This window comes from Neltuma alba, unplaced genomic scaffold (assembly GCF_004799145.2).
Source record: "Neltuma alba isolate B1F8T4 unplaced genomic scaffold, ASM479914v2 tig00011005_pilon, whole genome shotgun sequence".
Classification (NCBI taxonomy): domain Eukaryota; kingdom Viridiplantae; phylum Streptophyta; class Magnoliopsida; order Fabales; family Fabaceae; genus Neltuma; species Neltuma alba.
Window position 1 is genome coordinate 1 of NW_021635759.1, and position 143446 is coordinate 143446.

The 143446-nt window shown below is 34.2% G+C and overlaps 14 protein-coding genes, 2 long non-coding RNA genes and 2 pseudogenes across 21 annotated transcripts; 11 read left to right on the forward strand and 7 right to left on the reverse strand.

Moving 5' to 3' along the window:
• Positions 1-13792: 13792 nt before the first annotated feature.
• Positions 13793-18354, reverse strand: LOC114760622 (phosphoinositide phosphatase SAC1-like). Its single transcript, XM_028949895.1, has 6 exons — positions 18109-18354; positions 17677-17881; positions 17430-17595; positions 15915-16137; positions 13997-14073; positions 13793-13865 (listed from the first exon to the last, which is right to left on the reverse strand). Exons 1-6 carry the CDS (start codon positions 18223-18225, stop codon positions 13793-13795), a joined length of 861 nt encoding a protein of 286 aa, XP_028805728.1. The 5' UTR covers positions 18226-18354.
• A 195-nt stretch (positions 18355-18549) lies between these two features.
• LOC114760631 (putative pentatricopeptide repeat-containing protein At3g11460, mitochondrial) lies at positions 18550-21980 on the forward strand. 6 transcript variants are annotated; one of them, XM_028949908.1, is made up of 6 exons: positions 18550-18787; positions 19370-19539; positions 19647-19896; positions 20147-20180; positions 20258-20428; positions 20564-21980. In XM_028949908.1, the coding sequence occupies exons 2-6, from the start codon at positions 19397-19399 to the stop codon at positions 21760-21762; spliced, it is 1797 nt and encodes a 598-aa protein (XP_028805741.1). In that variant the 5' UTR covers positions 18550-18787; positions 19370-19396; the 3' UTR covers positions 21763-21980. The 6 variants fall into 6 exon arrangements, with proteins under 6 accessions (XP_028805741.1, XP_028805740.1, XP_028805739.1 ...); XM_028949907.1 differs by having other exon boundaries at positions 20258-21980; XM_028949906.1 differs by adding an exon at positions 19092-19148 and having other exon boundaries at positions 19647-21980.
• Positions 21981-24970: 2990 nt separating this feature from the next.
• Positions 24971-28656, forward strand: LOC114760632 (spore wall protein 2-like). The gene is made up of 3 exons (XM_028949910.1): positions 24971-25099; positions 25818-26192; positions 26658-28656. Exons 2-3 carry the CDS (start codon positions 25837-25839, stop codon positions 28489-28491), a joined length of 2190 nt encoding a protein of 729 aa, XP_028805743.1. The 5' UTR covers positions 24971-25099; positions 25818-25836; the 3' UTR covers positions 28492-28656.
• Positions 28657-31405: 2749 nt separating this feature from the next.
• LOC114760623 (protein DMP8-like) lies at positions 31406-31927 on the forward strand. Its single transcript, XM_028949896.1, has one exon. The coding sequence runs from the start codon at positions 31406-31408 to the stop codon at positions 31925-31927; it is 522 nt and encodes a 173-aa protein (XP_028805729.1).
• Positions 31928-37890: 5963 nt separating this feature from the next.
• LOC114760620 (protein PHOTOSYSTEM I ASSEMBLY 2, chloroplastic-like) lies at positions 37891-40319 on the forward strand. Its single transcript, XM_028949894.1, has 4 exons — positions 37891-38049; positions 39430-39489; positions 39970-40016; positions 40142-40319. The coding sequence occupies exons 1-4, from the start codon at positions 37924-37926 to the stop codon at positions 40227-40229; spliced, it is 321 nt and encodes a 106-aa protein (XP_028805727.1). The 5' UTR covers positions 37891-37923; the 3' UTR covers positions 40230-40319.
• A 1896-nt stretch (positions 40320-42215) lies between these two features.
• Positions 42216-43808, reverse strand: LOC114760621 (uncharacterized). The gene is made up of 2 exons (XR_003742068.1): positions 43656-43808; positions 42216-43269 (listed from the first exon to the last, which is right to left on the reverse strand). It is a non-coding gene; the product is annotated as an uncharacterized LOC114760621 (long non-coding RNA).
• Positions 43809-43817: 9 nt separating this feature from the next.
• LOC114760615 (pentatricopeptide repeat-containing protein At3g09040, mitochondrial-like) lies at positions 43818-48629 on the reverse strand. Its single transcript, XM_028949889.1, has 2 exons — positions 48556-48629; positions 43818-47532 (listed from the first exon to the last, which is right to left on the reverse strand). The coding sequence occupies exon 2, from the start codon at positions 47507-47509 to the stop codon at positions 44432-44434; it is 3078 nt and encodes a 1025-aa protein (XP_028805722.1). The 5' UTR covers positions 47510-47532; positions 48556-48629; the 3' UTR covers positions 43818-44431.
• A 1127-nt stretch (positions 48630-49756) lies between these two features.
• Positions 49757-51589, forward strand: LOC114760618 (NAD(P)H-quinone oxidoreductase subunit T, chloroplastic-like). Its single transcript, XM_028949891.1, has 2 exons — positions 49757-50183; positions 51001-51589. The coding sequence occupies exons 1-2, from the start codon at positions 49870-49872 to the stop codon at positions 51422-51424; spliced, it is 738 nt and encodes a 245-aa protein (XP_028805724.1). The 5' UTR covers positions 49757-49869; the 3' UTR covers positions 51425-51589.
• A 1101-nt stretch (positions 51590-52690) lies between these two features.
• On the reverse strand, positions 52691-53666 carry LOC114760619 (extensin-like). Its single transcript, XM_028949892.1, has one exon. The coding sequence runs from the start codon at positions 53642-53644 to the stop codon at positions 52913-52915; it is 732 nt and encodes a 243-aa protein (XP_028805725.1). The 5' UTR covers positions 53645-53666; the 3' UTR covers positions 52691-52912.
• Positions 53667-60860: 7194 nt separating this feature from the next.
• LOC114760624 (uncharacterized) lies at positions 60861-61754 on the forward strand. The gene is made up of 2 exons (XM_028949897.1): positions 60861-60905; positions 61071-61754. The coding sequence occupies exons 1-2, from the start codon at positions 60861-60863 to the stop codon at positions 61752-61754; spliced, it is 729 nt and encodes a 242-aa protein (XP_028805730.1).
• Positions 61755-71496: 9742 nt separating this feature from the next.
• On the forward strand, positions 71497-72411 carry LOC114760625 (uncharacterized). The gene is made up of 2 exons (XM_028949898.1): positions 71497-71929; positions 72136-72411. The coding sequence occupies exons 1-2, from the start codon at positions 71729-71731 to the stop codon at positions 72409-72411; spliced, it is 477 nt and encodes a 158-aa protein (XP_028805731.1). The 5' UTR covers positions 71497-71728.
• A 14987-nt stretch (positions 72412-87398) lies between these two features.
• Positions 87399-91671, reverse strand: LOC114760617 (2-(3-amino-3-carboxypropyl)histidine synthase subunit 1-like). Its single transcript, XM_028949890.1, has 2 exons — positions 91565-91671; positions 87399-89103 (listed from the first exon to the last, which is right to left on the reverse strand). Exon 2 carries the CDS (start codon positions 88996-88998, stop codon positions 87613-87615), a length of 1386 nt encoding a protein of 461 aa, XP_028805723.1. The 5' UTR covers positions 88999-89103; positions 91565-91671; the 3' UTR covers positions 87399-87612.
• An 8025-nt stretch (positions 91672-99696) lies between these two features.
• LOC114760613 (O-fucosyltransferase 9-like) lies at positions 99697-126880 on the forward strand (annotated as a pseudogene).
• Positions 109957-111826, forward strand: LOC114760627 (aspartic proteinase CDR1-like). The gene is made up of 2 exons (XM_028949900.1): positions 109957-110970; positions 111437-111826. Exons 1-2 carry the CDS (start codon positions 109957-109959, stop codon positions 111824-111826), a joined length of 1404 nt encoding a protein of 467 aa, XP_028805733.1.
• A 387-nt stretch (positions 126881-127267) lies between the features above and the next one.
• Positions 127268-128823, forward strand: LOC114760614 (uncharacterized). Its single transcript, XR_003742067.1, has 2 exons — positions 127268-127372; positions 128343-128823. It is a non-coding gene; the product is annotated as an uncharacterized LOC114760614 (long non-coding RNA).
• Positions 128824-132320: 3497 nt separating this feature from the next.
• LOC114760628 (uncharacterized) lies at positions 132321-136246 on the forward strand (annotated as a pseudogene).
• A 2178-nt stretch (positions 136247-138424) lies between these two features.
• On the reverse strand, positions 138425-140039 carry LOC114760629 (DEAD-box ATP-dependent RNA helicase FANCM-like). The gene is made up of 4 exons (XM_028949901.1): positions 140030-140039; positions 139773-139824; positions 139503-139643; positions 138425-138488 (listed from the first exon to the last, which is right to left on the reverse strand). Exons 2-4 carry the CDS (start codon positions 139808-139810, stop codon positions 138425-138427), a joined length of 243 nt encoding a protein of 80 aa, XP_028805734.1. The 5' UTR covers positions 139811-139824; positions 140030-140039.
• Positions 140040-140493: 454 nt separating this feature from the next.
• On the reverse strand, positions 140494-141826 carry LOC114760630 (DEAD-box ATP-dependent RNA helicase FANCM). Its single transcript, XM_028949903.1, has 3 exons — positions 141590-141826; positions 141446-141509; positions 140494-140987 (listed from the first exon to the last, which is right to left on the reverse strand). The coding sequence occupies exons 1-3, from the start codon at positions 141824-141826 to the stop codon at positions 140494-140496; spliced, it is 795 nt and encodes a 264-aa protein (XP_028805736.1).
• Between the last annotated feature and the right edge of the window lie 1620 nt (positions 141827-143446).

Sequence of the window (143446 nt, forward strand, 5' to 3'; positions counted from 1 at the left end):
AACTGTTATGTTCCAATCAATACAGAATTATTGTTGATATGAAAACATGGGATTACAAAATGTTTACTTTGCTGAATATTTCATTCTCATATCTTATTCCATATGATTGGGTTACAATATATAGAGTCCGGATGAGAAAATAATATCCGGTTACAATCAATCTCAATAAATTACATATATTGCAATATCTCAATAAATCAGGAAATATATCTTCTAGCTAATATCATGGGCAATAAATGGAGAGAATCAAGGGAGATAATCAGGGGAGATAATCAGGGGCTTTCTAACACTCCCCCTCAAGCTGGAGAGTAAATGTCAACCATTCCCAGCTTGCTTCGAAGCCCTTCAAACTTGACTCTGGCTAAAGGTTTGGTCATGACGTCAGCAATCTGATCAGTTGAGCGCACATAGCTCAGGTTAATTGTGCCATCTTCAACCTTTTCTTTGATGAAGTGTCGATCAATGTCAACATGCTTTGTTCGGTCATGATACACAGGATTCTTGGTCATTTCAATGCTGGCTTGGTTGTCACACCAGAGGTTCATAGGTCCTTCATAGGAAATTCTCAATTCCTTCAGAAGTCTGATCACCCACATTCCTTCACATACCCCCAGGGCTACAGCTCTTAGCTCAGCTTCAGCACTACTCCTTGAGACTACTGTCTGTTTCTTGCTTCGCCAAGTGACTAGGTTTCCCCAAACATAAGTGCAGTATCCTGTGACAGATCTTCTGTTATCCACAGCTCTCCCATGATCTGCATCAGTGTAGACCTCTATGTTCCTTGTACTCCCCTTTTTAAAGAATATTCCTCTTCCAGGATTGAGTTTGAGGTAGGTCAGGATTCTGTATACTGCTTCCATATGTTCTTCCTGGGGTTGATGCATAAATTGGCTTACTACTCCAACAGCATAGCTAATGTCAGGCCTTGTATGAGTCAAGTAGATCAGTTTACCTACAAGTCTTCTGTACCTTTCTGAGTTGACTGGTACCCCGTCTGGTTTCACTTCCAGATTACATGATTCTTCCATAGGCGTCTCACTAGGTTTAGCCCCAAGTATTCCTGTTTCGTGGAGCAAATCAAGTGTGTACTTTCGTTGAGACACACTTATACCCTTTTTGGATCTTGCAACCTCCATTCCAAGAAAGTACTTCATTTGTCCTAGGTCCTTCACTTGGAATTCCCTAGCTAGAGCTTTCTTGAGTTGGGAGATAGAAACTTCATCACTACCAGTTATGACTATATCATCCACATACACAATTAGGATCGTTACCTTTCCATTACTGTGTTTAACGAAGAGAGTGTGATCGGCTTGTCCTTGGACGTAGCCAAACCTTTTGATTGCCTTGGCAAACCTGTCGAACCACGCTCGTGGAGACTGTTTCAGGCCATATAGTGATTTCTTCAGTTTGCAAACTGAGTTGGGTGGAGCTATTACTCCATCTGGGATTTCCATGTACACTTCCTCCTCCAAATCTCCATTTAGGAAAGCATTCTTCACATCTAGTTGATGTAGAGACCAATCAAGGTTAGCAGCTAGAGACAGGAGTACCTGGATGGTGTTGAACTTTGCCACAGGAGCAAACGTTTCCTGATAATCAATCCCATAAGTCTGGGTGTACCCTTTTGCAACTAATCTTCCTTTGTACTTGTTGATACTTCCATCAGGATTGAATTTAGGGGTGAAGATCCACCTGCAACCCACTGCTTTCTTGCCCTTAGGAAGTGTGGTAATATCCCACGTGTTATTTTCCTTTAAGGCTCTCAACTCCTCATATGCGGCACGTTTCCAATTAAGATCTTTCATAGCCTGTTGAAATGTTTCTGGAATCTTCACCTGTGAGCTATTCACCACAAAGGTTTGCATTCTAGCAGATAAATTGCCATAGGAGACAAATTTTTGAATAGGATGCTGAGTACATGATCTTACCCCCTTTCTAAGAGCAATGGGCCATCCTAGCTCTTCAGGATCCAACTCTGGATTGGAATCATGTTGCTGCCTTGGAATGGAAGGAACCCTACTACTACTATCCTGCTCACCTGATTGAGGACTTGAACGCTCTGTCACCCCTGCATCAATTTCAGCATTCGTTTCCATTGGGTGAGTCGGGTGAGGAGTGTTTGTGGGGTTTTGGTGCTCTAGTGGAGGTGTAGGACTAGGGGTTTCTGGTTCCGGTTCAGGGACAGTGATTTCTTCTTGTGGTATGGCAGGTTCAAGAGGGGTGGTAAGATGTGTGTTGGGATTGGTCGTAGGTTCAGGTGTAATTAGCCATTCTACTCCATAGTGCTCCCCCTGAATGGGTAATTTGGGATAATAAGCATCATCCTCATAAAAAACTGTGTCTTTGGAGATTATGAGTTTTCTGGTAGTAGGACAATAACACTTATATCCCTTTTGGGTGGAGGAATACCCTAGGAAAATACATTTTTCTGCTCTAGCATCAAGTTTGCCCCCATCATGTTTATGAACAAAGACGACACACCCAAAGACCTTTTGAGGGATGGTATTGATGATAGGTGAGGGGTGGAGAATTTTTGAGGTCATTCGATTGATGAGATAAGCAGCGGTTAGCACAGCATCTCCCCAAAACAGACTTGGAACATTTCTTTCCATCATAATAGCTCGGGTTACTTCTAGAAGATGCCTATTTTTCCGCTCAGCAACTCCATTTTGTTGAGGAGTATAGACACATGAGGTTTGGTGATGGATTCCTTCCTGCTCAAGAAATTCCCTAAAGGCTCCACTCACATACTCTTTGGCATTGTCACTTCTTAGAACTTTGATGGGAGTTTGGAATTGGGTTCTCACAAAAGAGTGAAAGTTTTTGAAAATTTGTAAAGCTTCGGATTTTTCTTTCATAAGGTAAACCCATGTGACCCGGGTGTGATCATCGATGAATGTAATAAACCACTTTGTGCCTGTTCGGGTGTTGATTTTGGCTGGTCCCCAAATGTCAGTATGAATCAATGTAAACGGGGCAGTAGGTTTGTAAGTATGTTTGGGATAAGAGGCGCGAGTTTGTTTGGCAATTTGACACGTTTCACATTGGAAAGGAAAAGAATTTTATTGAATAAAGTTGGAAACACATGCTTCATATAATCAAAGCTGGGGTGGCCTAATCTTTGATGCCACAACATTACATTTTTATTCTGAGAATTAGAGCTAACCATAGCTTTCTTGGCTCCTGCAGTCTTCATATCTTTTCCTTCAAAGTAGTAGAGTCCATCCCATTCTTTAGCAGTCAAAATCTTCCTCCCCGAGGTCGAATCCTGAAAAACACACTTAACATCATCAAAGATTACCCGACATACTTGTCCTTTAGTCAATTTGCTCACAGATATAAGGTTGCAGGTAAGAGCAGGAACAAACAAAACATTATGGATTTCCAGATCATCAGATAGGGCCACAATGCCAACACCCTCAACTTTAGTATATAGTCCAGTTGCTACTTTTACCCTAAGGTTCTCATGGCAATATTTGAGGGTTTTGAAGAGGGACTTATTACCAGTCATGTGGTCTGTAGCACCGGAGTCAACAATCCAGGTTTCATCACCAGTTACCATTGCATTAAGGGCTATAATAGAATTACCTGACTGAATCAAGTTCACGTTGGGAACTGATTTTGATTTGTTTTGTTTTTCAAGTATCTTACGAAGCATTTGAAGCTCTTCTCTGGTCAACTGGTCTCCCTCATCACCTTTTTCTTCAGAGGAGGTGTGGTGGCTTTTTCTATCTTCCCGTTGTTTCTGCTTCCCTTGGGTTGGTTTCCCATGTAGTTTCCAACATTCGTCTCTGGTGTGGCCTTTCTTGTTACAGTGATTGCACCACTTGTTCCCTCTCTTCTCAGATCCCTCGAATGTTGGGGACCTCCTCATGACTAATGCTGAGCCATCTACTGGGGTTTGGTTACCCTGAGTGAGGTGTCTCCGGCTTTCTTCAAACTTGACCATACTGAAGACTTCAAATAGGGAGGGAAGCGGTTTTAGACCCATAATTCGGCCTCTTACTTCTTCAAAGACATCATTCAAACCCAATAGGAAGTCATAGGTTCGTCCCTTTTCCACCAGGTGTCTGTAGTAATTAGCATCATCCATGTCCTTCCAAGGATGAACTTCAAAGAGATCCAACTGCTGCCATATCTTCGTTAAAGTGCTGTAATATTGCGTTACAGTTAAGTTTCCTTGCTTCAGATCTTTGAGCTGCCTCCTTAGATCCAATAGGGCTGCAGTGTTGTCTAGTGTGGAGTAAGTCCTCTTAGCAGCGTCCCAGATTTCCTTAGCTGTGCTTGCCAAGAGGTATCCTTCACTGATTTCAAGAGTCATTGAGTTGCACAGCCAAGACATCACCTGATTATTTTCAGCAAACCAGGTGTCAAATTTGGGGTCATTATGTGAAGGCTGTTTTGCCTCTCCATTGATATATTTCTCCTTACGCTTCCCACGTAGATACATTAATACACTTTGAGACCATTGGAGATAGTTGCTACCATTAAGTTTGTGAGCCACCACCATAGCTTGATGTTCAGAGGTTAGGGATGGTTCTGGATCAGAGGCTTGAGAGGTGACTAAAGGTGAAGAAGGAGTGCTTTGAGTATTTGAGGATGTACCGGACATAAGGGCCATTGGAATATTACGAACGGACCCAAAAAGGGGTGGGAATTCTGATGGGTTCATTTTCTGGATCTCTGGGAGGCACTGTTGGTTTTTCCGGCGGCGGCGCGTGCAATTCACGCGCAGAGGCAGTGGCGGCGCGTGGGCTTCACGCGCGGAGCTTGTGGCGGCGCGTGGGCTTCACGCGCAGCTCCGTTCGGCGTCGTCTTCAAGGGATGCGCCGATCTGAGGACGCCGATGAGGACTGGAGGGGCGGTGTCGTCCACGGTCAGCTCCTGGCTTCCGATCTGGGACGCCTCACTCTCTCTCTCTCTCCTCGCGTTCTCTCTCTCTCTCTCTCACGGCAGCGACGCACGAATTTTTCTGGGTTCAGGAGGAACCCTATGCTCTGATACCATGTTTACTTTGCTGAATATTTCATTCTCATATCTTATTCCATATGATTGAGTTACAATATATAGAGTCCGGATGAGAAAATAATATCCGGTTACAATCAATCTCAATAAATTACATATATTGCAATATCTCAATAAATCAGGAAATATATCTTCTAGCTAATATCATGGGCAATAAATGGAGAGAATCAAGGGAGATAATCAGGGGAGATAATCAGGGGCTTTCTAACAAAAAAAAAATGAGAACTATTTCTTTAGTGTGGTCTGGGGTGTAACAATAAATGGAACTCTTCCAATCTTAAAATAGCTGGAGACACTTTATCTACCAGAATACAAAACAATTAATAATAAACAAGATAGGATAACAAATAAGTCATCTGGACAAACTTATCTGATAAAGAAATGCCATGATATGTCTCTAGGAAAAACAACAAAGCATCATGAAATTCACCACATGAGAATATTTCCAGGCCATATCAATTGAAGGTTCTTAATGCTTAATATAACACGCCATTAAAAGGAATAGACCACTAGTAGGCTCCATAACTTAGTTGCCTAATTAAAGACCCTACACCAATGACTATGAAATTAGTTACAAGTGCCAAGCCGTTTCAACTCATATCTTGTGAAAAGTAATATGTTAATGCAGGCATTTTGGTAAGAAATGTTGAAAATGGGTGGGTCTCTAACAACATCAAAGGAACATAAGAACTGAAAGGACCACACCTAGGTTATGAAAAGAAAGAGGGCGAGAATACCATAATCAAATTGCCTAAGCATTTCCAAAACATTTAAGAAAGTACTTAGATAAGTGGCTTATACAGAACAGCATGAAAGACCCTGTAAAACAAAGAGCAGGAATCTAACAATACAAGAAGATGATACCAAAACCCAGGGAAAAAGAGAACAGTTCAAAGTGATGCTATCATTATGGATGGAAGTAAGAAAGAAATGAAACTTACAGGAAATCAATGGGAATGACAGAGTTAGCATCCCAAAAACATTCTCTTCAACACAAGAATTTGAGAAATATTTGGAATGTGGACAAAAAGTGATCAGGAAGCATAGTTGTGAGTGACAGAGAGAGCGAGGGGTGAAAGCACAGACTAAAAAGAAATGGAACGAAAGAAAGAAACTTATGATTTGAGAACATTTTCTCGGAAGGAAGAAGAGAAAAGCAGTCCTTATAGTTTCCTATGAATTAAGTCATCAAATCTTGTTCCCAAATTCTCCAAAAATGGTGAACCTTCTAGAGGAATCCAGTTGAAGGCAGAAAAAGAGGCTACCTGGTTTGCTGCTCCTCCTCCTTTAGTCCTTCCCTTGACAAATCAGAATAAATAATTTCCTATGGGGTAATACTTAAATTAAACCATTTTTAGCATCCAAAAAACGGAATTTCAAGGACACAAACATGTAATTTACACTGAACATATGAAGCAACAGGAAAATACTGCTTCGGCAAAACTCACATTAAGGAAGCAGGAAAGTGCAATCAATCTAAGGATGTAGATTTTTACTAAACATCAGAGGGATAGAGCCTGAAGAAATTCGCCTGAATTGAAGTTCTATTCAGTGCGATATGTTTTATTCTCATGCAGTGAAGGCAACAAATTGTCCCCCTCTAGCTCGATAATCAAGGGTAAATCTTCTAAATTAATTCAGATAAGATAAATGGATTCTATCCTATAATATTTTAAATAAAAATAGAATAAAACAGAGATATAATTTAAAAATAAAATATCACAATCGGCACAGGGGCATCACACACACAGAGCCCTTATTGGGCTAGGTTTTTTGCCACAAAGCCCATTAGAATAAGGGCTTTAATGTGCCGCTCTTCAACAGAGCCACAAGTGCAACTTCACGGATATATCCTTGGAATGATGAAATTTAATTGATTACTGTTGAGCATGGGCCTCGATATACTTATGTCAGAAAGAAAGCCCATATGTAAACCGATCGGCGTGAGGGGTGCGTGAGTTGTGTTAAGGGTAATTGTGGCTTTTACTTGGGAGACGGTTAGAGAGGGAAGGGATATATATGGGGGATGGTTATAGAGAGAGGCATGAAAAGAGTTGAGAGTGGTGAGGAGAGTGGTGCTCTCGAATACACTAGGCCACCGGGATGTATCTTTCATGAGGATTATATCCTGTGGATTGTTTTCCGTTCAGTTAATAATATAGAAGCCGGAGTAATTTCCATCAAAGGTATCAGAGCGAGGTGATCGTGGAATGGTCAGTACCCGACGCGACAGTCAAATGGAGGAGTTCAATTCACGAATGATCCAGAGTGAGCAGAAGGTCGAACAACTGGTTGACGAGTTCGCGATCCTTAAGGCGATGGTTACCGATGTCCTGACCGAGTTGCGTACAGGGAAGCAACCTTCGGTGTCCGAGCTCACTCAAGGTGATTCAGCTGTATCACAAGGGTCTGCTGATCCGAAGACTATCGCTGCAGGTTCCAAAGTCATTGCGATTGAAGATCGTGGAGGCAATGACAACTCAGAGCAGTCGGCATTCCGCAAACTCGACATGCCCCTGTTCACCGGTGAGGAACCCATGGGTTGGATTTTTAAGATCGAACGTTATTTCAAAGTCAATAAGGTTGCCGAAGGGGATAAGTTAGATGCAGCCGTGTTGTGTTTCGAGGGGCGCGCATTAAACTGGTTTCAGTGGAAGGAAGTCCGGTCGCCGGTGAGTGATTGGAAGGAGTTGAAGCGTGACCTGATTCTGCGTTTCCATCCTTCCCAATATGGCACGGCCTATGAGATGTTAATGGCTCTACGACAAACGCGATCAGTCGCGGATTACATTGAACGGTTTGAATTAATATCAGCAACTTTGGGACACTGTGATGAGGAGGTGCTGATTGCCGCATTCTATAACGGATTGAGGATGGAAGTAAAGGCGGACCTCCGCCTAATGAAACTTGGCTCGCTGTCGGAGATAATGGATATGGCCCTCCGGTTGGAAGAGAGGAATTGGGTTTTCTCACAGTACCACTATTCTCGTAGTGGTGGGCCCCAACGACACTGGGCTGAAGATAAGGGACCTATCACTCGGCCTTCTTACTCGCGGGTACCCCTGTCAACGACCAGCTCGAGCCCAACGACACCGGTCACAGGCCATAATCCACGAATCATCGCTGACTCGACTTCATCCGACCAATCCCAGTCGGTCTCCATTCCAGTTACACACACCAGCCGAACGATACCCAAGAAATACACTGACGCTGAGATTGACCGTCGCCGTGAGCTGGGTCTTTGCTTCAAGTGCGATGAAAAATACCGACCGGGTCACCGTTGCAAGAAGAAGCAGCTTCAAGTACTCATACTATCCGAGGAAGCTGAGGAAGACGACGAACATATTCCTCTACTTGACTCGACCGACAAGATGGAACCTGAACCCACGTCTGCGGACACTGTGACGACCACGGGCCAACTCATGTCCCTCTCATTGAACTCGCTGGCAGGATTCACTGGTGGGAAAACGATCAAACTTACTGGAATGGTGGGTGGTAAGAGCGTGCTAATTTTAATTGATTGCGGGGCCACCCACAGTTTTATTCATCAGGATCTCGTCAAATCGCTCGGCCTCCCTTATGACCATAATGTAGCTTTCACAGTACAAGTTGGGGATTCTCGAAATGTGCAGGGCAGAGGGATCTGTAAAGATGTATCCATTTATGTCCAGGGCCTCCACATTATCCACTCATTATACCCATTCCGATTGGGCGGCTCAGATATTATTCTTGGAGCTGATTGGTTGGCATCCCTTGATGAGGTGTTGGTTAGCTGGAAGCGGTCCACTCTGAAGATTGACATGGGCGGTGACTGGGTTTGCTTAAAAGGGAATCCGACGTTGCACAAGACACCTATGTCTTATAATACTCTCTATCGGTCAACGCACAATAACGAAGACGCTTTCCTTGTGGAGTTCTCTGAATTAAAGATGACCGAACTAGCGGGCCCTTCTATCGGGGATGATGTTCAAGAAGTATTGAGGGAGTTCCCTGCAGTTCAAACACCTCTACATAGCCTACCCCCTGTTCGGAACGTTGACCACACTATCGATTTGCAACCGGGGGCCACTCCTCCCAATATTCGCCCTTATCGTTATCCACACCACCAGAAAGCAGAGATTGAACGTCTGGTGCAAGAGATGCTAAACGCCGGCATCATCCGTCCCAGCAAAAGCCCGTTTTCAAGTCCAGTTTTGTTGGTAAAGAAAAAAGATGGCAGCTGGCGCTTCTGTGTGGACTATCGCGCCTTAAACAAGTTGACTATCCAGGATAAATTTCCTATACCAGCAATTGAGGAGCTATTAGATGAGTTAGGTGGAGCACGGATTTTTTCAAAATTGGATTTAAAATCTGGATATCACCAGATCCGCATGAAGCAGGGGGAAGAATCAAAGACTGCATTCCGTACCCATGATGGCCATTATGAATTTCTAGTCATGCCTTTCGGATTGAAGAATGCTCCCTCCACATTTCAATCCCTCATGAACGACATATTCCGCCAGTATCTCCGCAAGTTCATTCTTGTTTTTTTTTATGACATCCTAATCTTCAGTGGTGATCGGATTTCTCACTTACAGCACCTACGACTCACTCTGCAAATCCTGCAACAGCACTCCCTCATCATTAACACTAAGAAATGTGTCTTTGCTCAGGCTCAATTGGAGTACCTAGGCCATATAATATCTACGGAGGGGGTCCATGCAGATCCGTCCAAAGTTGAGAGTATGACTTCTTGGCCTGTCCCGACTTCCCTAAAGAGCTTGAGGGGGTTCCTTGGTTTGACAGGATATTACCGGCGTTTTGTGCGTCACTACGGTATGATTGCTGCTCCTCTAACTGATCTCTTGCGAAAGAATGCTTTCTGTTGGTCCAGTGCTGCCCAGGATGCCTTCAACAGACTTAAATCAGCGATGACCTCCACTCCTGTGTTAGCACTGCCGGATTTTTCTCAGCCATTTATAGTGGAGACTGATGCATCTGGAACTGGGTTAGGAGCTGTACTTATGCAGTCTGGTCAACCCTTGGCTTACTTTAGCCAGTCTTTGTCTTCACGGCGTCGCCAAATGTCTGTATATGAGAGGGAGTTGATGGCAATTGTATTTGCTGTGCGAAAATGGCGGTATTACCTCTTGGGACGACCTTTTATCATTCGCACTGATCAGAGAGCCCTAAAGTTTCTGCTCGAGCAGCGCGTATTGGAGGATTCACAGCAAGGGTGGGTTTCTAAATTACTGGGCTATGATTTTCAGATACAATACAAACCGGGCACCGCCAATTCTGCTGCTGATGCACTCTCCAGAAAAGAAGAGCCAATTACTCTACACTCCATTTCCTTGGTTCGGCCTGATGACGTCGTGGCATGGGACACCGAAGTTCAGCGGGATGCAACTCTGGGTCCGATCATTCAGTCGTTGATTACAGGACAATCGGTTCCACCTGGGTATAGTCTAAAAGGAGGTCACCTCTTGTTTAATGGCCGTCTAGTACTATCCAAGTCATCACCCCGCATCACCATCCTGCTGCGTGAATTTCATGACTCTCCCATTGGGGGTCACTCCGGGTATTTACGGACCTACAAGCGTCTTTCTCACCTGTTCTATTGGGATGGCATGCGGCGCGACATTCAGAAGTACGTGGCAGCTTGTGATGTTTGCCAGAAGAATAAACATTTGGCCCTTAGTCCCGCCGGCTTGTTACAGCCGTTACCAATTCCTGATCATGTTTGGACAGACATATCCATGGATTTCATCTCGGGACTACCAAAATCCCAACACTTTGACACTATTTTGGTTGTGGTAGACCGATTCACGAAATATGCTCACTTCTTGCCCCTTCGTCATCCTTACACTGCTGCCCAAGTTGCTGAGTTGTTTATAAAAGACATTGTGCGCCTCCATGGCTTTCCAAGGTCTATTGTGTCCGACAGGGATCGGCTATTCCTGAGTACTTTCTGGCAGGAACTCTTCAAGGCTGCCGGCACTTCTCTTAAATATAGCTCCAGTTACCACCCGCAGAGTGATGGCCAAACTGAGGTCGTTAATCGCAGCCTTGAAACTTATTTACGATGCTTTTGTAGTGGGTCACCGTCGTCTTGGTCCAAGTGGCTGTGCTGGGCTGAATATTGGTTTAACACCAACTACAACCGTTCCTCCGGAATGTCTCCTTTTCGAGCTCTGTACGGTCAAGACCCTCCCACTCTGTTTCGCTTTCAAGAACCCCTGTCTGTCGCCGAGGCCGTTAATGAACAAATCCGAACAAGGAACAGCATCTTAACAGAGCTAAAGGAGAATCTGGAGCGTTCTCAGCAATACATGAAAACTTCCAGTGATAAGAAACGCCGTGACCTTCAGTTTTCAGTGGGTGACCACGTTTATTTGCGACTGCAACCATATCGCTATCGCACCTTGGCTAGGAGGCCTAACGAGAAGCTGAGTCCCCGCTACTATGGACCATTTCCAGTGGTTGACCGGGTGGGATCTGTTGCGTACCGTCTTCAACTTCCCGACACTACTCGCATTCATCCTGTCTTTCACGTCTCCCAGCTTAAGAAGTCTCTGTCCCCGTCTGCTACTCCACATCCATTGCCATCATCACTCACGAGCGATTTGGAACTTCAGGTCACTCCCCTGACAGTGGTTCGGCACCGCCGTTTGACTAATGGGCAAATTGAGCTTCTCATCAAGTGGGCCAACCTTCCCGATAGTGATAGTACTTGGGAAGATTACGATGTTATCAAACAGCAATTTCCCGACTTTCGCCTTGAGGACAAGGCTAACCTTCATGGGGGGGGTATTGTTGAGTATGGGCCTCGATATACTTATGTCAGAAAGAAAGCCCATATGTAAACCGATCGGCGTGAGGGGTGCGTGAGTTGTGTTAAGGGTAATTGTGGCTTTTACTTGGGAGACGGTTAGAGAGGGAAGGGATATATATGGGGGATTGGTTATAGAGAGAGGCATGAAAAGAGTTGAGAGTGGTGAGGAGAGTGGTGCTCTCGAATACACTAGGCCACCGGGATGTATCTTTCATGAGGATTATATCCTGTGGATTGTTTTCCGTTCAGTTAATAATATAGAAGCCGGAGTAATTTCCATCAATTACCCTCCCAAGAGTAGATGGGGATCGTTAACACACCACAAACCAATGCAAGGAACACCACCTCTACACCCACATTGGCAATGGCAATGCCATAACTACTTGCTAACCAGACACCTGTCAAGCCTCTGGAGTCAGTAGCAAGTTGCCAAAAACATTTCTTCAGATGTTATTGGCCACGAATCCAAGGCAGCAATAATCTACAATGGTCACAAAATGTGCACGTGTTCATCAAAGGAAGAGGAAAATCAACTCCCTAAAGGGGCTAGTTAACCAGTAGTAGGGGATCCGAGGTATAAGTCTAGATTGCTGAAAATAAAATGGTCAAGCCATTGCCAATCAATATCATGACACTTGAAATCAGCAAAACCTATATTGTAGCCAAGACAACCTAAAGAACTTGCTGCTCCATGGAAAACACAATGGCTCTATCTCAAGTAAAAAAGTGTTGACGCATGACCTCACGCAACGTAGCTATTGTTCCTTAGTGATGTTGTGTCAGCAAATAGAAGTGTTTGATACAAACTAGTGAGCCTATGGCGCAATTTTAGCCAACTACAAGCATTGTGGACTGACACAAACCAACAATGACAGAAGATAAACCTGATTCTCCCTGAGCAAGAAAGTTGCTTACATATATCTCCAAGCTCAACAAAATCAAATTCTTTTTCAATATCTAACTTGAATGGAAAGGACAAAAGACTCGAGGAAGAGGTGAGAAAATATCTCCTCAACATTGCTGTGTTTTGTTGAATAATGTGTCGGGAATTTATACAGGGTGAAGGCACGAGGGGACTGCTACTCACCGTTTAGGAAAATAGCATTTAACAAGGGAAAAGAAACGAAGAAAATAAGAAAGAAAAAACTAAGGGGAATAAAGCACAATTAACAACACAAATATAACCTCATAAAGAAGATATTAGACGGACAAAATAGGAAAGAAACCATTATGGCTTAAAAGGTGTGGAATGACATCATTAATGAGGCGATTCCATCACAAGGGGGAACTAGTGGCTAGCATTTTAATCCTACAATGCCACCAGCTAGAGGAAGAAAATAGGAAATTCTAACATGGCTAGTACAGTAAACCAGATGCTAGGGAAATTCCATTGGGAATAAAAGAAAATGCATTTTATCTTATTTATGATCAGATATCCTTAAAACCAGAAAATATAAGAACATAAATAAATCAATGCAACAAAATCCTATTGAAACCTACTAAGGCAACAAATGGTCACACAGGGCCTAACACCAGGTCAACCATTTTATCCCCACATGTTCAACTAATAGATGAAGACTCCAGAAAGATTTATCAATATCTCCCTAACAATATTGTCACCCAACCGTGTTACCCATAACAAACTAGGAGTCATGAATTCTAACAACTTGTCACAACCATTGAGCCTTTGTCCCTAATGATAAAACTCTAATTAGTTGCTAAACTCTAACCCACTATTATTCTAAGTCAACACCCAACCTTGTTACTAAACCTAATGATAACAATATTGACACCCAACCTTGTTACCCATAAAAAATTAAAGTCATGAATACTAACAACTTGTCACAACCATTGAGACTTTGTCCCTAATGATAAAACTCTACTTAGATACTAAATTCTAAGTTAACTAGTAAAGAATGACAATATTTAATACGTAATCCATAACAAACACTATTAATCATCCATCAGCAACCCCTCCCTCCAGCAAGCAGGGGAAAAGGTGAGAGGAGACAAACTTAGCAGAACGCTATCAAGAATTAATTAAGAAATTCAGAAAAGTAAACAAAGTCAGTTAGCATTAAATTATCACAATGCTTCTCATGACAAAATGTAAATACATGACATCTGAATAAAATATTAGAACAAGAAAGAACAAACCGTGTTCCAGCAAAATGTCTTGATCGTCTAGAAACCAAGCAAACACTGAAGTCCCTCCCGAAAATTGAAAGACGCATCTGCCATTGTTAAAGACTCAAGAATTGGTTATACATTGAACTATGATATCACACCATTAAAAACTAATTTACAAGTCAATAAAAATCATTTGAACACACAAAAGAAACAACAATAACGTGTTGCATATTTATGTGTGTGCATATATACATAGAAAAACCTACCTAACAAATAAATTTAACATTTTTTATTTTTTATAGAAAAATAAGCTTTTTAAGAAGGTAAAATTAATCCATTGACAGTTACAGTTTACACCAGAGGTAGCAGGTATGGGACTACACATGACCAACACACAATAGCCCACCTCATACAGACATGCACCATCCTTTTGCCTACCCAACTAATCTCTGCTCAACGAAAAAAGCCCCCATTTTGGTTTGACGGGTCAATTAGGGGACTTCAACTACCACACAATGTTACTCAACTTCCCAAACTAAATTATCAATGGATTTGGAAGAGCAACAGGTGGGGCTAGAAGACAGATTTGAGCTCAACTGACAGTGATGGAGGACATCATCAGATCAAGAATATCAGAAGACCTTCCACAGCATCAACAAACAAGGCATGGTAGAGGAAGAATAAACGCAAACATCATCAAAGCTCCAGGTCCTGAATTTGTGGATCTACAAGAAGGTGAAGAAAAGAAAACCAGGAAAGCCCAGATTTTTTGGTGCATCAAGAGGGTTACCACGTACTGGTGATATGCTGTCCCATAGTTGGTGTTGCTTGCTCAGATTCCATATCAACAATTAATGTACCACATCAGTGACTCATTAACTTTGTTTAGACAAAATCATTTCAGGGATAAAATTACTAACTGACAAAAGTGTAAGGACTAACTTTGTAGCCATGATATAGTATAAAAACAGATTAAAACATTTTGAAACTATAAGAACCTAGTTAAAAATCGGCATAAGCTATAGGGGCTAATGGATTTATTTTTACTTTTAAGAAAGGAATGGAATCAGAGTAGGCTCGTAAAAGTAGAAAAACCCAAGAACAAAAGGGATACAAAAAATAATTGATGTCAAATGCAAGAAATGTCAGCAAATCCCTGTTTTATCAGTGACGAGTACAATGAAAGAAACACACGTGACATGTGTACAATTACTCTAAAAAAATTAAATCCCGTGAGATGGGTCTACCAGGCAAAAGAGGAAACTAATGGGTAAAGTGACTAAATTGATAATTTCTTGATATTAGCTCTTAAAGAAATGTTTTTCACAGAAGTAGAAGTGACCTCATAACAGCAAAAATCTCACAAGGCAATGTGTTCTGTATAAGAGTCTTGAGCTTCCATAGAAGATTAGCAAGGAGAAAATTATCAAAATCTGGAGAGTTAAAAACTGGTACTAGGATTTATACAAAGCCTAGAGGAACCCCAACAAGTAAAGAAATGGGGCAAATGAAGTCAAGAAGACCAAGGAAAGATCCATGCCACATAACCTCCCTCACCACCAAAAAAACCAAAAACCCGTTGGGGGGTGGGGAAGAAATTCCAAGTCAACGTGAATCCACTCCATCCTCAATAAGCTGCAATCTAATTCCAGTCATACACTTAATTAACCTAGCTATTGCCAAGCATAATTATGGTTCTGCTGTGACCCTAAAATAATTTTTCCTAAGACAATTTAGTATTCACCGCAACCCCATGTTAATCACATTTCAAAAGATAAACTTCGACAACATCATGGAGCATGAAAAAGAATGTAAATACACATATTCAAGGACAATAGGAAAGAATCTTCCATGAGAACGAAGGCATGAAATAAGCATAGATAACTCATATTTGACCAGTAAAAAATCAGTACCGATAATAGGGAGAAGAAGCAAAGCAGCCTACCTGCTTAAAATGGCCATGAACTAAAGCTATTGTCCAAATGGTGTTATTGCATCTTGATCTGATTGCTTGTGTTAAATAAGCATTCCAAACAAATAAATTATCATAGGGCATCCCTTCATCTTCATTGGACAATACATTCTTCTGTAAACTTTGCATTACAGGATAGGTATAACTATAGAAAAAATCCTTTGTCAAGTCAACACTCGATAAAAGCTTTTTGTACCTGGTAGAAAGAACATATAAGCATAAGTTGCCTGGCAGTCAAGCATATACTGTAACAAAAATAATTGTAAATAAAAAATGATTTCCACTAAATTTCTAGATCAGATAGCTTCTGCTCCCACGTTAAGATCAAGAGTAAAGAGAGATCATAATTAAATGCATCAAGTATATTGTCTAACAAATAAACTGTACAGATGATTAGAGGTGGAAAATTAAACATGTTGCAAAGAAAAACTATAAGACAAATGAAGGCTTAAAGTTTCTTCAACATAACCTTTAATTCAACACGTGTCAATTTACATTACTTTCCTTCACAAGTTAGCTACAACACGCATTGCAGTTAATTAGATTCAATAAGGTGGCTGCCACTTGTGCCACAAAATATATGCTCCTCCCTGTTTTCAAATTTCTTGGAGAAAAATATTTTATTTTATTAAAATAAAAAAGCAATAAAAGGGAGGATCAGATCTTTTCCTGTGGAGAGGAGCCCAGACTCTTTAGTCAAAGTCAAAAGAAACACCAATCTAAAGAGACCATCAACCAAACACCAAAGGGAAGCCAAAAATACAATTCTAGACTCCTGGTCCAAAACAAATAACACAATAAAAGTCAATTAAGATAATACGGGCCTTCCTCTCTATATAAATACCAAGAACACAAGTCCGTTCCACAGGGCAAGAGCAGAAATCAATCCTCGCAATTTACACATTCGCTCCAAAAAAAAGATGCCATGCTAACACAAATAAAAATAAAGCATAGTTTGGAACCCAGTCCCTAGATCCAACAACAATGACCTTATTTTAATACATCCTCCATCAGTCATTTTGCATCAGAAACGGCTTAAGAAACATGCACAAGTCACTATAAATTCCTAGAGCTAAACAGCAAAACAAAAATGATTAGCCTAGTAGGTCAAAATTACAGCAGTTCGCAATCAGTGTTAATATAATTATTGCAATAAAACACAGAAACAATGAATATTACCAGGGACTTCAAACTTTAAATTAGATGTGTTATTGAGCAGTATGACCAACAAACATATGCAAAAATTTGCCACGACTATAACACTAATAAATTTAGAATACAAGAACCTTGAAGCCAACAAGTACAAGGCACGTCATTTACATCCAGCATGTATTATCTTGCTTAATCTTGCGACTAAAGAAATCATTTGATAACAACCAAAAAGGAACCCAACAAAGGAATTTCTCTAGGTTTGTTTACGAAAATACTGTTTATGAACAATTATCAACACAGTGAAAGACAAATGATACAAGGGGCAAAAAACATTACCTTAGCTCAGTTCTAGAGTGAGCGATATCAGATTGCATTGAGGCATGTGGTATTGGTATCAATTGGCTCTCCTCTATGCTATATATTTCGTGACCACATATACAACCTATTTGTCTGCGCTTGGTAACCAGAATCAAATAATATGATTCCAGAAACTTGATGCAGCCTAAAGACAACAAATAAAACCACTTAGTCCCCAAAGCCCATAAAATCATAATATCAAGAACCACTTGATGCAGATACTGACCTGCAATCCCATAAACCTTTGTCACAAATGTCAGGCCGCCGGTGGCCCTATTGCCTTCTGCGATTCGCTGAAGAAGGTTCTTGATTTCCTGAGGGGTATATACCACAGGGTCTTCACTAATACTGAGGTCGGAGGGCTCTGATCGATCAATTTTCAAGACTCGAAAAAACCTCTTGTTACGGTCACTTCCGATTAAATAAAATCTCTGCTTTGAGAACCCATTATCATAAACCGTTGGTGCCCGAAATGAACATCCAGAAAGCAAAAATGAAGAGTTCACAACTCTACCAGCTAAAGAACATTTGCTTGAGCAATGATTGAAAAACGACACATTTGGAAATAAAATGCTCCTCAGAATTAAACCATTTGTTATGTCATCTAATATTGCAGTTCCAGCATTTTCTATGCAGCCATACAGAATTCATCACTTACCGCTCTGGTTTCGTAGAGCCGGAACTTCTCCATGGCGTAGGAATTGGGATCAAACTCGGGCTCATTAGAGGGGTGAACTTTGGCGGAATTGGGTTTTGGAGCGTCTGATTTCGACATGATTGCATAATTAGGTTTGGAATTCAAACCCTAGCTAACCAAGTTTACGATTCATCACCTTCGCTGTCTTGCATCAAACTATAACGCAGTCAAGGCAAGATCATCTGACCAAAATTTGACTTCGCGGAATGGAGTCCACATTCCTTACCAGTTACCATCGGAAGGAACATGGAGGGGCGCCATGTGCTCATCACCTAAAACGATGTCGTTCAAATTTAAGAGGCGCAATCTGAACCGTTAACTATAAACTGATCATGGCCGTCAAATTTAACGGGGATTTATGGATTTTTGCTTCAATCTGACGACGAGACCCGCGACGGAGAAGAGGGAGGTGGAAACAGTGTTCGGGCTCCGGTGGCTGATGCCCGATGCACAGGTCGGAGACTCGCGGCTATCGAGCTCCAGTGATTTTTGCCTCAAGCGCAACAGAGACACGCAACGCCGGAAGGGAAGAGATAGGAACGGCAATCGAGCTCCAGTGATTGATTCCCGTCGCCTCAGGTGATCAACGTTTGGCCCCAGATGAATTCTTCTTCCTCTTTTCCCTGTAGTCCTGCTCTGGGTAATGGAATGATCATTAGGAGATAATGCGTCACCAAATTTTTAGTCTTTTGCTAACCTATTGAGTAATTACAGCATCAAAATCCTTCAGCCATGTTTCATTACCTTCTCTGCTTTAATATTGTTGCTGTTTTATCTTTAAATTTTCTAATAATTCTCATAGTTATTGAGGGTGGAAAGAAGAAAACCATAAGTTGCAAGTTAAAGAAAGCATCTACATCCCTGACTCTATCTCAGGAAAGTGACTTTGTGTAAGATCTTGAACTATGCTATGAACCAAAAATTATTGAATGTTGTATTCATAGGAGCGTTGGTGCGATGTCTGATAACAGCTGGATAAAAGTCAGATTCTCTTAATTAAGGTTATTTATAGATGACATGGATATTTTGGTTCTTCAAAGATACGTAGTTCAACTATTTGTCCATATATTTCATCTTTACATGATTCAGTTCCTGCATTTGTTTAGAATGAGATTAAGCACTGGTTCTCTTCCTTCCTCCTCCTTTGTTATTCTTTTCGATTCCCTCTTCTTCCTCTGTCATGTTGTTCTGTTTGTTCATCCTCCCAGTTATTCTTTTGCAGGTTCGAAGATGCCGGAAAACTTGATGAATGGAATGTGGAAACCCACCCCCTGTACTTGTCGATCTCAGTGTGTTGAAATATGGAGGATTGAACGGCCTTGATTCTTCCACTAATCCATACGATACGTTTTTGGGTGATGAGCTTTATGTGCTTATAAATGCGATGCGCAGGTAATGCGGACTCTGCTCTACTAAATAGTAATATACTTTGCCTTTGTGCTGGCGCTGTGCTTCTCCTTCATGAATGGAACCTTCTCTCTCATGCTTAAATGGTGTAGCGATAAAGCCCTTCTTCTCAAATCTTCATACACCACCGTCACTCGCTTGACAGAACAAGGTCTTATCTGCCCGCTCACCTCTTTACAATGCGGAACCGTGTTGCAGTCACTCACCAATACCAAATCCTACGGAAAGTGCCTGCAACTTCATGCCCACATGATCACTTGCGGTACTCTGGTACACAACACCTATCTGAATACCAAGATCGCTGCCTGCTACGCTGGCTGCGGTCGCATGGCTGAAGCTCAGGTAATATTCGACCAAATTGTCTTTAAGAGTTCTTTTTTATGGAATTTCATGATTAGAGGTTATTCCTGTAATGGGAATACCTTGAGGTCTCTTGTTCTGTATCGTCAAATGATCAGTGTTGGACGAAAGCCAGATAATTTTACCTACCCATATGTTCTCAAAGCGTGCGGTGATCTGCTGCTCAATGAAATCGGCAGAAAAATTCATGCATTGGTGCTGATTACAGGCTTGGCATCTGATATTTATGTAGGGAATTCTCTGCTTTCAATGTATTCCAAATTTGGGTATGTGGCAACGGCAAGAATGCTGTTTGATAATATGCCTGTAAGGGATTTAACATCTTGGAACACTATGATATCAGGTTATGTGAAGAATGGAAAAGCAAGAGATGCGTTTATAATATTTGATCACATGAAAAATGCTGGATTTCGTGGAGATGAAACAACTTTACTTGCTCTCCTTAGTGGCTGTGGTGATCTTACGAATTTAAAAGTGGGAAAGGCTATTCATGGTTATGTTGTTCGGAATAGTGGTAAACTATGCAGCAAGTTTCTAACGAATTCCCTAATTGACATGTACAGCAATTGTGATTCAATATCTGATGCAAGGAAGTTATTTGAAAAATTAAAAATGAAGGATATTATATCATGGAATTCTTTGATTTCAGGTTATGAACGACATGGAGATGTTTTTGAAACCCTGCAACTTTTCTGTCAAATGATTATGGAAAATGAAGTTCCCGATGAAGCAACTGTTATTTCTATGCTTGGTGCTTGTAATCAACTCTCGGCATTGCAATTGGGATCGTCTATTCACTCATATATTGTTAAAAATGGTTTTGGTGCAAATACTGCAGTCGGTACTGCTCTTCTTGACATGTACACTAAATGTGGAAGTTTGCCTAGTGCACGTCGTGCTTTTGATGAGATGCCTGAAAGAAATCTGGCTTCTTGGACTGTTATTGTTACAGGATTTGGGATTCATGGGAGGGGAAAAGAGGCCATCTCCATGTTTTATGAGATGCTGGGAAAAAATATTATTCCAGACGAAGGCATGTTTACTTCCGTTTTATCAGCATGTAGTCATTCTGGATTAGTTGATGAAGGTAAAGAAATTTTCTACAAAATGATGAGGGAGTACAATGTAGAACCTAAAGCAACTCATTATGCTTGTTTGGTGGATCTTCTAGGGAGAGCAGGGAACTTAGATGAGGCATATGCAATCATAAATGATATGAAAGTGAAACCTAATTATGATATATGGAATTCCCTCTTGTCTGCTTGCAGATTATACCACAATGTGAAGTTAGCCGAAATCTCAGCTCATAAGCTTTTTGAAATGAACCCAAAAGGAGTAAGCAGTTATGTTTGCCTTTCCAACATATATGCTGCTGAGAGAAGATGGAGTGATGTTGAAAAAGTGAGGACACTGGTGAGAAGAAAGAGATTAAGTAAACCGCCTGGTTACAGTTTGGTCGAGCTAAATAACATGGTTCATCAATTTTTTGCTGGAGATAAATCCCACCAACAATCAGAAGATATTTATACCAAATTAAAGGACTTGAATGGGCAACTTAAGAATGTTGGTTACAAGCCTGACACAGATTCAGTTCTCCATGATGTTGAGGAAGAAGTAAAGGAGAAGATGCTTTGGGACCATAGCGAGAGGTTGGCGCTTGCCTTTGCTCTTATTAATACTGATCCATCGACCACAATCAGAATAACGAAGAATCTTCGTGTGTGTGGGGATTGTCATACAGTAATGAAAATGGTTTCTAAGCTCATGAGTAGAGAAATCATCATGCGAGATATTCGTAGGTTTCACCACTTTAGGGACGGAGCTTGTTCATGCAGTGATTATTGGTGAGTTGATGGCGGAGGTTAATGAAATTATAGTTGATTAATCCCAATGATTTTAGCACTGTCAATAGTTCAGACTTCAAAGTTTAGAGAAACTATAGTTCAGACTTCAAAGTTGATCTCAACAGCTATTCGTTGTTCTTGTGTTCCAGATCGATTGGTGTGTAAATTAGTTAGGATCTTATTCTCCTTGAGGGTTCATCCAATCCAAACTCTTTTAATATACTATCTCTGGTATTTAATATAAGAGTTAATTGACTAATTTAAAAATATTAAAGAAATTAGTTAAGTTAGTTATTTATAATAAATAAGTGTTGTCTTTTCTAAAATACCCTTGCTAATCACTAATCATGTGTATTAGTCAAAACTACCATTTGATAAGACTTTAGCATGTGCAACTGATATACAGATTACTTTGGAAAACACCGATAAATATGAAAGATAAATTGGTTTGGAATCTTATATTTAAGATTAAATTAAAAGTTAAATTAGTTCTTCCAAAATAGTATAAAACATTGCTACTATTCTTCGTCGGTGCTATTGTTCGTCTAATCCAGCTCTACGAAGTTGAATAGGGAGGGGTGTCTGATTCATTTGTGATGGCGATGCACTTACAGTAACACCTATTGTGTTTTGCGATTAAATTTTGGTTAATATGCTTGCCACTCTGGTACTTATAATCCCTTCGAATGATTTTCACGTGTCAAGAAATGAAAATGAAGTCGTTAAATATGTCTTGAATTGATAAATTTTTTCAAGTTGTACTATTGTTGAAATTTTCTCTCTTTTTATATATATACACCCGCACATTGCCTCCGATTCTTAATATAATAGGTAGATAACTAATTTAGGGGATTAAAAAAATTAGTTAAGTTAGTTATATTGTAACAAGTATGTGTTGATTTTTTTTAAATTATTCTTATTCAATCATATATATTGAAACTATATTTGGATGAAAATCGTAGGGCAAAAAAAATCAAATCGGACCACTGACCGTTGAAACAACCAATGGTCTAGGGGGTGTTTGGCTAACTCTAGAAGTGCTTTTCATAAGCACTTTTGCATAAATCGAGACAAACTCCTCTACATATTTACTTCATATACCGTAAAAGTACTTCTGAAACTATGGTTTTGTTCTTACCCAAACACCCTTCTAGTCTAGTTTGAGTACTGGACTAGCTAGAAATTGAACTGACATCAACCCAATCAAATCGAGGTGAACTGGTGAAAATCGAGGTGAATTGGTAATAAATTGGTTTGGATGATTATGTTGTTATTAGTTCTATTTTTTTTATTCAACTCCTAATATCTCTCGGTCACTATAGATTTTAATGAATTTCAATGATGGTTTTAACATCAATCATTATTTCGTTATTTTTAATTAAATTATATTATTTTAATATGCTCGATTTGATCCAGAATTGACCCCATTTGACCCATTGTCCTTGAACCATTATCTTAACTTGTTTAGTATTCGACTTGGTTTTTTGTTCCTTGATAAAAATACTTTACAATCAATAGAGATTTTTTTTAGAACACGTTATAAAATTGGAAGATACAATGAATTGAGGTCATATGTGTTGGTTCTTTAACTAACTTTTATATTTAAGACCAAAGATAGTATTTACAAATTGTTCTTACTTTTCTCTCTTCTTTCTCTCTCTGAGTAAAATTGGATAATACTACCTTCGGTCATTAATATAAAACCTCGTTTGACTTTTATTTTAATCCTAATTATAATATCCTAATTCACTTCGTTTCTCGTATTTATATATTTTTTTCCAAGATAGTCTTTCTAATAATGGTAGTTCTTGTCAATATATTTGATTAGTAAGGATATTTTAAGAAAAACAACACCTATTTATTATAAATAACTAATTTAACTTACTTATTTAATCTTCTCAAATTAATCAACTAGCTCTTATAATTAAGATTGGAGGTAGTAGTTCTGAATTACTCTGAGTGAACTTGCAGACCAAAATCTTTTCCCTTGAGAAACTTCATAAGAAGAAACGGTTGGCAATTCCGATTGTCCATGCAACTCTGGCCGGTAAGAAAAAAAAAATACTGTCCATTCAGGTATGCAACACATAGCGCATGATGATGGTATTAATTTGTATAGTTAAAATGGAGAGTTGGACTATAGGACTGGGATTCAAAAATTTCTACTCTTTTACGCATAAAAATATTTTTTTTAATTTAAGTTATTTTCTACAAAAGTGTTCAAAAAAAATTTAAATATTGATATGTAAATTTAAATATATGCCGTCTGATGTAATTAAGGAAAACAAAGAGTATGACTATTTTTAAATTCAGGATGAATGACAATTAAATCTCAAAAATTCAATATGTAATTAGGTTATAAAATTTTTTTGTTGAAAAATAAATTGCAAATGTTCATTTAAATAATTTTATATATGAGAATTTTAGTTGCAAATAATTGAAATTGAACCATAAGAATTAAATCCCTAATTTGCAACTAAGGAATAAATAATTGTAATTGTGTGTCTTGACATTTGTAACCTATTTTTTTAAAAAAATAAAATTTAATTTAATTTAATTCAATTTTATGATCTGAGCGCGATTTTTCTTTAGATAAACTACCAAAACGATACTGTTCCTGCATGCAGGAGGCTAGGCAACTTCAATTAAATATATTTTAAAAAATTGTTGTTACTGTAGATTTCTCCAAATAAATTTTGCCAACTACAGTAAAAAATTATTTTCATTGTACATGTACAGTAACACCTGTACAAGGTAAATGAATTTTTATATTAACAATATATCGATATGTAAATGAATTTGTATAAATTATATAATTTGAATTAATAGAATTACTTTACACAAAGCTGGAAAAAAAACATCTTGTGAGGATATAATAGTAAATCGCTGCAAGAAAAAGGATATAATAGTAAATATGTTTTTACTTTTCATTCTCTCATGAGCCAATCAAGGAATCAAGGAATTATTTGGAAACCTCACCGCCAACAAAACCAAGCAGCTGAAAGCCTAAAACCTCTCGTATCCCCTTCCTGAAACGTACCAAACACCCTAAAATAAACCAGTCTCGACTTGGGGGTGTTTGGCAAACCAAAACCTAGGTTTCAGAAGCACTTTTCCGCAAACGAGATAACCTCCTCCACATATTTACTTCGTAATCTGTAAAAGCACTTCTGAAACCATGGTTTGGTTTCTATCCAAACCATGGTTTGGAAGAAGTTTGCGTTTGAGGATCACTTTTCTTCGTCGACGAACAAACATCCCCCCCCCGGTCAATCTCGCCGTGGGAAGCCGGCCACCGTTTTCGGCCCTGCGTGGTTGTTCTCTTGCAAGTATTGAAGAAGGTTTGAACTCTAGGCTTTGTCTACTCCCAAAATTATTAAGTTTGATTTGTTCAAACCGGCTTTGAATCTAGATTGGAATTTGTTACCTGCGTGGTTGCCAACACTTGTCGGACGACCTAGCACAGTTTCTTGCTTTGTTTTACCTTCTTCATTTTAATTTGGCTTTGAATCTGGTCGTGTAATTGTTTAAAATGTTGACGCTTTTGAATAAAGATTGAGTTTAATTTTTTTTTAAAATAAAAGTTTGATAACTAGTTTTTGCTTCGGTTGTGTGTAATCGGCTATTGTACTGCTGCCCTCTTCATTTTGATTACTAGCAACTTATATGCTTTGGATTGTTTTGTTTCGTAATGTTGGATTTGTTGTGTTGGGATTCTGTTTATTAACCTCTTTAGATTATCATCAATTTAGAAAATTCTCAAGGTATTTGTAATGCATGGTCTTTTAAACGACACGGCTAGTTGTGTGTCGCAATTTAGAAGCTTGAGTTTAAATTTTCATTCTTCAATAGCTTGGAGGAGGTGCCTGAATCAATTGGCTGACTACGGCATCTTCGCCAAAGCATCTGGAACGAAAATTAAAAGGGCATTATATCAAGTATGCATATGTTAAAGATTCCAGTGGGAGCATCTCATATAGGTCCTTCAATGCTTTCAGATGTTTAGTTGCTTTGAAAATTAGAGTTTCTTACCGTTTTTTAAATTCTTTTTAATTGTAGTTTTACTCTAGGAACCAATATGTACAACGGAATAGGGTTACAGACCCCTAGGGGATCTGGTACAAATGGATACATCCAGAGCAACAAGTTCTTTGTCAAGCCCAAGATTAGCAAGGTTGCTGAAAACACCCGAGGGTATGAGGCAGATCAGGGTACCGCTGGTGTTACTAGGAAGCCTAACAGAGAGATCCTTGAGCATGACCGTAAACGTCAGATTCCGCTGAAGCTGGTGATCCTTGAAGATAAACTTATTGATCAAGGTTACAGTGATGCTGAGATTGCTGAGAAACTGGATGAGGCTAGGAAGAAATTGGAATTGGAGGCAGCTGCTGAGGAAAGTGATGGACCTATGCCTTTATCAATGGCAGAGAAAAAGTAATTTGTCTTATTATTAGGGTTTACTCATATTATGTTTTTGAAACAGTTATTTTCTTTTTCCTGGCCAAGTGATTATGAAATATTTTTTGGATTTTCATTGGCCTCTATAATCAAGTGCCTCAATTCAGCTTTTTGTTGTTAGTTGAAAATATAATGGATTTTTCCTGCTTGCTTATGTTATCTACGTGAGATGCTTCTGGCTTTTAAGTTAACTGGTGGATGGCCAAGTTTTATTTTTGGTGCCCATAAGGTATTTGTATGGCTCTTAGCCCTATGTACAATACTCATGCAGGGTCTTGACTGTTAATATTTCTTGATGGCTTTAGAGGTTTATTGAGAGAGTTTGAATGATTGCTTTAACTTTTTAAGTTGGGGTCCATGATAAGTAGAAGTGAATAACTTGATGTATTGCCTAATATATTATGTTTGGTGCTCTCAGCCTTGACTTTGTTTGGTTGCCAGGGTTTCCGACACACAGACTCACCAAATTGCTGCTAGAAAAGAAAAGCAAATGGAAACTTTGAAAGCTGCACTTGGCATAGCTTCATCTGAAGTCAGTGAAATGAATGTAGAAGGAAATGATGATGCTCCAAGAACTGGTCAAAAAGGTGGTCTTGATGAGGATGTCAAGTATAATTTGAAACGTGAACATGCTTTTTTGGACAGAGATTTCACTGGGAAGAAACAAATGATTGAAGGTCAAGACGTTGAAAATGATGACAAGAAGGGCATCAAAGACTCAAGGCGCAAAAAGGGTCACATTCAAAAGAGAAAGCCAGAGGATGATTCATCTGATTCAGATAGCAGTAGGGAAGTGGAGAAGAGTGGTAGAAAGAGGCATCACAAAGAAAAGAGGGAGAGTGATGATGAATATGATTCTGATAGTGATGCTAAGATGGCCAAGGTTTCAAAGATATCTAATCAGCACAGGAGAGGCAAGGGTAGGAAAAGTGATGATTCAGATCCTGTTTCTGATTCTGGTTCTGATTCTGACAGTAGTGATTATGGAAGTAAAAGAAAGGAGAAATTTAAAAAAGCTTATAGGAGACATGATTCTGACGATGATGATATGTTGAAGGAGGAGAAAAAAAGTGGACATGGAAAGGAGAAGCAGAGAAAGAAAAGGCATGATTCTGATGATGATGATGACTCTGCTAAGGGATCATACTCTTCTACTGACGTGAGTGACAGTTACAGCGATAGTGGCAGTGAATCAGACAGTGATTCTGCTGATAACAGATACAAGAGTGCCAGAAAAAGAGAAATTCCTTCAAGAAAACGAAGTGGGCATAGTAAGGAAGCATATGAAAGTTCTCGAAAGAGTGTTAAACGGTATGATGTGGAAGAGGAAAAAATCAGATTTGATGCTGATGGTTCTGAGGGGAAAGGAAGAGGTGGCAAAAATGCCGATGGCTTGAACTCATTGAGAAAATCATACAGTAATAAAGAGGAGGGAAATTTTGTGGAGGGATTGAATAGTGGAAGTCAAGAAACGATGGGAGGCAGGACCAAGCTTGGTGGGGACAGAGGTGGGGAGTCTGGTTTGAGACCATGGAATTCGGCAAGTATAGATGCAAAGCATGAGGGTCATGGAAAGTCAGGCAGGACTGAGTCTGAATCAAAATCTAAAATGGTTAGTTGCAAAGATGAAAGATATGATTACTCAAGATCAAGTAGGCTTAGAGGGTGTGATGGTGAGACTGTTGAGCATAGAGGCAGACGGGATGGGAGGGACATTGACTCCCGTTTTAGAGGGCGGAATGGTCAAAATGGTGAGGATCAAAAACTAAGAAGGCATGAACAGAATGATGACGATTCAGGGGAAAGAAGCCACACAAGGAATGAAGATGATCGGGGAACGAGAAAATACATGAGGGATGATGATGATCATGGTGAAAGGAAGTACAGAAGGGATGAGTATGATCGTGGAGAAAGAAAGCTTCGGAGGGATGATGATGATGTTGGAGAAAGGAGGCACGTAAAGGATGGGGATGATATTAGTGGAGAAAGAAAGCACAGAAGGGATGAGGATAATAGTGGAGAAAGGAAGCGCAGAAGGGTTGGGGATGATCGTGAAGAAAGGAAGCGCAGAAGGGATGGGGAGGATCGAGAAGAATGGAGGCACCGAAGGGATGAGGATGACCGAGAAGGAAGGGGGCACCGGAGGCATGAGGATGACCGTGGAGAGAGGAGGCACCGAAGGGATGATAAGCAGGATAGGGAAGACAAAGATGGGGGAAATGGGAGGTATGAGCGGGAGAGTTATAGAGATTACTCCAAGAGATCCAGGTACTAAGATTCATGTATTGATGATAGAGGCATGAAAGTGACAAACATGATAAAATACTGTTAAGGGGTTGAAATTGTTTCCGTATTGTCTTGCTGTGATATCGGGAGTGGTAGGCTGATGCGATCCCCCCTCCCCCCTTCCCCAATCCTTGAAGCTGTACTTTGTTCCATCGCGTCCCAACCTCTGGCCGAAGTTTGTTTTTGATGTCTTTCTGGGAGAGCCGAACTCGTATTTTGACCATAGTATTAGCAAAATTGGGCAAGGTTCGACGTGAAACGGGTATAAATGCGAAGAGTTTGAAATGTGTGTGATAAACACAGCCGAATTACCGCAACGCAGTGAGCTTAGCACGTCTTTCTCAAGTCCTTGCAAATATTTAGTATGACTGAATTTTGCAATTATGCTCCTAATAAGTTCATATGATTTGTTTTTTGCTGTTGCATTCCTGTCAATTGTTGGCTAACTTTAGCGGTTAACATGCTTTTGTTGGGGAATGCCTGTGAACGGGATAACTTGCAATTTCAACGAGGACTTCGCAAGACTTGATATTTGAGTAAATTCAAGTCTTATAATTTAAATCTTCCAGTTGAAATGAGGTGGGCGAAGGAAATCATACAAAAGATATTTTTTTAGTCAGAGTTACTCTTTAATTTTTTGTTTTAAAAGGATGTTGAAGTGGCAGCCTGTGAGATATAAGATTGATCTGGACGGCTAAAATTCATGCCCCTGAGGGACGCTGAGAATTTAAGCTGCTGAGAAGATCCTGATCCCATTCTCTCTCTTCCACAATTTTTTTTATTATAATAATTTTTTTATTCTCTCTTTTTTTTATAAATAAGGGTGTTTTAGTGAAAAAATTTATAATTTCTATATGTTTATTGTCTTTAACTAATTTTAACTAATATTTTAATCTACGTGATAAGTTCTAATATTTCTTATAAAAAAAGGCGGACAGAGTATGTAGCAGTGTCTCAACGAAATTATCTCTTATAGAAGGACGCAAGTGCAGAGCAAAAATAAATAAGTAAATAAATTAGAATGTTATGTGCTGTAGCCGTAACAATCTAACAGGAAAACGCGTTAGTAAGAGATGCGAACCTCTTGCTAACAATTTTAGCTTTGATTCACTTTCACAGTTTCACCACTCTGGCACTCTCACGGGTCGATTTTAAAGACATTAATATTGTTACCAGAAACGAGCTAGCAGACGAACACAGACGAAGAAGAAAAATGGAAATAATTGTTCATTATATTTCCCCATTAGCATATAATCTCATGCTTCCTCTCTCTTTATTTCTTCATTTCCCTATTAATATATGTATTATTTTATTGAATAATATATTTGTGTGTGTGGGTATGTATATATAAATACTTAATTTTAAGAGAAATATTACAATTTAAAATTATAAAAATAAAAGTAGTTAATATATTAATGAAGATGCTTGGATGCGAGGATATATATTTTTCTAATATATTTGAGTAAACTTGCGGGTCATATCAAGTAATTAAACCTCCCATTATTTCTACTCCTATCCAGTAAACTTGCAGGTCCTACCAAATTTTAGCTGAAGCACTAACTGTAGAAGTACTTTTATTTTTGCTTAACAAAGCGGTTACTTTACAATTTTCATGAATAGCTTTATTTATTTACTTAAGATTTATTTGGTTCTTGTTTTAAAAACAATTTTTTATTTTTAAAAAAAAAAAATAAAAAAAACTTATTTAGTAAGTTGTTTTTAGTTGATTGTTTTAAAAAACAAAAAACAGTAATATGTTTTTAAAAACCAAAAAACCAAAACAAATTTTACATGTTTTTCTATTTTGTTTTTGTGTATTTATTTTGTTTTGAAAAGTTTTGAAAAAAAAATTTCTCTATCTACTATTCACCACTTATTATTATCAACGACAACTATCATCTATCAAGTATGATTTTATATGGGGTTTTTTTCAAACATGTTTTTTTTTAAAATTATTATCCAAACAATTTTTTTTGTTTTTTGTTTTCAAAACTTGTTCTAAAAAATTTTATAAAATGTTCAAGAATAAGAAAATAAAAAAAAAAACAAACAAGCCCTTATTTCTCATATTGTAATTTTTCACATGTTAATCAGTGTAATCTAATTTTTAGAAGAAAATAGTAATAATTAAAAGAGGATTAAACAGTATTTTCACATCAAACAATTCATGAAATTATACTCTTCTAGTCCTAATAAAAGATCTAATTTATTAATTTGAGTATATTAAAGATGTTATTAAATAGTTAATATGATATGTTTTTTCTAAAAATTTTAAGCATATTTCTTAACTCTCTCCCCCTCTTTACTTGATTATTATTAAAGAATATCATTAAGATTAATTTTAAAAAAATTAATAAATATATGAAATAGGGTAATTATGACCAACAAAAAATAAAGTAGATTGTTACAAAAGGAAAAACGCATTAATAAGGAGAAGTGAATCAATTTTATTTATAGGGTAGAGAGACAAAAATTTGTTTTAGTTCTATTTATAAGGTACTGAAAATTTTTTGTATGAATATATAATTTTACTCTTCATTTATTATTGTATTGACTTTATTTACATAAGCCATAGGTATAATACATATTAAATATAAATAAAATTAAAAAATTAAATTTTAAATAAGAATTAATGAAATTTAATATTTAACAAAAGAGTATAATTTAAGAGAGGAGTATAATTCAATTTCACAGCTTCACCGCTCTGGCACTCTCACGGGTCGATTACAAGGCCATTAATATTGTTACCAGAAACAAGCTAGCAGACGAACAGAGAAGAAGAAGTAAATTGGGAAAACATTGTTCATCTCCATTTTCCCATTAATATATTCCTCTCCCTTCATTTCTCCATCCACCACACTTCCAGACTTTTCCACTTCAATCTCCCTCTCCGGTGAGCCCATATGGAACTTCCAGTGAGCCCTCCTCCGCCAAAAGAAGCAACCCCCGGCACTTACGGTGAGCCTCCGGCAAAAGGTGGTGAGAGACCAGTTGCCTTCGTAGAGGAAGTGATCGATAAGACCTTCATCAATCTTAAAATGCTCGATTACTTCCTCCCATGGCAGGCCTTCTTTATCTTCAAGATGCTGCTTGCCATTATCACCATATGGGCCTGTCGCTACTGCCCCGGCGTCCGGTGCTTAATGATCAACCTCTTCTTCGGCCTCTGTGCCCTCTGCTGCTTCTTCTTCCACTTCACCATCAGATTTGTCGCTCCCGACCGCCTCGTTTACATCGGCTTCCTCGCACCGAAAAGGCTGTCGGACTTTGTTCGTGCGACAATGTCGGCGGTGGTGTTCGTGGCGTGGACTTCGATGCTTCCCAGGTGTGCCGATTGTTTGTTTCCAGGGCAGGAGATGCAGTTTTTCTGGCCATGGATGGTGATAAATGTTTGCATTGGCTTGTTTCTGGCTTTTCCCTGCTAGTTCCAGGAGGCATGCACGTACGTGTCTCCGTGATGTGGAGAATTATGAATGTGTTTGTTTTAATTTGTCAGTTGTGATAGGGTGTCTTTCTGTGTTGTGTTGAAGTTTCTGATGATTAGGGTTCACTAGATTAGATGAATGTTGTGTTTAAATTGGGTTGTTAAGATGTGTCTTCTATGTTGCTGTTTCGTTGTAATGCTTCTTCAGTTCTAATCTCTTTCCATTCCTCGATCGGCTTTTCTGTGAACTACTTTCTCTTCTACCTTTGATTTCATCTTATGTTGTATTTTCACCAACGTACGTCCGCAAAGTTAATTCCTTTTGCCTTAGTTTCAATAAGAGGCTCGAATTTGATTGAAAATTTGACTAAAACGAGTTGAGACAATTCAAGACCGCTATAAATTCTGCAAAAAGCTGGACCCAGACCCACACAAATCCAGATTTAATGTGAACAGTACTGATTTAATTTCTTTTTATTTTATTTTTAAAAATAATTGGGGAAATCACAAATAAAGACCCTTGAATTAGCAAAATCACTCTATGGTCACCTGAATATGCTAAATTACTATGAGGGACCCGGTCTCAAATTGTAATTATGAAATCATGGCCAAATTACTAAAATACCCCTCTTTAATTTTTTTTTTTTAAAAGAAAGCCACTGCCTCACCGGAATCCAGCCACCGGCGCCGGAGCTCCGGCGGCCGCTTCCGGCCACTGTCGGCGGCCGGACGCCAGGGTCCGGCCGCCGGAGCTCCGGCGCCGGCGGCCGCTTCCGGCGGTCTTCTTTTGTTTTTTTTTTTGAAACTGTTTTTTTTTTTTAAATTGGGGGGAAGTGAGGTTGGGGGGATTTGATCCCCCAACCTAATGCTTCCCAAAATAAGGAATGACCATTAAGCCAACAAATTTTTGTTAACATTATGATGTAAAAAAAAATATAAGTTAACTTATTTACTCTTGTTCCAGGTGATAACAACAATACATTTGGAAATAACAAGTTCTGATTGTAAAATAACACGTTTGGAATAAAAATTTAACAATATGTTTTTTTATAACAATAAATTTTGTTGCAGGTAATAACAACAATACATTTAAAAATAACAAGTTCTGATTATAAAATAACAAGTTTGGGATTAAAATTTAATAACACGTTTTTTTATAACAATACACTTTGTTTCAAGTGATAACAACAATACATTTAAAAATAACAAGTTCTGATTATAAGATAATAAGTCTAGGATTAAAATTTAACAACACGTTTTTTTATAACAATTAATTATTTTATACTTTAAAAAAAAATTATTTATAACTTATAAAAAATATTTTTAATATATTTATTTCTCTAAAAAAATACTTTTTAATCTGTATATCTATACAACTCATTATAAATCAAACTACTTCTTATAAATTAAAGTATTTATAATAAGGCATTTTTGATTTATTAATCATAGTATAAATTTTATATTATTTCATTCTTTAAATATTAAAATTAGTTTTTATATTTAAAGAATAAATAGTATTTTTAATTATAAATTAGAGATAAATTTCATTTATAAATTTAAGCAGTCAAAAAGTACTTTTAATCCACAATAAATTGTACTATTTATAATTTATAAGAAGTAGTTTGATTTATAATAAGTTGTATAGATATATAAATTAAAATTTTTTAAAAAAAATTAAAAAAGTGTGTTGCCATTTTCCCTAAATTTCATTTATAAATTTGAACAATAAAAAAGTATTTTTAATCTATAAAAAATTATACTTCAAGTTCTGATTATAAATTGGAGATAAAAATTATTTTTTTAGAAAATTAAAGGGGAATCACAAATAAAGACCCTCGAATTAGCAAAATCACTCTATGGTCACCTGAATATGCCAAATTACCATGAGGGACCCGGTCTCAAATTGTAATTATGAAATCATGGCTAATTACCAAAATACCCCTCTTTAATTTCTTTTTCTAAAAAAAGAAAGCCACTACCTCACCGGAATCCGGCGCCCGCGGCCGCTTCCGGTGGCCTTCATTTGTTTTTTTTTTTGTAACTGTTTTTTTTTTTAAATATTGAGGGAAGTGAGGTTGGGGGGATTTGATCCCCCAACCTAATGCTTCCCAAAATAAGGAATGACCATTGAGCCAACAAATTTTTGTTAACATTATGATGCAAAAAAAAATATAAGTTAACTCATTTACTCTTGTTCCAGGTGATAACAATAATACATTTAAAAATAACAAGTTCTGATTATAAAATAACAAGTTTGGGATTAAATTTTAACAACACGTTTTTTTTATAACAAAACACTTTGTTTCAAGTGATAACAACAATACATTTAAAAATAACAAGTTCTGATTATAAAATAACAGTTTAGGATTAAAATTTAACAACACGTTTTTTTTTTATAACAAAACACTTTGTTTCAAGTGATAACAATAATACATTTAAAAATAACAAGTTCTGATTATAAAATAACAAGTTTGGGATTAAAATTTAACAACAAGTTTTTTTTATAACAAAACACTTTGTTTCAAGTGATAACAACAATACATTTAAAAATAACAAGTTCTGATTATAAGATAATAAGTCTGGGATTAAAATTTAGCAACACGTTTTTTTATAACAATTAATTATTTTATACTTTTAAAAAATAAATTATTTATAACTTATAAAAAATATTTTTAATATATTTATTTTTCTAAAAAATACTTTTTAATCTGTATATCTATACAACTCATTATAAATCAAACTACTTCTTATAAATTATAAAGTATTTATAATAAGGCATTTTTAATCTATTAATCATAGTATAAATTTTATATTATAAAAAATATGTTGTTAAATTTTAATCTCAGACTTATTATCTTATAATCAGAACTTGTTATTTTTAAATTTATTGTTGTTATCACTTGAAACAAAGTGTGTTGTTATAAAAAAAAACGTGTTGTTAAATTTTAATCCCAAACTTGTTATTTTATAATCAGAACTTGTTATTTTTAAATGTATTGTTGTTATCACTTGAAACAAAGTGTTTTGTTATTAAAAAAAAACGTGTTGTTAAATTTTAATCCCAAACTTGTTATTTTTAAATGTATTGTTGTTATCACTTGAAACAAAGTGTTTTGTTATAAAAAAAACGTGTTGTTAAAATTTAATCCCAAACTTATTATTTTATAATCAGAACTTGTTATTTTTAAATGTATTGTTGTTATCACCTGGAACAAGAGTAAATGAGTTAACTTATATTTTTTTTTGCATCATAATGTTAACAAAAATTTGTTGGCTCAATGGTCATTTCTTATTTTGGGAAGCATTAGGTTGGGGATCAAATCCCCCCAACCTCACTTCCCCCACTATTTAAAAAAAAAAAGTTGCAAAAAAAACAAAACAAAGGAAGGCCGCCGGAAGCGGCCGCCGGAGCTCCGGCACCGGTGGCCGGATTCCGGTGAGGCAGTGGCTTTCTTTTTTAAAAAAAAAAATTAAAGAGGGATATTTTGGTAATTTGGCCATGATTTCATAATTACAATTTGAGACCAGGTCCCTCATGGTAATTTGGCATATTCAGGTGACCATAGAGTGATTTTGCTAATTCGAGGGTCTTTATTTGTGATTCTCCCAAAATTAAATAGATTACAAGTACTTTTATAAGTTATAAATAATTTATTTTCCAAAAGTATAAAATAATTAATTGTTATAAAAAAAAGGTGCTGTTGAATTTTAATTCCAGACTTGTTATTTTATAATCAGAACTTGTTATTTCCAAATGTATTGTTGTTATCACTTGAAACAAAGTGTGTTGTTATAAAAAAAACATGTTGTTAAATTTTAATCCCAAACTTATTATCTTATAATCAGAACTTGTTATTTTTAAATGTATTGTTGTTATCACTTGAAATAAAGTGTGTTGTTATAAAAAAAAAACGTGTTGTTAAATTTTAATCCCAAACTTGTTATTTTATAATCAGAACTTGTTATTTTTAAATGTATTGTTGTTATTGCCTGCAACAAAATTTATTGTTATAAAAAAAACATATTGTTAAATTTTTATTCCCGACGTGTTATTTTACAATCAGAACTTGTTATTTCCAAATGTATTGTTGTTATCACCTGGAACAAGAGTAAATGAGTTAACTTATATTTTTTTTTGCATCATAATGTTAACAAAAATTTGTTGGCTCAATGGTCATTCCTTATTTTGGGAAGCATTAGGTTGGGGGATCAAATCCCCCCAACCTCACTTCCCCCCAATTTAAAAAAAAAAACAGTTTCAAAAAAAAAAAAAAAGGAAAACCGCCGGAAGCGGCTGCCGGCGCCGGAGCTCCGGCGCCGGTGGCCGGATTCCGGTGAGGCAGTGGCTTTCTTTTAAAAAAAAAAATTAAAGAGGGGTATTTTGGTAATTTGGCCATGATTTCATAATTACAATTTGAGACCTGGTCTCTCATAGTAATTTGGCATATTCAGGTGACCATAGAGTGATTTTGCTAATTCAAGGGTCTTTATTTGTGATTTCCCCAAAATAATTCTAATCTTTTAATTATTTTTTTTTGAAAAAATGATTTTTTTAAGTATTAAATGTGGAGATCAAATAAATAAGGGAAAATTACACTCAGGTCCCACAGAACACAATTAATATCAAAGAAGTCCCTGGAAATCACGAAATGATTCTGAAGTCCCTAGGGACCTGTGTGTAATTAATTCTAATTGTGAAATTACTTACTTACCCCTGTTAATTTGAACCTATTTACAACCTCAACAGTGGCTGTTAACAACCCGAGAACAGGTGGTTAACAACCTCAGCAACGCCCCTGGCATCCCACAAAGTGAGTTGTCAGGAGCACTGCCGAGGTTGTCAATACTTCTTCTCGGGTTGTCAACAGCCATCCCACAGAGTGAGTTGTCAGGAGCACTGTCAAGGTTGTCAATCACTTCTTCTCGGGTTGTCAACAGCCACTGTTGAAGTTGTAAATGAATTGCTGCAATAAAATTGACAGGGGTAACTAAGTAATTTCACAATTAGAATTAATTACACACAGGTCCTTAGGGACTTTAGAATCATTTTGCGATTTCCAGGGACTTCTTTGATATTAATTGTGTTCTGTGGGACCTGAGTGTAATTTTCCCAATAAATAATGCCGGGAGCCTGATGAGCACCAAAACCTGGTCCCACAAAATCAGCTCATCAAAGGATGATGGAGGACTTCAGGACCAGTTTGAACTAAAAACTTTTTTTTTTTTTTGTGGGTATTAGAAACTCCTGATGGTCATGGATATGGCCACGGCTTTCGTACTAAGTTCTTTAATGTGCTGTGCCAACAACGAGGCCTCAAAATTAAAATAATTTTATGCCCATGACCACGTTCCATCTCATATACCTAATTATTATTATATTTTTGAATTTGGGTATTATTTGTGAGGATTTCAGAATTCGTCTCTTCTTTTAATTTCCTTCTTTTGCAATCTGGAAGGAACAATGATTTTTTTTTTTAATGGATGGTTGAGGTTGTTTGTTTTTTTTTTTTTTTGAGCAATTGAACTAACTAAATGTTTTGTGAAGATGAAGCTTCTTCATTTATTCTTCTTTTCCCATTGATTCTTTGAGGAGAACAAGAAGATGCAATTTTTTTTAAAAAAATTTCTTTTCAACTCAAAAATCTGACTTCAGTAAAAAAATCTGACTTTTAATACAAAAAATACTTTTCATATTTATCAATTTTTTTAAAGTTATTTTGTCAATCATAATCAAGTAAGAGAGAAAGGGAAGATATTATTTTAGAAAAAACATATTATATTTTTATAACTAATTAATTTACCTAATTTTTTTAGTTTAATCAAATTAAAATTTACATTAAGGACGGAAGAAATAATAACTAAAAAAAAAAAAGACAGGCCAAGTGAAATCCACACCACAAGCGAAGAAACATATTGGGTTTCATATTATCCACCCGTCTGCTAGTTTCAGCATTTGCTTCGGCAGAACACGCAGGGGAGAGAGAGAGAGAGAGAGGAATGGCCTGTATTAACTGCAACAGCTTGGGTGCTCCAATTGGACCAACCATACCCAAAACGCACACGCACAAGCGCGTCTTCTTCACGGCTTTTGCTGCGAAATCTGGAGGTTTCTCTCTGAACTCGGTGCGTTGTTCTTAATTATGCTTAAGCCTTCGTGAGCACATCTTTAATTAACTTGATGGAAGCAACATGATCATTAATTAGACCGAACATGACAGTAGAGAACAAATCCTATTTGTTTTTGAGAGAGAATTTAGATGAGTGCCCAATAGAATAGAATTGTGTTAATCAAACCAATGAATTGGTAAAGTGGTTTCTTAATCAGTTTGATTTTTACAATGTTTTTCTCCACTTGTTGAGTTTGAAATAATATTGTTTTGAGTAAAAAAAAAATACTCCTTCTGTCCTTAATATAAGACCCATTTAACTAATTTGATTATATTAAGGAAGTTAGGTAAGTTAGTTAATTATAAGAAAAGTGATACATTTTTCCTAAAACGCCATAATCATCTTTCTTAATACCCCCTCTCCCTCTTTTACTTGATTATGGTTGAGGGAGTATTCATAGGGGTAATTTAGAGAAAACTGATAAATATGAGAAAGGGCTCTTATATTTAGGACCAAAACCAACTCAAGAATTGAGTCCTATATTAAGGACCGGAAGAGTATATATTTATGTTTTAGTAATTTTGTTTTGTTGGATTATGTATAATCTATGGATGAATGTTCCATTTGCTTGTGGATAAATACTTTTATTTGATGTTATTTCAATTATGATTGGGTTAACCTCAATTCAACTATGGTTACGTCACTAGTTCTCAAACTAGCATCTTAATTGGTTTAATGACTAATCCAATTTTAAGTACCTCAGTCTTTGGTGAGTTTATGAAGAAACAAAATCCTCAATATCCCTCTTCAGAGTTGCCTCATTGCCTACCTTTGTTGGTGGCAAGTCATATTTTTCATCATTTATAAATATTATAATTTATTATATGTAATATATTGGTATTGATGATATTAATAAACGTATTAACCAGACTATAATAGATATGCTATATATTGATTATTGAATATTAAATAATGATTATAAATATCAAATAAATATTGTGTAAAGAGAACGAAAAAGGGTATATTTTTCTGTCAGTCATGCTATGTGCCAAAGTCCAAAGATGACTTATATATGTTTATTGCTAAAGGAAAATACTCAAAAAAAAAAAATTGAATGTTCTAATATTGCAAAAGAAAAGGACTAGGTTTGTGATTAGAATTTTTTTACTGTAATAAAACAGAAGTACTTATAGCTGTTAATTGTTAATAGGGTGAACAAAACATTGCCATTTTTGTAATAAACATAAAGTATTTATATTTAAATTGGACGAATGGTATATTATTTTTTAAAATTTTCAACTATCACATTTTACGTTCATAGTGAAAAGATAGATTATTTTCTGGCTTGATGTATTTACATTTTTTCACTCTCATTTTCATGAAATGGTCATGCAGATATTCAAAAGATGCCAAACTTGTGGAGGCCAAGGTGCCATAGAGTGCCCAGGATGTAAGGTCTGCCCCCCCCCCTCTCTCTCTCTCTACACATATATATATGTATATATATTACAAATAATGGTTGAATTAGGCGAGGAAGACTTGTTATCTCTTAATAATGCCTAAAGTTATATTAGCCAATATTATCAGAGAAGAAGTATATAAAAAGGGTTAGAAAGTCATGTAATTAGGAAATTCATGGTAAGACCTATTTTTTTAATAGAAAAATTATGATATTTTATTAAAATCTGAGTAGTTATAGGACATATTTTAATTTTTAGAGAGAGGGAGAGAAAAATAGCAATTGGTCTTAATTTTTATTTTTTATGATATTTCTAAATATGTAATTTTTATGAATATTTTTATTGAACATATTTAAATTGTGCTTGTATTTTTTTTTTGTTGGCTAGAAAGTTATGTTTGGGTAATTGTTTGTGATTGATTTTACATCTTTTCTCTCTCTCTCTTGTGATACTAATCATAAGTAAATATTGACAGGGAACGGGAAAGAATAGGAAGAATGGTAATATATTTGAGCGATGGAAGTGAGTTCTTCTTCTTTTTATTCATTGTGAATAAATCCTAGCCGTGCAACATTTAATTTCCAAATTTTTATTTATTTTATTTTATTTTATTTATTTAATGGCTTTGTGAAAAACCTTTGGTGTAGATGTTATGACTGCCAAGGATTTGGGCTAAAGAGCTGCCCCGCCTGTGGTCAAGGAGGATTAACACCAGAGCAAAGAGGGGAAAGATAAAAATTTCAAGTTGAAATAATAAACTGAGATTTTATGCTCAATCGCATGTACTACTTCTGATCCTTAATATAAAACTTTGTTTGACTTTTATTTTGGCTCTAAATATAAAATCTCAATCCACTTTGTCTCTCATATTTATACATTTTTTCCTAAGGTAGTCCTTCTAATAATAATAATTCTATCTAATACACTTGATTAGTAAGGATATTTTAGAAAAGACAATACATACTTATTATAAATAACTAGCTTAATTTTTTTCTTAATCTCTTCAAATTAGTCAACTAGCTCTTATAATTAGAATTAAAGATACTCTTCCGGTCCTTAATATAAAACCCAATTCTTGAGTTGGTTTTGGTCCTAAATATGAGACCCATTTCTCATATTTATCAATTTTCTCTAAATTACCCCTATGGATATTCCTTCAACCATAATCTAGTAGAAGAGGGAGATGAGGTATTAAGAAAGATGATTATGGTGTTTTAAGAAAAATGTCACTTTTCTTATAATTAATTAACTTACCTAATTTTTTTAATCTAATCAAATTAGTTAAATAGGTCTTATATTAAGAACTGGAGGAGTAATATTATGTACAGTTTAATGAAACAGTTTGTAAGTAATGCCACTTGCTATAAATTTACATTTGATATAAGAGTGAAGCGTCGAAAAATGCAATCATGCCACGTTGCGGTGCTTGCTCATGTCAAGAATGTAGATATATATTGATACTTCCTCTTATTCTAAATGTAACTGCTTAAGAAAATTATTTAAATTAATTATTGATAATAAATTTGTATTAATTTTGTTAAAATACCTTTTCTTAATAATGTGCACAAGAAACTACTCCTATTTATGAAAGCCACTATTTAGTAGAGCCGTCAAATGGGCCAAGTCTATTGGGCCAGCTTTTTTAAGTGGAGGGCCAAGTTTGTATTTTAAATGGTTTAAAAAGAAATTGAACTTAAAGGGCTAGCCCTATAAGGCTCAAAAATAAAAAAAGCCAACTCTTTAGGGCTAAAGGCTAGCCCTTTTAAACCCGCCTATTTTTTATTATTATTATTAATATATTTATAAAGTTATGGATTAGTCTTTTATAAATAAGTTTAAATTAGAAAAATATTTAGAAGAACCAACACTCAAGCCAAATAATTGAAAAGAATTAGATATCTTGGACTTGTGGAAGAACAATTAAAATCAATTTTCAATTCTTTTAAGAATGGTAGCTGATATTCTTAACATTCTAATCACCACAATAGTTAGTAAATCTTCATTTACCATCGATTTACATATCTTAACAAAGTGTAAAATTTTTCTTATTCAAATAAATGTTCAGGCTCTTATTTGTACTTATAACTACTGTATAGTTTTATTTTAGATAAGATAAATGAAGACAAAAACCTTAATATTTTTATCACTGAAGAAGAGCTCACTTGTAGCAAAGAAAAATCAAATATTGCTGATCTTAATGATACTGATAAAGATGAAGATAAAGATAATAATGATGTTAATATTGTGAATCTTTAACTATTAGGTTTTTATGTTTCTGTTTTTCGTGTTTTGTTAGATTTTGTTTTTTTTTATTTTGGACAATAGTTTATTAGCATTTAATTTTTTTTCTATACACCATTAGTTTGTTTTACATATATTTATAATTTGAATAAAAAATCTTAGAAGTTTTGTTATTTTATTTTTAATTTTAAAATAATTTAAAAAAATTTAAATTTTAACAAATAACATAAAAAGGCCAGCCTTTTTAAGTTTTGAGCCCTTATGTCCAAGGGCCGAACTTTAATAATTAGATAATTTTAAGGTATGTTGTCTTTAAAGGACCAACCCTTTTAAGCCCTGACATTTTAACGGCTAGCTTTTTAGGACCGGGCTGGTCCTTATTGACAGCTCTAGTATTTAGTATGAGCAATCAATAGAGATAGTTTTAAAAAAAATTTATAAATTTAAAATACAAAATAAATTGATGTCTTGCATTTAAAATTAAAACAAATTCCAACTAGTTTTTACATTTAAGATAAGCGGGATTATCTTATAAACAAGTTACATGTCAAATTAGAAACCAGGAGCATATTTCGAAAGACTAGTGTTTCAAATAACTTGAGTGCACTTTAACCACTAGCTTTAAACCCCGATCCGTTAGTAAGAGTCACAGCAATACCACCTTAAAACGTGAACACTTCCAGACAGAAGATTGACCATTTATGTGGCCTGCAGCTTCCAAGTCAACCAGCCAAGCATTACTGTCGTGAATTTTCTGAGTTTAGAGCCAATGATGGATCACATATGGTAGCAACCAGAATAGATGCATTATTGCCTTATGTTGGCTAGTGCAATTGATTGCCAACCAATTTGTGAAGCATTTCTTATGGACTTTATTTGCACAGTGCTGCTGCCTAGCAGACACACGCACACGTGTATGCTATAGCACCATTTTTAAGCTATTGATTACTGAACTTATGCATCTCCGCTTGTGGTTTCTCCTCGGAATTTGCTAGCCTCCCATGATATTTCAGAATCTGTCTTTAGTGTGCCAAATATATGACAAGGGTCAGACCATGGTCTATACCAGGTTTCCTTAACATATACTCACTGATTTATGGTGCTTAGACTACCAATGTTGAGGCTTTCAGACTCTTCCTGCCTGCTTTCTTCTCTCTCAACTTCAAATACTTCCTCAAGGGATGACAATGGATCCGGGCTCGTCAGCCGCCTTCCAAACTCTTAAAAGACTGGCTTGAGGCCTACAAAAATTTTGCAGAATTTCTTCTGTTCCTTAGCATGCTATCATATATAGGTTATGTGTTGGAGACGACCATCGATGGCTCTCATCAAATTGTAGCCAAAGTTCTCTGATCTTGATGCATGCATAAACTCATCAATGCTTGGCGGGGTGGCACTTCCGGTAAAATAGTCAACTTTCCTTTGCCAAAAATAAACAACATCATACTGGATGACCCTCTTAGAATCAAATATTCATGCCCATATGGTCATTTGCAAACAAGTGCTGTGTTTTCTTAAGAAAATAAGGTTCAACCTGCAAGGGCAAATGATACAGAATCAATGCATACTAGTCGGAATGGGGAAACCAAACAAAATCATTGTGTGTTTCAAAAGTCAGTTCATTCAGTTGTCCAAAATCCAAATCACACTCTCTCAATTTATAGGTTTATTTCTTGCAGCTTTGTCAATTGATAACTGTTCTCAATACAGAAACATCAACAGCTTCAGCCCACGCAGATAGTAAGAACACACATAAATCATGAAACATTTAAACACTGTCAATATCCAATGGCAAGAAATGGATGGACAATTGTTGGATGAAATAAAATGTAGATTTGCTTGCTTTCCAATAAGAACCAGCGTGTGTGCTTTTTTTGGGGGGGGGGGGAGTGACGGAGGGAAGGAAGTAAGACCGCCTACCAAGAACATTGATAATGTATAGACAAGCAAAACAATAAAATCCCTTTGATCATCTGCGCTAGAAAAAGAAAACACAGGTCATTGCAGTTAAATAAGTTAAAAAGGCATTACAGTCCTTAGAAATCACTTTAGTCAATAAATCAGATCATCTCACTGTGCTCTGGATTCAGTCTAATCAGCAAAATACTTGAAGTAGTGATTAGGTGCATCAATATGGGTGAGGTTTTATGAGCACACTTCAAGCATCTCCTTAGATTATTTCCTGCCCAAAAAAATTCAGCCTCCAAGAGTATTTATGTACAAAAATTTGAGCAAATCATATCTTTTGAATCCTGTAGTTAACTATTGTGCTTTAAGCTACAATATCTTGGAAGTTTCTAGTGCCACAGATGTTAATATAAAAATTAATGAACCATATGAAAGCACTTCAAAGTCTTCTAAAGTCGTTAAACCAGAAAATAAGTTTTTCCATTATATAATAACATCGTGACACAAAACAACCAGAAAACAAGAAAACAGTTAATTAAGCATTGGAAGAAACAAGTAGAATTGCCACCACTCAATAAATGTATCATGTTCAACTTAACAAAATTTTTCCCTATTAGCATCTAAAATTCCTAAGAAATGTAAAATTAAAAATAATTAATAAAAAAAGGGAAAAGAGGAGTTGCACATATCTTATCTCTCTCTGTGTCCCTTACAGCAAAAGATGCAAAATCATGTTCAGTCAGGCAGCAAACTAGAGTCAACTGCAGAACTTCAACTATTTCAAATGACTAAATTTGAGAAACCTGAAAAGCTCCACCTTCCTGAAATCTATCCTCTTTCATTAGTGCCGTAAGATGCTTCAAAGTTTCATAGATTTCATCTGAACTAAAATGTGATTTATCACCAGCAACAAATATGTTTGTGTTTTGCCCCACTACAATCCAGCTAAATCCCGGCATCTTTTGGACTTCTTTCTCTATCATTGTTTTCCTCAAAGACCTTGCTTGTTTCCAATGTCCTGATGCCGCATATATATTAGCAAGCAGTACATAAGGAGCGGAATTTTGAGGCTCTAACTTAATGAGGTTCTCAGCTGCCTGTTGCCCCCTTTTCTCATCTCCGTGTATACAGCAAGCGCCTAACAGTGAGGCCCAAATCCTAGCATTGGATTCAACATCTAGTTTTTCAATGAACTCCTCTGCTTCTTTAAGAAAACCCCATCTACCAAGAAGATCAACCATGCAGGCATAGTGATCTACTCTGGGCTGAATACCATATTGATTGATCATCATATCAAAAATTTGGCGGCCTTCAGGAACCCAACCTGCATGACTGCATGCAGTAAGCACCCCAAGGAATGTGACATCATCTGGCATAACACTTGATTGTGTCATCTCATTGAATATGTTAAGGGCATTTCCTGCAAACCCGTTCTTGGCAAATCCAACAATCATTGAGTTCCAAGAAATAACATTATTTTTAGAATTCATTTCTTTGAAAACTTTCTCAGAACTTCTTACGTCTCCACATTTAGCATACATGTCTACTAGAGCACCGCTAGTTAACTCATCTGAGTCAAAACCAGTGTGGAAAATTAGAGAATGTATCTTTTCCCCATCTTGTAATGAAGATAAGAGAGCACAAGCTCGAAGAACACTAACAAATGTGGCTTGGTCAGGTAAAATGCTGTTCTCACGCATTTTCCAGAACAAGGTCAGGGCCTCTTCACTGCAATCGTTTTGTGTGTGTCCAGAAATTAAAGCTGTCCATAATACCCTGCTTTTGAGATTGAAAAACTCCAAGAAAAGAACATTTGCATCTGCAATTCTTTGAGATTCCGTATACATGCCCAACAAAGAGACGCCTAACAATTCACTACGGCACAAAAGACCCCTCTTTAAGATGACACCATGGAGCTGCATGCCTAACGTTATATTTTGCGGCCTACAAGCATCTATAAGGCTTGCGAATGTAACTTCAGATGGCTCCAGTCCCATGATTAGCATCTTATGCAGAAGATTAAAAGCTTCTTTGGTATTGTTATGAACATACCCTGCAATCAGAGCATTTAAGGAGACAACATTCCACTCTGGCATGCAAGAAAATACTTTTTGTGCATCTCCAATGGCCCCACACTTAGAATACATGTCAATAAGAGCACTTCCAGCACAAAGTCTTCTTTCCAAACCTAACTTAACTGACAGACAATGGACTTGCAGTCCTCCTTCCAGGACCTTAACATTTCCACAAGCACTGAGTATGCTAGTCAAAGACACCTCATCAGCCACAATACCATGGCCAATCATTCTCTGAAACAAGTTGAAAGCCTCAGTCTCATCTTCTTGCTGCACATATCCAACAATAATTGCATTCCAAGATATATTATCTCGATTTGGCATGAGGTCAAATAGCTTTCTAGCATCCTTCAAAGTCCCAGCTTTAGCATACATATCTATCAATGCATTATTCACAAATAAATTAGATGTAAATCTTTTCTTGACAATAATAGAATGCAATTGGCGACCCATTTCTTGGTATTTTAGGCAACTACATGAGCTCAAAATGCTGGTGTATGTAAATTCATCCAAGCCCATACCACATCTCACCATGCAGAAGAACAAGTCCATAACCTCGTCAACATAATTATTCTGTGCATAGACTCCAAGCATCGCATTCCATATGACAATGTTTTTTTCATCTATTACATCAAAGACTAGCTTTGCAGCATCCAACATGAAACACTTACCATACATATTGATCAGAGAACTTCCTACATATATATTGTTATCCAAACCTTGTTTGATTGCCTCCGCGTGAACTAACAAGCCATAATCCAGAGCCTCTAAACAGGCAATTGAGCGCAAAACACTCCCCAGAGTGGATCTTGAGGATTTTATGCCAGCCTTCCTCATTTCAAGGAAATAGGTGATAGCCTCCTCATTACGACCTCTGCGGGCATGACCTGAAATCATTACATTCCATGCTACAACATTGCGAGTGGGCATCTGCATAAACAATTCACATGCATCTTTCACCCTTCCTAAGCTCAAGTATGCATTCATAATGGTTATGCGCACAACTAGGTCTGGATAAAAACCAGATTTTTGCATTTTCTCAAACATTTTTATGGCCTCCTCCAGTAAACCGCCTTGAATGTAACCAGATATTATTGCAGTCCAAGAAACAATGTCTAAATTCAAAGCCCCATCAAATACCTTTTGAGCATCTCTTATGCAGTTGCATTTGGCATACATATCAATAAGAGAACCCTGACAAAAAGAAAATGATGCAAAACCTCTCTTGATTACCCAACAATGAAAAAATCTGCCATATTCAACATTCTTCAGTTTAGCACATACAGACAGAGCAATAGCACAAGTGAATTCATTAGGCAATTGGCCATAATCTCTTAGAGACCCAATACACTGAAGAACCCTCTCCAGCAACCCATTTTTGGAGTACATAACAAGAAGTGAATTCCAAGCCAACAAATCCTTATTATCCAGCTGAGCAAACACATTCTCAGCAAAGCCCAAATTGCCACATTTAGCATAGAGATCAACAATGGCATTTCCAAGTAACCCTTTTGACCCAATTCCATTTTTAATGCCATGGGCATGAATGATTTTACTAATTCTTGAGATCCCTGATCGTCTCTCAGAAATTTCATCAAAAAGATAGTGATGCTTGATTTGCCTGCATTGCTGTAAGCAAGACTGCAGCAGATGACCATATAGATGATGCTCTTCTAAGTTCCGATTATGTGGAATAGTTGAATATTGAAGAATAGAAGTTAGGTAGTAATGGCATAATAGAGAGTTTGGCACGCCAAAAGATCTGAAGGAACATTGAAGTTTAACGTGCATTGACTGAGCAACAATCCCTAACCCTGTCTCATGGTAAGAGGGAAAATCGGAATTAGTTTCAACAGCCTGATTTAATTATCAGCATCTAACAAGATATGAGTACAAATAATGTAACTTGAATGAAACAATTACCGCTTTGGGCATAACAGAAGCAGGTTAAGTGCAGCACTAATCTCTACCTCGTCAGACAGTGCAATTTATAGTTTTTCTTGTTTGTAAAACTAATTTTCTACGAAAAATATTTTTACAAAAATAAAATATTCTGTCATATGAATAACAGATGAGAAGTATCGTTTTCAACACTACAAACAAATTCTTCATTAAATTGTCATATACAAAGATTTTTGTTAAAAAAAAAAAAATCTTGTTTATAACTTAATAAATATTTTTTTTCCTCAAACTGTATGGCAAACTCAAAACACTTTATAAGAAGTTTTATCAACAAGAATCAATAATTATATTGTTCTTCCACGCAAACTCAATTAGGGGCGCCAAGCCTTATCAAAAAAACCCAAGACTATTCAGCAAGAAACCCAAACCTAAACCCAAAAAAAATCTCAAAATTAAAGCAATGCAATATTACAATTCCATTGAATTTTTCATGCAATTCCCGTATGAATCAATTAATGCATTGCCCAAAAGAGAATATTAAACAAAACTCCCAACGTGTCATCCTGGACCAGGATCCCCTTAGTACTTCAGGGAATCCAGATCCTAGAAGCAACAAATTAAACCAATCCTAACCATATGGCCAAAAAGAAGAGGACACCCGCAAATTAATATCAAATTGCCTAAGCAATAACAGACTTTTAGCAATTACAGCAGCAGAGTTGGTCAAATTAAATACCGTAACACAAAAAATAAGTAGAAACCAAAGACCTAATATGAATGCATTTCACAAATCTGTTAATCGGGAGTAAATCGCCCGGATAACCCGCATACTAGCATTGGACCATTCATTGGTCTAAACAAGGGGAAAAGGAGAAAATTTGGAAGACGAGAAGAACACAAATCAAATAGAGAGGAACAAAACCGAAATGCCTTACTTGCAATGGACAAAAATGCATCCTTCCCTTATGCATACTGTTACAACCGAAGGGAATAAACTGATTCTGCTGCAAGGAAGTTGCTTAAAGTCTTGGAATCAGAATCCGCTAAATAAAGAAGTAACGAGACGAACCGATAGAAGAACTCAACGAAGCCGTGGATGGTCGACGGGCATTCTTCGTAATGGAGCTGGTGGCATCATCAGTATTGAGTATGGACATTATTGCGCCGTCGAGGTCACCGCCGTTTCGCTGAAGTCTCTTTGAGTAACGCCAAGCCCAACAGAACGACGCCGTACGTGGCCCCAAGCATAATATTTTCCTACCCCAGAAATAACGGCGTCGTACACAAACGGCGCTTCAGCCGCCGTCCATCTTTCCGCATTTGTGCTATAACTTAACATATTTTTTAAAATCTAAAAAATTAAAATTTATTAATATAAACTTTAAAAATCCAATAACATGCACCCACATTTAATCTGGAGAAAAAAGCAAAATTAGTAACAAAATTAATAACATGCCATATAATCAGGACAAAAAAATATTTTTCTCTCTTATAAATAGAATCAAAGGGGTATTAATTTGAGATGATTCATCCTGCTTATAGTGGCCTGATGAACTTCATGCGGGTATTGTAGGCTCGCCAAAAAAATTTCAGTTTGGCACATAACCAAAGATATAATAGACATAATTGGGGAAATTACACACTATAATCTTAAGTTATTTTCCTGGCAACAAAAACGGATCTTAAGTATTTTTATCTTTGCACAAGTATTTTTCAAGCAAGGGAGTTTAACTCTGATATTTAATAGTATTAGAGTTAGTTTAGTATTCAGTTTGATTTTAAATATAAGATCTTAATTCATTTTATCTATTATATTTACATTTTTTTTAAGGTAATCTTTACAGTAGTTGCACATCATAAAAATTTTATTAAATGATAGTTCTAAATAATAAATATAATTAGTAAAAAAGTTTAAAAAAGACGATATCTATTTATTATAAATAATTAATTTAACTAATTTTTTAATTATATTTAAATTAATTTTTATATTAAAGGCCGGATGTTGTATTTCATTATTTCTTGATGCTGGCAAACTTTGGGGGAAAACAAACAAACCAAAACATACACATTGTAATGTAAAGCGTCCTGTCCAAATGGGTTGTTCATTCGAAAGAGGCCAATTTCCTCCTCAGAAATGATGTGAACCACAGAAACCCTAACCAGATGAACGACATGAACTCCGTCATATTTGAGAACCACACCATTCCTTCTTTCTCTTTTGTCTCTACTCTTCCTTCCTCCCTCCTTCCATGGCTTCCGTAGCAGCTACACAGTTTCTATTACACAACGCTCTCTCACGAAGTCACCGATCGACCAGATTCTTCGGCCTCCAAAGCCCCACTTCTAGGGCTCTGGTTCTTCGAATTCGTGCCTCTCAGACTTCAGAGGGGCCTCGCAGGAGCCAGAAAGCACCCCCTGGAGTTGACACAAGGATCCATTGGGACAACGAAGATGAGGGTTGGCTCGGAGGCTCCACTAGTAATAGTAAACAATCCAAGCCAGAGGATGTGCTGGGCCAAAATTTTGCTGATTTGATTTCTGATTTTTCTGGCTCTCATTACGAGTAAGCGCTTGCTTTGACTCTGAAATGTTATTTTTGGCTAAAAATTACAAGGACTATGCCAATGCAAAAATATTCAGACCGTAGCAATCATACCATGTAACAGGACAAACACCTCAAAGATAGACCCTTTTTAGATTTTAATTTGAGTGAAATATAATAGGAACGTCAGATGGTATTGGATATGGATGGTTTCAATTTAAAACTGTTTTTGACGCTGGATATGAGAAATTGGATTATGCACAGTGTTATTATCAATGTGTGAACAGAGCAAGGTGGGGGGAAAAAAGAACAGAGCACATGTTCAACTTTGGTCCTTGAAAGATGAGAATTACTTGTGATGGTGAAGTTTTTGAATTTGTTTCTTTAAGCCAATTGGTTCAGTCTTGAATTTGCTATCTTTTAGTGGTCAGCACTCTGTTATTTTCCAGCAATATCTGGTATTCTGATATTATTTTCCTAATGCATTTAACACTATGATGTTTTATCTTGAGGCATGCACCCGTAATGTTATAAATAAGACTATAGTACTCGATGTGTCATAAATAAAATTGGGGTACTTGATGCAACTGGAAAATAACATAAGGGTGCTAGAAGCTAATATATCCTATTTTAGTCCTTTTGTTTGATCAGTTTGTATATTTACTTTATTTTGAGGACTAACTCAATAATGCATGTATATAAGGTGCAAATTTTGAAGTACCAATTCATGGAGAAGAACAAATATAGGGAAAGAGCTTAAGGACATATATTATTCGGGGAGTAAGTTGAAAATAATTGTGGGATTCGTGACAAACTGATTCATATTGAAAATATGCAGATTTTTAGGAGTCTCAGCAGAAGCTGATATAGAAGAGATTAAAGCAGCTTACAGGAGATTATCAAAGGAATACCACCCAGACACAACCTCACTCCCTCTGAAAACTGCCTCAGACAAATTCATGAAGTTGAGAGAAGTTTACAATGTCCTGAGCAATGAAGAGAGGCGGAAATTTTATGACTGGACGCTTCTCCAAGAGGCGGCGAGCCGGCAATCGGAGAAGATGAAGATGAGATTGGAGGATCCTCGTGAGCAAGAGTTGAAGAGCTGGGAATCTGTTCCAGACATGGTTGATAGGCTTGGAGGAAGGAACATGAAGCTCAGTGATCAAGCAGCGACTGCTCTCACTGTTGATGTTTTCATCATTATTTTTGCCATTTGCTGCATCATTTATGTAATATACTTCAAAGAACCATATTACTAGATTGTTAATATCAAAATTGGTTAACTAAAATCTATAAGTAGAAGCTGAATATAGCATCTTAGCCCTGTAGACAATATTGTATCACAAATTCTTATATCATAAAATGTACATTTGATGCAGTAAAAGTTGAATATACATGTATAAGATCCCAGTATAGGATTAAAATATCACTTATGGTTATTAGTCGTCTAAATTTATTTTAACTGTGTATATTATAAGTTCTAAATCTTGTTTTTAATTGAAATATCACTTTTTTTAAAGTTTGGAATTCAACATTTGTTTTAGTTTTATACTCTATTTCTTTTGATATTATATATATAACAAATTGGAAAAAACACGATTCAAAATATCTATATTTAATGTAAAATAACTATTTTAAATAAGGTTAACTTCTAAGGGTCGCACTCTTCACACCAATTTCCTTTTAATCAATGTAAAATATAAGGGTAAAAACTAAAAAGTATTTGTATTATCTCCAGTTTTAAATATAAAAGCTTGTTTGATTGTAAATATAATATTTTAATATGTTTTGTTTCTAATATTTATTTATTTTAATAGTCCTCATAACGACTATAGATATTGAAGGGCAAAATTATTTTAAAAAAAATTTATTTATTATAAATAATTAATTTAATTAACTTTTTAATATTCATAGACTAATTATTTAATTTTTATATTAATAACCACAGTAGAAAAAGTTAGGTAATAGCCAGCCCTGTTCATTGGCCATGACCGGCTTCTTTTCTTTTTCTTTTTCTTGTTTGCCCCTTTTTATTTGCGTTTTTTGGAACTTTCTTGATTGGCTGCTGGGGACTGTCCAAAAAAATACTTCTCCGGAGCGATTTTACAACTAGTTTAAAGAATGTTTGACTCTTTTGCCCCTATCTGGTCTGATTTTGGAAATAGTTTGAGAGCCATCTTTACTAGGTTTAGAAAGTCATTTTATTACTAGCAAGTGATTAATCGCTAATTAGCTGTATTTATATTTTCTTGCTTGGAGCTTGTACGTGAACCATATTATATCATAACTGGAATAGGCTCAAGTTTTTTTTTATTTAATAATATTAAAAAAAAAAAGTGATCGGTCTCTAAAAACATTTTGGTTTTGATTAGCATTGTTTTGGAAAAAGCCGATTATTTATATTACAAATTTTAATTTTTGGGATCCTGAATCTTACTGAGAAGGGACGATGTACAATTAAAGGAAATAATAAAACAAATAAAACCTCAACTAACTCCATCAAATTATAAAATTTGACATAGAAATATATCAAGATATCACACTCTTCTATATTATTCACCTGATGACAAATGGTATCGCATACAAATCACAAGAAGGAATACACTATGAGATATGCATTTTATTTTGAACCCTATCATCCATGAAAGTATCGAATACAGACAGAAATAATGGATATATATAAAAGTATCATTGAAACAATTCAAATTAGATTAAGAACAATCTTCGTAAACCTTATGAAATGGTGACTAGTAGCCATGAGAGGGAGGAGGGGGTGATTTATAGTAGTAACGTGGAGAAGAAGGAGGAGATGATGGAGGAGGTGGAGACTTGTAGATGTATGGCGGAGGTGGGGAGGGAGAAGGAGGAGGCGGAGACTTGTAGTAATATGGAGGAGGTGGAGATGAGGATGGAGGTGGTGGAGACTTGTACACATATAGTGGAGGAGGTGAAGGGGAAGGAGGAGGGGGAGATTTGTAAACATATGGAGGTGGTGGTGATGGAGATGGGGGTGGGGGTGACTTGTACATGTATGGTGGAGGTGGTGAAAGAGATGGTGGAGGTGGAGACTTGTAGTAGTACGGGGGTGGTGGTGATGGAGATGGTGGAGGAGGTGATTTGTACACATATGGTGGAGGTGGTGATGGAGAAGGAGGAGGTGGAGACTTATAGTAATATGGAGGTGGGGACTTGTAATATGGAGGTGGTGGTGAAGGAGACGGAGGAGGAGGCGATTTGTATGTATATGGTGAAGGTGGTGATGGAGATGGAGGAGGTGGTGACTTATAGTAATATGGAGGCGGTGCTGATGGAGAAGGTGGAGGTGGAGACTTGTAGTAATATGGCGGTTGCGGTGAAGGAGCTGGTGGGGGTGGAGAATAAGGGTCATAATCAGCACTAACACTATTGATAGCAACTAGGCAAATTGCCGTTGCCAGTATGATGTGAGGCCATTGCATCGGTCTCATTGAGCTTCCCATGATCTTCTTCTCTCTAGCTATCTCCAACTCTCTCTCTCTAATTTGCTTGATGATCTAACATGGATTATCTAATCCTTTATATAGTTATAGCACTTGACCGTGGCTACCAAGATTTATTATAATTTAATGCATTAATTAATTAATTAATCACCGGCACTAATGCTTCAAAGGTTGAACAAGCCAGTTTCAATATGAAGTAGCTTCCTTGTTATTTCATAGTACTTCTTAAAGTACGGCTAGGAATCTTTAATATAATATCTTGCTAACCAATTTAAAATTTTTTTAAAGAAGCTAAATAAATTATTTCATTATAACTTATGTTTAAATGATTTGTTTAAAATATTTTGTGTATCATTAAATTATATATCCATCAGTTTATAAATCAAGCAAATTAGTTTAAAAAATAATAAAAATAAATATATTAAAGTAATTTATTTAGTTTTATTAATCTTTTTAAATTAGTTAACGGGCTTTCTATTAAGCACGGATGGTAATATTTAAAATTGAGATAATGGTTCTGATTGTGTGAATTATTTCCAAGGATGCGTGCGCTATGTAGACAAAGTCAATGGAAGGAGTTGGTGTGGACAAACGGTAAAAGAGCGTGTGGGAGAATATGTCTTTTGATGTTTTCCTCATAATTTATTAATTCAATTTAAAAGACGTAACCTAATTATTATAATAATCACTCAAGTGGGAAACGGCCATAATAATTTCTAATGTGAAATCCATTCTTCTAGATTTTTTTATTATACTTACTTTCTTCCAAAATTATATATTTATGAATTACTCTATTTTATTAATGGACCCAATATTTCATCCACTTCATATACACAGTCAATTCGATTCGATATATAAAATACAAATCAAAAAATTACCTGAATAAAAAATTTAGTTGAAATTAGCTAAAAATTACCTAAACTGGACTCTCCTGTATACTTTATGTCCTCATATGATATAAGGGGCTGAATCTGGCTAGTTTATCTATCATTTAACATTTTATATTGTTTGAATAAATTAATTTTTCCTTTTATTTTGAAAAATTGCTCAACTGATTATATAGAGAAAATTGTTATAAAATCTCAAATAAAAAATATAATTATTAAAAAATCTCAATAACAATAAAGCAGCATATGATAACAATGTCTAGAATAAAAAATCTCATAGTAATTTTCATGCCGTGTAAAGTGATTCTTTTATTATTAAAATTTTCTTATAATTTTTTTTAAAATCTCATAGTAATTCTTCCTGCTATGTAAAGTGATGTCACTTGGCTAATGAGACGACGTAGTCATCTGGTCCCGGGCATTAATTTTTTTAATTGCTGTTTTGCCATCAGTATAACCGGTTTATCATAGTTGGACATTTTTTAATTTTATTGATGAATTTTTTATTTATTAGATTAATTACCGCTTTCAAATTAAAGTTGCTCGTTTCAATTTTTAATATTCCTGCATGTCATTAAAGATGTGTGTATTTGCAATATGCAAATTTTGAATTTCAATTTTTCCAACAAACTTTTCCTTCTCATATAATGATTTATAACATACAATGATTTCTACAACATTTTCAACATATACATAGTCCAATCCTATTTATAAGTTACTCTTAATATATTTCATAAGATTTAAGAAAAACTTTAAATATTATTAACTCAGCTTTAAAATTTATCAACTTTTCAATTGTATTCTTTTTGTTTTGGCTAATAAACAACTTTACCCCTAATCAATATTTTTACTTTTTCTTAAATTTTTTCTATTAATCGCATATGTTACGTTAAATGATGTTTCTATTAATATGATAATTTTTTTAAAAAATCAACAAATATTTACTATCAATAATAAATAATTTAATTGATTTTATTAATATCCGTAAATAAATTATCAACTTGTGTATTTAAAATCTAACTTCCTTTTATAATTATTAGAGCAAGTCTTGCTTATCGTGGCATGTTCTCTCTATATAATAATTGATGTGAAAACAAAAGCTTGGCGTATATTGTTTAGCCATTACACATATTTCAACTGCTCATATAGCACGTTGTTGCGTTAAAACATTGCTTTTTCAAGTATATTGGGCGTCGGCACCAAACTTTGTCTGACTTTTTTTCACGCGGTGCAGAAAAATTACTCCTTCGATTATTCTTGAATGGGACAATAACTCTTTATTATAAATAAGGATATACTCCTCCGGTCTTTAATATATAACCCAATTGTTGAGTTGGTTTTGGTCCTAAATATAATACTCATTTATCATATTTATTAATTTTCTCTAAACTACTCCTATAGATACTTCTTCAACTATAATCAAGTAAGAGAGAAAGAGAAAAGGTATTAAGAAAAATAATTATGGTGTTTTAGGAAAAATGTGTCATATTTCTTATAATAAATTAACTTATCTAACTTCCTTAATCTAATCAAATTAGTTAAATAGGTCTTATATTAAGGACTGGAGGAGTATTAATGAATCTGTGCAGATAAAAAGGCTAATTAAAATTAGCTAATGCTTGTCAAATTTTAAAATTTTGTCTTTCAAAAAAAAATTCATTGATTATAGTGAACTGTTTAGATTGAATAGGAAATCACTGTCCAATCGGTTATAAACGTTGAGATTGAAAAAAATTTGCAGCGGTTTGATGAGACCCAAATGTAATTTGATTTTGTAGTGGTTATGACGAACCGCTACAAAATCAGACTCTTGTTTTATTAGTAGCGGTTTTCGGCACTAAAGCGCTACTAATATTCCAAACCAATTCTCCCACCATATAAAGCCAACCGTTCACGTCATAATTTAAAAGTATTTGGATGTAAACTAAACCATAATTTTAAAAGTGTTTTTACGGTTTACGAAGTAAATATATAGAGGAGTTTATCTCGTTTTGCAGAAAAACACTTCTTAAAAAAACTTTTAAGCATTCCCAAACACTCCCTTTACAGCGATTGTATGCAAAATAACTGCTGGTGTCATTACACACATGTCATTACCGATCAAAGCATTGCAGATTCGTCACGGTTGGATGCAAAACCGCGACAAACACTCACATTAGTTAAAATTGCGATAAAATAACTGCAACAAAATAAAAACAAATTTTTTTTTTTGTAGCGAGTTGAAAAGAACATTTCTTCCTAAAATGAATTGCATATATCGAGCTAGATAGTTGCAAATTCGAGAGTCTCATTTACAAATAAGGCATTTTAGGTTTCAACTGTAACTCTTAATTTACAATTAGTATTCCTATTTAATTTGCAATTGTTTAGATGGATATTTTATAAACAAGATTTATGGGAATGATATTTTATATAAAGAGGATCTTATACAAGAACAGTAAAAAAATGTCTTATACTCCATCCATTCAACCTTTTCTATAAAACCATATTAGTAACTATAGTTATGAGATTAAGAAAATTAATTAAAATTTGCTATACATAAACAAATTTTACAGATGAGAATATCTTTTTAATATAAGTCACAAGTGTCTTATTGAGTTTTATAAGGAGTTTTTATTAAAGACCAATAAATAAGGTCTTATAAATAAAATTCACCGAAATAGCAAAGATTGGAATTGGAGGGATATCACCTGGAGGGAAAAAAACTTAATGGTCATATTGGAAAGTTCATATTTTATCAAAGCAAAATTCAAATATTATTATCATAATGATGAGGATAAATTAGATACATCAGTGCTTAAGCTGTGAAATTGTTTTGCACCAATTTGACAGTTTATTTAAGGTCTTCGTAAATTTTTTATTTAAAAGAATTACGCTTAACCCTATGATGTTGACAACTTTTTGAAAAATATTAATATTTCCTCTCGTAACTTCTTACTAATAATACCATGTTATTTTTTCAGTTTTTTCTCACTCTTAATTATTAAAAAATAAATGGAAATCGGGACAATTATTTTTTGTAAGATTTTTGCATCTCTAAAATCTGCTTTATTAACCGACCTTCCAAAATAACAAAGAAGGAATCGAATTTTAGATCAGTCTGTGGGTCTGTGCCTCCACTTCCTTTTTGTTTCCACATTTTCTAAACCGTAATCACGGAGTGATTAAATAACAAAAAGGTAAAAATACATTATTCCCTTTCCGTAGTACTTTTGTTTCAACATTAATCATTACAAAATATTCTTCCAATCTTTAATATAAGATCTATTTAACTAATTTTATTATATTAAAAAAGTTAAGTAAATTAGTTGATTATAAAAAATAAGATATATTTTTCTAAAATACCATAATCATCTTCCTTAATATCCTCTCTTTTTCTTTTTTACTTAATTATGATCGAAAGAATATCCATAGGGGTAGTTCAGGAAAAATTGATAAATATGAGAAATATATCTTATATTTTAAACCAAAATCAACTTAATAGTTAGATCTTATATTAAAAATTGAAAGAGTACTGAAATGGCTCGAAATCAGAATAATTAATTTTAGCACAGACTTTCATCATAAATTAATCTCGAATGAGACACGTATTCAATTTATTCTTTTACTTCCTTTTTATTTTCAAATTTTCTAACTGTGATCATAGTGTGTTTAAAAAAAGTCAACTACATCCTAATCTTGTTTTTAATTTGCAAGAACTATATTTGGCCAAAAAAACTTTACAAGAACTATATATATATATATATATATATATATATTATACATCCTAATCTATACATAACCTTTCCCGTAAAAAAAAAAAATCTATACAGAACCCAAAAAAAAAAAAAACCTTGACGAATCTACCTTAAAAAGTGCACAAATAATAATACAATACCCTTCCAAACTTCTTATCAAGTTTTTTCCGGTAAGAAAACGATTTATTTCTTAATTTTGAAAATGCATTACTTTCAGACCATCATAAAAAAAAAATGAGGATATTAAAATGCACCCAACTGCTAGCATGGGATTTATTTGTATATACACTATTATAAGAACTAGTTTGATTTTTATTTTGATACTAAATATATGACTCAAATTTATTTTGTTTTCATATTTATCTATTTTTTTAAAAAATAATCCTTATAATAATAATAATTCTAACTAATACACTTGATTAGCAATAATATTTTTTAAAAAAATAATACATATTTATTATAAATAATTAACGTAACTAATTTTTTTAATTTATTTAAATTAATAAAATAGTTTTTATATTAAAAATCGAAGAAAGTATGAGAATCTCGGAGTATTCCTACACTATTCTGATACCGACGATAAAGATCCCACGCATTCCTGTCTGGAATGTTACTTTTTTTTTTTTCTTTTTTTATATTGTTCTATAAGTAGGTAGGAGTAATGTATAAGCTGACTTGTTTGCTATAAATATATATATGTATATATACTCCCTCCGGTCTTAAATACAAAATTTTTTTTGTAATATAAATTACACTATAAAAGGATCTTATATTTAGGATTGAAAGAATATATGTATGAGCTGACATGAATCATTTTTTTTCCAGCAGAGACATGAGTTATATTTAGGGGGTGTTTGGCAAATGGGGCAAAAGTGATTCTGGGCACCAAACCTTGGTTTAGAAAATAAGATTGCCAAACACCCCTTTTTTTTAAAAAAAACCTTGGTTTCTGCCAAAACCTTGGTTTTGGCCAGCAAAACCAAGGTTTTCGATGAAGCAAAAAATTGTAGCTTCTCATGTGAACTGATCGGTGGAGCTAATAATTGGAGCAGTCAGAAGCTCCAACGGCGACCTTGACCACTCTGCCTCTTCTCCCATTTCACTGAAATACTCTGCCTCTTCTCCCATTCCACCCGTCGCCGACCGACCGAAATACTCTGCCTCTTCTCCTATTCCACCCGTCGTCTTCAACCGAACTTCTGGCCCCAGGTGAGATCGTGTTGAGCTCGTGAATTTCGGCCCTGGTGAGGTGTTTACTGGCTTCGCAACACAAGATCCCGTGCTGAGTTCCCCGATCGATTCGTCCATTCTGATAGCTGCGTTTTTCAGTTCGTCCAGTCGGCGTGTTTTCCATGAGCGAGGCATCCTTACCGGTAAGAAAAATATATTTTACCCCAAGAAAAAAGCATATCTATCGGATCCCATTCCTTTGCCGTCGACGCTGCTGAAATTTCGACCGAACTTCTGGCCACAGGTGAGATGGTTGTGAGCTCGTGAATTTCGGCCTTGGTGAGGTGTTTAGCGGTTTGGCAACAGAAGATCTCGTGCTGGGTTGGCTGATCCATTCTTCCATTTCTGATAGCTGCAGTGTGCATTTCGTCCAGTCAGGTAATTTCTCCCCTTCATTTGTGATCTGATGCAATGAAGTATCAATTTGGCTTCATAAAATAAAAGTGTGTCCAAGCGAGTCCGGTCCCCTTTTTCTTGTTCGTGTTTTCCATGAGGAGGCATCTTCTTCACGCCTTTGAGCTGGACACCGGAAAAAATAAAACAGGGGAGACAGTCGAACGGAAAAATATAAAACAGGACACCGGCGGTAATGGGTAATCGGACTCCACCGAGGAATGGATCAGATAAATGAACGCGCCGTCTCCTTCATGCATTTGCGTTGGTGTTGGGGGCGGCTTATTAGTATTATAAATATGATGGCAAATTTTCCTGATTATTTGAGATTTTGATCTCTATTTCGTTACTTAGCAGGACTTTTTATTTTCACTGATTCTGAAATAAAAGCTGGTACTATAAGAAATGAAATATCTAGGATGGTTATCCTGTGGCAGTGTTTGGTTTTCAGCTGTGTTTATTTCTTGATGATGCTAAATGACCCACAATGTCTCAAAAAGCAAACATGCTAAATGAAGTCATATTTTCGGTCTTGCTTTCATTGTAGCATATGGATTCCTGCTTCTATGGATTTTCCTGCTTCTATGGTTTACATAACAGTATAACACTTTTGGTTGAGTAAGATCCTTTGGTTGAAGTCAAACGGGCCTTGATGATGCCCCTCATACTCAAACTTGTTAAATACTATACTTGTTATATCATATCTCTTGGACTGAATGGCATGTTTTTTGGGTTGAACTTGTGATGACTAAAGTGTTGTAATTGGTCTATAGTATAATGAGTAAACAAACTGGCAAAGCTTCATGGGATATAAGAACCACAAAGGTTTTTATTGACCTGTGCATTGAAGAAGTTGAAAAGGGGGAAGAAAAGAAACTAGCTTGACAAAACCTGCTTGGACAAGTCTTGTGGACAGCTTCACTGCAAAGACTGGGAGAGTCTATACGAGAATCCAATTGAAAAACAAATATGATACCCTGCGAAAGGAGTGGCAGTTATGGGATAGGCTGCTCCGTGAGACGGTTTAGGATGGGATGCCGAAAGGAATACTGTTAGTGCCCCTGATGAATGGTGGGAGAAGAAAATAGTGGTAATGGTTTAACTTTATTTGAGTTTATATTTTCTCACATATTAACGTTTTTTGTATAATGTATTATATTTTTGGTGTTGAATGCGCAGGAAGTTCCTGGCTACGAGAAATTTAGAGAAAGAGGGCTTCAGTTTCAGGCTGAATTGACTCAACTCTTTGGGTCTGTAGCTGCAACTGGACCACAGTCATGGGCACCTTCTTCCATGACACTTCCAAGCGAAGGAGTTCCTGAAGATGATATGGAAGAAGGGTCTGGAGATAGTGATGAACTTTTAGGAGCACCAACTGGCATAAGCGGGGAGTTTAATTCGGTCACATTCAATGACAATAGTGGAGGAAGTGGAGGCAACACTGGGATGAGACAGGAAACCATTCGTGGGGGTAGAAGCACAGGTGGCAGTCGACCTAGTAGCTCATTAGGGGTTAGAAAAAAAGGTGAATCCATGAAGAAGAAACCCACTACCACTATGAAAATAGCAGATGCACTAAGCAAGATAGCTCAAGCAAATGAAAATGACTCTCAGCGTGAACATGAAGAGATTTCAGAAGCACGTGCTAGGAAGGCAGAAGAAGAAGCACGTGCTTATGAGACGTCAATTGCCGGAGTCATGGAGCACCTTAATGAAGTTGATGAAGTTACTGATGATCCTGATCTGTTTGGCCGGTGCACAACACTCCTCATGGATAAGCCAGCTGCAAGGGAGATGTATGTGGCTCTGAAGAACAAGAGGGAAAAACTCCTGATCTTCTTGAAGCATGCAACCAAGGATTGAGACTTCATTTGTGTTGCTTATTATAGTATTTGACTACTTTTTATGTTGCTTAGAAGATGACTGTGATAATTTGTGTATATTTTTAGGAATTATGTAACCAGCACTATTGTATTATGTGACTTTCAAATTCTGTAGGAATTAAAGAACTTATTTTCTTGTTAAATGTTTAGTAGTTTCATATCAGGGTTTCTAAATTTTATGTCTATGTGCACAGGACAAGACAAAAAATGGCTGATGAAATTAAAATTGCGGAAAAGTATCGTAAACGACGGAACAAACGGGTTAATCAAGTTGCAGTAGCGGTTGGTGGATACGCTTCTCTTCATTTGTGTAAAGAGCCCCAGCATACAAGTATTTATACAGGCAAGGCATGGGTAAGGGATGTTTTACAAGGCCATTCCACCCGTTGTTATAATATGTTTAGGATGGAAAGGGAAGTGTTTTTCAGTCTTTGGAATTGCAACTAGAAATGTTGGGATACATGAAATGGTTGCAATGTTTTTAAATACTGTTGGCCATGCGCTTAGTAGTAGGATGCAGCAAGAGAGATTCCAACATTCAGGGGAGACAATTAGTAGACATTTTCATAATGTCTTATTGGCATGCTGTAGACTTGCTATGTCCAATATCAAACCAAAAGATCCAACATTTCAGCATTTGCATACAAAAATACGACCCGGTGGTCGATACTGGCCCTTTTTCAAACATGCTATTGGAGCAATTGATGGAACACATATTTCATGCATTGTTGATGTAACTGAGCAAACAAAATTTATTAACCGAAAAGGAAGAGTGACGCAAAATGTAATGGCGGTTTGTGATTGGGACATGTGCTTCACTTTTGTATTGGCCGGATGGGAAGGTAGTGCACATGATGCTCGTATATTTGACCACGCCCTCACAACTCCTTCCATGAACTTTCCCCATCCGCCTCAAGGTATATTTTAAATTGCTACAATTTAATTTATTTATGCTTAACTATTAGAAAACAAAGTTTATTAACACCAATCATATATTTCATGTAGGCAAATATTATTTGGTCGATGCTGGCTATCCGACACCCATGGGATATCTTGGTCCCTACAGACGTGAACGCTACCATCTCCCTGATTTTCGAAGGTCATCTGCATTTGAAAATGACAATGAGGCGTTCAATTATTTGCACTCAAGTCTACGGAGCACTATTGAAAGAACTTTTGGAGTTTGGAAGAGTAAGTTTGCAATTTTAGAAAACATGCCAAGTTATGACTTTCCAACACAGGTTCAAATTGTTTGTGCAACGATGGCCATACATAACTTCATTAGATCAACATCCATTTCTGATCCTGGTTTCACTCAATTTGAACAAGAAGGTTCTTATGCAGAAGAAAATAATGATGATGATGGAGTTGGATCTTCACATATACCTTCATCAATAGAATCTTCATCTCACATGGCTCGACTTCGTGACTCAATTAGAGATCAAATTGTTCACTATATACGAGAATAGTCATGTCCTTTTTATTTCCTTTTTTCTTTTCAGATAATATAATGTGTTGTTAGAAAAAAAGAGTACTTGGACAAATATATTTCGTTGCAACCTCTATTATGAAGACAATTGATATGAAATTTTTGTGTGTGGTTCTTTAATTCTGTCAAAAAAAAATTATGGGATTTCTTCATCTTTAAAATCTTTAACAAATAATCATATTTTTTTGTTGGCAAAATAAATTTTTTACGAAAAACATATTTAATTATTTTATTAATATATATACGTTTTAATTTTAATTATTTTATTAATATATATTACTTATTAATATATATACATATTTAATTATTTTATTAAATTATTTTGCAAAAAAATATTTATTTATTTTATTAATATATATACGTATTAATTTTTTTATTAATATTTTTTATTTATTTCAAATTAACATATATTATGCAATATATCTTATATGTAATTATCATTTAAGCTTATGTCCTTTTTAGTAATTTTTACATATAAAAAGGCACTTCTGACAATAACTATCCAAACACTCTCACTTTATCAGAATCACTTTTTCAGAAAAGTTATTCTTTCAAAATCTATTCTCTCCAGAATCTATTCTCCAGAAGCTATTCTCCAAACCATGGTTTGAGGTTATCCAAACACCCCCTTAAACTTTACAATTGGCAGAAAGAAAATACTGCATCCAATCCTCAATATAAAAACTACTTAACTAATTTGAGTAGATTAAAAAAATAAATTAGTTTTTTATAATAAATATGTATTATCTTTCCTAAAATCTCCTTGCTAATCAAGTTTATTAGTTAGAACTATCATTATTAGAATGACTATCTAAGAAAAAATTAGATAAATATTAGAGATAAAATAAATTGGGATCTTATATTTAAGATCAAAATAAAAGTTAAAGAAAGTCTTATATTAAAAATAGGTGGCAGTAGTATTTAAATTTTTTTTCTTTAACAAAAGAAAGAATTTTTATTAAAGAAACTACAAGAGTTTACATATCACATTCAAGCTATAATTAACTAACCTATTCCAGCACAGCTCATAGCACTAGATCCACAACCATTACCAGTAGGGAGTACAATGGTAATATTCACAGCATCCTTCTACAAAATCCGAAGTAAATGAGATGGTGCTTTAATAAGCATCCCTGGTAGCCATCCCAATTTTTGCATAGGCTGCCGGGTACTACTCATGTCCTATTTATAGGATAAAGAGAGAATATATTTTTTAGTTCTATTTATATATCACTTCATTAAATTTTATTATGTATGTATTATATTATCCCTCATTTGTTATAGTGTAGATATTTTTTTTTAAATGTGTATATATTAGATAGGGATAAAGTTGGAAAGTTGTTATATTTTAATAAAGAGTTAATACAATTTAAAGTTTTCCTTTATCTGTGTAAAACATGTTGAAAGTGTTTTATAAATAAGACTAAAAGAGTAGTCCGCAGCATTATTTCCATCTCTAGATACTAAAGAGAGTTGAATATGAGGTCTTGCCCTTAGTAGCTGAAGAATATCATAAACAGCATCCTTACATTGCCATTCAATGCTATCAGAGGAACAATTAATCATGGTTTTATATAACTCGACAGTCAGTCTCTAAATTCATCTTCTCACAATCAAACTTGTCACTGTAAAAGAGAGCATCTCTTAATGCAAGGCATTCTTGATTCTATATGAAAGGGGGAAGTTGCTCTCAACTTTTTACAAACACAACCAAGTTGAATACCATTATGATTTCTGCACAGAATACCAATACCAGCTGTTTTGAATTTTGCATTAAAAGTACCATCAAGGTTTATTTTCAAGGAGCCAACAATCGGTGCTTTCCATAAAATCTTCCTTGAAACATTACTGCTATTGCTACTTTGTTTCCGCACAGTATAATTATCTCTTGCAGACCAACCTTCATTTGCTAATAAGTAGTATTCGTATTTAAATTTTACAAGACAAGATAATGAGCATTTAACAAGAGATAGGCAACAATTATTAATATAATTAATTATTATAATCTGTCCCTTTTTCCGAAGACATGCGACGTTTATAGTTGAAACAGAACGGTACGTACTTATTAGAAAATTGATGCACCAATGATCCCATAATTTTTGACAAAAAATGCTTTCGTATTTCTCGTTGATTTGATTCTTACAATTAACTACCAAAAATGAATAATGACCAAAAAAATAAAAACACCATAAATTAAAACGAGGGTTTACAATTATCATAGTTTCCAGATTGTTTGCATGTCTTTGAGGATATTTATAATATATGCATTTTATTTGGACACTCTAAAATTAAATTGAATTTTTTTGATATTACTTTTTTTTTTTACTTCTTTGTATGTTATAACTTTAAAAAAAAAAACCATTATAAGATCTACACTACTATCTAAATTAGATTTAAACTTTACACTTGGCAAAAAAAATTATATCTAATTCTAAATATAAGAACTGGTTGACTAATTTGAGTCGATTAAAAAAAATAAATTAAGTTAGTTATTTATAATAAATAGGTATTATATTTTCTAAATATTCTTGTTAATCGAGTATATTGGTCAAAATTACCATTATTACAAAGACTACTTAAAAAAATAAATTAATATGAAAGACAAAGTGAATTAAAATGTTATATTTAGAACCAAAATAAAAGTAAAACAAACTCTTTTATTAAGGATCGAATGCAGTATTATGTATAGATAACTTTCTTAATGTTTTAAATTTTAAAAAAAAATCCCCTAAACTTTCATACATATACAAATAAATCCCATACTAGTATTTGTATTTATTACTTATATACACATATGTTAAAATTTAAGGAGTTTATATGCATATAACTCAAAACTTGAAAGAGTTATATATACAACAAAAATAAAAGGAAGAGAAAAAAATTGATGGCTAGAATTTACTTATTCATAATTAAAAAAATTAGGTGGTCTTTGTAATTAGATTTTAAAGGTTAAGAGAGTTATTTGTGGTTCAAGGAACATGAGAGTTTTGTGAAAGTTAGACAAAAAACATGTAAACAGTTAATTATTTAATAATTTTTTTGAGCGGGCCTTAATTTAATAAATGTACTTATCAGCTAAGAGAAGCGGTCCAAGTGTTGTGTAATTGTCAGAAATGAAACTATAATAGGACAAGAATAATTCATTGAAAAGAGAAAAATGACGATTAAAGAAAGCAACTTTAAAGGGAATTATTCCCAAGATTTTGCTCTCAATAATATTCTAGAAAAGTTCTTCCTGCCAATTTCAATTAATTATTTTATTATTATTTTTCTAAAGAGCTCCAATGACATCCTTATCCTCTCAAGTTTCAACCTTTCCCAAGATTTCTTTTATTTTTTTAAAAAGTTTCCGCTCGTAGACTGGGCCCATACTCATATTTATATCTCCAATTTCCTTAATTCTACATCGTCACTTACATTCGGAAAATTGCAGTTAAGCCTAGATCAATGGATGGTTGGTGATTATTTAGTTTTTTCTTTCTTTCTTACTGCACCCCTACTTCAACTTTTAGACTATTTTTCAATAATAGTTGTTTCAGTTAGTAATTATTAAAAAATCCGTCATAACTTCTAAGGTCATGACTTCAAATTTCACTACTAATTTAAAGGCTTTATTGATAAGTAATTTGTAAATATTTCTATAAACACTCTCTAAATTTAGAGTTATGTCATAGCTCTAATGACTTCTCAGAACTCAACTTATTTAAACTTCTTTATACCTGAAAAAAAAATTTTCACTATTTATCATAAATCCTACCATATGGTATAGTATGTGAAAAGACCTCTTCTTAATACATAATTATAAAATCACTTTTTAAGATGATAATTATGGTAAAAAAAGAATTGAGTTAGAATGTTAAAATACTACCATAGTTATAAAGAGTTTGTCTTATTTCGAAAATATCCCAAAAGCTCAGGATACATAAAACACCTATAAGTTTAACAACACGTACAACAAGGACTCAGGACACAGTAATCGCTCACAAGTTCAATATAACTATTCATCTCATAAAGATTTAAGGCACAAGAAACACAGAGTGTTTAACCCATCCCACAAGTCATACACATAAGAGTAACACATAAAATAAAATTTTATGGCCTCCAGCCATTCTAACAGCACTCCATCAAATACAGTCATTCAACATTCAAACAAAAAAAAGTATATGTTAACAAAATCATGGGCCATAAGATGGCAATATATATGTAATATTACATGCCCAAACCAAAAGAGGACTACTAGGTTATGCTCGGTTTTGCCTCTGGTTGCTTTCCTTCGCTCCGAGTCAAACTAGATAGCTCTTCTAAAAAGCATTGATGAATAGCAGGGGTGAGACATAAAATCCCAGTAACTAAAAATTAATTTATGACATATATAAGTAGGATGACAAGTTGGTGAACTAGTGTTTAAATATAATTTAAATAATAAATAAAGTTTTAATAGATATAACCATATGAAAGGAGCATACCTCACCATCCACAACCCAATTCATACAAAAGTATACATACACAACAACATAATGAAATATATCCTCCCATCACCATACTCCTTCTTATGACTCCCTGATAAGGACCTGGGCTTTCTGTACTGAGTAACCCAGCCAAAGGTCACCCCACTCATGTCAAGCAACAGGCCGCCTTCTATATTTACACAGCCCAAAAATGGATTATGGTATAAGAGGTGTTTACCTAAAAGCTTGTTCTCAATTTCAAACCAGGGAAAAGAAAGAACTACAGGGGTTTAACAAAAAAAAAAAAAAGCCAAACACTATGATCAATAGTGTAGGCATGCTGCGCAGGCTTCAAAAACAATTATTCTTCATATATCAAAATCTCAACCTCTACATCTAGACCCCATGCATAATTACAATATAAATGAAAAATATCACAATTCTTAAAATTAAGATGATATAATTCCAAACAAAGTATAGCACATTTTTATTTTATTTAATAACAAAATATTAGTATACCAAATTCAGCACGTGAAAACATAATTTTCAGTAAAATACAACTCAAGCATAATTAAATCAACATAATTCCCACTTCATTAGAATTTGTCATATAAGAAAATACATATTTTATTCATAGACATACTTTCATAAATTAATTTGAGAAGATAAAAGCATAGTAAACATCTTGCAATCCAAAGCATGTATATAAAATAAATTAACCCTAGTTATCTCTATTCCAAGCTTAACCTCATAGTTTGAGAAATAAGAGCACAAATTATAAATTCCGAGATACAAGATAATATACAAATAATATAGATACAATTTAATATACATGGAAATAAATAACTTAAATTATATAGGACTTATTATTATTAATATATTTACATATATTTACTACCCAAAAATTCTTATTTCAAATAAAAATTTTCCTCTACCCAAATAACTCATTCAAATTATATATATAACTGTTTTTTTTATCTAATATTGTAAAGTTCTTAATTTATAACTTAATTTTCAGCTTCAGAATTTTCTAATAACATATCCTTAACCTATTTCAAATTTTAAACTGATTAAAATCTTAATAATATATTAAATAACCTAAATAAATTATTTAAATTAAATTTAATCAGTAAAAATATTCTATATATCTTGAATAATACATTTTCAACTAAAATTTAGTTTAAAATTCTCAAAAAATAAATAAATACATATAAACTGATTATATATCAAATAACCCAAATAAATTATTTTACTTAATTTTAATCGGTATAAATATGATATATATCATAAATGACAGATTTTTTAACAAAATAAATTTTATTTTAAATACCAAAAGTAACAAATGGACAAATTTAAACCGATTAAAAGTAACTACTTATTTACTTCTAAATTTCTATAGTCATCTATTGTCAAAACTCAATATTTACTCTATACCCAAATTACAAAATTTTCTCTAAATATTATAATGATATTACTAATATAAAGCTCTAATTATATATGAAAATATTTATGAAGAAAATTTAATAGAAAGAAATGTTTTTATATACTTAATGATCTTTAAAGCTTGTATTACCTTTTAAATTGCTAACACTTTCCTGCCTTTCTCTTGATCCCTCTTTCGGCACCTATCACTCTCTTTCTCTTCTTTGCTAATACCTCCCTCCTCCATTTATCTTTCTAACTTCAACCGTTCTCCCCTATTTTTCCTTCTTTCGTTAATACACCTCCCGTGTTTCTTCCTTCAGTAAATGACTTCCCTCCAATATTATTCTTATTCTTAAATGTTCTCACCATTCCACCTAATTCAGTGGAAAATGTGTATTTTTTTCACTTTCTCTTTTTTAGATAAAATATTATTATTTTACATTATTTAATTATTTTCTTTTGAAATAATAATGTTTTTTTTTAAGATTTTGCAATATGCCCTCTCATTACCAAGGTAACGAAAGTGGGACAGGCTATGAAATAATGATTGGAAGGTTAGTGATTTAATTATGATTAAATTTGGGTCAACATAATCATAATTAAAATATTGTACTTTAATTAAAATATATGAAAATATTATAAAAGAACCTAACCCCTAAAAAAATAATACTTAAAATTAAAATTTACAAAACCTGCCAATTTTATGTCAATTCAAATTTAAATTTAACCTTTTGAAAGTTCTAGTTTTTGTCATTGAATTTCTCGTCGTTGCTTTTGCTATTAAGTTATTGAGAGAAACCATCATATCAGAGTAAATAACGTGGCGGTTGACATGGACCTCTTAAACTTCAGGTCAATTACTGTTTGAGTCTAAGAAATTAGAGTAATATACATTAGTTATTTTTTTTATTTCATTTATAAACTACATATAATCCAACAAAACAAAGTTATTCAAGCATAACTCTAATGGACTGTTATTACTTTTTTGAAACTCAAAATGACAGGGTTTGACCGTAAACTCTTGATTAAACTCGCTTAAAAACTGGTTTATTGGCTCGCAAGGTTAACTAAACAACTGTGTTTAATACCATGATACTCTTCTAGTTTTATTTATAGGGCAAAAAAAGATATTTTTTCCCTATTTATAGAATATTAAGAGAAATTTTTTTGCCTAGATATACAATTTTACCTTTTAGTTATTATTATGTTAACTTTATTTACATAAGGTATAATATGTATTAAATAGGGATACATTTACATTTATAGTTATATTGTGTAAAGGCGAAAATCTTAGTGAAAAAGGGAATTCCAGTATAATAACTCGCATGAGTTGAAAAGTTGTTAAATTTTAAGTGAAAGTTAACAAAATTTAAGATTTTTTTTAATCTGTATAAAAGATATTAGAAGTGAGTTATAAATAGCATAAGAGGAGTAATTCATTAGTCATCAAACAAATTTAGTTAGAAGGACACAAGGAATTTATTCCCCCCTCGTGCCTCTAAGCATATTAATATATGCAATAGGCTTAGATTGTCGTGACTTCACATCTAATTATGAATCTCTCCACTTCAATGGAAACCATTTATCTGTCTATAATTTGGAATTAAAGATGGGATTTTTTTTTTCTCAACTAAAAGATAAAGGTTTTAAATAGTTCTCATGATAACAATAGATATTAAAGGATTTTCATGCTAATAATATATGATTGGCAAGATTATTTTATAAAAAAAAAAACTCATTTATTATAAATAATTACTTTAATTAATTTTTTAATATTTATAAATTAATTATTTAATTTTTATATTAAGAAGCAGAGCAGAAAAAGTTAAGAAATAGCCCGCCATGTTCATTTGCCATGACCAGTCTCTCTCTCTCTCTCCCGCCGTCCCCCCCTGGGTTTTTTGGAATTTTTTGGACTGGCTGGTGGGGACGGTCTGAAAAATACCCATCCAGGGTGATTTTACAACCAGCTTAAAGAATGTTTGACTTTTTTGCCCTTATCTGGTCTGATTTTAGACACGGTTTGAGAGCCATCTTTACCGGGTTTAGAAAGTCATTTTAGTACTAGCAAGTGATTGATCGCTAATTAGCTGTATTTATATTTTCTTGCTTGGAGCTTGTACGTGAACCATCTTATATCATAACTGAATTACACTCAAGGTTTTTTATATTTAATAATATAAAAAAAACAAAGTGATCAATCTTTAAAAACAATTTGGTTTTGATCAGCATCGTTTTGGAAAAAGTTGATTATTTATTTTGCAAATTTTAATTTTCGGGATCCTGAATCTTATTGAGAAGGGACGATGCACAATTAAGGGAAATAAAACAAATAAAACCTTAACTAACTCCATCAAATTATAAAATTTGGCATAGAAATACATCAAGAAATCAAACTCGTCCATATTATTCACCTATAACAAATGTTATCGCATACATCATCACAAGAAGAAATACCCTATGAGATATTCATTTTATTTTAAACCCTATTATTCGTGAAAGTATCGAATACAAACAGAAATAATGAATATAAAAGTATCATTGAAACAATTCAAATTAGATTAAGAACAATCTTCGAAACTTTATGAAATAATGACTAGTAGCCATGAGAGGGAGGAGGAGGTGATTTATAATAGTAACTTGGAGGAGGAGGAGATGATGGAGGAGGTGGAGACTGGTAGATGTACGGCGGAGGGGGGGAGGGAGAAGGAGGAGGCGGAGACTTGTAGTAATATGGAGGAGGTGGAGATGAGGATGGGGGTGGTGGAGATTTGTACACATATGGTGGAGGAGGTGATGGGGATGGTGGAGGTGGAGACTTGTAGATATAAGGAGGTGGTGGTGAAGGAGATGGTGGGGGTGGGGACTTGTAAATATATGGAGGAGGCAGTGATGGGGATGGGGGTGGTGGAGACTTGTACACATATCGTGGAGGAGGTGAAGGTGAAGGAGGAGGGGGAGATTTGTAATATATGGAGGTGGTGGTGATGGAGATGGAGGTGGGGGCGACTTGTACATGTATGGTGGAGGTGATGAAGGAGATGGTGGAGGTGGAGACTTGTAGTAATACGGGGGCGGTGGTGATGGAGATGGTGGAGGAGGTGATTTGTACACATATGGTGGAGGTGGCGATGGAGAAGGAGGAGGTGGAGACTTATAGTAATATGCAGGTGGAGACTTGTAATATGGAGGTGGTGGTGAATGAGAGGAGGAGGAGGCGATTTGTACGCATATGTGGAGGTGGTGATGGAGATGGAGGAGGTGGTGACTTATAGTAATATGGAGGCAGTGGTGATGGAGAAGGCGGAGGCGGAGACTTGTAGTAATATGAAGGTTGGGGTGAAGAAGCTGGTGGAGGTGGAGAATAAGGGTCATAATCAGCACTAACACTATTGATAGCAACTAGGCAAATTGCCGTTGCGAGTATGATTTGAGGCCACTGCCTTGGCTTCATTACTTCCCATGATCTTCTTCTCTCTAGCTATCTCCAACTCTCTCTCTCTCTAATTTGCTTGGTGATCTAACATGGATTATCCAACCCTTTATATAGTTATAGCACTTGACCGTGGCTACCAAAATTTATTATAATTTAATGCATTAATTAATTAATTAATCCTTGGCACTAATGCTTCAAAGGCTGAACAAGGCGGTTTCAATATGAAGCAGCTTCCTTGTTATTTCATAGTACGTGTACTTCCTATTATGTAAAGTACCACTTAAAATGTTTAATATAAGGTCTAGCTAATTAATTTGAAAAAATTAAAGAAGCTAAATAAATTATTTAATTATGAAAAATGTTACATGATCTTTTTAAAATATTTTGTATGTGTATTATTAGATTATATATCAGTTTATTAGACAAATTAGTTTGAAAAAAATAATAAATATAAATGTTTTAAGATGATTTATTTTTTTATTAATTTTTTAAATTAGTTTACAGGTCTTCTATTAGGCACGGGAGGTAAAATTTAAAATTGAGAATATGGTTCTGATTGTGTGGATTATTTCCAAGGATGTGTGGGCCATATGGACAAAGTCAATGGAAGGAGTTGGTGTGGACACACATGGTGGGATTATTTAGAGGGAATATGATGGTAAAAAGAGCGTGTGGGGGAGAATACGTCTTCTGATCTTTTCATCATAATATATTAATTCAATTTAAAAGATGTAACCTAATTATTACTCTTCTGGTCATTAATATAAGACATAATTGTTGAATTAATTTTGGATCTCTCTCAATCAAAATCAGTAGAAGAGGGAGAAATGATATTAAAAAAATGATTATGGTATTTTAAGAAAAATATGTCATATTTCTTATAATTAACTAATTTACCTAACTTCTTTAATCTAATCAAATTAGTTAAAAAATATTTATATTAAGAACCGGGGAGTATAATAATCAGTCAAATGGGAAACAGGCATAATAATTCTAATGTGAAATCTCCTCCTCTAGATTTTCTTATGCTGTTTACTTTCTTCCAAATGGCATATATTTTATGAATTATATTTTATTAATGGACCCAACATTTCATCCACTTCGTATACACAGTCAATTCGATTCGATATATAAAATACAAATAAAAAAATTACCTGAATAAAAAATTTAGTTGAAATTAGCTAAAAATTACCGAAGCTGGACTCTCATGTATACTTTATGTCCTCATCTGACATGAAGGGCTGAATCCAGATAGTTTATCCATTGATCAACCTTTTATATTGTTTGAATAAATTAAATTTATCTTTTTATTTAAAAAAATGGCTCAACTTATTATACAGGGAGAATTGCTATAAAACTCTAAATAAGAAATATAATTATTAAAAATTTCAATAACAATAAAACGGCATATAATAACAAGGTCTAGAATTTAAAAAATAGCTTCTTACTTTATTATTAAAAAAATTTTAATAATTATTTTTTCCTTAAAAGCTGCTCATTGGAATTCTCTCCGCTACATAAAAACCAAACCATGGTTTCAGAAGTGCTTTTACGGATTACGAAGTAAATATGTGGAAGAAATTACCTCGTTTTGCGGAAAAGTGCTTCTGAAACCATGGTTTTGGGTTTTCCAAACACCCCCTTTGGCTAAGGAGACGACACAGTCATCTAGTCCCAGGCATAATTTAGTTTTGTTTTTTTTAATTGTTGTTTTGCCATCAGTACCACCTGTTTATCATAGTTGGACATTTTTTAATCATTATGATGATTTTTTTATTTATTAGATTAATTACATCTTTCAAATTGAAGTTGCTTGTTTTAATTTTTAATATTCCTGCACGTAATTAAAGATGTGTGTCTTTACAATATGCAAATTTTGAATTTCAATTTTTCCAACCAACTTTTCCTTCCCATATAATGATTTTGACAACATTTTGGATATATAGATAATCCAATTCTATTTATAAGTCACTCTTAATATGTTTTGTAAGAATTAAGAAAAACTTTAAATTTTATCAACTCTGTCTTAAAATTTATCAACTTTTCAACTTTTTTTTTTCTTTGTAATAAACAACTCCACCCCTAATAAATATTTTTATTTTTTATTAAATTTTTTTCTATTAATCGCATATGTTAAACAATGTTTCTATTAATGTGAGTCATGATTAAATATGATAATTTAGAAAACTCAATGCATATTTATTATCAATAATAACTAATTTAATTGATTTTATTAATATCCCTAAATTAATTATTTAACTTGTGTATTTAAAATCAAACTTCGTTTATAATTATTAGACCAAGTTTTGCATATGGCGACATCTTCTTTGTTCTCTATAATAATTAATGTGAACACACAAACACGGTCGTCTATTGTTTAGCCATTGCACACGTTTCAACTGCTCATATAACACGTTGTTGTGTTAAAACATTGCTGTGTAAAGTATATTTGGTGTCGGCACCAAACTTTCTCTGACTTTTTTTTACACGGTGCAGGAAAAATACTCCTTCAATTATTCTTGAATGGGACAATACTTTATTATAAATAAGGATATACTATAATACTAGTATTAATAAATCTGTGCAGATAAAAAGGTTAATTAAAATTAGCTAATGCTGGTCAAATTTTAAAAGTTTGTCTTTCAAAAAAAAAATCATCGATTATAACGAACTGTTTAGATTGGATAGGGAATCACTGTCCGAATAGCTACAAATGCTGAGATTGGAAAATATTTGTAGCGCTTTTTGGCAATGAAGCGCTTCTAATATTTGAAACCAATTCTCCTGCCATGTAAAGCCAACTGTTCACGTCACAATTTTGTAGCAGTTGCATGCAAAATCACTATTAGTGTCATTGGTCCTGTTTGACAGAGTGGTGGAAATCTCCTATAAGTATATTTCACGTAAGCCGAAATAAAACTCTTCTCACATAATTGTCTCGTATTTCGTAAATCACTATTAAAAAGTAGCTTATAAACTACTTATAAGCTGATTCAAACGGACCCATTATGAGGCCAGGTATTGCAGATTTATCATCGTTGGATGCAAAACCGTAACAAATGCTTACATTAGTTAAAATTGTGATAAGATAACTGCAGCAAAAGAAAAACAATTTTTTTTTTTGTAGCGAGTTGAAAAAAAATTCTTCCTAAAATGAATTGCATACATCGAATTAAATTGTTGCAAATTTAAGAGTCTCATTTACAAATAAGGCATTTAAGTTTCAACTGTAACTCTTAATTTACAATTAGTATTCCTATTTAATTTGCAATTGTTTGGATGGATATTTTATAAACAAGATTTATGGAAACGATATGTCACTACAAGAAAATGTTGAATTAGCAGCGGAACATTTCTAGCGGTTCAACTAAAACCGCTAGAAATTCCAACATTTCTAGCGGTTTTAAGAAACTGCTGCAAATTACCGACGGTTTGACCATTGCCCGCATATTTCTAGCGGTTATCACCTAACCGCTAGAAATTCAGAGCTAGAAAATTTCTCGGGTTTTGGCGGGAACTTGGCGCCAAAATTGTACTGTTTATTTTCTAGCGGTTCAGGCCAATAAACCGCTAGATACGGAAAATTTCTAGCGGTTGATACATGAACCGCTAGAAAGGTTTTAATTTCCTGAGGAGTTTTTATGTTACCGTTGCAATGCAGAGAAACCGAGAGAATTTCTAGCGGTTCATGTAAAAACTGCTAGAAATTGCTAGCGGTTTTTACATGAACCGCTAGAAATATCTGTAAATTCCCGAGGTGCTGTGACCGTTAGCCTTTTGTAGCGGTTTTTACATAAACCGCTAGAAATGCTCGACCTATATATACCCCTCCCTCACTTTCACTTCTTCAATCGTTCAGGAAGCGAAGCTCTGCTGAATTTTCTCCACAAAATATATTCGAGTTCTGGTTTAGTTGCAGGTCTTTATTTTCAGGTAAAAGTAGTAATTTATTGATAGATAATTTTTATTTTTATGTTTTATTTTATTTAATTTATTATGTTGTGGCTTATAAATAATTTTTCTTTTTATTTTATTTATAAATAATTACTATTTGTTGTTATTAGGATGAGTCGTCGGCTAGGGAAGGACCCAGTTGATCCTGAAAGAGCTGGACCCAGTGAGGTTCATCATGATGCTGGTGAGCCATTCCCCAGCATTCATGACTACGATCTCAGCGAGGAGGATATCCTCAGTTTTATGGAGCAGGATGATATTGAGCGGACTGAGGAGGCTCATTTTACTGGGGATGAGCAATCCCATGCTGATGCTGATGCTGCTGACGAGGAGGAGGAGGAGGAGCAAGATCAGGGGAATGAGAATCCCCAGGCTGCGCAGCGTCCTGCTCCCAGATGTCAGGCTGGTTTTGAGGTGGAATTTGTCAGTAAGTATTTATTTAACTTTTTTAAATTTTGATAAGTATTTAATTTATATAGAAATTGTATTAATTCATTGATATATAATTTATTTCTTAATTAAATTTTGCAGACACTGAGGGGAACAGGTCCTATAGGAGGCTGACAACCAGATAGCTGTCTATGATGACGAGCGGACGAGTGGTTGTGCCTTTACAATATGCAAATTTTGAATTTCAATTTTTCCAACCAACTTTTCCTTCCCATATAACGATTTCTACAAGATTTTCGACATATAGATAGTCCAAGTATATTTATAAGTCACTCATAATATGTTTTGTAAGAATTAACAAAAACTTTAAATCGTATTAACTTTGTCTTAAAATTTATTAACTTTTCAACTTTTTTTTTTTGTCATAAACAACTTCACCCCTAATAAATATTTTTACTTTTTCTTAAATTTTTTCTATTAATCGCATTTGTTAAACAACGTTTCTATTAATGTGAGTCATGACTAAATATGATAATTTAGAAAACTCAATGCATATTTATTATCAATAATTACTAATTTAATTGATTTTATTAATATCCCTAAATTAATTATTTAACTTGTATATTCAAAATCAAACTTCGTTTAGAATTATTAGAGCAAATTTTGCATATGGCGACATCTTCTTTGTTCTCTATAATAATTAATGTGAACACACAAACACGGTCGTATATTGTTTAGCCATTGCACACGTTTCAACTGCTCATATAACACGTTGTTGTGTTAAAACATTGCTGTGTAAAGTATATTTGGTGTCGGCACCAAACTTTCTCTGACTTTTTTTACACGGTGCAGGAAAAATACTCCTTCAATTATTCTTGAATGGGACAATACTTTATTATAAATAAGGATATACTATAATACTAGTATTAATAAATCTGTGCAGATAAAAAGGTTAATTAAAATGAGCTAATGCTTGTCAAATTTTAAAAGTTTGTCTTTCAAAAAAAAAAATCATCGATTATAACGACTTGTTTAGATTGGATAGGGAATCACTGTCCGAATAGCTACAAATGTTGAGATTGGAAAATATTTGCAGCGGTTTGATCAGAACCATTAAAAATATAATTTGATTTTGTAGTGGTTCTAACGAACCGCTGTAAAATCAAACTGTTGTTTTATTAGTAGCGCTTTTTGGCAATGAAGCGCTTCTAATATTTGAAACCAATTCTCCTGCCATGCAATGCCAATTGTTCACATCACAATTTTGTAGTATTTGCATGCAAAATCACTATAAGTGTCGTTACACACTTGTCATTGGTCCCGTTTGACAAAGTTGTGAAAATCTCCTATAAGCATGTTTCACCTAAGCCGAAACAAAACTCTTCTCACATACTTATCTCGTATTTCGTAAATTACTATTAAAAAACAGCTTATAAGTTACTTATAAGCTGTTTCAAACAGGTCCATTATTGCATATTTGTCGTCATTGGATGCAAAACCGTAACAAATGCTTATATTAGTTAAAATTGCGATAAAATAACTGTAGCAAAGGAAAAACAATTTTTTTTGTAGCGAGTTGAAAAAAAAATTTCTTCCTAAAATGAATTGCATATATCGAATTAAGTAGTTGCAAATTTAAGAGGCTCATTTACAAATAAGGCATTTAAGTTTCAACTGTAACTCTTAATTTACAATTAGTATTCCTATTTAATTTGCAATTGTTTGGATGGATATTTTATAAACAAGATTTATGGGCATGATATGCAAGGAGGGTCTTATATAAGAACAGTAAAAAAAATGTCTTATACGCCATCTGTTCAACCTTTGCTGTAAAACCATATTAATAACTATAGTCCTCAGACTAAGAAAATTAATTAAAATTAGTTAGATATAAACAAATTTTACAGGCGAGAATATCCTTTTAATATGAGTCACAAGTGTTTTATTGAGTTTTATAAGGAGTTTGTATTAAAGACCAATACATGTGGTCTTATAAATAAAATTCATCAAAATAGCAAAGATTGGAATTGGAGGGATATCACATGGAGGGAAAAAAAAATCTTAATGGTCACAAGTGTTTTTTTTATTTAATTTTAGATTTTCGAAATTAAAACCCTAATACCATCCTTTATATATGGAAATAATTACAAGGAATCGCATTTTGGAAAGTTCATATTTTATCAAAGCAAAATTCAAATATTATTATCATAATGATGAGGATAAATTAGATCCATCAGTGCTTAAGCTGTGAAACTGTTTTGCATCAATTCGACAATTTATTTAAGGTATTCGTAAATTTTTTATTTAAAAATATTATGCTTAACCCTATGATTTTGACAATTTTTGAAAAATATAGATATTTCCTTTCCTAACTTCTTACTAATAATACCATATTATTTTTTCAGTTTTTTCTCACTCTTAATTATTAGAAAATAAATAGAAATCGGGACAATTACTTTTGGTAAGATATTTACATCTCTAAAGTTTTCTTTATTACCCGACCTCCCAAAATTAAAAAGATAATAAGGAATCGAATTTTAGATCAGTCTGTGGCTCTGTGCTTTCACTTCCTTTTTGTTTCCAAATTTTCCAAACCTTAATCACATAGAGTGATTAAATTTAAAAAAAAAGTCAAAATAAATTATTCCTTTTCCATGTTTTTAATACTAATACTTTTGTCTCCTATTAATCATTACAAAATACTGAAATAGCTCGAAAATCAGAACAATTAATTTTAGCACAGATTTTCATCATAAATTAATCTCGAATTTGAGACAGAAAATATTCAATTTATTCTTTTCCTTCCTTTTTATTTTCAAATTTTCCAACTGTGATCATAGTGTGTTTAAAAAAGTCAACTACATCCTAATCTTGTTTTTAATTTTATAAGAACCATATATATATATATATATATATATATATTATATGCATCCTAATCTATACGGAACCAACCAAAAAAAAACTTAACGAATCTGCCTTAAAAAGTGCACAAATAATAATAAAATACCTAGGGGTGAGTATTCGGTTTTTTGGTTCGGTTATCGGTGATAACCGAACTAACCGAATAACCGAATAGAGTAAATTTTAAAAACCGAACCGAAACCGATTAACCGAACTAACTGAAACCGAATTAACCGAAAATTTCGGTTCGGTTAACCGATTAACCGAAATATATAAATATGAAAAATGATTTTAAATTAAAAATAATAATAAAACATAATTACAACTATTAATTAATAAATATTTCATGATTCAATGTGATTTATTATAATAATATTTGTTATAACCATATTTATTGAATATAAATATATTAAAAAAGTTCACATATACCCACATATATATTTATTATAATAATATTTATTAAATATAAATATATGATATATTTATTTCGGTTATTCGGTTATAACCGAAATTTTTTTCTACTAACCGAACCGAACACCGAAACCGAATTATTTAAAAAATAAAAACCGAATATATAACCGAAAACCGAAATAACCGAACCGAAAAACCGAAATTCAATTCGGTTCGGTTCGGTTTTCGGTTACGGTTCGGTTTTGCTCACCCCTAAAAATACCCCTTCAAACTTTTTATCAAGTTTTTTCTCCTAAGAAAACAATTTATTTCTGAATTTTGAAAATGCATCACTTTCAGACCATCATTAAAGAAAAAGGAGGATATTAAAATACACCAAGTAAAATTAATCTTAACTCCTATGCTGATGCTTCGGTCTTACATCTCCTTTGTTTTAAGTCTGATCATAGGCCTCTATTAATGCGAATAGGAGCCAAAAAGAGGAGAAACACCAGGCCGGAATATACTTTCAGGTTTGCGGATTAATGCGAATGGGAGAAGACGGAGAAATAAAATTGAAGCCCTTAAGAATGACAATGAGGAATGGGTTTTTGATACAGAGCAAATCAAAGGTATAGCTCTATTCTTCTATCAAAACCTATTCTGTGATGACAGCTCTGTTGATTGTTGGGTCCCTGGTCATTTCTCCTTTCCTCTTTTGGATGAGGACCCCTCGCACATCTTGAGAGGTGGTATTATGAGAAATGAAATCAAACAGACAATTTTTCAGATGGGGGCACTAAAATCACCAGGACCGAATGGTTTTAATGCTTTATTTTTTCGAAGCCAGTGGGAGTTTATTGGCCATACTGTTTCCAAGTATGTGCAAGAAGCTTTTATAGATCCTTCTACTATTCAGGATATAAATAACACCTTGATGGTGCTTATCACAAAAAAGGACCATCCTGAGACTATAAGGGACTTTAGGCCGAAAAGCCTATGTAATCTTATCTACAATGCTATTACTAAGGTGGTGTGGCCAACAAGATTAAAGGAATTCTGCTTGCCACTATTTCTTCGAACCAGTGTAGTTTTGTTCTTGGAAGATCAGGGCCAGTCAAACAATGTGATTATAGCCTAAGAAGTTATTCATTCAATGTGGAATATGAAAAAGAAAAAAGGCTTTATGGCTATAAAAATTAATCTTGAGAAGGCTTACAACCGCCTACGATGGGATTTTATTGAACATTGCCTCAACGAGATCAATCTCCCCTTAGCTCTCTTGAGGGTCATTAAATGCTGTGTCTATTCCCTAGTAATGCAAATCCTCTGGGAAGCAAGACTCAAAGATTCTCCCTGTCGCATGGCATACACCAAGGTGACCATATTTCCCCTTATCTATTTGTTATTTGTATTGAAAAGCTTGCTCATTTGATTCTGGAGAAAATTCATCTTAAGAAATAGAGGCTAATTAGGCTAACCAAAGACGGCTAGCCTATTTCTCATCTATTCTTTGTAGATGATCTGATCCTTTTTGCTGAAGCATCATTAGATCAAGTAGATGTGATTAAAAGATGCTTGAATACGGGTTAGAAAGTTAGCCAAAATAAAACTCGAGTCTTCTTTTCGAGCAACATGAGTCATACCCATATTGCACAACTGAGCTAGAATTTGGGCTTTCTCAACACTTTAGATCTCGATAAATATATGGGGGTCCACTTCATCACGAACAAGTCACAAAGAGCAGATACTAGTATGTGGTGGATATGGTTAAAACATGATTGACTAATTGGAAGGTGAATGCCATCTCCTTTACCAAGCAGCACACCCTTATTACTTCAGTAGTTCAAGCCATCCCCTTGTATCCCATGCAAACTTGCGCACTACCTATGACTACTTTTGATGAACTTGAGAAAAATACGAGAAGCTTTCTCTAGGGTTTGAGCAATGAAAAGAAAAAGGTCCACTTGGTAGCTCGAGATGAGGTGTGCAAAGAAAAAAGAAAAGGAGGTTTGGGTACACGACATGCGAGATTACAAATAAAGTTTTTATGATGAAGGCAGGATGTGGCCTGATAAAACAACAAGACTTTTGTGGGTAAAAGTATGAAAGGGCATTAAGGAGAACTAGGAACAAGTCTACCAAGGTTTTGAGAGAGTCCTTAACAGACGAGGTGATGAGGATGTTAGGTGGAAACATGAGAAGCATGGTCATTTCTCTCTTAAGTCAGCATACACTATGCTAAAGGGGGAGAGCTCTGCCGATAATCCAACTTGGCAATGCCTTTGGAAGCTTGGCATACCTTAAAGGTGTAAATCATTTTTGTAGCTCACCCTACATAACAAGCTTCTCACTAATGAGGCTTGTTAAGGTAGAGGGATTAATGTGGCAGTTGAGTGCACTGGTGTCATCAAAGTATCAAAAACTCACTCCACGTCTTACATGACTGTCCTAAAATCAAGACGTTATGGCTATCTCTCATTAAGCCCAGCTGCAAAACGCGATGTTTTTGAGGGAACATTTCAAATTAGTGCTACATGAATTTAAAGGAATACATGGGAAATGGATGGGCCCAATGGCAAGAATTATTTGCGATCACCTGCTGGCTTGTATGGAAGAGACGAAATGAAAAAGTGTTTGATGATAAAGGTAGTAATGCTTGTATAAATAATTTAGTTTGAAGACGTGAGAATTAAAGAAAAAGACCATTTTCTGTGAACTGATTATTTTCAACAATCTGTGAATGGATAAAAAATATACTTGAGGTTGATTTGCTAGAACGCAATACTACGAAGATCAAGCATGGAGGGAGTACGAGGACTCTGGTGGTTGGAGGAAGTGACATGCACTCTTTCAAGGATACACTGAAGGGGGATACTGTTCGATTGGAAGCATAAGCCTAGGAATGAGATGATGCTCAATTTCTGGAATCGATCCGATCTGAAATCAAAGTAGTTAAACATCAGAGAGGTAAGATTCTTATTCCAGAGTTTATCTTGACAGAGAGGGCTCTTGATAAGATTCGCAAACCTTTCTAGTTGAGCCTTATTGCTAAGGTGTGAGGAAGGAGATTTAGTTTGAGGATGATGATCGATCAACTTCAGAGAATGTGGGCTAAGGTGGGTTCTATTGAGGTTACATATCTGTCAAATGATCTTTTTATAGTCAATTTCTCAGCTATTGATGATTATGAGCTTGCTGTTTTAGGGGAGACTTGGATGATTTCTAATTCTTATGTTACTGTGAGGAAATAGAAGCCTAATTTTGATCCTAGAACTACTGCCATTAAGGAAGTATTAGTTTGGATCAGATTCCCTGATATGCCTCTGGAGTACTATGAGGAAGAGATTTTAGAAGCTATGGGAAATGAGGTAGGAGTAACGGTGAAGGTTGATATGCCGACCTCATTAAGATCTAAAGGAGGATATACAAGGGTAGAAGTTTAGGTGGACCTTAATAAGCCTTTGCTGCCAACCTACATTCTGGATAATCAAGAAAGGTCAATTGTTTATGAGGATCTGAATTTGTTGTGCTATAATTGTGGGAGGTACGACCATAGAGAGAAGGAATGTAAGGAGGAAAAGGAATATGATGTAGAAGTTGGGGAGATGGTTATGGGGGAGGAGCATGGTAGAGTGTATAAGATGTATGGTGAGTGGACTACTAGGCAAGGGAACAGAAGACCTAGAAGGTTTAGTGCAGTTACTGGAAAGGGTGCCTTGAAGTAGGGTATGAATGGTTGAAGATTTGGGGAGTTGGCTGATCTAGAGGAGGAGGAGAATAATAATGAGGGCACTGTTATGGTTAATAGGGTACAAGAGTAGAGGCCTTCTAACGTTAAAGAATGGACTAAAAGGAAAGGCAAATCAGTAGACTCAAAAGTGTTATCACAAGATATAGTGCCAAAAAATGAGCATGATAAGAAACTAAAAATGTCTCAAGAAGGGATTTCCTCCTCGGGCGAGCTATTGATTGTTCAGAAAAAGCATGAATCCCAGATTGTTCTGGCTGATAGAAACCTAGATGACCTACAAACTGATTTGAATGTAGTTATGACAGGGAGAGAAGTTCTTTGTGAACTTGACTCAAATATAATCTCTGAGACCTTTGAAGTTGCTAAGGAAACGAGGCTCCTTAGGGGGATTGATGCAAGTAGACCACCTGATAGGGAGGAGGGAATTGGGACTATGATGAGGGTTGGAGGAAAGCAAGGTGAAATAGAGGAGCAGGGCCAATTGGGGGAGGTGGCCACAATGCATCTTGATTGAGTTTCCCTCTTCTTGTCATTTTTTTAATGATTATGAATCAAAAAATTATGATATGGAATTGTCGAGGTGCTGGTAGTTTCAAGTTTAGTAGAAATTTAAAAATGGTAGTGGATGATAAAAGACTTGATATAGCAGGTTTACTGGAGACACGAGTAAACCAGCAAAGAGCAAAAGTTTTGTTCTAGAAGATGGGGTTTTAGAAGTAGATCACGATCCCTGGCCTTAGCTTTTCTGGAGGAATATGGATTGCTTGGAGGGACTTTAAGGTATTAATTGATCTTGTTTCACAGGATCATCAATTTGCTCACCTGTCTATTAAGTACATTGGGGAGGAGGCTTGGTTCTCACTGTGGCCTATGTTAGTCCAAGGGAAAAGGAGAAGAAGTTGTTTTGGGAAAGTATGGAGGTTTTGGCAAGAGATATGAGGGAACTTTAGGCTATGATAGGTGATTTGAATGACATAAAGGGAGAAGTACATAAGAAGGGAGGGGCTCCTATTAATTTCAATAGATGCAAAACCTTGAATGACAAAATTTATCTGTGTAACTTAATGAAAATTGGTGACTGGGGACATCGTTTTACTTGAAAAGGGCCTGTTTTACCAAGCTATGAGAGAATTTTTGAAAAACTATCCTATAAAGGTAACCCTCGCAGACTATCTCAACCCTTTAACTTGATTCATAGCAATATTTGGCGGCTTGCTTGTGTGACTTCCATGACAAATACAGACCATGGAAGAGATCTAGTTGATAGATAATCTACAAGAGGCTACTTTACATTTGTATGGGCTAACTTAGTAATATGGAGAAGCAAGAAATAAACTGTTGTATCAAGAGGTTGTGCTGAAGCATAACTAAGGGCCTTAGCAAATAGAGTATGCGAAGGAATATGGTTAACTAGAGTCTTAATAGAATTGAAGATTGCAACAGACTCACCTACAAAGTTGTGGTATGATAGCAAATTAGCTTTACGAATGGTCCACAAGCCAGTTCATCATGATAGAACCAAGCATGTGGATATTGATAGGCATTTCATAAAAGAAAAAGTTGAAACGAAGATAATAGATTTGAATTTTATACGTTCAAACCTACAAGTGGCAGATGTACTCACTAAACCACTTGATCGAGGCCAATTCAAGTTCTTCAGAAGCAAGTTGGGTATGAAGGATATCTACTCACCAGCTTAAGGGGTTGGCATCGAACTCTAATGGTCTTTGGGCCCAATACCCTATGCTTAATCCTAGGTTTAGACCTAGTTAACCTAGTTATCTCTTCTACCACAATCTAAGTTTAGTTACAGATTTAGTATGTTTTAATTTTTGAATTTGATTATCCTACTATTTTGGCTAGGATATCTCTCAAATATTTCTCTCCCTAGCTTTTCCATGTATGTAGTTTTTTCCTATTTATTCCGTTATAACATTCTGATGAAATATAATTGAGAATTATCATTCAAACCTTCACATACATAATTTGTTAATAAATAAAAAAGAATATTACTCCTCGAGTCCTAAATGTAAAGCCAATTTTATAGTATAATTTACACTATAAAATGTCCAATTTCTGTATAGCCTAAATATGAAAACTTTAATGAACGCAAGGTTGCGAGTTTGACACTCCTCGTGTTTAGCAAATGGACTGTAGGCTTAAAGCAGTGACTACTTTGTTCACTACTTCTAGGAGATGCTTCACAACAAGAGTGAATTCTTGAATGAACTCAAACCATCTAGCATGCTTGCAACTTAAATGTGGTTGAGGATTGATACACCCAAGTGCTTAATGGTCTGAATACAAGATAGATTGTTGAGGAAGGAGGTAATGAAGCTTTTAATAGATTATTATTATGTTTGGGTTAGATTGCAATGAAGAAAACCTCACGAAACAACTAAACAAAAGCAAGAAATGAGGTTTTGGAGGTTTCTGTATGGTGTCATATGACAAAATAGGGGAGCATGCAGAGTACATGCACAACGAGCTTTGCCGATATGTACGGCAATGAATAGCAAAATTCACGGGTTTGGCAAGATTCTTCCATGCACATTTGATGGATGTTTTGGTTAAGTTATTAGAGATCTAGAAAGGGATGTTTTGGCCCTAACACTATGAAAATAGAGTATGGGGTCTTTTTGGGCAAGTTTTTCTTGGTTTTCTAACAACAAAAGTAGCTCAGGAGTATGTAAAGCCTTATTCTAATACCATACTTGCTCTAATACCAAACTAATGTAATACACACACATTAAGATAGATGCAAACTAAATGCAGAATTTGAAGAAAGGTAGAAACAAAAATGGGAGAAGGGAGAGGTTGGAACAGAATGGTGGGGGAATAGAGCTTAAAACTTGGAGGGGGAAGGAGCAAACTAAATTCTCATAAATATATTAGTATTTATTACATGTGAGTATTACAAGTGAAAGCTATATGTGTGTGTGTAGAAAGAGACTTTCTTCCCATGAAAAAATGCTTCTTTCCTTCCAATAAAAGAAAAATCTAAATACAACTTGCAACTAAAGGCAACATGCAGTTAACAATGACTTGCCAATGGCAGATACAAAAATAAATTTAAGTTTCTTTCTCAAAAAGTAAACTTAATACAATTAAAAACTCAGAAAGCAAAGTTATCTGGAATAAAATCTTAGGTCAGAAGTTTGATTTTGATTGTAATTTTAGAGTATTAGTACCTACTATAAATTAAAAGTATATTACCATGATAAACTAAAAATCAATCATCTTTAAGAATTTGAACTGTTTGTACGGCCCCAATAAAAGTAACAACAAACTCATGTTTCCGAGTGTTTCACCCCTATCCATGACCTTGTTTAAGGCTCAATACACCTTCCCCTTTTGTGTTTATCAAAATAGCGAACTGCAGTTTTCCCCTTTAAATGTATTATGGCGCCCACAAAGATGAAATTCACTCAAGAAGCAAATCTAATGGCAACTAATAAACAACTAACATTACATCATAATCCGACGTCCTTAACAAATTAAAAACTGTTATACACTGTCTGATACGTAGAAAAGTGCTTTCCAGACCAAAAAAAAAAAAGAATAAGAAATTCAATTATTTCATTTTTTTTTTCCTAGGTGCATTTCCCACGTCCTTTTTCAAATACACTTTTCCACATGCCAAACATTACATTAAGAGTTAGTCCTAACAGAAATAGAAGGCACAGTAATCACCCTTCTTGCGGGACGAGAAGATTTCTTCAAATAAGAGGAATTCCATTCCCCACCGTCTTGTGCATAATAATCCATTGGATATTCTCCACCAAAATCTTCCTTTGCATCTGCACAGTCACAGTCACTGCATGATGAATCACTCTTCAAACAACCTGAATCACTTTCAAAACCCTGATTTTTCACCACAGTTTTCTCCCACCAACCAGGTATAATTCCTAATGCAATTTCTGCCTCAAAAGGAGTCAAAACTGGTTTTGCAAAAGCATCTCCCCAGTCAATTGATAATCGAGGACAAGCAATCTGAATCCATGCATCTATTGAGTCTTCAAACAGAGAGATCCTCCCTGGACTTAGCTCTGACATTAAAACCACTGTATAATTGAAGCATTTCTCCCTCATCTTCTTTTCCAGTCTCTCTAAAATCTTTGGATTCCCTTGCCTACCTAAGGTTCCCAGAACTACACCCCAATTCTGAGCCTCCCTTGATTTCACAATTGCACTCTTCCTCGATTGTTTCATACCGACATGATCGTATTCCTCCAGAAACAATTTCCCTGAATATGGGTCATATCTGAAAGTCTTAATTTTAGGATTTGCTATCATGAATGCCTCGAGGTGAAATCTTCCATCAGCTACAAACACTCCCACAGTTTCACCCTCACTACCAAATGAATTTGACACAACCTTTGGTGCTGTGCAGCCAAGAACCTCACCAGCTGAAAGTGGCTTGGATTGTGGAATCAAAACTTTAAACCCATATTTCTCTAATTCAGGTTTTGCTACCCTAATTGCTGAAGCAAACTGTATTGTACCAGCAAGGACAAGGTTTTTGCCACTGGATTGAAGATTTAGTCTGATAGTATCAATCATGTGATCAACATTGATTTTAATATCAACAAAGATGTAAAGGCAGGGAATTGTAGTGGAATCAATGGGTACAAGGCAACTGTGACCATAATGTATCAGGAGATCAGCGCCAAGTGCTTTAGCAGACAAGTCATCTACACAACAAGCTCCATAGGTAACATCGCCAAGAATAAAGCATTGAGAGACACCAGCAAAAGTAGAAAAGATATCAGAGAGGACAAGGGAGTACATGAGAAGGCCCTCAGGAAATTGTAGGGCAATTTGCTTGGCTCCAGTTGACTTCACACGCCAAACACATTTGTGCACCTCAAAATTGTAGTTTGAGGGGAGAAGTGATATGGCAGCATTGAGAGCTGAGTCATTTAAGATCGAATCTGGGATTTGGCTTTTCACAAAACGCTTTGGCGTGGGCTTTGCCCTAGTAGGGTTAGGTTCTTGAGATGGATGGCAAATTTGCTTGGGTTGCTCCAACTCCATGAATGAGCGAGCTGCAATAAAAACTGTTTTCAACAATTGAACCCTCACACTTCTGTCAACTCTTTAAATACCTTGATATGTTTGAATTGCACTGCTTTTCTAGGTCTGCATGTCATTATGAGAATTGAGAAATCATCACAAACTTGGACTTGCAAATCAAAACCAAGAAATATTTTGAAATTGAACTATAGAGGAAAGAACTTCTAATAGCAGAAATAAAATAGAAGGCTGAAGAAACAAGAAAATTACATGGAACAAGTATGGTTAGTTCATAGAAGATTGTGCTTACTAGATAAAAATGAAGACCAGCCTTAACATTGGCAAAATCTTGAGAAAAAAAATGAATATGGAAAGATATCCTTCTAATATGGTGCATGGGGACTAGTCATATATTTCACCAAACAAACTATTTTGCGTGATATAGAATAAAGATAGGAAAGAGAGAAAATAGAGGAAATAGAGAGGGAATAAAGGAGATAGAAAGAATAGAGGGAGAGAAGGAGAGAAGAGAAAGAAAGGGAGAAGAGGCGAGAGAGTGTTTCACTAGACCATGGTTATAGTTGACAGTCAGATTAAGGATGCTTCATATCACAATTCTATTCTCTTGTATAGGCAGGGGCTAATAATGACTAAGTATCATGACCAACTAACCGCCTCTTAACCCACAAACACAACTTCCTATTAATCCCCTATCTAACCAACCTTCCGTTATTTATTACACAACAGCCTCCTGCTTGCCTTATGCTAAAGCCATCATCTAACTTTGGAAATAATCCAGATACCAATTTATGTCTGATAAACTCAATCATTGATTGACACATCATCGTATCTAGGCTTTAATCTAATTTTTTTCTCTAGCCTAGATTATTCAATTTATTTATTAATTATGACTGAAGAACAAAAGGACAGTAGACAAGAAGTCCAGTGAAATTCATATTCATCATTCCAATCTAACAAAATACATCCAAAGATTTTGAGTGTTAAACCAAATATTGCATAATGAAATTTTAACCGCAAGTTCTCTAGAAGTTTACACTTTCAATTAGCAGCAAAAATCTAATGCATTGGTTGGATACTAACTTCCATTGTGAACTGAACATATATAATTTAGAAAAACAATAATGAAGAAAATATCAAATGTTGCTTAATGCAAAGAAATAATTGCCAAAGGTAGAAGTTCTCAAAAATCCAAGTCAAGATGTGCTCAAAGTAAATGAACAATTTACCAATATTCTATAGCAGACACCACAAGCTTCATTTTTACAATTTAGCAAAGTGGACAAATTACATGTCACTCATGTCAGACCATTAAAAATAATCCTCCATGCAAACTAATTAATCTGAGAAGGCCTTAGCGCCTTGGTTATATTACTTGACTGATTATGGTCACATCTAAACCCATTGCTCCTTCAATTCCCACGGTTTCTCTCATACTGCCAATGGTGATGCCATACAGAATTGTGATCATCCCAAAGGTCTTCTAAAATTTCACAATGTTTTAAAAGGTCTACAAGGAAGTACTCAGGCATTCCTGTCACGAGGACTTACAAAAAGCTGATGATTTCCTATGGCACCCATGAATTGATTATCTATTAAGACATTCTCCATTATAGGAACCCCTTCAATTTTATCATCTCCTTGACTTTTAGGAATCCCCGCTAGACAAAATTAATCAGTACCTCGTGTTATTTACATTCAAATGCTACAGAAAATATTATGAATAAAAGTACCAAATAAAAAATTAAAAAAATCCTATCTCCTTAATGTCTGCTGACGACCGACACTTTTCTACCCTGTTTCAAGTTTGAAATTCAGCAAAGGAAACTTTTGAAATAGGCCCAATAAGTTGCAGCAATCAGGCATATTAGTTATAGCAATGGAAGGTAGAGGAAATTAAATAGAAATAGATTAACAAACAAGGAGAGAAATGCAGAAACCAGAATGAATAATAGACTCCTTACCCAAATTTTCAATATAGAAGAGCAAATAACCCTTATTTCGTCCAAACATCTCATGGTAACTAAAGCATAAATCATAACCCTTATCATACTCATATGTAGTCTACCAATCATAGCTCTTCAAGAACCAAATTGACTTCCCAAGTCCATAATCTGGTCTATGATCCTTTAAATCATATCTAGATATTCATTTAAACTTTAATTCCTCTCCTACACAATCTCACGAACACCTTGCGTGCACTTAAAAAAATCAAGTTATAAAATTCAACTCACTTTTCTACGAAACAATTTCAATTCTCCACATTAGGTCACCATGTCCCCTAATTACTTTCAGAACAACATTTAACTTAAAGATAAACAGAACCCATGTTCTCCTTCTCTTGCAACAACCAATATTTCAACGAAAGTGGCTACTCAAATAAACTACTTCCATAACATTGTAGTTCAAAGAATCCCAATTTCATTCTCATCTCGGATGATCAATTGCAGGGGAAAGAGTGCCTTAATCTCTCACACATATATCACCACACAATTAGAAAGAGAAATCAAGATATGCTACACACACCCTCACCACAAAACAGTAAAGAAGGAGAGGAGTTCAAGCTTACCTCGCACACCGAGCGTCTCGCAGAAACAAGGAAGGAGGATGATGGAAAACGCAGACGCCTGAAAAAGAAGAAAGAAAGCTCCAATGGTCTCACCGTCTGAGCACTGCAGCCGCGAGCCAAAGATGATACATGAATAAATAGAAATAATGGGAAATATCAATTACCTTTCGCCAAGCAAAAACTAAAGATGATTACGTCATCCTGTGAACAAGTGCTTTAAGCCGTAGATTAATAATTAATTTTGCTGGTCAAAAAAATAATTAATTTATATAATTATTATATGGGCAAAACTTAGGTCAAATTATTACTTATATTTATTCTATCAATATTTTTTCAATCACATTTATTATTTTAGTACTATTAGTTGCTAAAATGTATACGTGCAATCGTATTATTTTTTATAATTCAAATTAGGATTTATAAATTTTTATGTGAACACTTACTACTTTATTATTATTAGTTGTTAAAATATGTATGTGCATTTGCAAGTTCACTTACTATTTTGTATTAGTTAATTAATAAAATGCATATAGGCACTTATAAATTTACCTATAAACCTGACATAAGTTTTATTCTTATTCTAATTACACATTAATATATAAGGTATTTGAATAATTACTTAGTCACATATAATTAAAGTTTCTGGCTACCACTTAAGTTTCCCCACTAATAATCCATAATTAAGCATTTGAATATTAATTCATATATTTTCTAAATTTAACCCCAAGCCCTAATTCTTAAACTTTGCTCTACTCCCAAAAATAATACATTTATTAAAAAGCTATTGTTGCATAGAAAAATATTTATGAATACAATTTTATGATTAGGAAGGGTTCTGAGTCCAAATCAAGCTCAAAAGTCAAGTTCTTACCTTCTAAAGGACAGACATGCTCTCTGTTGTTCGAAAATGGAGAAAACAGTGCGGAAAAAGAGAAACTGGAAGATGTTTCAGCATTTTGCAAATTAAAATACAAGGGAGTGTGGCTGTGAGCCAATGGATAATTGGTTGGGCCCCATTTGTATATGTTATTTACTTCACGTTTTTTCAAACTAGGAAAAGCCACCAGCACATTTTAAGTGTAGCAGGATCACCCGATCCCTTACAAGATAGTGAACTAATGTTCGAATTTCCTATGAGAAGAGTGCCCACCTTTCTCTAATAATACCCCGAAGCTACTAAACAAAAAGAGTTTTTCAAGCCATTGAGGGTAGGTTAAACCAGGTATGTTGACAGTTAAATGAAATCATGTCATGGATTTTGTCCTTGGGAAGCAGTTTTTTGTTTTCTGGGCTTTTTATCTGGAGTGCTTAAACTGTTATGTTTCAATTTTGATGCAAAACTCTGCAACGAGATAACAACTATTCATATAATAAACGTCTTTCCTTGGTTCTTATGTTTCATGTGTAAATTAATATTATTATATAAAAGTTTTAGTCCTCTGTTCCAAATTTAATTGGTTGAGAATAAAGGATAAGTACAACTTTGTATAAATATTGGCTCTTTTTTTTTTTTTATTGTGCTTGAGTTTGGCATATGAGCGAGGGGAAAGAAAAATGAAAGAAAGTGTAGGGCTTGATCCCTCGTTATTTAATGTGTTGAATTTGGGATGAGAATTATTATTTTTAATTAGTGTTTCTTTTAAATTTAACTATTGTGTTTTTTTTCTGTTTTTTGGTATTAGTATATCCTTTTGGGGGGTTTTAATAGCTTGTATTTTGTCAGAGCAAGAGGGCTTTTTTATTGGAGATTTCAGAATGAATTAATGAAAGCACTGTTTGATGTAGTACTCACTTATGCTTCTCCAACTTGAATAAGCTGCTACTTATAGGTTGATAGGCTAAAGTCACTAATCTTCTCTTTTTTTGGACAAAAAATAAAATGACATTCGTAATAAAAATATTTGCAAGTTACCAATACTTAACAATACTACTTTAGCGACAAAAAAAAAACTACTTAGCAGAATTAAAATTAACAAAACAAGATTTAGAAACAATATTAATACTAGCAAGTGAGAAATTATGGGCAAAGGTAAGTTTTTTTGGCCGAGTGATGTTAAGAAGAGAGGCACCATTAGGAGGACTCTGAAGGAATCTCCCTTCAACACAATAAACTTGTATAGGGAGCTTTATCTATAATGATCTATAGGTTGGAACTGTAGATCGATAAAAGAGTATGGAATTAGTTTCAGTACTCATAATTTTGATGAGCACTATAAGCTTATCAAATTTGGACCGTCTATATTTGATTTGAATCATCCAGATTTAAAATTTTTAATTAATCATTTTTCAATAGAAAAAATTATCTTTTAAAAAAATGATAGTTTTAAAATTATATTTATTTAGATTCTATATATGTATTAAAATAATTATTTTGAACAAATAAAAATTAAAAAAATAAAACTTGGACCATTCAAATAAAATGTAAATAGTCCAAATCTGATGAGTTTAAAGTGCTCATTACCGAAACCGGTTCCCTAGTGCAGCACACAAGCATTTACATCAAAAAACAAAACCAGCAGAAGCTTGATTTTTTCATAAGAATTCTTTGACGGGCATCACCTCATAACAAACAATACCCTGGCAATTTATGGTTGCATCTAATGATATTGCCTTTAATAGGCCTTTTCTCTTCATTGGGTGTGTTAGAGCTTTGTTCTTAAGTCTTAAAATGTTTAACCATCATATGAGAAAGAACTTAAAGAACCATAGAAATACAAACAGAAACGATTCAAGATGATCATTGCGAAAACAAAGAAAAATCAAGAATATAAAAATCAATTTTGAATCGCTAAAATTTTCAAATGGAAGGTTATAGATCCATTTTGGTCAATAAAATCAATTTTGATTTATAAGCGCATGACAGAAAACAGTTGAAAGATTGAGTGACAAAAGGCAGAAACAAACAAAAAATACTAAAAATCAAATTTGATACCTGGAATTTATTTTATCTGACTTTGCTGAAACCAAAAGACATTGAAATCAATTTTCAAGATTAAAATAAAATTTCGAATAACTCAGAACAGTAACCCGCACAAACTTGATTTTTAACACTAAAACTGATTATTTTTTCAACAAAAATATTTTGAAATGCTAGAGATTTTGAAAACACCACTACTTCATCAAAGGATTAAGAAGTAAGCTTGGAAAAGGAATCAATGAGATTATTTGAAATCACCACTACAAAAAAAAAATTATTTTCGTCTATTCTGGAAACCTTTATTCATTTGTTTCACGGGAACATTGACAGAAGATACGTAGATGGGATTAACACATTCATCTATTCATAACAGAGGAGTATGAGGTGCTTATACTCGTCTACTCCAACTGAACAGACGAGTATACTCACCTCATACTCGTCTGTTCCTCTTGGAGTAGATGAGTTTGGTGAGTCATACTCATTTGTTCCCAAGTGAGGAGATGAACATATAAATTTTTTTAAGAAAAATAAAATTTGTAATTGTGTATATACCACAGTTTTCCTTTGAACCCTGCAAATGAAACTGGACCACAACAAAGTACAACAATAGTAGCAATTTAGTAGAGGTAGTTTTCATACAAATGGTATCCTAATGACATCCTAAACAATAACTTATGAAAATAACATCCTAATTAACTTAGCGAAGTAAAAAATAACTAAATTCCTAAACTATGCCTTTCAACCTCATGTGTCATTTTGAAAGAAATACTCTTGAAGAAATTGTCCTGCCAAATAATATCGAATAGCATCAATATCTTTATCAATGTAAGAGCTTTGATCGTAAAAAATTTGTAAGTTTATGAATAAAAAAAATTAATTAAAACAAAGCAAGAAATCAAATTGAAAAAAAATCAAATAATTGTAATCAAACTAATTATTACCATCTCAAAATCTTTAGTACATCCTGACTCAATAATTTCATACATGAGACAGATAATATAGTATTCGCACTCTAAACTTCCTGGTTGCAGATGAGACTGTAAATCAAAAGTGAATCACAAAGATAACTATACGTATATATGAAGTAATTGTCAATGAAATTAAAGAATTTTAATTGAAACACTTACTAATGGTTTGTGCCAGGTCATCTTGCCATTTTTATTGTCACGCTTCCCAACCCGTATATAATATATCTTTAAAGACTTGTGACCAAAAGAAAATGATAAGACATTTGTAACAATGAAACTATTACACTTTTAAATTAATCAATATTGAAAAGTTAACCATAATAGAAAAGAAACTTTGTAAAACATTTAAAAACACTATCATGGGTATATAAACATCCTAAATCACACGAGATTAACGATGATAAAAAAGAGTTAAACCAATATATAAATATATCTATCATGGTTAAAAGTGTCCTTCTAAATCAACTTTGTGCAAATCGAGATTCACAATGAATAAGGCTTTTGGCATTATGAACTCAGAATGTCATTTTCAACCATAAGCCCGTAACACGAATTACTGAATAATACCTTTCATTACTTTCTAAATCAAAAGTCATTTGATGTCAAGGCTCGTTGTGGATCCACAACTCATACAAAAAAAAATGACATGCAAATACCTAGAGGCCTCCGGCCTTCTACCAATATGCAATCCAGTAACAGTTATCAAAACTATACTATCAAAATAATCAATCTCAAACATATCAAAGTAAGTGGAATGGGTCCTATTATGACAATATATATCTATTCAACACAATCAAAAGGGTGGAAGCACTACTATTTTGTAGTAGTAGCTCACGCTTCTGGAGCCTTCCCTAACTGACCGAACAGGAATTATCACTTGGAAAAGTGTTAAATCAACTGGGTGAGACAAAAGCCTCAGTAACCAACAATCCTACTTATTACGCATACAAGTAAGTGCTTGTGATGTGTCAAGTGAGACAATTGCAAATTCATAGTATTCAAACAAATTTCATATTGTCAAAGCATATAACAAATTACAATCAATAATCCTCTCATCTCCTTTATATCCACCCACCTTGTATCTTCTGACTAAACCCATGGGCTAAATCCTCATCCATGTTACTGTTAATTAGACAAGCTCACAGATCAAGTGATATGGACTGGCCAAAATCCACAGAACACAAGAGTAGACCATGGGTTCCCCTTCTAGTCTACTAGTGGGGTGTCAATGCCCTATAATGAGTAATTGGGTCAAAAGACCAATTAGTGTACCCCTGATAGCCCTATCACCTTATATCCTCAAATGTACATAATTCACCCCCTTATATCCTTTTTGGTATAGTTGCCATCATCAACATCCACCACCCCTCACATATCAATACTCAAAATATTGTATTCATAATAAATCATCAAGATGTCAAAATCAATTCGAACGTCCAATTCCTAATTAATTCATAATACATGAGATCATCATAATTGTAAACACATATATATTTTGTAAAGAAAATTTCACAAGACAATTTCAATAACAACATAATTTCATAAATCCCATATAATTAAAAATCAATCACAAACAACCTACGAGCATGAAAAATAAGTAGAAAGTGGTTACCTCTTGCCCATTAGGAAAAGGATCACTACAAGGTTAATCCTATGTTCAACCAACAATCCAATAATTTAATCTACACAATTAATACATTTACATATCAATACACAAGCTATTTAATTAATTACTTGAGCTAATACATATTTATAACTTAAAGTTTCTAATTCTATGCTAAAACCCAAGCCTCTCATAACCCATAATTAAGTCTTTTAGCACAAGAATTTATATATCCTAACAATCCATAATTTTCATTTAAAGCTTTCAAAATATTTACTTTAATAAAGAATTTTTCTCAAATTTTTAAAATCAGAAATTATCATATTTAAAATTTAAAAATCCTATCTCAAGCTTAAATCTCAAAAACCAATCATTAGAAATTTAATATACATCAAATACACCTAAGTAAATAATTTAGTCAACGGTTCCATAGTAGAAATATCATATTTTCCACAAATAAATATCTATTTAACTAAAATAATTCATTTAAAAATATTAGGTCAGTCAAAAATAAAATTAAATTGAGAAAAATGATTTACTAAAATAGCTCTACAATACTATGCTCATGTATTATCAAAACTCAATACTTGCTTCAAACCCTAAACCCAAAATTTATTTCTAAACAGTATAAAACTACTATCATTAGATAGATTTAGATGAGTAGAAAAACTTGTATGGAGAGATTTTGATGAAAAAAAAAGTCATTTGAGTTACCAAAATGATTTGCAAATGTTGAGACCCTACTGGAAAAAAAAGAGAGGACGCATGGAGAAGGTGAAAAAGAAAGACAACCAAATGTTTCTGTCTCTGACTCCCACAACAGTTAAAATATAATTTTGGCATAAGTATCCCATGTTAAAATGGGAAAAAATTACACTTTGGGGCCTTGTTTTTCCATTTTCTTTCTTTCTTTCTTTCTTTTTCTTATTCGTTTTATTATTATTATTTGGTAATTTTCTTATCTATATATATTTTATAAATCTTATTTTCAATAATTCTCTTTTCTTAAATAACTAGATAATAAAACTCATTTATTAAGCATTAAATCCCTTCTAAACTTAATTAAACACTAGGAATAAAGACTAGGATGTTACAATATTAGAATAATTTAATGAAGTAAGAAAACCATATATAAGATGAGAAAAACTTACATATTGAAGATACATTTAATATCATCACTTGGGCACTAAGTTTAAGTACAGCTTACCATTCTCAAACCAATGGACGGACAGAACGTACTATTCAAACATTGGAGGACATGTTAAGAGCTTGTGCCTTAGACTTCAAGAAAAACTGGAATGAGTACTTGCCACTAGCTGAATTTGCTTACAACAACAGTTACCATTTCAGTATCCAAATGGCTCCTGATGAAGTATTATATGGGAGGAAGTGTAAATCCCCATTGTGCTGGATGGAATTGGGAGAAAGAAGGATGTTTGGTCCTAATTTGGTAGAGCAAACCTCACAACAGATTAAGATGATTTGACAAAGGCTACTTACAGCACAAAGTAGACAAAAGAGTTATGCCGATGTACAAAGGAAGCCTTTGGAATTTGAAGTTGGGGACCATGTTTTTCTAAAAGTATCTCCAACTACCGACGTAGGAAGGTCGATTAAGGCTCGTAAGTTGACGCCTAGGTTCATTGGACCCTTCCGAAATTTGTCAAGAGTAGGCCTGGTAGCATACAAATTGGCCCTATCCCCTAATCTTAACCAGATTCACGACGTCTTCCATGTCTCTCAACTAAAAAAGTACCAGTTAGATCCCTCTCACATCTTAGAATATGAAGATATAGAGCTGCCAGACAACCTCACTTTTGAGGTAAAGCCGGCAAAAATCGTTGATTAATAGATTAAGCAACTACGGAACAAGACTATTTCGATGGTTGAAGTGATCTGGAGAGATCTAACTCAGGAAGAGGCCACTTGGGAGAAGGAAGATGATATGAAAGCTAGATGCCCAAAATTATTCATATGAGGTATGTTTCTAAATTTTGAGGATGAAATTTATTTAAAAAGGGAGGAATTGTCACATCCCAAAAATTTCATCTAGACATAGGGAGTTAAAAACTAGGATGAGGGCCAATATAAAAAGTAGATAGAGGAATGAAACAACTTTTGATGTGAAACCCCGATAGGACCCAAGTTAGCATTTTCAGAATTATCGGTCTATAAAGGACAAAACGAAAAAATTTGAAAAAAAATCCAAAAAATATCTAAAAAAATAGTAAAAGTGTGAATTAGAGGTTTTGAAACCTCAATGGAGGTCCTAAAGGTGAAAATCATGTGAAAATGAATTATTACAGAATTTCTCAAATACAGAGGTTTTTGAGAAAATAAGAAAAAATCATAGGAAAATAATTATTTTAATTAGTTCAAGGCCTCAATAATTCTGGAAAAAATATGAATTAATTATCTAAATATTTGTTTGAATTTATTAAATTGGTGTTGGGCCTTGGAAGCACAAGAATTAATTTTTGAAAATTTATTTCCCGTAATTTTAGCAATAGATGCCTAATTAGAAAAAATTCAAAATAAATAGTTAGAAGTAGAGAAAAATTCTAAGAATTTTCAGATCATATCCTTATATTAAAAGGGGATTTTTATGAAGAGAAATGAATTTTCAGAGGCCTAAAAAAATTATGAAATGTTAGTAATGAATAGTAACTGATAAAATTTCAAAATGGTTTGAGATTATGATTTGGTTTGTAAGCCATCTTTTTGGGCCATTCTAAACTATAAGTGGGCCCCACTTTAGGCCTAGAAGAGGGCCAATTTCGTGCAGTTTTTGGACCCTTCAATTTAATTGAAATAAAACCCATTTTTCATGCAAAAATCTTAGAATATTCTAACAAATAGACACATGGCTTGATCTGAATATTTCTTACACTTGATAGACAAGTGCCCCTCTTAGGTGGCACTTTGGCCGTCCAAAATGAGGGAAAAAAATAGCAGAATATTTTGCCTATAAATACCCCCTTAAAATACAAAAAAATAGTAGAAATTGGGAAAACTAAGGCGAGGTTTTGTCCATTTGAATTCCAGACTTGTGGACTGAAATTCTTGAATGATTTGGGGTAAGAAATTAAGGACAGTGCCCTTTCAAGTTTGATGCTACTTGGGTTTTACACAAGGGCTTTAAACCTTTTGTAGAGGAGAACTGGCATGAACAGATTGATATACAGGAGAATCTGATTAAGGTGCAACCGAGATTAAAGCAGTGGAATAGGGATATTTTTCAGAATATTCAACAAAAATAGAGACAATTGCTAGCCAAAATTGAAGGAATTCAAAAGAAAATGTAGAACATGCTTAGACCTTGGAAATCTCTATTGAAATTGGAGAGAAACCTGCAAATTGACTTAGAACAGGTTTTAAATAGGAAGAAATTCATTGGTACCAAAAGTCATGAGAAGAATGGATTGTAGATGGGTATAGAAACACTAAATTCTACCATGTACGTACGATAGCTAGAAGATGAAGAAATAAAGTTGCTATGTTGAAAGGAATGAATAGAGAATGGGTAGAGGAGGAAATGGATTTATAGAGAATGGGAAGACAGTTTTTTATTGATCTCTTTACTGAGGAAGGGAGTGTAGGGAGAAATGATAAACTAAAAACTGTTACAACCTTTCCGCCAGTAGAGGAAGCACTACAAAAAAACATGGTTTTAGCGACGAAATTTAGCGACGGAATTTTGCATTTAGCGACGGAATTAGCGACGGAATTTTTTCTGTCACTAATTCCTCTGTCGCTAATTGATTAGCGACGGATTTTCTGTCGCTAATTACCGACAGAATTTTCCGTCACTAATCCGTCGCTAACTTGATTTTTTAAAAAATAAAATAAAATGCCACGTGGCACCTCTACCAATTGCCACGTCATCACTGAGACCACATCCACGTGATTCCGTCGCTAATTCCTCTGTCGCTAATTGATTAGCGACGGATTTTCCGTCCCTAATTACCGACAAAATTTTTCCGTCACTAATCCGTCGCTAACTTGATTTTTTAAAAAATAAAATAAAATGCCACGTGGCACCTCTACCAATTGCCACGTCATCACTGAGACCACATCCACGTGATTCCGTCGCTAATTCCTCTGTCGCTAATTGATTAGCGACGGATTTTCCGTCGCTAATTACCGACAAAATTTTTCCGTCACTAATCCGTCGCTAACTCGATTTTTTAAAAAATAAAATAAAATGCCACGTGGCACCTCTACCAATTGCCACGTCATCACTGAGACCACATCCACGTGTCGCTACCACCTCACATCTACTGCCACATGTGCGCCATGTGTCACACCTCTGCCTGTCACGTATGCGCCACGTGTCACCACCACATAATTCCCTTCTCAAAGTGACTTCTCCATGGCTTGAACCCAGGGCCTCCTCCGTGCGCATGTGCGGCTTTACCAATTGAGCTGCAATGAACCTGTTAACTTATTATGTAAAATTAAATATATATTATATTATTTTACACAAACAATTATATATACATATATATTATTAAAAACTAAAAATATACTATATGATAATTTTAATAATAACTATTTTAATGAAAAAATAATTTTAAATATTTGTTTTACTATTTTTATAATTTTTTATTTTTTAAAAATCTTTTTAATATAATTTTAATTTCTAACGACACTAATTTTGAATTTTACATCATAAATAATTTTTCATAAATATTTTTTAAATTTATTTTTTAATTAGCATTGATAAGATATACAATTTAATTTTTTATATATATATATATATATTATATTACATTATATTATATATGTATATGTGGTTTATATATTTGAAGAAAATCATTTACAGTTAGTCAAAAAATCTTGTTATTCAAAAAATTTAAAAAATAACTACTATAATAAAATCTAATAAATTATTTTATATAAAAATTAAATTATTTAAATAGATTATGATAAACAGTATTTTCCTACTTGTATATATATCCTATATAATTTATTTTCTTAAACTTTGCGACAGAATTTTCGTCGCTAATCTGTCAAAAAAATTAGCAACAGAATTGCGACAGAATTTCCGTCGCTAATGTTTTTGACGGATTAGTGACGAAATTAGCGACGGAATTGTCTGACAGAAAAAGATTCCGTCGCTAATTCCATCGCTAAATACGGATTAGCGACGGACAGAAATTCCGTCGCTAATCTGTCAAAAAAATTAGCAACGGAATTTCCGTCGCGAATTCCGTCGCTAATTTGCGACGGAACGAATTCCGTCGCTAATTTGCGACGGAACGAATTCCGTCGCTAATTTGCGACGGAATTTGTTTCCATCGCAAATTTCGTCGCTAATTCGCTATTTTTTTGTAGTGAAGAAAGTTAGAATTGTATGTGCAGAAATATAATGGATAAGGAAATTTATCAAGCCATGTTTGCTATAGGAGCTTTTAAAGCTCCAGGAGAAGATGGATTCCCTTTCTTTTCTTTCAGAAAGAATAGAATATTGTAAGAAAGGATGTTTGCCTTTATATGAGAAAGTTGTAGGAAGGAAATGCAGATATGAAGGAAATTAATAAAACACTTGTTGCTCTTATCCCTAAGGTTGAAAGACTAGAAACTCTTAAACAAATGAGACCTATTGCTTTATATTCTGTACAAGTGCCTCGCAAAGATTGTGGTTAGTAGGTTGAAGGGGTGTTTGAAGAAAGTGATTTCCCCTAATCAAGCAAGCTTTGTACTTGGTCGTTTCATCTAGAATAATATTATTGTAACTCAAGAAGTAGTTCAAATTATGAAGCGATTTATAAGAAAGAAAGGTTTCTTTGCTATTAAAATTGACTTGGAAAAAGCCTATGATGGGTTGCATTGGGGGGTTTTTAGAGGGTGTCCTGGAGGAGGTTGGACTGAAGGAGGAATTTAGAAGCATTATTATGAGATGTGTTTCTACGGTCTCTGCCCAAATACTTTGGAATGGCTCTAAGACAGAGGTCTTTTCTCCTACTAAAGGTATTCAGTAAGAGGACCCCTTATCCCCTTACTTATTTGTTCTTGCTATGGAAAAGCTTTCCCATATTATACAGGATGAGAGAGAGAGAGAGAGGAAATTGGAAGACTATCAAAATAGGGAGAGCAAGACTTGAAATAACCCACTTGATGTTTGCAAATGATTTATTAGTGTTTGATAAAGCTGCGGAAAATCAAATGGAAGTAACTTTAAGAAGTTTAAGTAAGTTTTGAGTTTCTCAGGACAAAAAGAACATGCGAGTAAATCTGCCATGTTGTTTTCTAATAATGTGAACTTGAATTTAAGAAAGAAATTGTGCATGATGTCAAGATTTAGAGAGGAGGAAGATCTTGGAGCTTATCTTGGTATTCCTTTATCATATTCTTATGGGAAAAGGAAGATTTACAACTTTATTGTTGATAGAGTGAAAAGAAGACTCTTAGATTGGAAGTTTAATTTCCTAAGCATGGTGGGGAGAACCACTTTGGCAAAATCTATTATAGGGGCTCTTTTGATCTACCCTATGATGGTGCCCTTATCGCCAAAAACACTGTTAAGCGAAATTGAAAGAGTACAGAGGAATTTTATTTGGGGCCATAGCCCTAATACAAGAAAGCTTCATCTAGTAAGTTGGGAGCAGGTTCAAAAACCTCAGGAGTGTCGGGGCTTGGGTATTTTCAATTTGTGGGACATGAATTTAGCGCATGTGCTAAAATTAGCCTGGAAACTAAAAACAGGTTTGAAAGGATTGTGCTGAGAAGTCTTGATTTATAAGTGCAATAAGAGTAATGACTTAGCCCTTGAGCTAAATGTTCCGGGAAATGCGTTGAGCTTGTGGAAAGACATAAATGAGGTTCGGCATTTGGTTAATGAAAACGCTTGCAAAGGAGTAAATGGGGTTTCTACCAGCTTCTGGAAGGATGAATGTGTGGGGCGTGAATTGATTCTGTGGAATGAAAAGGTTAAGGATGTAGAGATAGAGGATCTTGATAAGATAGTTGCTGATATGGTAGATACCATGGAAATTAGAAGTGGGGGAAGTTTCAAACTTTACTCCCTCAACATATAATTTCTAAGATACAGGCGATGGTTCCACCTCAGGGAGGGAATGAAGATAGGTGGCTGTGGAAAGGTGAAGGAGGTAGGAGTTATACTGTCTGTAGTGGTTATAAATTGCTGAGAGGGGAGAAGTTAGGGGCTCGAGAGAAAATTTGGGAAGTTATTTGGAAGTAGAACAAACTGGAGAGGGTACAGCTTTTCTTCTGGTTAGTTGCCCATAATGAGTTACACACAAAAGAATTTAGACAAAAAAGAACGGGAGCGAATGATCAATGTGATGTTTGTGGTTCAATAGAGACGATCTTACATCTTCTTTTAGAATGTCGGTTTGCCAAAGGTTTTTAGGGGGCTCTGGGATTAAAATTTCTCAGGAGCCATGCTGTTAATCCGAGCCAAGTAGCTGACACAACCAATACTACCCAGAATTGGATTGGAAATAATATAATTGACGATGAAGTGATTAGAGGGGTGCCTCATAAACTTCTCTTTGGAGTAGTTTGTTGGTCATTATAGAAGCAGAGAAATGTTAAAACCTTCAGATTGGATACTTCAGATGAAAGATCTTGTGCTTCAAGAGTTTGGAGGTTTGCATTAGAAGTTGATCATGCGATGAAGAACAATAAAGTGAAGAACTTGATGGTGAATAAGGGTGATTCTACTGTACCTGTAACTTGGACAAGACTAAAGAAAGAGTGGGTGAAGGCGAACTCTGATGGTGCTAGTAGAAGTAATCCTGGTCCTGCTGGGTGTGGAGGAGTCCTTAAGGATGATGAGGGTAACTAGATCCTTAGATTTGTTGAGGAAGTTGGCTCTTGCAACACACTAATTGTAGAAGCATAGGGAGTCAAAAGGTGCCTTGAATATGAATGGGAAATTGGAGTCAAAAGGTTGGAGCTTGAAATTGATTTTGAAGAACTGGCAAAGAAGTTGAAAAGAGATATAGATCTGGAGGAGTTCTGCAGTTGTTTATTCATAAATATTCATAGCTTGCTAGTGAGAAGGTGGGAGGTTGGGATCCAAGTAGTAAGAAGACAAACGAACACGTGCGCAGATAGCTTGGCCAATCTTAGTTTTGAGAAACAGGGAAGATGGGAACACGTGGAAGATGTTGCTCCTCATATTGGGCGGATCTTGGAAGCTGATAAGATCATAAGTGACCATTTGGAAGCATGTCTGGTATGAATTCAGATAATATAGGCTAGTTGGTATTTCTTTTCTAGGCTTTAGCCCTCTTTTCAATTAAAAAAAAAAAAGGAAAAAAAAGACAGTAATGCTTGTGACCTTATCAGTAAGGCGAAAGCTATTTTTGAAAGTTTCAATCAAGCTAAATTACACCTGGCCCACATCAACCTCCATGGAGCTTCTAAGCAAGCGGAGATGCAACCCTCAACGATGTTCAATGGTGGCATTATTGATCAAGTGGAGGGGGCATTCTCGCAAAGGAGTCGTAAAGCAGGATGTGGGGGCTTCATAACGGGGCCTGGAAATAATGTACTCAAAGCTTTCATGCTTAGTCTTCCTGATGGAGATCCTTTGGTTGCCGAGCTGTGGGCGTGGTTTATTGGACTTAAGCGAGCATGGGAAGGGGGACACCGAAAGGTTCTTCTGCTCAATGATTCCTTAGAAGCAATTCAGCTAATTAAGGAAGCTCATACTGAAGTACATAAGAACTGGGACTTGATCTAGGAGAATAGAAATTTGCTACTCAGAGAATGGTTGGTTGAAGTTGTCCATTGGAGAAGGGAGGAGAACGACCAAGCTGACCTCGTGGCAAAGCGAGCTTTGTCTTTTCTGCCTGGACTTCATTTTATTCATCCTAATGAGTTTCGTACTTTTAGTTTGAGCAATGTAGACTTTTAGTTATTTGTTTTCTCCTATTATTAAAAAAAATTAAACTAAGAAAGTTTTAAACTAGAAGAGTATTAAATGAATTTATTAAAGTGAAGACTATTTTTCTTTTTTCCAAAGTAAGGTTAAACTATACAAAAACTCTCTGAACTTTAATCATTCATCATGTTTTAAAATTTATAATTAAAAACCATTTTGATTTCTTTATGCATTGTTTCAGGTGGCAAAATCATTTTTATTTTGTATCTACTTCTTTCAAGATAAAACAAAGGTTTTTTTTATTTTTTTAAAAAAATGTTACCGTATCAATTTGCGTGTGAGTGAGGGCCCTTCGTGGATTTCCATGAACAATCATTAGTGGAAGAAAATTTCTCATAGAACTTCATTAAGTCATTCAAAGATAACGTCAAAGAAAATTGGGAGAAAGACTTATAATAATAACCGTCAAAATACTACGTCTTGTTTTTAATATAAGAGTTGATTTAATTTTTATTTTAGTCCTAAATATAAGACCTAAATTTACTTTATCTCTCATATTTATTTATTTTTTTCACGATAGTCCTTGTAGTAATGGTAGTTTTAGCTAATACACTTGATTAGCAATGATATTTTAAAAAAATACATATTTATTGCAAATAATTAACTTAATTAATTTTCTTAATTTACTCAAATTAGTTAATTAGCTCTTATATTAAAGATGGGAGGTAGTATGAGAATCTCGAAGTATTCTTAGATTATTCTAGTATTGTCGATGAAGATCCCATGCATGCCTGTCTGGATTATGATATGATATTGCCGATGAAGTTCCCATGCATGCCTGTCTGGAATATTACAATTTTCCTTTTTTTGTATTGTTCTATAAGTATGTGGGAGTAACATATAAGCTGACTTGTTTGCTATAAATGTATACACACACATGCTAATAAGCTGACATGAATCTTTTTTTTTGTCCCAGCAGAGACATGGTCATATGTAAACTTTTGCAATTGGCAAAAAGAAAATAGATAGTATGTTATGCTAATCATCTCTCTAAATCGTATCACTATCTCTCTCTAAATAAAGTTGATCAACAAATTCAACGTAACATAAAAAAAAAAATCAAATTAGCTATAAAATTTGACAGAATTTGTACATTCCATCGTGAAAAAGACTATCACTAATTAGTTAATGATATTCTGTCACTAATTTGCTGTTTTTTTAATAAGCTGAAATGCACGTTTCTTCATTTGAGCTCAAACTAAAAACTTGAAAGAAAAAACACTGAAAGGCGTTGAGAGCGCATATGCTTTCCACTAGCTGCCCAAGGAGTTCACACAAAAATATTGTGTTGAAAGACTATGATTAAATTAATTGTTCACTTGTGATGTTAATTAAATTAACCTCATAATGGACCGTTATTAGTCCCATGTGAATCAGATTACATATTTAAACTATTAATTAAATTTAAATACTAATAAGCTGACATGAATCAATTTTTTTTCCCAGCAGAGACATGAGTCATATTTAAACTTTACAATTGGCAAAAAGAAAATCGTATTTAAATTTTACGAGACAAGAAAATGGGCATTTAACAAGAGATCAAAGAGGCCGGTTATTAGGCAAAAATTATTAATTAATATAGTTAATTATTATAATCTGACCCGTTTTCCAAAGACAAGCGACGTTTATAGCTGAAACAGAACGGTATACATACATATTAGAAAATTCATGCACCAATGATCCCATAATTTTTAAGAAAAAATGCTTTCGTATTTCTCGTTGATTTGATTCTTACAACTAAGTACCAAAAAGGAATAATTATCCAAAAAAATAAAAACACCATAAATTAAGACGGATTTACAATTATCATAGTTTCCAGGTTCTTTGCATATCTCTTTAAGGATAGTTATAATATATGCATTTTATTTGGACACTCTAGAATTAAATTGAATTGTTTTGGCGTTACTATTTTTTTTCACGTATTTGTATGTTTTAACTTGAAAAAAAAAAACATAATAACATCCACACTACTATCTAAATTAGATCAATTTACAAATATTTTGATGATCATTAAATTACAATTAAATGATTGTATAAAATATAATTTCTACAATTTTAAAACAGATATTTCCACCTATAAATTTTTTCCAGCCAAAAAAAATTCCAAATGTTTACTAGTATAATAATACTTTTTTCTTACTCCTGATTAAAATTACAAAATAGATAGAACTTGGGACAATTAATTCTGGTAGGATTCCATCACTAAACTCGCTTTATTTTCACCGAAGATATTAAATTTTAGATGCAAATTTATCTCGGATTTATAACAGAAAATATTCTTTCTTCAATCAACAAGACAGAAAATATTCAATCTACATGCTTTTCCTTCCTTTTTAATTAGTTTTTCCTTCCAAATTTTCTAACCCTAATCATAATGTGATCAAAAAAAAAAAAAGTCAACGAAGGTTTTAAACAATTAAAAAGAAGTCAACTTATTATTTCTAATTTTGGAAAAACGAATTAAAACAAAATACTACTTTCGAATCTACCTTCATAATTTGACCCAAAAAAAAAAAAAAAAGAATCTGCCTTAATATATATGTGCACAAATTAGTAATATCCAATCTGCAAGATTCAGATTATGTCCCGATTTTTCTTTTCTGGTCCAAAAAAAAATTCTTACTTTTGAAACGCATAACTACCGTTAATTAAGACCATCCAGCAAAAAATGACGATTAAAATGCATCTAGTAAAGTTTTTTCTTTCTGATCAGTAAATAATGGTGCAGATTAGTTTTATCAGCCAGTTATGCATATGCTTCTCCGGTCATAAATATAAGACTCATTTTGTAGTGTAAATTACAAAATAATGGTACATATTAGTTTTACACTACCAAATGAGTTTTATATTTAGGACCGGAGAAGTATATACATAACTGGCCGATAAAACTAATCTGCACCATTATTTACTGATCAGAAAGAAATTTTTTTACTAGATTTCAAACTAATCTGCACCGTTATTTACTGATCAGAAAGAAAAAATTCGGAGGGATATATTATTGCTCTAAGCTGAAATGAATCAGATTTCAGACTTTACGAGACAGGTTATTGTGAATTTAACGATGAAAGAGGAAAATTAGCCAGGTATGAATTATTAATTAACTAATAATTTATTGTGATAAACTGAACCTAATTCAAAAGAGAACCCAATGCGAACGTTTAAATCCAAAAGACTAATAAAACAGAACGGTACGTAAAAAATCATGCACCAACCAATGATTCCGTAATTTTTCAATTAATGAAACACCATATAAAACGAATCATACTGGTATTTCATCACTCCAGATTCTTTGCATCTCTTCGAGAATATTTATATTCACAATATATGTGCATTTTCTCTGCACAATCTGAATTTAATTTTAAAGATATTTGATCTTAAGTGTAGGGTTATAATAAGTTCAGTGCAGCAGAAGAATGTCTCCGTCAACTTCTTTTTTTACTTAATGTTTCCATCATTAGTTCTAATTTCAACGGCTGAGATTTATTTTACATAAATATTATTACATATTAAATATTAGATAATAAAAAGTGGATAAATAAATTTTATACAGTTAAAACTTTACATAAATAGTTTTAAAATATTTTTATTCAGTTTTAAATCTCAACCACTAAAAGTTAGTCCAATGATAAAAAGATTAAGTAGAGGGAGAAGTTAATAGAGACATTCTTCTCGTTTAACTCTCCATGTTTATAGGTGATGTCTCAGTTTATTCTTCCATATATTTTTGTTTTTGGCCGAATGAGTTTCTTCCATATGCGTAAAGGATGGCTAAAAAATAAAAAGTAAAACATATCTTATGTAATAAATTGAACAATATTGTTGGCAAAAAAAATTGAAAAATATCTCATATATATGTGTGCAATAAATTACTTTGATACTGATTAAATTGTAACATCAGCCTAGAAAAGAAAAATAAAATAATTGGATATTGAAAAGAAAAATCAAAATTGATTTGTAATTAATTTAGAACCCTTAATTTTCTCCTCCATGATTCCTATTATTGCTATATATAACCAACGCTTGGTCCTTCATTTCCATTGCACCCATCTCCAGCACATAACCACCATGGCCAGAGCTTATGAAAGTCTTTCTGTTCTTTCCATCGTCTTCTTCCTCACCACATCTTTCTCTTCTGCGTCTTCCAATGGCGGCTTCACCGTCGAGCTCATCCACCGTGACTCACCAAAGTCACCACTCTCCACCCCCAAAACGACACCGTTCCAACACGTCCACGAGGCCATCCGCCGTTCCTTGCCCCGTGCCAACCATTTCTTCCCCGCAGAAGCTCATGATCAGTCAGTAAACGACGCCGTTGAGTCCCAAGTAGTCTCCGTCAGAGGCGAGTACGTCATGTCGTATTCCGTCGGAACGCCGCCGTTTGAGATCTTTGGAATCGCTGACACAGGCAGTGACCTTATTTGGACTCAGTGTAAGCCCTGTGAGGGCTGTTACAACCAAACAGCTCCTCTGTTTGACCCCAAGAATTCCAGAACCTTCCAGAAGATTCCATGCTCTTCACCAAAATGCTCCTCCGCCGTAGGACAGACCACATGCGACGATTCGAATGTCTGTAAGTACAACGCCCGCTATGCAGATTCCTCAGCCTCTAATGGTGACATAGCAATTGAAACTCTCACACTTGGCTCAACCAGTGGCCGCCATGTGGCATTCCCTAAGACCGTGTTTGGATGTGGCTTTAATAACAAGGGTACATTCAATGAAAAGACGTCTGGGATTGTTGGACTTGGAGGAGGTTCTGTTTCGTTGGTCTCACAGATTGGTTCTTCCATTGATGGGAAATTCTCGTACTGTTTGGTTCCACTGTCTTCTGAGAAAAACTCTAGCAAGTTGAGTTTCGGTCAAAACGCCGTCGTTTCGGGCCCAGGCACTGTGTCTACTCCGATAGTTGATGGACAAACTTCCACTTTCTATCTCCTTACGTTGGAAGGAATCAGCGTCGGAGACAAAAGATTCGAATTTCCTTCATCAGGTGGTGATGATTCAACTTACTCTTAGGCATTATATATACATATTATATATTATTTTTTATTTTCGTTCATTTTCTGAATATCCTGAGGATTTTAAAACAGTTTTCATATCTCTCTATGTTCTATATTTCAATGAATATTGATTCCAAAATTTGCTGTTTTAATTCATTTATTCATTGCTATATTTATCATCTGACATGAAAAACTTTGTTCATGCATGATTATTTTATATTTTGTGTTTTATAAATACCAACGAATAATTAGGGTTTATTATTTCATGTTGGTGATTCACAACTGGATACTTTGGTTTTATTTTCTTTTCTTTTACATCATATATTACACCTTAAAACATCGTTTATTATATATATTTTTTTCCTCGACTATATTGTCTTTGAAGAATTTCATTGGCTTTATATAAACGAAAAGACTAACTAGGGTTTTTTTTTGCATGCATGCATGAAGGTTCAGAAACAGTATCAGAGGGAAACATAATCATTGATTCAGGAACGACATTGACGCTTTTGCCCCCAGATTTATACTCGAACCTGGAATCAGAAGTGGCATCACAGATGAATCTGGAACGTGTTAGGATTCCCGAAGATTTATTGAATCTTTGTTACAGATTGCCTTCATCAGATAACTCCTTCGAAGCTCCCACCATTACTGTTCATTTCAAAGGTGGCGATGTGAAGTTGAATACGTTCAATTCCTTCGTTCAGGTCTCTGACGACGTCGTTTGCTTCGCCTTCAAGGGTTATCCTTCTGGTTCTATCTTTGGGAACATTGCTCAGATGAACTTTCTTGTTGGATATGATCTGAAGAAGAAGACTGTTTCGTTCAAGCCAACGGATTGTACTGCCATGGCGTGATTAAACTATTGGGGGCCTTTTGTTTTGAGGAAATTAGTGTTGGTTTAATCTAATCGTTTGTTTGATGCTTTTAAAGTACTCTTTGTTATTATCTATGTTTATTCCTAGCTGGACGATTTATGTCCTTGAATTTTCAGCTAATATATTGAGTTGTTATTATGTTCTTGTTTCCTTGTTTCAACCAATGTCTTTTTTATGACTAATACAAATAATTTAAGCACAAAATTTAAAAATAGCTAAAATTGGTTTAAAATAATAAATACATTACAATATATTTTTTTGAAAAAATATCCTTATTTATGAAAAAGAGATTATGAGCAAGAAAAAGAGGTGAAGAGTGATTAGTTAATACTTCCCTAATCCTTAACGTATGACCTAATTGTATGATTGATCTTGGCCCGGCCCTGAATATAAGACATATTTCTATATTTATCAATTTTTTTAAATTACCTCTATTGATACTGATTTAATCATAATCAAGGAGTAGTGGGGAAAGGATATTAATGAATATGATTATGATATTTAGAAAAAATGTTTTATATTTTTTGTAATTAATTAACTTACCTAAATTTTTTGATATAATCAAATTAGTTAAATAGGATTGTGTGTGCCCAAATTTTTTCTTATAGGACTGAATGGAGTATCTATGTTATTATTTTTCTTAAAAACTTTTTTATTAATACATTGAAATATGTTTGCACTGACAAATGACGATGATTGGTTATTTTAAGCAATGAAGAGACGATTTATAATCTTATAATTTTAATTTAAGTCTTGGTAGATGAAAAAAATCAGGTTGTATATAAATACAATGATATTACATATTTTAATTTTCATGAAATAGCAATAATAATGGCAAGAAGCAATTGAATTTCTTTCCCATCAAATGGGCCAAGTTATGTGTTAATGGGCCGGGATTTTGCTTCGCGCGTCGGCAGCGTTGCCCTATTAGTCATTAAGAACACCAGAAAATGTTCCCAAAAAAGAAGTGGAATTTTACATGATTCTCCTCAACTATAAATTATGTTTAGATAACTTTCTTAATGGTTTAAATTTGAAAAAAAATCCCCTAAACTTTTATATATATACAAATAAATCCCATACTAGTAGTTGTATTTATTACTTATATACACATATGTTCAAATTTAAGGAGTTTATATGCAAATAACTCAAGACTTGAAAGAGTAATATGTACACAAAAATATAACGAAGAAAAAAATATATATAATTGATGGCTAGAATTTACCTACTCATAATTAAAAAAAAAATTAGGTGGTCGAATTAAATAATTAAAGGTTAAGAGAGTTATTTGTGGTTCAAGGTACATGGGAGTTTTGTGAAATTTAGACCAAAAAATGTAAACAGTTAATTATTTAATTATTTTATTTTATTTTTTTGGGGGCCGAATTAAATAAATGCACTTATCAGCTAAGAAAAGCAGTCCAAGTATTGTATAATTGTCAGAAATGACGCTATAATAGAACAAGAATAATTCATTGAAAAGAGAAAAGTGATGATTAAAGAAAGCCACTTTAAAGGGAATTATTCCAAAGATGTTGCTATCAATGATATTCTAGAAAAGTCCTTCCTACCAATTTCAATTGATTATTATTATTATTATTATTTCCCTAAAAGGCTCTAATGACATCCTTATCCTTTCAAGTCTCAACCTTTCCCATTATTGTTTGTTCATTTTTCATTTTTTATTTTTTAAATTTTCCACTCGTAGACCGGGCCCACACTCATATTCATATGTCCAATTTCCTTAACTCTACATCTTCGCTCATATTTGGAAAATTGCAACTGAGTCTAACCCAATGGGTGGTTGGTGATTATTTATTTTATTTTTTCTTCTTCTTTCTCTTTCTTACTGCACCACTACTTCAACTTCTTGACTATTTTTCTAGGAATAGTTGGTTCAGCTGGTAATTAGTAAGCATTCAACTCATAACCCATAAACTAAGATCGTAGTTTGAATTTCATTATTGATGTAAGGATATTGTTGATAAATAATTTCTTAATACTTCTGTAAGCATTTTTTGAAGTTTAGAAACATGCTATAGCTCCAATGAACTTGCAGAACTCATCTCACTTAAATTTTTTTATGCAAAAAAAACTTTTCACGATTCATCATAAATCCTACTATGTAGTCAGCTTGTTTGGCACAGGGTTTCAAGGCCAATAAGCAGCTTATAAGCCAGAAAAGCTCGATTGCAAATTTTGATGCTATTTGGTTGAGCAATTGGGCAATCTGGCTTCTGTATGAAAAGCTACAATAAACTATAAACTAAAATTAACAGCTTATAACTTATCACTTTTGAAATATGGAGAGAGAAAAAGTTAAAAAATTTATTACCTCTTTTGGTTTTTATTATAAGCCTCAAATTACTAATTTGTAGATAATAAAAAATCAGTTAAAATTAGTTGAAAATAATGAATAAGTTAGAAATATACTTTTATTTTTAAATATGCTCCTAAAAATATACTTTTTATTTTTTCATGTTTCCATTTATATTTAAAATATTTTTTATGACTTATTCATATTAAATTATTTTAATTTCATTGTATTATGTGAAATTATTTTTTTTTAATCATGTTTCATTATTTATTAAAACTCATATCTATTTTGGTCATTTTACAACCAAACTTACTTTTACTCAACCATAATCCAAATAACCTTTTACCAATCTCACTTTTACAAACTAGCTTTTATAAACTCCAATCTAAACACAATTCAGCTTATCCAATTTAGCTTTTAGCCAATTTTACTTCTTCATAAGTTATTTTTTCAATATGCTACTTTTTTAATCACTGATCAAAACAGACCTAATATTGTATGTGCTCTAATTACCAAGGTAATGAAAGTGGGATGGGCTATTAAATTGGCTGAGATAATGACTAGGAGGTGAGTGATTTAATTATGATTAAATTTGGGTCAACATAATCAGAATTAAAATATTGTAATTTAATTAAAATATATGAAAATATTTATAAAAAGAACCTAACTCCTAAAAAGAATATTCATCCGATCCTTAATATAGGATTTAATTGTTAAGTTAATTTTGATTCTAAATATAAGACCTATTTCTCATATTTAGTAATTTTTTAAAATTACCTTTATGAATGCTCTATCAACCATAATCAAGTAAGTGAATGAGGAAGGATATTAAGAAATATTATTATGGTATTTTAGGAAAAACATGTCATATTTTTTATAATTAACTAACTTACCTAACTTTCTTAATCTAATCAAATTAGTTAAATACGTCTTATATTAAGGATGTGAGGAGTAATACTTAAAATTAAAATTTACAAAACCTTCCTAAATTTTATGTCAATTACATATAATTTTCCTAATATTTTAAAATTTAAATTTAACCTTTTGAAAGTTTTAGTTTTGGTCATTGCATTTCTCGTCGTTACTTTTGCTATTAAATTATTGAGAGAGAAGCCATCACATCGGAGTAATGAAGATAATGTGGTAATTGACATGGATTAAGAAATTTAGATCGTAATATGCTAGACCCTCTTAAACTTTAGGTCAATTACTTTTTGAGTCTAAGAAATTTAGACTAATATATGTTAGATTTTTTTTTATTTCATTTATGAACGATATATAATCCAACAAAACACAGTCATTCAAGCATAACTCTAATGGACTGTTATTACATTTTTACAACTCAAAATGATATGGTTTGACCGTTCAAAACTTTTGATTAAACTGGCTTAAAAACTGGTTTATTGGTTCACAAGTTTAACTAACCAATTGTCTTTAATACCATGATACTCTCTTGTTTTTAGTTATAGGGCAGAGAGAAAATATATTTTTTATCCTATTTACATGGCTCTAAGAAAAATTTTTTGTATATAGATATATAATTTTACCTTTCATTTATTATTACGTTGACTTTGTTTACATGAGATATATGAATAAAGTTGAAAAGTTATTAAGGGGGTGTTTAGGTAGAAACAAAACTATAGCTTTAAAAGCACTTTTATGATATATGAAATAAATATGTGGATAATTTTGTCTTGATATGCGAAAATGTGCTTTTCAAAAGCATTTTTTTGGGTTGCCAAAAATTTTAAATGAGAGTTAATGAAATTTAAAGTTTTTTTTAATCTGTGTGAAACATGTTGGAAGTGATTTATAAATAATACAAGAAGAGTAATTCATTACTCATCAAACAAATTTAGTTAGAAGGAGACAAGGAATTTATTCCCCCTCCCCTTATACCTCTAATCATATTAATATATGCAATAGACTTAGATAGTTTTGACTTCACATCTAAATATGAATCTCTCCACTTCAATGGAAACCATTTTATCTATCTATGATTTAGAAATTAAAGATGGGATTTTTTTCAACAAAAAGATAAACTTTTTAAATAGTAAATCTTACTGATAGGAGTGATTTATGTATTTTAAAGTCGAATATATTATGATCAGAGTAATAATATGAGAAATTATCAAATCTTTCACTATAGTTGTAAATCAATCATATTAATGGTTGGCAAAAAAATTATACTAATGAAGAATTTGATTATCTGATAAGATTCTTTGGACTTTATTATGTTCAAAATATATTATACAGTCATTATATGCGTAATACTCCTCTGGTTCTTAATATAGGATTTAATTATTGAGTTGATTTTGGTCCTAAATATAAGACCTATTTCTTATATTTGTCAGTTTTCTCTAAATTACCCCATAGACACTCCTCAATTATAATCAAGTAGAAGAGGAAGAGGAGGTATTAAGAAAGATAATTATGGTATTTTAGGAAAAACGTGTCACATTTTTTATAATTAACTAACTTACCTAACTTCCTTAATCTAATCAAATTAATTAAATGGATCTTATATTAAGGACTAAAAGAGTATAATAATTATTTGTTAGCCAAAAAAATATAATAATTATTTGTGTGAAATCATAGGCAAAATCCGGGTTTGAGGGGACACAAGTTTGTCTAATAACTCATACTGCCATGGTATCACAAACTCATGTTTAGAAGCCTTGAGAAAAATGTTTCGTTTCAACTGTACCACAATAACCCGAGAGGGACACAAATTACTTGTTCCTAATTTTTTTAAATTTCTTATTGTAAAAAATAGAAGGGATAATTAATTTGCAAGTCCTTATAGTTTCAACCAATTTTGAATCAGGTCCCTATAATTTTTTTTCTTTTTATCAAGTCCTTATACTTTCATCTGTTTTTAATTAGGTCCTTGCATTTATTTTTCTTTTTATCAAGTCCTTCTAAGATCACCTTATTTTTAAGTAAGTCCCTGAATTTTTTATTCTTTATTTTATAAATTCTAGTAGTACTATTCTATAAACATAAAATAGTATATATTATGTAATATTAGTTTATAAACAATAATATTCTAAAAATAATGAATTATTATAATAATTTTATTTTTTTAGCAAAAAAATAATTGTTTTAAAAAAAATTTCCTGAATTAATTAATTATATTATTTATCTTTTATTATATAATTATTAATATTTTATACTTCAGTATTAATTTATTTAATTAAGTTTATATTTAATTAATAAATAAAAATTAAAACTAGATGGACCTGATTAAAATTTTAGTGAAATTATAAGGACTTAATAAAAAGAAAAATAAATGCGAGGACCTAATTAAAAATAGATGAAAGTATAAGGACCTGATAAAAAGAAAAAAAACTATAAGGACCTAATTCAAAATTAGTTGAAACTATAAGGACTTGCAGATTAATTAACCCAAAATAGAAAAAATATCGGATGTATAGAATGCAATTTTATACTTAGAAAGATATTGGATTGGATTTTTTTAAATGATAAAAATACTTATTAAATTTCAAAGTAATAAATAGGTCGTGTTAACTATTTTATAATTAGTCAAAATCTGAAAATTAACTATTTATTATTTTGAAACCCAACAAATACATTTTTTTGCCATTGTTCTCATTTTTTTTAAAGAAAAATTAATTCGGAGGCGGGAGGGTGACTTCTCATTTAAGACATCACAAAGCCTGAATTTAGTTAATTAGCAACTTTTCTAAATCATGTCGTAAAAAGTGTGTTGATAACTTTTATCTCCTTTTTCAACTTCTTTTCGTTTTTTAACTTAATTTGCTACTTTTTATTGTTTTACCATACATAAATACATCTAAAGTATTTTTGCACTTTAAAATTCACAGTCTAGTTAAAAAAAAAAATTAACACAGTGAAGACGCATGTTCCCAAATACTTCTCCTGTACTTAATACTCTTCCGGTCCTTAATATAAGACCCATTTAACTAATTTGATTAGATTAAGGAAGTTAGGTAAATTAGTTAATTATAAGAAAAGTGACACATTTTTCCTAAAACACCATAATCATCTTTCTTAATACCCTATCTCCCTCTTTTATTTGATTATGGTTGAGGGAGTATTCATAGGGGTAATTTAGAGAAAATTAATAAATATGAGAAAGGGGTCTTATATTTAGGACCAAAACCAACTCAAGAATTGGGTCATATATTAAGGACCGGAGGAGTATAAAATCTATTTTGTAGTGCAAAATTACAAAGTAAGTCTTATATTAAAAATTAGAAAAGCATCAAATAATTCATTTCAAATTCTTTTAAGTATATCTGTCTTTTAAAAAATTTGATAGATATGGAATGATTTGAGAAAATAGGTCTTTGATTTAAAAGATGCTTGATATAAAATAAAACATGCCATGTAAGTTATAAAAAATAGTAAAATCCATGGTAATTTTGATAAAATAACAAAGAATAAACCACCATTCATGCACCTAATTTTATCCTCAGGCACATTCAATATTTTAATCTTATGCATATTATATCTAATATCTTGATGTTATCTTTTGGATGCATCAAACATTACGATTTTTTTTTAAGTTACACATAGCACTCTAATCTTAGTTATGATTTAGAGTGTTGAATGCAATTAAAACAAATAAAATTAGATACATTATAAATAAAATTAGAGTGTTAAATACAGATAAAAGATAAGATTAAAATACCGAATGTTACTTTATCTAATAGTAAATCTATAGAAGTTTAGATTTTAATAGATCAATATCTATAATAAAATTTATGTCTCACTTAAAATTATGTAAAATGTACTCTTCTAGTCACAATTCTAACATGTTTTACTAAATTAAGAAATTTTTTTAAATCTCATTAGTTATATTTTTAAAATTTACTGTTATTTAATATATATGTGTGTGTTCGGAGAAAATAATAGTGTACTGAACAATAAATAAGAGTAAAATTATATATTCATGTAACAAATTTAATGAGATGACTCATATTAAGGATAAGAAATACTCTCTATATGACAAATGTCTAGTTATACTATATTGATTATATAATTTTTTTTGAATTTTTTTATATTATGGGAATCCCCTCTTGATTTTAAAAATATATAAAATTTTCAAAACAATCTTGATCAAATTATATGCCTTTAGATTTAATTTTCAATATAAAAAACATTACGTGCTCTTGAAAATAAAAAGCTAAGGGAAGTTTTGTACCCTCAAGTCACGACCATGTTACTGGGCTAAAAATGCAATTTTCTGCAAATTTCCATATCAACGTGATTTTGATCTCTCGGAATCAGCAACGGTCGACAATTTCTTTCTATAAAACCGGCACGCCCTTTGCACGCGATCTTCTTTATTGCTCCACTTTCTCCCCCGACATCGCTTTAACTTCGTGCTCATCTTCGTGGATACTATCCCACTCACAGGCTCCCCCACACACACATTCACACGCCTTCTCTCTCTGTCCCTCCCCATCCTCGCTGTGCTCTCTTTTCTGTAAATTTCGCCTCTGCATATTTCTCGTCGTTGTTTGTTTCCCTGGAAAATCTTCTCTTCCGCGGGTTCAGTTCTTTTGAACATAGGTTCATTCCGACCTCGGCTGTGCATTCAATGTTTTATTGAGCGTTAAAAAGCAGCTGACGGGAGAAATTACCGCAATTCTCATTGCGCAATAAAGTACATTTTGGAAAGTAATTTACTTTTTCGAGCTCGGTACCAGATGTTATTGTGAGAATCAGGTGCTGGATCCTGATTTCATTATTGGGATTTCAGCAATTTTGAAGCTTCTTCCGTAATGCATGGGTATAGTCGCTTAGGCGGAGCTAGGAACGGCAGCTCCCCGCCTTCATCACCTCGGTTCCGTCATGGCCGGAGCAAAAGCAATGGCTGGGCGAATGGGTTTGTCGGTGGTGGAATCAGGGGTTCCAAGGAGCGCACACTCGAGAAGTTGCTCTTCGGAATTATGTCGGCGGTTTTCAGAAGGAGGGGCCTGCTTTTGTTTGCGCCCCTGTTGTATATTTCTGGGATGTTGCTGTATATGGGTTCGTTGAACTTTGATGGTGTTAGTATAAAAAATGGGGTTGTTTTTGTACACAAGCGTTCCCCTCCAGGCTCAGTATATAGAAGTCCACAGGTGTTTGAGAAGCTCTGGCCTTTAATGGAGTCTGAGAGCAGCAATGGAAGTGTGAATGCGGTACGGAACGTTTCTTTATATTTATTGTCATTTTTTCTTTTGATAGTATAATGACAATTCGACACAATCTCGTATTTTGTGTTTCTGCGTCCATGAGTTTCTGATTACTACTCTAGTTAATTGTTAAGGATGTAAATGGTCACTGATGACAAGACGGTTTAGCATCGGATTTAGGTTTCCCATTTATATGATAAGTGGGATTGCAATCGTAAGCCAAGGCAGATTTTTGGCGTTGACGAAACGAAGAGGTAACTGACTAACATTCTTTGCTAGGCCGGGATGAAATCTTCCCCATGCTAACGCGTGCTTCATACATAATGGATTTTGGACGTACAAACGCCTGTTGTGGGCTTGTATAGCTGTTTTCTATCTGAATAGAATTTCCCAAACGGTCGTTTTAATAGAGAGATTATGAATTGATGATGCTACGTCTCACTCTGAATAGATAGGATTATCCAAAAGATGTCTATGAAATCATGGAATGGGGTAATAGACATAATTTGAAAGTTAAGACATTTAAAAATGGTCATCCAAGGAGATCATTCATGATCAAACTAGTACTTTGCTTTGGTTACAACGTTTCTTGAATAGCTTTAAACAGGCTTGTGCGCGTGGCATTTTGAAGTACTTTGATGAAAAAAAATTAGGTGTCAAGACAAGAGGCACAATTAGTTCAAGGAAAAAAAAACTGGGGATCATATGGGCCTGAAGTCAAACTGAAGATTGCATTGGCAGTAATGTTCATATGACTGGGGCCAAATATCCAACAGTTTAATCCTACTCACCATTTTAGGTGTCAGCGGTAGGAAGTTCCATTAACAAAATTAGAAAATACATCTAAAAGAATTCACCTTCAGAAACATGTTGGTTTTGGCGATCCACTTCATTTGTTTTTGAATTAATTTTACTCACTTTCATTGGTCTTTAGGACTTCATTGGTCTCCTATTTCTTTTATCTGTCGTGCCCTTGATTACTTCATTCCCTGATATCATCAGATACATGACTGATTTGAAGGCTGTGCTACGGCTGTGGTTGTGGGGATGGCCATTTAATGTGCTAGTGTAATGTTACCATTATAAGCCATTTTAGAGTGAAAAAAAGGGAAAAACGGGCTCAATCTGCTGAAATATAATGACTAATCTGTTGTTGAATTGAAAATATATTGTCTTTGTAGTTTTGTAAGTTTTATTAAACGCCTCTTGTGTGTTTAATCATAGGTAGTCAAATATAGGCTGATAGTTTGCTTCTCTTGTTTATTGATGGTTGGTGTTAATTGATGTAAAACCATGAATGAAATGAATATCATGCAGTTGTTCAGAGCATGGAATCTAAAGAGGGAAGGGTGGAAGCCTTGTGCTGATAAAAGTGTTCTCAGAACAGGTATTTTTTTTTCCTTAACCAGAATTCCCCTATCCTGGAAACCTGTTTACTTGATATGTCAAGTGAAGTTTTAAAGAAAAATTGACTTTGGAAGTGCAACTATTGTCTTGAAGTTTCTTTGAATTCACTCTTAGATCAGGAACTTGAATAAATTTTTTTCTGGTCCCTTTGTTATCTTTTGTTTTTTTTTTTCTTTTTTTTTTCCAGAAGGGATTAGCTAACTTTTATCTTTCTGTGATTTTTTGTCCTAGAATTGCCGGTGTCAAATGGATTTCTTATAGTTGAAGCAAATGGTGGTTTGAATCAACAACGGCTGTCGGTACGTCAGTTAATGAAGTCTAACATTTTATTTTTCCTTGAATTTCTTTAAAGTTGCAAAGCTTAGGATTCCAACGTCGGTATGGAATTGTTGGTCTGCAAAACTTAGGTTAGGGGCTGAAAAAATTCACTCTATCCTTCTGTGCATTTTATTTTTTAAAATTTTAACTTTAAGATTAACAAACATAGATGAGAAGACAAGTCTCAAAGCAATCCAAGAGATAATCCTTTGATACTTCCTTTATAGAGATCATGGTTTCATGGAAGGTGATTGTCTTCAATTATCATTTCCATTGGAAATTGATGCCAACTAGCTAGTAATTGTGAATTGAGGATTTGTTGCTTGTGGTTCCCCTAGTGATTGATTACTTGGCATCTTGCTCTAAATTATTACAGTGGCAGAATGAAAATTAATATCTGGCCTTTTTTCCTTGAATTTAGATGGGTCACATTTGTGTATCCTATGTCTGTTTTGTTCTGGCACTTTCTAATATCTTCTTTATCTCAGATATCTGATGCGGTTGCAGTAGCTGGACTGCTAAATGCAACTCTTCTTATTCCAATATTTCACTTTAATAGTGTTTGGCGGGACTCAAGGTAATTCTTTTTGTTGGCTGTATAGCAAAGGTTAACATTAATGTGTTGGCTGTTTGATTCTTCATATTTTACAGCTGTTATATATCTACTGTTATATCGATACGTGAATTATTGTGATTTATTGTTTCTTTCCAGCACATAATTCACATATTCAAAATCTGGATTTGTAAGATGGGTCATGTTTTACCATTTTACTTGCTCTAGGTTCATTGTTAGATGCTTGGCATTGGGGATAGATCTCACAGAATTTCAAATGCATAAAGATAGTGGTTTTGACTTGTGAAGATGATCATCGTTCGTTGATGGGCTCTGGGTACATGTATCAATTTTGGTCTGTTTCATATGTAGGATTATAAATAACGGTCATAGCTTCACTGAGAATGACAAACCACCTGGAACACAGGCAAAAGTTAACTTTAAATTACTGATGCCAATGATAAAGTTAAAATGCTAGCAGCCTCTAAGAAACAATCACCTTATGAAATGATAAAATTAGTTTCCGTTTTTGGCTACAAGCTTTCTCCAATAGCATTTCAACTATTATTTTTTATTTTCTGGTTGGGCATAAGTTTTTTGATGTCTCAAATCTCAGTTGGATTCCTGATCATGTTTCAAACATTATTTGTTTACAATGTTCCCTTATTTGTCCCTCTTGATTCTGTGATAACTGATCTGATACTTGATATTGAATTCCTTTAAATAGATTAGAACATTAACATATGCTAAATCTTAATGTTTGGCAGCAAATTTGGTGAGATATTCGATGAGGATTTCTTCATAAGTGCACTTCAAAATCATGTGCATGTGGCTAGACGACTTCCAGATGACATACTTCAGCGCTTTGACAATAACATAAGTAACATTATCAATCTTAGAGTTAAAGCTTGGACTAGTCCAGCTCATTATATTCAGAAGGTGCTTCCACAACTTCGAGGAATGGGGTGCGTGGCTTTCTATCTCATTATATTTCAGGACAACTTGTCTGGTTGTTTTTCAGTTCCTCGAGACAGAAAGTGTTTGAACAATAATACTAAAACTATATTTTGCTATTCCATTAAGCTCAAATTGACCTTCCTTATGTGAGTGTTTTAATTTTAATCAATTTAAACACTTCTTTTCTGCTTAGAGACTAAGGATGTAAAATGAAATGCCTAATGAACTTTAAGATGGAAATTACAATCTTTTCATTATATTGACAAATTAGAAATGATTTCTTACTTACTCCACCTTTATCCACCACCTTGTGTTTCCAAAGTTTGACCTTAGGTAAAGCCGAACTTATTCAGTTTTGTTTTCCTTCTTTAAATGCATCTGTAAGCCAGACTCTTTATATTTGTTTGTTTGGTGAGCTTCTTTGGTCTGTATTGCAATAGACAATAGCATAAAAATACTCACTAGAAGCTAAAATTTTTACCCTGAAAACTTCAAAGCAGAGGTAACAGAATGCATAAAGGTGAGCTTAATTTCAAGTAGTTTGGTGAGAGCTTAGAATGGCGGTGAGCAATAGTGATCCCTAAACCAGCCTCCCTCCCTCTTAGACACTTTGGCGGTGGTCATCAACTTCTTCAATGGAAAACCTACATTGATAATCAAAACTGGTATAATTTTTGTTACTTTAAGCGCACAGTGTCATATTAGGGTTTTGTGTTAGTTTTCATACAAGGAACAGGTGAAAACTAAGCTCTCACATTTGGCTCATGTTTGGATGAATTGGACTTAACTTTGCAAGCTGGATAGAAGCCATTGGATAATGTGTGTGTATCATAGTATGATGTGATAAATCATTCTTAGGTTGAACCTGATAGAAGCTTTAGTAAGATATCCAATTTTTGAGATGCTCAATGGGGTACTTTGTCCCATTGGTATCCATTACACTTGGGTGTCCATCAATTAATATCAAAGTTGGTGGTTAGCAACTTTGTAGAAGACCTACCCGCTGAAGATTATTTTGATCAGCAAAAAAAAATTGAGTGCAGTGTCACAAAATGTTGTCATCAGAACATTGATTCTATAGGGCTGGCGACTGGATGGAAATTGAAGTAGGATGGGACACTTGTATCATAAGTTCAGTAGTGTGAGATGTTTTATGAGGTACTTCAATGGGTTGGTTCTCCATCCCACTTCGGTCCTCTTTGGGATTGCTATGATTCAAAGTTTGATTCGATGTGTTCTCCTTTTCTTCCAGCAGTCCATGTTGCTAAATGATTGAATCATCTCAACTTGTTAGATTCAATTGGTAAATCTTTCAATTTGGTAATTAATGTGTTTGAAGACTGATATATGGGTCCTTTTCTAAGCCAACCTGACAGCTGACATATGGTTCTTGGTAATTTAAAACTTTAAATTCTTGAGTATCCATGTAATTGTTGACTGTTAGGTTTGATGGTATTTCTCAACTTTCTGGAACAAATGTAGGATTGCAGGGGGGATTTTGTGTTATAAGCTAAGTGATGCATATTATAGAGATTTCCTAAAAGTACATTCCGCCAAAAAGTGCTACAGTTATGGCCCTTTTCTGGATGTTTCTTGTCCACTATTATATTATTATTTTTGTTAACTTCTTTGATAAAACTTGCTAGTTATTTAACTTGTCATACTGTCTGTGGCTCATTAGATGACTTTTATTCATTCCTTTTTGCAGAGCTGTTCGCATTGCACCTTTCTCCAACAGATTAGCTCAGAATGTGCCCTCTAAAATCCAAGGACTCAGGTGCTTTGCCAATTTTGAAGCTCTTAGATTTTCAGAACCTATAAGAACACTTGCGGAAAGCATGGTTGAGCGGATGGTCAAATATAGCTCCCAAAGTAAAGGGCAATATGTTTCTGTGCATCTTCGATTTGAGGAGGTTCTATTTAATATCTTTGTATAATTTTCAGTTTGTCAAGTTATCTTATATTATTATTGATTGTTCATCTCTCTGTAAAAGGATATGGTTGCATTTTCATGTTGTGAGTATGATGGGGGTGAGGAAGAGAAGCGTGAAATGGATATTGCTCGGGAAAGGAGTTGGCGGGGTAAATTCAGGAGAAAGAATAAAGTAATCAAGCCTGGTGCAAATCGAATCAATGGAAAATGCCCAATGACTCCATTGGAGGTATATCGTTTGAAGAATTTATTTATTTTCTTTGATTTCAAAAACTTAAAAGCCTTTGAGGTTTGTTGTTTTTGTGCTATTGGTGCATCTTATTTGTTGTTTATATTGGTAGTTGAACTGATTACTCTATTGGAAACCCTTTCGGCTTTAATTAGAATTCCCATGAACTCAGTTATTTAAACATTTTTTTTTGTCATTTTAATTGTTTGGCAATTTAGGGTTTGAAAAAATCCTGTGAAATTTATTTATAAACTGAGGCTGTAGATTTGCATTTCTTTTAAAGTAATGGATTCAGTGGTTTGGTTTACCGAAAAATCTTCAAGCTATGCATGCCAAATGCTCTCCCATTTGAAAAAACAGTATAAATAAAAGCCAAGCTTGAACAACCCTTGAAAAGAAAAATAAGGTAGGATTGAAAATAAAAAATGTCTGCTGAAAAGAAAGTCTGTCTTTTCTTCTCTTGGCTAAGCTAAAAACATAATGCATATTCCAATCTCTCTAAATGTTTACAAATGAGAAAAAATCATTATTCTACTTAAAATTAGTATACAAAATAAACCCTATCTTCAATTTTCTTGATCAAGTCAAAAACAATTAAGCTCTCCAATCTCTCTGGAGTTATGTATATGGGCTTTTACAATTGGGCATATGCTACATTTTCCAAGTACTAGACTTCTAGTAGGATGTACTACGATGAAATCCCCTTTTAAGCTGTAGCACTTATTTAAGTGGATGATTTCTCTGTTGCTTCATAGTTTGTATTTTCACAGCTTAGCATTTTTTTATTTTTTTTTTTTTTTTTGATGTTTTAGGTGGGGATGATGCTTAGGGGCATGGGTTTTGATAATACGACCACAGTATATGTTGCAGCAGGAAAGATTTATAAAGAGCAAAAGTTTATGGCGCCCCTTAAAAAATGTTTCCGCTATTACAAACCAAGGATACACTGGCTACTCCAGAAGAGCTTGCTCCATTCATGGTATTGAGTAATTGGACTGGATATGCTTATGTAAATACCTAATAAAGGACTCACATGTGGTTTGGCCCTCCCTTCGGGTTTAAAATATTTATTCTTCTTCCCCATCATTTTTTCCATTTCCACATTACCATCTCTATCTTTTATTTCGGTCTTCATTTTTATTGGGATAATCAAGTGTCAGAATAATGAGTGTTTGGTTTCGTATATCACATAATTAAAATGCCCATTTAATCCTCGTATAATCTCAGGAACACTGGAAAGTGTCAAAGTTTATCATGCTTTCAAATAATGAAGGTATACCTTGTGTTAGCTTTCTTAAAGTGAGACCAAATTATTGGTTGGTTCAGTGAAAGGGAATGAATTGTGATGTTGAATAGTTTTCCAATGGGGCAAATTGTTTTGGGGCCAATCCACAAGAGGGTAAACTAGATTTTACTGAAGTTAAGAATGTCTCTGGGAGCAAGTTAATTATTCTAACTCATGTTTCTGGCTTAGGGCCACTCATCTAGGTTGGCTGCATTGTTGCCTTCATAGTGAAGTCTTCGGGGTGGGAACTTTCCACATTTCTTGATGGGTCACAGGCGATATATGTTTGGTGGCCATGCAAAAACGATTAGACCAGATAAGAGAAGATTGGCTCTATTATTTGACAACCCCAACATAAGGTGCAATTTCTTTTCTCTTCCATGCTTTTCATCTGATTTACAACTTTTCATTCATCACGGTAAGGAATATTTTTGCGTTGAGAACAATAAATGCAAACTTTATAGGTAAACTATTATACCAGTCGTCTCAAGGTTATGTGATTGACTGCATATAGACATAATAGGTTCAGTTTCGTTGGAAACATCTGAGTGCTTCTATCCTATTTGAGCAGGGAAAAAACACAATAGGTGTAGACTGCTTTTAAGTAGCCAGAACCTTGTAAGTTTAAATATTACCCCTTGGAAAATTGGTGGGTGGCAGTACTTGGAATGCACTTTATGCAAGAAAATAAAGGGGGAGTTGCTGGAGAAAGAGGGAGGGAGTAACAGAAAAGGTCAGAAAGATCTGACGACGGACTGAGGAACAGAGAGAAATCCGAGAGGGAGGAACAAATGGCATGAGAGAGAGAGAGAGAACAGAGTTCTAAAACTGCATTTTCTTTTTGAATCCGAAGTCCCATTGTAAGGGCTCTATACTGTGCCCAATAGCTCCTAATAGAGTAACTTTTAATAAAAACATAAATAAAATAGGGAAAATTGTGGATAAATCCCCATTTGAAAATTAATGGGGGAATGGTCTCTAGGAAAAGGTGAAGCTATGAGGTCCTATAGGCGAAATAACAATATGAAATGACCACTTTGTTCTTTGTGCAGCCCATCTTCTCTATGTGCAAACTAGTTCCCCTCCTGCAATTTATCTTCCTTTTGTGCAACTTATTTTTCTTTGCGTGCAATTCATCTTCCCTCTGTACAACTTCTCTATATGCAAAATTACATTTTGTGCAATTTATTTTTCTTTTTACGCAACTTATCTTCCATCTTTACTAAAAGCACATTTTGATAGCAATAATAGGTGATATACTTTCCAGATTCATTACTATGTGGGCGTAAGTTCAAAATTTAATTGTTACTACTAATACTGATTCTGCAGTTGGAAAGTATTTAAGCAACAAGTGAAAGAGATGCTTCGCCGCAGTGATCAGAAGGGAATTGAGATGAAAAAGCCAGGTGGTTCACTCTACAATTTTCCCATGCCGGATTGCATGTGTAAACAGGCAGAAGCTAGAAACGAAAGTGTCAATACACAAGCATAGAAGAAACTAAGGAAGTAAGGTTTTAGTCCTCCTTAAGAATACGAATCTCTCAATACCTGTAATTTATCTTATATAATTAAGTGGTGAAATTGAGAAAACATTCTTTAATTTAAGTTAGGCAAAGCTAATAGGTTTTGATTTCCCCTTTATTATTTGTCCTCTGATTCGTAGGTGAAAATTAACAGTTCAAATCACATTTCATTGTACATTATGATAATTTAGACTGTGGACAGACTTTAAACTGACCATCAGTATTCATTATTTGGTGACAAGTGATGTTTGGTTAAACTTGATTTAGTGGAAGTGAATCATTCAGCACGTGCTGAACAAGATTGGCTCTTTGTGTCTTGTAATCTTTGTTTACTTTCTCCTAACTTAGTAGCAGGCGGCGAAATAATCATGGACCTCTGTGGGCAGCACACGCATTCTGTGACTCAGACCCCTGTTGTAGTGTAAACTACACTACGAGAGGGTCTTATATTTAGGACCAAAGGAGTACTAAAAATTGGATTAGTCATTTAAGTTAGTTGAAATAGGGTGGACTCAATCATGAATAAAATAATACAACTTAATTATATATTAAAAGTATTCATTCATAAATACCTCTAAAAAGAGTAATATTTAAATTAAAAAAGTATTAATTCGCATGTGAATAGAATAATTTTGTATAAATCAATCATAATCTAATAAAACAGGTACTAAAATATAAATATGATAGATTGTTATTTTTTTAACCTAATGTTTTGACAAGCTGGTCCGACTTGATCAATTTGTCTAAAACTTTTGACTATACCAAGGGATTAGTTAACTGATTTATTGTTTTGACAAAGTCATTCAGATCAGATTTTAATATTATGATATATCATTGATATTCATTTTTCGTTTAGGAGGGTGGGGCACCCAAGGTGGGACAAATTATTAATTATAATAATATTTTATATTAATTATAAAATGAAATTCTGATTAAATTAAATATGAAATTAATATAATTAAATATTTAAATATTAATAAACTTTTAAACTATAAACTTATAAACTAATTATTAATTGTTATTAATTAAAATAACAAAACTTGAATTTAAATCCAAAATGAAAAAAAAATCTTTTACGATACTCTAATACTAATAAGATAAAGATATTGACCATTAATAAACATATAATTGATTGTTGAGAAACATAATATATTAATAAATAGATTGAAATATATTCTATTAATCCTTATCTTCAAATTGTTATGCTCTTTATGTCCTAGAATATTAAAAAAATGAAATATTTATTTGAAATTCTATATTCTTTGTATATTCATGTTCATTATGTTATCAGCACCTTGGCCGCCACTTGGTATAGTGTGAATCTTTATGACTGGCCACCGTTTGTGGAGCACTCATTGGCGTATTAAAGGTAATGTCTTTTGTGTTGTCTATTAGACTATTACGATATTATTGTAATCATTACTACTTCCTGTCCTTAAATAAGATTTGACCGTTTGATTTTTTGTTGGTCCTAATTATAAGACCCCAATCCATTTTTTCTTTCATATTTATGCATTTTTTTCTAAGATAGCCCTTCTAATAATGATAGTTTTAGCCAATACACTTAATTAGCAATGATATTTTAGAATGACAACACTTATTTATTACAAATAACTAACTTAACATACTTCCTTAATCTCCTTAAATAAGTCAACTGGGTCTTATAATTAGGACCGGAGGTAGTATTTAACAATAATTATCAGCTTTGCCTCCTTTTTCTTTCTAAATTTCTCCCTTTGCTAAAGGATGCAAAAAAAGTGAACATTTATGACTTCATGTGAAAGGGTTTCTGTTTTAGCACCAAGCTTGAGGGACACAAACGAGAAACACGTACGTGGCATGCGGATGATGTCATTTAGAGTAAATTATATTTTTTTAATGTTTTAAATTACTATATTTACAAGTTCTATCAAATTTGATTGGGTAAATATAATTTTTGATTTTTGAAATTTGGATTCATTTTAATTTTAATTCTTTAAATTGCAAATTCGTGATTGTAGTCCTTGGAATTTATTTTTTTAAAAAAAGTTATTTCCTGGACATGGAATGATGTTCAAACTTCAAACCTGATGAAGAGTTGTAAATGGTGCTACAATGATAACATGGACTTATCAGATGACACGTAGCTGGATGGTTAAAAAAAAAATGGAACGTAGAGAAAGGTCATTAGGATGCAACGTATTAAATGGTAACCCAATTTTTTTATGCCTAGTCATTAAAAATTTTATTTTTTTCCCATACGACCTAGGTTGACTTGTCATTGCGAATGACCCGTCCAATTTTAGTATGGGCAAAAAAAAAAAAAAAAGAGAGAGTCTAGTTTTGGCAATACGTGTGACTTGTCCTAGGATTCGAAGATGGCATATTTTTGTAAATAATAAAAATTGTATGTTAATGACACGTGGCGTGGCTGTAAGACACAGAACATTTATGGCATGATAAGGATGTGGCGTGGAGAATAATTTCTCCCATGCTTTCGTTTATAATAAAGCTTTTGCAAAAGACAGTTTGATAATAATATCTTTTGACCCGCACGAGACAGCGGAAGCTACTCCCAACGTTCCTGACAGCACGGTCCTGTGCTTCCGCTTTTTCTTCCATGGTTGCTTTCTTTGAATATTCCTCAAAATAAAAACAAAATTGTATCACCGGGAGTATGTGTTAAATTAGGATAAAGTAACATCCATGATGCTACTATGTCCGGTCCAACTTGTTGATTTGGTCATAATTATAGGATTTTAATTTATTTTATTTTTTATATTTATTATTTTTTAAAAATAATTTTTTTAACATGATAGTTTTAACCAATACTCTTAATTAGTAAAGATATTTTAAGAAAAAAAATACTTATTAGAAATAATAACTCAACTACTTCTTTAATCTCTTCAAATAGTCAACTAGTCTTTAATTAGGACTGAAGGTAGTATTTTCTTAATCTTATGATACATTTAGTATTTGATATTATTTTTTATATGTTTATAATACTTTAATTTTATTTATTGGGTATTCAACACCCTAAATTATAAATAAATTAAATCACTAGATCAAACTGAAAAATAACATTAGGATATTGAATGTAGCAGAAAAATAAAATGAATATATTACATGCATTGTAAATAAAATTAGAGTATTAGACGTATTGAAAAATAATATTATTGGATGCTACTTTATTCTTTTACTTGGACCAGAATAAGGCATGGAGATTTTATACATATTATTTATTTTATGATAAATTCAGTAATATGTTAGAATTTGTTTATTTTGATTCAATTAAAAAGTATATTAAATAAATAAATCTAATTACTCAAAATTTTTCCTTTTCCCTATTCTAATCTGTGTCTACATATTTCTAAAATTTTATACATATTGCAATGTTATCAAATTATTAATAATATAATTTTCTGAGCCTATTTAGTCTAAAAGTTTTAACCTAAAATTTTCATTAAATCAACATATCTTTTCATTAAAAAATAATATTATTCTAAGAAATATGAGTTTGTTAATTTATTGTTTATCTTTTATGCGAAAATTTTTTGTAATTTTTTATTTCTCCAATTTTTGATGTATTTTGTAAATTATAATAAGGTTTTAAATGTATGGGTTACATGACTAATTTAGATAGAATTAAAAAATTCAAATAATTCTCTCTGTTTTTTTTTTTTTTTTGGGGTCCCGTGTACTTCAATTTTTTTCAATTCCTCCCCAGGGGCAAAGCTACAGAAGAAGCCGCTTCGCCTTCCCGCGCGCCTTCAGTGGGTGACACTGCTCAGACTCAGACGAACCAATGCAGACATTGCTTCGCCTTTCTTCTTCTGTCCACATTCCCTCCATTGCGGCCACCTCCATGCCTTCTCTTCTTCTCTCCAAGAACCCCTCAACCCACTTGTTTCTCTTTCTTCACTCTCGCATTATTATTCCCCACATTTTCACACCATGCCTTCTTCCGTACGGCTTTCTCATTCCTGGTGTTCTCGCTTACCAAGAAGCCCTTCCCTGTGAACTCTCCTATTTCATCTCGCTACTTCACCACTTTGGCGGGTTCAGGAAGTTTTGGTGCTTGTAGGTGCGTGGTTTGATGATAGTATGAGAGACATTACGCAAGCAAGAGCCTGGGTTTGCTTAAAGACGGTATAAAGGGGACACGAACTTGGTCTTCTCTTCTTCTGATGTTGGTGAGAGTACGAGGGGTTCGGAGAAGTGTGGTAATGGGGATACTGAAGAAGTGTGTTGTGGTTCAGTGGCTTCTGAGGAGAAGCCCTTGAGATTAAATAGGCGACAGAAGGGTTTATCCAGTAGCTTTGAGGCGTCACTAAATCCTGATTTACTGACTGTTCCAGGCGTGGGTCCGAGAAATTTGAGAAAGCTTGTAAGGAAAGGGATTGCTGGGGTTGTTGAGCTCAAGAAACTTTACAAAGACAAGGTATAAATTTGTCTATGTTGCTGTCATTGCGCTTTGTACACCTGCAGCCTGATCATTGTACATCACTGGATGCCTCATCTCTTGCAATGATAAATCATGCCTGGATAGTCTTGTTGCTTTATTATGTCATATTTTGAGAATATCTGAGCTTCGTTTAGTATTTTCAGTACAATTATTATCATCCAAGTTCCAACTTCATTTCTAATTCAAGCTATTTTGATAACAAAACTCTTACTTGTCTGATTGACTAGCATATATGATTTGTCTAAATTCAGTTATCTTATTCCTATATACTCAAGTGGTCTGAACTCTTTGATCTCAAAAGCTTGAACCGCTAGAAGAAGGGTGAGGAATGGATTTATTGTCTATAACAAATAGGAACGATGTTCACTACGCATGGCACATTTGATTTTGCTGCACTTTAGTCCGCCTATGAAGACTCCAGTGCTTCTAGGAATCTAAAATTAGCTTCTAGCCAATTTACACCTATTTCTTAAAATTCCTAGGCTGTTCATCAAGCTGAATTGCCATAAAAGAAAGATAGCAGGGTCAGCATTGTATAAAAGGAAGAAGTATTGCACCTTAGGTGTCACATCACCTTTTTTTTTTTTTTTGAGGTTAAGGTTAAATTTTTACCTGGTTCTTTTTTATCTTTTTGGCAGTTCTTTGGAAAATCTAGTGATAAGATGGTTGAATATCTTCAGAGTTCTGTGGGAATCATCCACAGGAACCATGCTGAAAGTATAACAACCTACATCAAAAAGAGTGTGGGATGAAGAGTTGGATGATACCTCCTCCTTGCAGCTTCCACAAAAGAAACAGATTACATTCTGTGTTGAGGGTAATATCAGTGTTGGGAAGACTACTTTCCTTCAGAGAATAGCTAATGAAACAATTGAATTGCGTGACCTTGTTGAGGTGGTTCCTGAACCCATTAACAAGTGCAGGAGGATGTGAGCTGATCACTTCAATATTTTGGATGCTTTCTATGCTGAGCCCCAACGGTATGCTTACACGTTTCAGAACTATGTATTTGTTACCAGGGTTATGCAGGAAAGAGAGTCATCTGGTGGAATGAAGCCTCTTCGATTAAATGGAGAGGAGTGTTTTTAGTGACAGAATGGTGAGAATTCAATGCTTTGCTATTGTTCTCCTTATTAGTAAGTTGGTGTTAAATTACCTTGTTAACAAAGCTTCTCCTGAATTCATGTTTTCCTCCCTTGCTTCTTTTATTATGGGGTTTCTTACCCTCACATTTTATATATATTTTTCAGAAGAACTGCTTTAAACATGCATTGGTTAGAGTTTTTTAGTGATTGCAAGTGATGGTTTGGCAGCATGTGTTGTTTCTTTTTCTCATTTGTCCAATTCAAAAGAGGGGAAACATTGGCCAAAAAAACAATCAAGGGGGAAAAAAAAACCCTGCTTTGAGAGATTCAACACTAGTGTATTCTTATGACATCTTGAATGTTGCATAAAGGTTTTGTACGAGCTGTTCATGAGGCTAAGTGGATGAATGAGATGGAGATTAGTATTTATGACTCGTGGTTCGATCCTGTTGTGTCCTGCTTGCCTGGACTTATTCCTGATGGTTTTATCTATCTTAGGGCAAGTCCTGATACTTGCCATAAGAGAATGAGGTTGAGGAGGAGGGAAGAGGAAGGTGGAGTCACATTGGATTATCTCCGTGACCTCCATGAAAAGCATGAAAGCTGGTTATACCCCTTCCAAAGCGGCAGTCGTGAAGTGTTATCTGTGAGTAAGTTGCCTCTGCATGTCGACAATTCCTTGCATCCTGCTATAAGGGAGCGTGTGTTTTATCTGGAGGGTGATCGTATGCATTCAAGCCTTCAGAAGGTATTATCTTTTTGATATCGATGTGTTAACTTTATTATCCGTTATTTAGTAGTACGGCTTGAGAATTTTTTATAACAAGCAGGTTCCTGCATTAATTCTGGACTGCGAACCCAATATTGATTTCAGCAGAGACATTGAGGCAAAAAGACAGTAAGCTATCTATCTCTTGCTCAGATAGCGTTGAACATGGACTAAACTTGGTTCTGTGAGATGTCTACTTACCCACGTGATTTTTCTATTGCGCTTGATTATTTCTTTTCTAGGTTCGGCTAATTAAAGTTGCAAATTGGGTTTGCTAAATTTCATGGTAAAGCACTGATTTAATAAATAATGAGGCGTGCAAAACAATTCTGGCCTACTGCTCCATTATTAATACTGAAACAGTACAGATAAGTGGCCAAACTATATGCTAGTCTCTATATAATCTCTAATAGAGGGTTGTTATTCATGCGATGATTATATCCTTTATCTCTTGATAAGGTGTTTAATCTCTAATAAAGTCGTCTGCTTAATGTGCTTCACCACGTGGCGCAATCTAGTGAATGAGAGGCAATTTGCCTCCCCCACCACTGTTAGAAATAAGAATTCTGCAGCATCATTGAATTAATCCTTACTTATATAATTTTACCTCTTTTTTTTTCCCCCCGTTTCTTGTCTACATTCTTATGTTGAACGATTTGTTCATGAAACTTTAAGGTGACTTCATTTGGACAGTCTTCTAATGAGTCTTACTGAATTGTCACTACCTAAAATTGGTGACGGTAAGTTTAAGTTTCATGGGACTTGGGTTAAGCAGTGTAATATATGTTTGTATTAGGTTCTTGCTGATAGTGTGGTTTATCTCTGATACTTGCTGATGATGGTATTCCTTGGCTGCAGTTAGATAGGATTTTTTTTTTTTTTAATATGAGAATTTCATATAATCATTACTTCAATTTAGGGACTGGAAAGTTTTTAGAACTTTCTTCAACTGGCTTAGTGATCGGAATTAGAACCTAGATAAAAAGTGTCTTCGTTTTTCTTGATCATTAAAAATCTTGGTTTCTTGGCATGACATTTTTTTTTTAAAATATCATTAATGAAACAAACCAACATGCAAGAACATATTCGTACGTCTATCATGACCTTGTGCATTTGAAATTTTTGTTATGGTGTGTAGTTATGCTCATCAAGTTGCAGAGTTCTTTGAATTTGTAAAGAAGAAGAAAGAAGCCCCATTGGATGAAGCTGGCCGAGGGGAGAAACACAGCCAGCCACAGATGCTGCAACCCCATAAAGATGGCCTGTGGCTACCAGGCCGAGCACAATTTCCTTCATCGGCCCTGAATCCACTGGACTTCCGGCCTGCAAGCTACGCAGGTCATGTCTAGCTTGTTTGTCGTGAAGCATACAAGTGGGCCATGGAATATTCAGCTTCCTTCAACATATTGGTGATCTTCTAATTTCCCTAATTTACATGTGCTTGTTTTCCTTCAATGTAAACATTTCAGCTTCTGACCCTGACTAATGTAAGAGATAGTTGAATGCTTGTTAATACCATGCTAGGATGCTTCTTAGGTGTAGGTTGTATTTCCTTGGTTGGAAAGTTTACTGAGTTTTAGGCAATTATGTAAGTTGATCTTCTTCGTGCTGTCTCTTTAGGGACTCAAGGGGAATGCAAGGAATGACTCTGTCTTGTTCCGTTTGTGTTAATATTTTTTAACTGTAGTTTGAGATGACTGATCATACTTTTTTAAGGTACTAAAATTCAGTCAAATGAGTGGTTCAAGGGCCAATGATCCAGCATAGTTGAATTAGCGTCAACCTAATTATGATTAAAATACTATAATGTAATTAAAATATATAAAAATATCTATAGACAATCATGAAAAGGTAATATTAAAAAACGTTATCTATAGATAAATTGATCATTATGTATAAATACATATAATTCGTACATAACATTTTCAATGGAGTTACTTTTGTAATTAAAGTTTTAAGCAAAGATATATGATTTAAGTTTTGTTTGCTGTTGACCAATAAGAATATGATGGTGGGGATATCTGTATAGTTGACAAAATCACATGAAAGAAAAAAAAAATAATACTCCTCTAATTCTAAATATAGAAGACTCTATACTAGTGTATATAAAGGTTTTATATTTAGAATCGGAGGAGTAGTATTTACGAGGTTAATATATATACTTCATAGTATAAATAAGCTCGCATCGGAAAAAAAAATAAAGGGCTGGCATTTTCACCTCAAAAAGGAGCACAAATTTAAACTGGTTTACCAATAATTTATTTTTTAAAAAAAGAAAAACTTCGTTTATCTTGAATCGAATTAACACAACCAAACCAAAATAATCGATAAGTCAAATCATTATAGATCAACCTTTTTCTAAACAAATCAGTTTGGTTCACTTTGCTTTCACTTCAAAACTGAACCTTTGAATACTAACAATCCAACACAGCAAAACTCTGAGCAAACCTCATCTGGCCAGCAGTATTACTGCCTCCGAACCTCTATAAAAATTAGATAATTAATTGAGTGTTAAGAAAATTAGTTAAGTTAATATTTGTAATAAATGCATTGTTTTCACTAAAATACTCTATTAATTACATGTATTAAAAAGAAAACTCTTTAACATGTGTAATCACTATAAGAACTACTATAAATAAATAAATAAATATAAAAAAAACAAAAATATTAGAATATTATATTTAGAATCAAATTAAATCTTCAGCTAACTCTTATTTTAGGGCTAGAAGTAGTATTAGCTCAATTAATGACAACTAAAACACTTCGTTTGTAAGAAATCCCATAAATTATTTTTTGCCAGGAGCAAGTTGTTGTACAAACTTTTATATACATTTGATTATAACAATGAAGAAATATCTCAAATATGATCCTGCGAGTTTTCCAACTGCATAATTAAATATTAAAGGATGTAAGTACATTATTTTCTTGCTCCCTTATATGCATGAATAAACTATACAGCTATTGATAACTGAAATATTAACCTGTACAAAATCCTGCTGAATTTCAATTATCTGAAATTGCACCAAGGCAAGTCCACAATGGAAGTGCCAGGGCCAGCAGCAACAATGGTTATTACGTGCATTCCCATGAGTTTTCATATCCCAAGGTCGAATGATGGGTTGGAAAGGTGAGGATTTTGCAAGTGAGATTGAGGTATTGTATGCGCACCTTGCTTCTGAGCTGAAAAATCTGAGTTTTGTTTAAGAAGAGAAGCTGCTTGAGCCTCCAACTCATCAAGGTCAATATTATCAAAAATGTGATCATCACAGAGAATATCCTTAGCTGCACAAGCATCCATAGGTTCTTCGTTTGATTGAAGTGCAAATTGCTGCTCAAGATTTGCACTTGGAAATCCAAAACGATGAAATGACAATTTTCTTTTCTTTCATCTCGTTTTCTGTTGTCGTAGCAGGAGGAAAACTACTCGAAGGTGTAGCTTCTGAGGTGATTTGGTTGCCTTCAACGGACTGCAAACTCTTGGAAGCTGACTGATTTGTTTGCTCAATTTGACGAGTCTGAATATGTCTTGGTATGCTGCCAGAAGAGTCCCCATTTTCACTAATTATAGTCATAGAGTGACTAACGAGTAGTCAACTAAATGTTGCAGAAACGTTGGTCCCTCCTTCAACTGGTATTTGACTGAGCAAAGAACGCCTGCAACATAGTTTCTGTTATGCATCATTTACAACACCGAAAGTTAATCAGGAAATTTTAAAGGGATAAGGGTTCTGATCAAATGCAGAAATAGGAAACCAAAACATAGAAACACAAGAAAGCAATCTTTTCTTTCCCTCTCCCGCTAATGGAAAACGTATTTTGTACATGCTTCAATTCTAACTAGGCTACAAAAGCTAATGCAGATGTGTTAGTTTTGAAATCCAATTTTGGAACAATAGCGAAAGAGTTAGGACGGTGAAGAAATCCTTGTTTTAAGGAATTCTTCACCAAGCAACGAAGAGGTTTAAAAGAAACCAACGATAGTTGGTGGGGTGAAAAGAACTTGATTCCTTTAAGTAAAGTCAAGGGTTAGAATCCCATGGATGAAAAAAAATTCAAAATTAGGAGAACTACCTTCAACTGAGCTTGACAATGCTCAAATCTGACCCAATAATGTAAGATATGAGATGAATGCATGAAAAAACCAATAGATGAATTGCTTTGGAGAACTTATTGGTAATTTCAAATTCTTGCATGCTTTAGGACCCATTCACTCTTCAAGTACAGCACTTTCATTCGTCTCGTTTTGTCTTATGGCTTTTGAAGCAAGCCAAAATCCAAGTGAGGACAGCAGGCAAGTGTTCTATAGCCACGGCCAAATGAAGGACTCCATGGAATTCATCAAAGGACATAAATTGAACGACCATAACCAAGCAGTGAAGTCTATAATGACATTTGTTTCAGGATGATTATCTTACTCTTGTCTTAAACCAAGCGCTAATATCATGTAAAATTCAAGAGAACAGAAATATGACGAATAGGATGACTTGCACATAAAATTGTCATTTTGTAATTATAATGAGCTAATGCAACAATATTTTCCAATAAGAAGAAATTAACAGATTATATCTATAAAAGATTGCCCCTATTCATGCATGTCTACCGACAGCTTTTCACCAGGAAGCTGAGAAGATTACAATTTGAAGGGAAATAAAAGGGAAGAATAAGAACCTGTATATTGCCATCATGTCTATTCCGCTAGCTCTGGACTGAGTTGTTGCTGTAGGGTTCATCCTGTCATCTATGAAACTATCCGATGAACTGTCATCCTCACCATCCTCATCATTAGAAACGTCAGCTTCTGAAGAAACCCTAAGGAAATTGAGTAGTTCATGTATTGTTTCCACAAAATCATGAAAGATAGGCTGAATACGTTTACCAAAAATGATAAGAAGGATAACATGAGAATGCAACATTTAATAAGTCTAAGCATGAGCTTACTCAGCCTCGTCGTCAATGAAGACTCTGACATTGTGCATTGATTTCCTTCTACCTAAAATGCAGAGAACAAATAGAAACAGATTAAGTTCACCGTAATACTTCATATATAGTGTTCAATTATAATGTGTTGCCACCAGTAAAGCTTTTCCATAGATATAAAAGTTAGCTAAAGTCAAATATTTCCTTCAGTTTTGAGGGTAACGACGAAACATTGATAAAGATTAAAGTTGGACGCAACAAACATTAGCAAAAGGTACCTTTGCCATGATCTTTCTGCTTTTCTCTTTCCGATGACGCCTACCATCCTCAGCTTTACGCAACCTTTTAAATCTATGTGCTGGCTTGACACTATCAGCAACATCTCCACCACATAAAGGTGAATCTTCACTAAAGCTCCGGTTTGTAATGTCCGCTAAAAGATTTTGGCCTTCCTCCACCACAGGAGAACTAAAGACATGAACTCTTCTAATTGCACGACTCTTCCGTTCGAATAAAAGAGTTTGAGTTTCATTATTAGAAGGATCAATAGGTACGTTATTTACATCTGCGGCATTATCAATAACGACCTCTTCATTTGTCCCTAAACTTGAGGTAATTTGTTGTTCCGTCTGGTGATGAACAAGTGGTTTACAGTGCCGAATGATAAGCTGGCTTCTTTGATAACCCTGCAAATTTTATTTATCTCAGGACAGATTATTCAATGACATAATTAACAGAGATCTTATTTAGCAACATTATTGAAAAAACCATCATGACCTGGAAGAAAATCAGTCCTCTCATCAATGGGAGACTCTGGAACAACACCACTTTTAATTAAACTGGTCAAACGGGGACTACACTGGGACTCATTGATGTCATTATTGAATACGTCGTCTAGCAACAAAGATGTCTTGAACTGAGAATGATCAGGCGTTCCACTATTGCTATGCCCTTCATCTGACATAACTGTGTTAGCAATTGGAGTGTCAGGAACTGTCTCTTCAAACTCACATGTTTTCTCTTTATTTTCATCTAAGTCAATAAAAGTAGATGACGGTAGATCATCCTTCTTTATGCAACTTGTATTAGGCGATCTCTGTTCTCCCACAATATTATCTGGTGCAGTTAGATCAACAAAGTCTTCAGTCTGAATCCCTAAACGAGAGGGATCCAGCTTCAGGCAACTTACAGAGACTGCATTGCTTCCAACGGTATGCCTAGAGTGTGATTTGTTGTCTGAAAAGGACAATAAATAAATAAAGGAAAGGCATCAAACTAGCAGATGTGTTCACAGGTTTTCATATTTTGTTGTTTTTATATGCATGTATATGAGAAGGTCACCACTTCTCAAAACATCAATCCCCCACCCCCAAAAGAAAATGAAATTGCATTATGTTTGAATCACTTCGTTGCAATACAATATGCTTAATATCTCTTTTCACCCCCCTAAAATGTTAAGCAACTTGCAAGATTAAAAAAGTCTTTAAGGGGGAAAAAAAACTAAAGGGAGATAATCGCAATTCTCATTACACAAATATATTTGAAACAATAATTAAGATAATTATTCTTTTTTTTTGTGTGACTGTTCCTATAATAACATTGTCTCTGGTCTGAAAATAAAACAAGTACGGATGAGCTCCAACCATCTTTACAAATCATAGTGAAAATTCTTGAGAAACTGAAACTGATATTACCTGATCTAACTTCGCGAATCTTGTTTAGGTCGGATGCATTGCTAGCTTCTATACACGGGCCATCCTGAATAAAATAGAAAAGCAATCACATGATAGCTATATTGAATGCAACGAATAAATGACAAGCCTAGACAAGGAGAAAACCTGAGGGATGGAAGTTTTACTGTTTCCTAAGAATGACGTTTGTCCTTGCAGACGTTGCATCAAATCAATGAGCATTATTGCTCTACAGGAATGATTCACTTTATGTGTTCTAGAAGGATATGTCTGGAAGTAAGGAAAGGCAACAAGAGATGGCTTCCACGTATTTTCACCAGTGGTTTGGAAAATACTTCGCAAGTATATTATTCTCTGCTGCTGTGAGTTTGCCAATAGATGCATGTATCTGAATGGAGTCACCTCTTACTTTCTTCTCACGGGAAACAAATTTCTCAATTGACAGCTCAACAAACTGAACCTCTGGTTTAAAGACGTGGGGAATCTACGCAAATAGTAAGCAGGATTTGAGGTTTATGGTCAGAAACTGAAATTTCACATCAAGAAGAAAACAACAGAACATGTAAAAGAGTAAGAGCCATAAAAGGGAGTCCCCACCATCCTGGGACTAGGATGAAAAGTGAAGCTATTTATGCCCCCATTCCGCATGTGTTTACTAATAGCCTTGCTCTTGGCTTGTTTCCGCAAGTATCCCTTCAGTTCAGTCCCTTCACAAGCTAAAACTAGTAATGGCCGTGAAGGAATCACTTGAACAAGCATTTAAGAGCACTTTAAAGAATAAATGCTATCAGGATCTTCAAGAAATTATTCAGCAGAGGACATCAGCAGCAACAATTGCCAACAAACATTTTTGGAAACCAAAGGATATCAACTTGTCCATCGTGCTTTCTTCCAGTTCTCCCCATGCGCTGAATCATTCTTAGTGGCGATACATTAGCATCAAAAGCTACAACAAGATCAACTTCCATGATATCAAGACCTTCTTCACCAATTGATGTAGCAACAATGACATTGTAGGCTCCACAACGGAATTTCTGTGGGTAAACGACCGTAAGTATATGCAAGGACTGCAAAATTATACCAAAAGGAATTACATACCTGCAGCACTGCCTGTTGAACTTTCTGGGACTGACCTTTCATTGTTTTCCCTGGAATTCATTACATTGAATTTTAATATGTAAGAGGCGGTTTCACTGAAACAATGGGTAAGAAGGACGAAAAGACATCTCCCCAAAAATAAAGATAAGGAAAAAAATGGAAAGCCGATAATAATTGATTAATTTTATCATGTCAGAGAAAGTTCAAGCATTCTTGACCATTACTATTACCGTATTTTTAGCAGAGGCCAGAGAATTCCCTTTTAGATATGCTCTGCAGAATTAGTGTATCGAGCTTTGCTCTTTTCAAAAAGAAATTCATGCCCTTCATGTACGACAAAATACAATTCAGCCCTCATGTTTTATTCGCCCACTTTTTCTTCTTCATGTCAACTTTTTTATCCCCTCTTTCAGGTTTACCACTATAATAAATGTCAACTTTTTAGTCATATTGGGCTCAATAGAAGATATATTGCAAAGTTGCAATAATTGAACGGACATTTTATTTCATATCGCAATCAAGTTCTCTACATGGATAAACAGAACTATCATGATATAAATACCTGAACTTTGACCAATAAACTGAGTAGCTCTGATTGGTTCCCCAATATTTGCTAGTGCATCCATTTATCCTGATTATATCATTATACCACCAGTAGCTTTAAAATTTCAGTAACTAAACAGCTTTCACCAATCATGCAGCATAAGATATGAAACGAAGTTTATTTACCTCACACTTTTCCTATAATTCGAGAAAATAATAACCCTAGAGCTCTGAGGATCATTGGCTTCTGCAACACATCCAATAAGTCATACATTAATAAATATTGTAACTATTAACCAATGGATTAATAATTAATTAACTAATCAGATAATCATTAAATAATAACGATCTAAACAACAACAA

What these genes read in the sequence shown, in the direction of transcription:
- LOC114760632 (XM_028949910.1), top strand. Translation starts at nt 25,837, where the DNA reads ATGTACAACGGAATAGGGTTACAGACCCCTAGGGGATCTGGTACAAAT. An exon ending in TTATCAATGGCAGAGAAAAA is followed by an intron (nt 26,193 to 26,657) that starts GTAATTTGTCTT and finishes TTTGGTTGCCAG; the next exon opens with GGTTTCCGACACACAGACTC.
- LOC114760617 (XM_028949890.1), bottom strand. Translation starts at nt 88,998, where the DNA reads ATGGAGTTGGAGCAACCCAAGCAAATTTGCCATCCATCTCAAGAACCT.
- LOC114760624 (XM_028949897.1), top strand. Translation starts at nt 60,861, where the DNA reads ATGATACCCTGCGAAAGGAGTGGCAGTTATGGGATAGGCTGCTCC. An exon ending in GTTATGGGATAGGCTGCTCC is followed by an intron (nt 60,906 to 61,070) that starts GTGAGACGGTTT and finishes TTGAATGCGCAG; the next exon opens with GAAGTTCCTGGCTACGAGAA.
- LOC114760625 (XM_028949898.1), top strand. Translation starts at nt 71,729, where the DNA reads ATGACTAGTAGCCATGAGAGGGAGGAGGAGGTGATTTATAATAGTAAC. An exon ending in GTACACATATGGTGGAGGAG is followed by an intron (nt 71,930 to 72,135) that starts GTGATGGGGATG and finishes ATGGAGATGGAG; the next exon opens with GTGGGGGCGACTTGTACATG.
- LOC114760623 (XM_028949896.1), top strand. Translation starts at nt 31,406, where the DNA reads ATGGAACTTCCAGTGAGCCCTCCTCCGCCAAAAGAAGCAACCCCCGGC.
- LOC114760631 (XM_028949906.1), top strand. Translation starts at nt 19,397, where the DNA reads ATGGAATGTGGAAACCCACCCCCTGTACTTGTCGATCTCAGTGTGTTG. An exon ending in CTTATAAATGCGATGCGCAG is followed by an intron (nt 19,540 to 19,646) that starts GTAATGCGGACT and finishes TAAATGGTGTAG; the next exon opens with CGATAAAGCCCTTCTTCTCA.
- LOC114760622 (XM_028949895.1), bottom strand. Translation starts at nt 18,225, where the DNA reads ATGTCGAAATCAGACGCTCCAAAACCCAATTCCGCCAAAGTTCACCCC. An exon ending in AAAGGTTTATGGGATTGCAG is followed by an intron (nt 17,596 to 17,676) that starts GTCAGTATCTGC and finishes TGTTGTCTTTAG; the next exon opens with GCTGCATCAAGTTTCTGGAA. An exon ending in AGACATTTTGCTGGAACACG is followed by an intron (nt 13,866 to 13,996) that starts GTTTGTTCTTTC and finishes AATTCTTGATAG; the next exon opens with CGTTCTGCTAAGTTTGTCTC.
- LOC114760619 (XM_028949892.1), bottom strand. Translation starts at nt 53,644, where the DNA reads ATGGGAAGCTCAATGAGACCGATGCAATGGCCTCACATCATACTGGCA.
- LOC114760620 (XM_028949894.1), top strand. Translation starts at nt 37,924, where the DNA reads ATGGCCTGTATTAACTGCAACAGCTTGGGTGCTCCAATTGGACCAACC. An exon ending in TAGAGTGCCCAGGATGTAAG is followed by an intron (nt 39,490 to 39,969) that starts GTCTGCCCCCCC and finishes AAATATTGACAG; the next exon opens with GGAACGGGAAAGAATAGGAA. An exon ending in AATATATTTGAGCGATGGAA is followed by an intron (nt 40,017 to 40,141) that starts GTGAGTTCTTCT and finishes CCTTTGGTGTAG; the next exon opens with ATGTTATGACTGCCAAGGAT.
- LOC114760629 (XM_028949901.1), bottom strand. Translation starts at nt 139,810, where the DNA reads ATGCACAATGTCAGAGTCTTCATTGACGACGAGGCTGA. An exon ending in TTCATTGACGACGAGGCTGA is followed by an intron (nt 139,644 to 139,772) that starts GTAAGCTCATGC and finishes CAATTTCCTTAG; the next exon opens with GGTTTCTTCAGAAGCTGACG. An exon ending in GACATGATGGCAATATACAG is followed by an intron (nt 138,489 to 139,502) that starts GTTCTTATTCTT and finishes ACTATGTTGCAG; the next exon opens with GCGTTCTTTGCTCAGTCAAA.
- LOC114760615 (XM_028949889.1), bottom strand. Translation starts at nt 47,509, where the DNA reads ATGCACGTTAAACTTCAATGTTCCTTCAGATCTTTTGGCGTGCCAAAC.
- LOC114760627 (XM_028949900.1), top strand. Translation starts at nt 109,957, where the DNA reads ATGATTCCTATTATTGCTATATATAACCAACGCTTGGTCCTTCATTTC. An exon ending in CTTCATCAGGTGGTGATGAT is followed by an intron (nt 110,971 to 111,436) that starts TCAACTTACTCT and finishes GAAACAGTATCA; the next exon opens with GAGGGAAACATAATCATTGA.
- LOC114760618 (XM_028949891.1), top strand. Translation starts at nt 49,870, where the DNA reads ATGGCTTCCGTAGCAGCTACACAGTTTCTATTACACAACGCTCTCTCA. An exon ending in TTTTCTGGCTCTCATTACGA is followed by an intron (nt 50,184 to 51,000) that starts GTAAGCGCTTGC and finishes GAAAATATGCAG; the next exon opens with ATTTTTAGGAGTCTCAGCAG.
- LOC114760630 (XM_028949903.1), bottom strand. Translation starts at nt 141,826, where the DNA reads ATGCATCTATTGGCAAACTCACAGCAGCAGAGAATAATATACTTGCGA. An exon ending in GTAAAACTTCCATCCCTCAG is followed by an intron (nt 141,510 to 141,589) that starts GTTTTCTCCTTG and finishes TATTTTATTCAG; the next exon opens with GATGGCCCGTGTATAGAAGC. An exon ending in GATTCGCGAAGTTAGATCAG is followed by an intron (nt 140,988 to 141,445) that starts GTAATATCAGTT and finishes TGTCCTTTTCAG; the next exon opens with ACAACAAATCACACTCTAGG.